This window comes from Nylanderia fulva, unplaced genomic scaffold (assembly GCF_048542155.1).
Source record: "Nylanderia fulva isolate GAGA-0341 unplaced genomic scaffold, ASM4854215v1 Scaffold135, whole genome shotgun sequence".
Taxonomy (NCBI): Eukaryota; Metazoa; Arthropoda; class Insecta; order Hymenoptera; family Formicidae; genus Nylanderia; species Nylanderia fulva.
The window spans coordinates 1-144,179 of NW_028189569.1; the positions used below are offsets into that span (position 1 = coordinate 1).

The following is a 144,179-nucleotide window of genomic DNA, read 5'->3' on the forward strand; positions in this document are numbered from 1 at the left end:
CTTCTGATTTGTTATTTCGTCCCCCTCCAGAATTCTAGCAGTAACATAGCATTAAATTTTTGACACCTCACCTTCGCCTACTCGCTTTGGAATAAAATATTAATATAAATATAATATAAATTAAAGCAAATTTATTGTTTATTTATAAATATATTAAATATATTAAAACAAATTTTAAAATAAATTCTAAAAAAATCTATTGACTACACATTTCATAGAAAAATGCACATGGTCCGCAATTTTTTTAGACGGCCCTGCAAAAAGAGAGACAAACATAGGCCTCAGATGTAGTACTTCTCACTCTAAAGCAGGCGCGCGCTTACCCATCGCGATGCTCAGTCCATTCTATATGTCGATGGGCCGACCTGTCGACCCTTAAGGGTCGGCAGTACACCCAGGCAAACTCCGAATTGATATTGGAGACCTCGTGCGGTGACAACGCGAAACTCCGGTTTCAGTGTTGCCAACGCCGAGAAACCAATTCTCGGGTTTTATGTAGTGGTGTATGTCTGTACACGTACATACACCACTGCATCGCTCACGCGGACGCACGTAAGAGAGACAAGGACCGATAATCACGTGTTCTCCTTGTTCCTCTACCGTGCCGGTATACGCGAGATGCCGCCTAAAAATGCTTTCTGGCCTTCCGTAGCAGAAAGCAGTAACGTAGCAAGACTAATAAGCACCCATTTTTGTAAATTTTATATATGCTTATGCACATATGTGGATATATTATTTATATATAAATATATATATATATAAAATATACTAATTTACTCTCAATTATATATGCTACTGTTATTATTTATCATTAGACAATTATAAAACAGAGGTTAGAGATTTGGTCTGACTACACTGGCCTCAAATTAAAGTTGTATATATATTTATTTTAACGTTTCGACCATACGGGATGTGGTCCTTTTCAAAAATACAGATTGGAATATCAGAGAGTTACAGCATTTTGTCTTTAAAATTTAAGCGCAAATTATGATTTGGAGAGATTTAACTTGTCAAATAATAAAATATAAAATAAATTATAAAACATATACATATATAATTTGTAGTGCTATATATATATATATGTTTTATAATTGTCTAATGATAAATAATAACAGTAGCATAATTGAAAGTAAATTAGTCTACAATGTTAGACACGGGTACTTGTTAGATTTGATAATTTATTGCTTATACTTTTTCGAGAGACAAGAATAAGAGAACGAATATAAATTATTATTAGCTTGTATAGCAATCATAGATTGACGAATATGCGTTGGTTATTCTTGATTTCTTTTCTATTATTGATGTTATTGTATAATTTGCTCCATAAATACTTATAACATAAAAGAACTTATGTCGAGTAATATTGATAATCTCTAAAAACTCACCTTTAAAAAAAGGTAAAAAAAGGCGACCAGTTAAGGGCACGCCATTAACAAAAATTATCCATTGCAAACCCATGTAGAATCCTATCCTATTGCAAACCCATGTAGAATCCTATGAAAAATTAATCATTGCAAACCCATGTAGAATCCTAGGCAAAATTAACCATTGCAAACCCATGTAGAATCGTACCCATTGCAAACCTATGTAGAATCCTATGAAAAATTAACCATTGCAAACTCATGTAGAATCCTATGAAAAATTAACCATTGCAAACCCATGTAGAATTGTATTAAAAATTATCCATTGCAAACTTATGTAGAATCCTACATTGCAAACCCATGTACAATAGAATTGTATGAAAAATTATCGATTATAAACCCATGTACAATCGTAACAAAAGTAATGAAATAAAAAAAAAATTGCGCCAAGTGAAAGTAGAAACTTGTACCAGTGGAAAATTAAAGTTGCAGACATATATAGAGTCGTATAATGAATCAGTAAAAATTTAAATTTGCAAATGTAGAATCGTACCATAAAAAAACTTATCTTTTAAAAAAAAAGATAAACAAGATGCCAAGTCCATGCGCCATGTGAAAAAAAAATAAAAAAATTTTAGTTAAAAAAACTGGGCGCGCTGTTAAGTTTCAAAATTACAATGCACCTTAAAGTAACATTAATTAATTTAAACACAAAACATATTTTAACTGTAATGAGTTTAAAAGTAACAATTTAATTTTAATATTGTTAGAATATTATTTAGCAGCGCTCCCAGTTTTTTTAACTAAAATTTTTTTATTTCTTTTTCACATGGCGCATGAACTTGGCATCTTGTTTATCTTTTTTTTTAAAAGATAAGTTTTTTTATGGTACGATTCTAAAATGATGTGTACAATCATATCCTAGAATCCTGATCATTCCTCCTAAAGCACCCTATTTATATAAATTTACCCATATGTGTGTGTGTGTGTGTGTGTGTGTGTACTAATGTCGAGCATTTTTTATACATTTTCTATTAAATTTAGATAAAAGTTGCAGGATTTCGAAAAAGAAAAAGTTGACACAGACTTTTTCCTAAACGGCGATTTTCAAGGTTATTTAAAGGTCACTTATATTTTCAAAATAGAATTACCTTAATTTTTCTCATATAAATCGATTCCTCGCAATATTTACTATAAAAAGTTGTAAAGGTATAATTTTTACATAATCTTACATAAACTTCGAAATATTACAAATATTTTATTTTATGAAATATTTCAGTTTATGTAAAATTATGTTAACTATCTTTTAAATTATTCACTTTTAGCCATCTTACCCTTACAACCTTTTATAGTGAATATTGCAACAAATTGGTTTATATATATAATATATATATAACATCAGTTATTATTAATTGATGTTTACATTTATTTTTAGACTTACTAGAGCTCAAATGCTCCACATTTTTTGCAAAAACTGTTTATTCTACAGATTTCAAATATGCTTTTAAATGATGATTGAATATTTCCTTTTTTTAATTATTTTTATTATTATTTTTCAATCTCAATCAACTTTTATAACTTTATGCCAGCACGATACAAATACATGTGTCTTTATTTTTTTTATTATTTTCATTATTATTTTTCAATCTCAATCAACTTCTATAACCTTATGCCAGCAGGATACAAATACATGTATGTCTTTATTATTGTATCAACTCTTGTCTTTTCCATGTAACCATGTCTTCATAGTTTGAATTATCCCTTCATCTTCTCAATCTTTCGCAGAGATTTAATTAATTAAATACACTTCACACGAAATAAAGTTTGCTGGAAGATATACAGCAAACGATAACTGTAAAAACATGATTACGTGGAAAGAACAAGAGTTGGTACAGTAAAGGCAAGTAAATAAGTACATGTAATGTATCGTATTGGCATAACGTTATATCCGCGGAGCAGATAATGTGGCTGTAGAGGTAGTCTGCAGTGCAGCTAATGTGGACGTAGATGTTGATTGAGATAATTGTCTAATATAAAATAGAATTTAAAAATTTAGTTTAAAAAGCTGTTGCATATATAAATAAAGTTTATTTTTTCTAAATTTGGAATATGTTTAATTAATTAATTTTTTAAGTCTATGTTTAATAAATTTTTTAAGTCTGTATTCAATAATTTTATTCATTTGATAAATACATGTATGTCTTTATTTTGATATGTTTAATATAATTAGAAATTCATTATTAATTAGATATGTAAACTATAAATTCATATATAATATTTGAAAATATATGTGAATATTTAAATTTTTATCTTCTCCTTCCTCTCCTTCAATCTCTTTAATATCAATAGGTGTATGTGTGTACACGCGCGCACATTTGTACGTATTTATTTAATTATTGGATAGTTGAGAGTACTTAATTGATAAAAAATTATGACAATAATAATCCTTGTTTTTTTTTCTTATTATTTACTCAGATTTTTTTGTCTATCTTATAAGATAAACACTTTAGAGATTGAATATTTCAAGTAAACTAATTGTAAGTAAATTTCACATTAATGCATATAGATGTTTAATCATGAATGTACTAAATAAGTACACAAGACGAACAGTGAGTGAGTGAGTGAGAATGAGAGAGAGTGTGTGTGTGTGCGTGTGTGTGTGAGAAAGAGAGAGAGAGAGAGAGAGTTAGCCAACATAACCCCGCACGCTGCCGATCATGAATGTACTAAATAAGTACACAAGACGAACAGTGAGTGAGTGAGTGAGAATGAGAGAGTGTGTGTGTGTGTGCGTGTGTGTGTGAGAAAGAGAGAGAGAGAGAGAGAGAGAGAGAGAGAGAGAGAGAGAGAGAGAGAGAGAGAGAGAGAGAGAGAGAGAGAGAGAGAGAGTTAGCCAACATAACCCCGCACGCTGCCGATATGGCGGAGCGCCACTATCGCCATCTGTTGTAAAACGTGCAAGATGGACAAAATTACCACTACATGCATCTTGCATGTGTTGTGTACGTGTGATATATGTGTGCGCATGTGTTGTATACGTGTGAATACGTGTAGCACGATACTACTATGTATGCGTGGTCGATGATGATAATGATGATGATAATGATGATAATGATGATAATGATGACGGGGACGTTTCTTAATAGAAATTTTTCATATTTCGACTTTGCATTTATATATCTCTGCTTACAAATCACGTAGAGCAGAAATAAAGACACTTTTATTATATAATTCGAACTCAATCTATCGATTAAGTCTAGTATAAACTCGATTGCTTCAGCCATTATTGAGGATTCGAAATATTATAAAGACTCAAATGTCCGACTCGCGTTAAGATACACGGTGTCTCCGCTACGCCCTTAACTGGTCGCGAGACACTACCGTGTCTCTTGATCAATGCAAAGGATGTTCAGTATGTATCACCCAGTAAATTATTAGAGTTCAAATATATCAATATCAATTTTTTAATAATATATTGGAATACAGAGAAATGATAAAAAAATATATTTCGGCAATAAAAATTTTATAAATATATTGAAAATATTTTTACTACACGCGCGCGTGCGCACACACACACACACACACACCCACATACACACTATATAAATGCAAAATAATACAGAAAATAAATTTTTAATAAAAATCAACATACCAGCTATTTGTGTGTGTATATGTAGCTGCAAGCATGCAACGGATTTATTACTTGATAAATTTATTTACGGATTTATTTTGCATTTATATATATATATATATATATATAAATGCATATATATATATATATATATATATATTTAAAAAAACATTCTTTTTCTCTATTAATCTTAAAAAAATATTTTTTAATATTTTTATATATTAAAATATACTACCTATATATATTATTATATACAAATAATTGTTGATTATTATATTGCATTATTAATTAATTGAAGTTAGAGCAACATGGCAGCAGCGTTTTTTTTACGTGGGGGAAACCTTCAAAAGGCACCCCGGTTTTCTGGGGTAGTGTGAGATTCTTACTCACTAAAACCCCCACTATGCATACGTTACATGCTGCAATATGGCGTTGATTCAATGGTATCCACGCCTCTTTATTGAAAGTGATCCGCCCTTCAGACGTCTCCAAATCTATCTGCAACAAGCAACTCTATAGATAATATCAATATAATTATAGTAAAAGAAATAATTCATTATAAAATCTGAAAGGAAAACAATGTCAATTATATAATATTAAAATATCAATTACTTATAATAACATCATAATTTTTTGCGCTTATTGGAAACACAACAATAGAAGCGCTACAACATATTGTTACATATTCTTATCCCGAAAATCGTTATATATAAATATTTAATACAAAATATTGTAAAAAATATTTAATATAAATATAAAAAATAATATAAATAATAAGAAATGTTAATAAAAGAATAATATATGCAATTTTTTCCAATGCAATCAAACATCTATGAATTATATATTTGATTGTATTATTTTTGAGATCTTTTCTATTTTAAAGTTTTTAATGTAGTACAATTACTTTGGAATAAAGATATATAATAATATGTATACAATGTACAGTAAACAATAGCAAAGCAATGTACATATAAATATACATACATTTAAATATCTAATCTTTTCTATAATTTGAAGTTAATAAAAATTTTAATATATGTAATTGCTATTGTTTCTGAACATATTTAATAAACAACACGAATTAATAATTCGAGTGGATCGCAATTTAAACTAAGTTAAATAAATATCTTTTATTTTATCCATGTTTATTTATTTAATGAATATAAAATATAATAAATATAAATGTGTGTGTGTGTGTGTGTGTATACAAAAATGTTGATTATCTCACATTATGTGTTTCAAATTATTATGATTTATTAAATATTTGTAAATAAATCTATATAAATTTTTAATATAAATAATTAAATATTTATGTACAAATAAAATATTTATAAATATTATTTTATTTGTACATAAATATTTAATTATTTATATAGATTTATTTACAAATATATAAATCATAATAATTTGAAACACATTATGTGAAATAATCTACATTTTTGTAAACACACACACACACCCACACACACATATGTAAAAGAACAAGAATAGCAATAATTCTTGCCTAACATTATCTTTCAATTATCGTTTCGTGTACGCAATATATGTATTTCGCATTATGCATCTGTAACAAATTATATCGAATGATTTATTATTTGCATATTAATTTGCATATTATCTACCCAGACAGCACCAAGTCTAAAATTGACGCATAAGATAGCATTAAGAAATCTTTAAGACAACTATCTTATGATATGATATCAAAAAGACATCTTAAAGATATCTTACGCGCCAATTTTGGACTTGGTGTTGTTTGGGTATATACAATAAATAAAATATGTACACAAATAAAATAATATTTGCATAAATATTATTTTATTTGTACATATTTTATTTACATAGATTATATGCAAATATTGAAATAAATCATTCGATAATTTATTACACATTTATTTATTATATAGATTTATATAGATTATATGCAAATATTTAAATAAATCATTCGATTATTTGTTACAGATGCATAATGTGAAATATATATTGCGTACACGAAACGATAATTGGAAGATAATGTTAGGCAAGAATTATTGCTATTCTTATTGTTCTTTTACATATAATATACATATACAGAGAAACAATGATAATACGAAAACCGGTTCTTGCTGATATCTCCCAATAATCGCATTCGTTCAACGCATTAGTGTTTGTGTCTACATGGATGTTACTACATATGCGATGTAAGAGAGACAAAGACAGAATGATAGTCTCTCCTTGTCAAGCTGTTAGCTGTCAGTATGTTACCACGGAAATTTCCCCTGCTCCTTATGAATCTAGTGAGAATCTTATCGTCCAGATATTTCATAAAATAAGTGACAAAACTTTGGTTTTTTTTTTTTAATATATTCTTGATATAATAAAGTAGTCCGCCAAAGAGTCGGATTTTGCATTTTTGCTCTAAAAAATTTATAATAAATAAAATACGGACTCCTGGCTAACCCAACCTTACCCGTTACTAGCTGCGCATTCCTCCAAGTTATATTATAAATTTTATTTTCATCTTTTTTTCAATAAATAACTCTTTGGCGGACTGCATTTGAGCTTACTGATTAAGAATATCATAAATTTAATAAGATTCATTCAGTAGTTTCGCTAATATCTGGAATATAAGAATCTCTAATTCCCGGCCGGCCGATAGGCGTCTCCACCATGTCGCCTGCCGACCCTTAAGGTGTTTTTTCACGAGCCGCTGAAATCGATTGTTTGAGCGACAAAATGATCACGTAACAACTTTTGTCGCTGAATTAAACAGCGATCATTTTTGTACATGAAAAGGATAGGCAGCGCGACAGAATTGAAAGTTAAGCGTTTAAGTAGTAAATGCTTTGTAGTTGAACTGATTTAAACTACAAAATTGTTGATGCTGGATTACGAGCGACAAATTTGTCGCTTCAATCACTTGTTTTAGCGGCACGTGAAATTGCACCTTTAAACGCTTAACTTTCAATTCTGTCGCGCTGCCTATCCTTTTCATGTACAAAAATGATCGCTGTTTAATTCAGCGACAAAAGTTGTTACGTGATTGTTTTGTCGCCCAAACAATTGGTTTCAGCGGCTCGTGAAAAGACACCTTTAAGCGCAGTTTTCATTGACGTTAGAAACCAGCGTCAAACGGAGATCACGTGACTAAATTTGTCGCTTGTCTAATGGAGGGAGAAGTAGTAGCAAAATATGCGCGTCGTAAAACGCCGATAAAATAGAGAATATAATGGCCTCGTTTATATCAAGCACTTGATACGCGTATCAAATAGTAAATTACTAGTAAATTGGTTCAGTTATTGGCTGACCAGTTCAAATACACTAATTGATACGCGTATCAAGTGTTTGATGTAAACTAGGCCAATGGCTTACAGACAGAAATATCGTGCAAGGATGCTAGAACGTACGAGGCAGGTGAATAATGTTCAAAAATAACAACTCTTCTTCTTCACTGTTGAATTTGCGGCACGCTGAAATAGCTGAAACGGTCTGAACTTTATTCCCCACTATATTTTCTTGACGCCGAATCTGGGGATCGATTGTATATTTTAAAGTATGGTGAAAATGACAAAAGTGAGCTCTTGCTTGATTGGGTAACTTTCATCATAGTAAAAATACGAATTAATTCGCATGAAACTGTTTGGCAAGAAATTCTGTGTCAAATAACGTCAAAATCGTAGTGTTGTTTAATATCCTGTATATCACACATACCTCGAGAAAGTTATGTATGTAAGATGAATTATTTTATTGCTATGATAATATAAAACGACGATAATAATAATAAAAGACAACAAATAAAATATCAAAATATTATAAGAAGGCAATTAAGAGATACTATTTAGATCCGTTTGATACACCAGAGACTACATTTGTCAAACTATACAAGTATAAATAAATTTTTATTATAAATTTCATTTGCAGTATATGTTAAATTATAATTTGCATATATATATATATATATATATATACACATTGAATATTTATCTATATTTTAAATTATAATCTCTTTACTTGTTATGATATAATTTCATATATCTTTAATGTAATTTTTATATATTTCATATTTTATTTTTTTTTTTTTGCATTTTTCGCTTATTTTTATTATTATATTTTATCCGCCCCCGACCAAAATCCGAATGTTTATTCATAAAATTTAATATAATTTCTTTTTGTTTCTCTGTAACATTCATGCTTATTCACACCGTTCAAACTGCAGAGGTTATAAAGATAATATTACTGAAACATATATGCATGCATATACGCTTTACGGAATGTTCACTATGGTTTGTGCTCCCGTGAATCTAGGGATATCGTATTTTCACCTTGCTCATAGCCAATCGCGTGTATTTCTTTACGTGAAATGAATGTGCGAAAAGTGAGAAAAATCGACACAAGTAGACAATCGATCCCCTGGAGAAAGTCTAGTGATTTTAATTTGACGCTGATTTCTAGCGTCCATGAAATTGCACCTTTATTATAGGTCTCTACCGAGAACCTTGCTTCTATACTCGTCTATATTCTTTGCTTTAGCGTTGGTAAAATTCTGAAATTGTCATCGAGTGAGGTTTCTAGTTCTAGTTCGATATATTAGTTCGAAGTTCGAAGTTTTCTCGCAGAGGTTAATAAACAAATAAAGAAATATTCTTGTTGATCGTTAAATAATTTTCTAAAGATTTATAATTGTAAATTGATCGTAAAGAGTTTATTGCAAACGAAAGGACACAATAATAATTACATTGATAAAACCTACACATATGTCGTGAAGAAATATTAAAGGTAAATATATATATTTAGTTTAATTCTTTGATTCTTAAATTTTAATGATAATATAATTAATTATAATTTTATTCGATGATATGTACGTATGTTATATGTTGCAGGAATAAAATAAAAGGAAAAAATATTAATTGAATGAAAATAAAATGGACAACATAGAAGAAAATATTTCTGAAGCAAGCACGGTCGCCAATCCTTTTGTATTTTCCAAACCGAGTAATATATTTCATCCCTCAAGAGTCATTAATTTTGGCATGGAATCGGATCACGTTTTCGACATTCATTCCAATAAGAAGGATGTATTTACTTTTGCTGCACCTACGATACTATCCCAATATGATAAAAGTATGAGTCTGCAAACCAGTAAATCTAACAGATATAAGCCGAGAATTTCTAGAAACACATATGGACCTGCACTTAATGTGTTTGCCAATGCTCTTAAAGATACAGGTGCGTTTGAGCAGCTGAAGAAGAATTCCAGGTCGCAGATTACTAAAATCAACATAGACAACTCGATAACATGTTCTGATGTTCCTCAATCTCTGCTAACTAAAACAACAGCAAAGGAATATTTCATAAAATATGGGAGTATCGTGAAAATAACAATTCGTCCGAGAAAACGCATGATCATAGTAGTTTACACGTCAAAAATAGAGGCGAATGCCGCGTATTACGGAAGCAGCGACTACATGGGCGAAAAATTTCACGTGGAATGGACGAAATTGGAATCACCAGCGAAAGTGCCGACTAAAAAGAAAATCATGCATAAGAATTTAGTGACGAATCTGCTTAAAGCGGCTGATGATGAAATAAAAAGTGAATTAGAAGCCATGTCGAATTTAGAATATAATTTGCATTCTGACAAAGAAGCCAAAATGTCTGATACAGGTACACTATTTCCATTAAAGATCAGAGCACCGGTAGGGAAAACTGTGTTGCCTTATGAGAAAATGGCAAGTAAATTTGAGAAAACGTCTACAAAGATGGAAAAAGTCGACACCGAGAGTCAGATCATCAAACCTATGCCTAATACCTCTATGGAGGAGTTGCAAAGTATAATACGTCAAGTCGCTCTCACGAGCGAGGACAAATACAAGATCTTGGAAGCCAGAGACCGCATTATGAGAACGAAACGAGTCAAGCCAGCCTCACTTGCGTCAGCTAAGATAACCAGCGGCATCTGTCCGGACATGTGCCCAGAAAAGGAGCGTCTTATGCGCGAGTCGCAGAGGCAAATCGCGCCATACGAGCAGCTAGAAGGTAACGAATACAAAATAAATCACGCGACTGCCGTAAAACAGTATTCTAGATCCTCCGCGGACCAGGAGGAGCCGATGCCCCATGAATTGAGGCCGGTGAGGTCGTTGAAAATGACCATGAGCTACCTGCTGCACGAGATAATGGATCTCTGCGAGCAAGAGGACACGAATCTGGCAGAGTGGTATCACTTTCTCTGGGACAGGACGAGGGGGATCAGAAAGGATATCACTCAGCAGGAGCTATGCTGCGCGGAAAGCGTGGAATTGATAGAGCAGTGCGCCAGATTTCACATAGTATGTTCGGAGAGACTCTGCGCAGAGGACGCGTCTGTGTTCGATAAGAAAATCAATTCGGAGAATCTAACGAAATGTCTGCAGACCTTGAAATACATGTATCAAGACTTAAGATTGAAGGGCATCATCTGCGAGAATGAGTCAGAATTTAGAGCGTATATTGTTTTGCTAAATCTGAACAACGGCAATTTTCTGTACGACCTGCAACAGTTGCCAAAATCGGTGCAGAATTCGCCAAGAATTCAATTCGCCATCAAAACCTACTTCGCGCTGGACTCGAATAATTATTACAAATTCTTTCAACTTGTGCGAGAGACGACTTATCTGAACGCTTGTATCCTGTTAAGATACTTCAATCAAGTTAGACTGAAAGCCCTCTCGATAATGGTGAAGGCGTATTGCAGAAGCACTTTGACAGCCTTTCCGTTGTACGAATTAATGGATATCCTTGGCTTTGAGAACGAGAACGAGGCTAAATATTTCTGCGAACAAGTAGGACTAAACTTATCCAACGATGAATTGTATGTTCTCTTAAATCGCCGGAACTTTAGCATGCCCGCAACAAGTATACAACAGAGTAGAGCCTACCATCTGATAGAATCCAAGAGAATATTTTTGAACTTCACTATTGGACAGTGCATCGCTGGGGAAAAAATGCCAGAGAAGACTTACAAAAATCACAAACCACATGACAGCTTCGACACACATGGTTATTTGTTGCCTGAATCCATTAATATTGTAGATCAAAATACCGATGTTCTTTCTACGAAGCATCTGGACGAATTCGGAGTGGAGAAGAAGATGAAGAAGGCGCCATCGATCCGGGACAGAAACCAGAAAGCTGTAAAGGATATTCGTTCTACACAAATTAAAAAACAGTCCGCTAATACAAACAATACAACGTCAAATGTACCTAGACTTATATCAGTTTCTGAACCGATCCCGCCGAATGTCTTCCAATTTTCAAATACATCCATCGGGCTTAAACCAAAAATACCAAGTATATTCGAATGCAAGCCTCAACTTTCCACAGCAGACAAAATAGCTTCCAATAAGCAACCTGAAAATAAGAATGCAATGACTGGTGAAGACAGTAAGACTGAAGTTTTTGGCAGCAATAATATTTTCAGTAATAACGCGTTTACATACAATCCCATCACATTTTCTAAGCAGGAAACATTACGTAACGTAGAGACTTCTGCTGTAGCTACAAATCGGAATGTCTTCTCGGAAACAAGACCGGAGAATATATTTAAAAATATGGCGCCTTCCACTACGGTTTTCGCCAGCAGTTACCTTTCCACCCCGTTTTCCGCACAGCATTCGGTAAATATAAACGATGGAAACGAAATAATGAAGAATCCAATTTCTCCTAAGAAGGAACAGGTCCGAGAAGAAGAAATAATCATACAAAAGAAATTAGAGGCCGAGAAAGCGAAGCTGGAGCACGCGAGGAAGATGCAATGGATCGAGGAGCAGTCCAAGGAGATTTACAACAGCCTGTACGAGGAAACCGCGTATGAGTTTTGCTCTATCATCGCAAAAGAGGATGTCCAGGAGATAAAAATGTACGAAATATTGAGCGAAAAAATTCTGTCCGACATGACCGACGAAGTTCTCCGCGAGATATGCAGCGCAGAATTAATTGCGGAAATTGATCGGCAGCGGAAGTTAGAAGCTGTGGCGTCAAGAATAAAAAATCGAGTGGTGATTAAATGCCTTGATGCTTGGAAGCTGTACGTGTCGAGGAAGAGACGACAGAGGGAGGCGCTAGAAGATACGCCGGTTTGGTTGCAGAGACATACCGTGAAAGAGAACGCAAGGATGTTGTATTCCAAGGAGCAGGAGGTGGCGATACGAAACATGCGGGAGAAGAAACGTCGATTGAAGGATTTGAAGGGTAGGGAGACCCTCGCACCTGTCGAAGTTATTGCGTACGTTGGTATTAAGGAGAATCTGCGACTGCTAGACATCAATCTCTTGGCTGATCTGTTCTGGAAATTGGTGATTTCCTGGCCGGATTTGGCCAACAGAACGATCCTGTGGCATTATAAGAAAGTGATGAACGAGTATCTGTACTCTGAGGACTTTACGATGGATCCTATTCTGAAAACTTATCGATCGAATCCCTACGAAACTCTACACGTTTGCATAAGGCACCACGAGGGTTTTATCAGCGAGGATAATTTAGTCGGGGCAGACGCGCTTTTGTTTATTGCTGATGCTACGGAAGACTATAAGTTTGTCGCCAAACGTTTAACGAAGATTGTATTGTCGAGGGATAAACTGATGCCTATGCCACTCGCCTGTATAATTTTGGGTCGTGGGAATTTGAGACTTCAGAATGAGAATATTGTTTCGGTTTTGGAGTCCTTCTTGGAATCTGGTTACATATTGGAATATACGATTATGTACAAGGAAGATCTTTCTGCAAAAGTTATTTTAAATTTGATACAGAGTGCAGTTTTATGGTTGACAATGAACAAATCACCGTCAATTCCACTGGAAATGGATTATTTGTGGAATGTATACAACATTTGTTTGTCAGAAGAACTGTGGCTAAGGTAATATCCTCCTTTACAATTCTTTTATTATACAGAGTATTTTATAGAAAATTGCTGAAACTAATGAGCTGTCATTTTTTTAATGCATGCAATTATTGAGAAAACAAAAATTGTGTTGAAAAGAGGAAAGTCTACAGTTTTTAATGGATATAAATAAAATGTTTATATACTAGTTTACTTTATTGATAAAAAGTAATGAAGAAAGTGCTAATAATCACATATGTAAGCTAATGATAAATATTTTCGAAGTGCACACCATTTGAATTTGTACAAAATTCTGTTTTTTTACGAAAACTCGTAAAAACTTTTTCTAATATGTCATTTTTAATGTTATTGACGATCCTTTCAATAGCTGCTATTAAATCTGGCGCTATTGAAAATATTTATCATTAGCTTATGTGATTATTAGCATTTTTTCATTGCTTTTTATCAATAAAATAAACTGGTATACAAACATTTTTATTTATATCCATTAAAAATTGCAGACTTTCCTCTTTCCAATATAATTTTTGTTTTCTCAATAACTGCATGCATTAAAAATGACAGCTGATTAGTTTCAGCAATTTTCTATAGGAGAGACATCCCGTATTTCAATATTGTATTATACAGGATATCCTCTATATAATATTTTAATTAATATAGTTGAGTATTTAATTGAGGCTTGGTATTAGTCGCATTTATGTTAGATTGTGACGTCAGAAGCGAGAAAATACATGCTGAAAATTTGTGTGTATCATTTTTAGATAAAAAGATATTTTGATGAAACGCTACTTTATTTTAGTACACTTTTAAAATATTCCAAAAACTATTTTTCCCTTGATAGTCAACCAATAACCGTAAAATTGTGACATTACACTGATTTTACAGCAGTTGATTGATTATAAAGTTTTCGGAATATTTTAAAAGTGTGCTAAAGTTGAAGTTGTCTTTCATCAAAATATATTTTTATCTAAAAGTAGCATGTAAATATTTTCAACGTGTATTTTTTACTTCTATTTTTAGCTTCTAGCGTCACAATTTAAAATGGTTACGGTAACCAAGGAGCCTTAATTCAAATCTTAATGCAAAAATAATTTAATTAATATAAGTAAATATTAATTAATTGTTACTTTAATTAATACAATCGAATATTTAATTTAGTAATTTAAATAAGTTGGATATTTGATTAATATTATTAATTAATATATATGGTCGAATATTGCTGAAACTATGGCTGTAACGAAAAAAATTTTTTAAATTAATCTTTAAATAACTTTGAAAAATAACGAAATATTAATACTTAATAAGGCCAATAAAGAGCAAAATTATTATGGCTATTAGTCTGTAACTCGTTATTAAAAAAACTGCAGTTTTTATCTAATATCCATAATAGCACTAATATCCATCATAATTTTGCTCTTTATTAGCTTTATTAAGTATTAATATTTCGTTACTATATAAAAAAAGTGATAATTTAATTTATTTAATTAATTTGAAAATTAAATTAAAATTTTTAGTTAATATTAAAAATAATTGATGTTTTTCTTCGTCAAACCTCTGAAATATTTTGTCATTACAGTCACAGTTTGAGCAATATTTGATTATATTAAAATTAACTAATTATTATTTTATTATTATTATTATCATTATTATTTACAGGATATTGGGTGATGCTATGTTCAATAAAAAATTGTCAAATGCATTACAAAATCCTAATTTTGTAATTGATTTACACAATGAAGCCGTAAATCATTTGATAGACATTATTTTAGATCCAGAATCTATGCTGTATACAAATTTCGCACCCGAATTTAAAAGATTCCTTAAAAATACCAGTACAATGCCACGCAGTTATGAGCATTTCGACGAATCGTGGAAACAAGATGAATACAGAGCAAACATGGAGACTATAATGAATAGTTTTGTGCTACCATCATGGAAGTGAGTGTAATCTAGTGTTAGAATAATTAATATTTCCAAACACACACACACACACATACTAAAAATCATTGATATTTTTAATATTTTAACATTTTATATAATTATTTAATATTTTAATTTTTAATTATTTAATTATTTAATATTTTAATATTTAATATTTTCTTTTTTTTTATTTCAGCGCACCATGGCCAATAACAGATATACAAGACTTACGACGATATACCATAAAGTATTGCAAAGAAGTACTGCCTGATACAAATTGTAACATTGTATTTTGCGATATATTAAGTGATTTATATCTCACTTCTGGAAGTTTGCAATTATCCAATTTTGTACACATACTATTGCATGTGATTAAAGAGAAAATACATCTTCTGGACAAGAATCAAATAATCGTCTATAACAGAAATCATATCAAACATTTTCGCACATTACCATGGTGGTTTAAATCTAATGTACTGACGAAATTTCTGTCGCGCGAATCAAACTTTGATAATCATCACATGTTAAATGAACCAGAAAAGAAGAGAAAGAGACTCGACGATTCGGCAAACGACCTGTATGATAGTGTACTAGATGAGAAATTTGGACCATTAGCAGAATTTTGTGAAAATACTAAAGCTCGAGTCATAGAGGTACACTCTGTGTCTAAAAAGATAGAAAACCAGTTGCAAATGCAACAATTGGAGAATACATTATTGGAGGAGAAACTGAAGAATGCCTTGTTTGAAGAAGAGAACTTAGTATAGAGGAACATGTGATTTTTTTTCAACTGTCTGATATATAATCGTATTTTGGTTTTATAAGTTTTATATGCACACATGATATGTTACGATTACCCGTAATATTATTTTCTAATTAAACACATTCTAATATATGTATATCTAAAACATGTGTAAAATATGTAAATAAAAATGCCATGAAAAATATTGAGCTATAATTTTATTTAAAAATATTAAATTATATATTAGACGAATAAAAATGTAAATGTAAATTATAAATATTGTATATTTAGTAATTTATTTTTCATAATATATTCCATACAATATATAATTCATAGAATTATAAAATGCAGAAACATTCGTAATTAAACATCGCTTTTTTATATAATTTGAATAGTATTGTCATTTGATATTGTACATCTCGCAGATTCTCGTAGAGAAAACAGCAAAAAGAATTCTTCATAAAAAATATTTTGATTGAAAATTAGGAACAGCATAAAATTAAAGACTTGTTTTATTAATCTAAGCCTTATAAATTTGCTCTCCCTTTTCCTATATCTTTCTTTGGTTTATATTATATAGATATTTCTGATATGACAATTTTATTGCATAATGTGCGATAAAAAACCCAGATAGCCACAGTAATTATTATGACATCATTTTGATGGCAAATGATGCATTTTGACATCAAAATGATGTCATAATTACTGTGGCCATCTGGGTAATAAATTGTTGAAATATGTGACCGCAAAGAGAGACTTTGATATAAGATATTATTTTATATGATAATAAAATTGTATATTTTTTAATAAATTGAGATCAAATAATTTGATAATACAAAGTTTAATAATGTTAAATATATATATATATATTTAACATATACACATATACACAATAGAAAAATTTAGAAAATCAGGAAACTTATAAAATTAATAAGTTTTCTATGTTTTTTATATAAAAAAATTCTAAAATTATACAATTTTCTTATAGAAAGTAAAAATATGTTATATAATATATATATATATATATATATATATATATTATATAACATATTTTTACTTTCTATAAGAAAATTGTATAATTTTAGAATTTTTTTATATAAAAAACATAGAAAACTTATTAATTTTATAAGTTTCCTGATTTTCTAAATTTTTCTATTTATACATTTACATAATGATTTAAATTTTTTATAAATTAATTAAATTGAGATAAATCCAGGTAAAAGTAAACTAAAAAGCTTCTGTTTGGTTTCCTATAGTTTTAATCTATTCGTAATTAGAAAAAGGGGATGAGAAAAAATAAAAAAAAAGAGGAAGTGGAGAGAAGGAAGAAAAACTATCTTTAGTTAGGAAATAAATAATAAAACCCTGTACAAATCTCTTACAGCGATCGAACAAAAATATAAAATTAAAATTATTCCATGTCTAATGCTTCATTATCGAGATATATACGTATCTGAATTAAAATAGAATAAAAAGTTTATAATTTTTATTTAATAAAAAATAAATTAAATTGTACATATAACATGTCATGAAAATGTAATATACTATGTCAATACAAAACATATGTATATATTGTCAAACAACTATATATGATATTGTGATATTTGTATCACTATTAAGTTTACACACACACTCATACACAAGATGTCTCAAAATCATCACATATATGTTCTTTAAAATTGATTTTTTTATTAAATAAAAATCGATTTTTTTCTTAACAAAAATGTCGACTAATTATCGAATAATTATCGAGTTATAGATGACTGAAAAAAAAGATTTTTTGTGGAAAATAAAAAAAATATCAAATTGTTCACAATGAAAATTTACTTAAATAAAAAATGGTAATAATTCAATCGACCAACTCTGGCAAATAAGTAATTTTATTGAATATTCACAACGTTTCGGCCATGGGTTTCGGCCCTTATCAAGTGTTATAATATAATATTAACAATTATTAGAAAAATAAAAATAATAAAATATATAGAAACTTTCACACGTTAATACGCAAACATACCTATGTTCTTAAAACAAAGTAGATCACAACTTTTTAAAAAACAAAAATTTGATCTTGGAATTCTCTGGATTTCGTTTTCATACTATCATGTTATTATATCATATCATATTCTAAGATCGAATTTTTGTTTTTTAAAAAAGTTGTGATCTACTTTGTTTTAAGAACATAGGTATGTTTACGTATTAACGTGTGAAAGTTTCTATATATTTTATTATTATTATTTTTATTTTTCTAATAATTGTTAATATTATATTATAGCACTTGATAAGAGCCGAAACTTACGGCCGAAACGTTGTGAATATTCAATAAAATTACTTATTTGCTAAAGTTGGTCGATTGAATTATTACCATTTTTTAATTATTATCTGGTGACTTTATAGTTTTATATCGTTTACTTCAATAAAATTTTAGTTAGAGAGACGTTAAAAAATTAAAAAACGCATCAAATGACTCATTGATATTTTCATTAAGTATAAATTGACAAATTAGTAAAAAAAGCCGTAAAAAATATTTCAAGTATTCTTGCATACATATATATGTATATATATTTATATATACATATATATTGACGTGTTGTATTTTTGCGTGCGGGCATATGTATTATATATGTATATGTGTGTGTACACACATAGACTGATTTAGGAAGAAAAATCTTCCTACAGCACGTAATATTGCTAAAATATTACATAATTTCAATATTGCGCCATATTATAAATATTGCAACCATATTGTATAAATATTATTTTTATCAGTTTAATTTTTAAAATAAAAAATAAGAAATATTCAGCAATATTTTATAAATATTATAATTCATATTGCAGAAATATATCGGTATCATTGCAGAAATATATCGGTATCATTGCAGAAATATTGCACAATATAGTATATTATTGCAAGCTTTCAGGAATATTCCATTCAATATTCCAATCTTGCAAAACAATATTCTCGCAATATTCCATATTAATATATCGTGCTGTAGGGCTCACTATTTTGATAAGTGATAATATCAATTATTGTGAGAACAAAAGTTCATGTGTGAACATGTGTCTGATTTTCTAAATAGTTTATAAGATATAATTATTTGAATATAATATATATATACAATTTTATCTTCTTCTATGTACTTGTATACACAAACAATTAATTGAACCAAATATAGCAAATAAACAATTATTTAAGACAGTAACTCTTATAAATGTTTGAAGGATTAATAAATTGTCACAAATTTTTAAACATGCTGAATACACATAAATGTAATTCTTTCCAATTGCTAGTCAATAAATAAGAAAATTAAATAATCGATCAAACTAGCAAAAATCAATTTTATTAATCTTCACGACGTTTCGACCATGTAATTGTGGTCTTTATCAAGTGAACAATAAATCAAATCATAACAGAAGTTCACAAGTTGACAATAACTTGTTATTGTTATTGTCAACTTGTGAACTTCTGTTATGATTTGATTTATTGTTCACTTGATAAAGACCACAATTACATGATCGAAACGTCATGAAGATTAATAAAATTGATTTTTGCTAGTTTGGTCGATAATTTAAAGTTCCTATGCTGAATACAAATATGATATTAAGAATATAATACATGTTCATGTAAACTTTTTTCTCATAATGTGTGTGTCTGATACTATCATCTTCTAAAATATTGATATTTCCTTCTGTGTGTGAATTGTCATGTATATGTATGTATGTATATGTATAGTTTATATATGTAAGTTATAACATAAATAATATGCAAACACATTTAAAGTTTTAACAAAATATGTATATATACTCTCTTGACACACGTATATGTAACAAAATACACAAAATTTGCGTATTTATTGAATTTAAACGAAATTTATACTCAAATTTATTTTAAGAAATTTAAATTTTGGGAGATTATTTTTATAAAAAGTTGACTTGTGTAGATATCTAAATGTTTAAAAAATAAAAAAAAAACATAAACGAGTAATATTCCTCCATTATTAAAGCCCTGACATTTGCGAATTTTGTTTATCATATCACAAAAGCTCATATAACAATATAATATACTATAAAATAATATTAAAAGATGTCACAGAGATCTAATTTTGTGACAAACGCATGTACATATTCAAAATTCTATAAATTGATTTGTACTTGAGGTAAACATAAATATTTAATTAATTTATTTAATCCTTTTTTCTTGTGTTAATTATAATTTGAAATAATTGCATAATTTGCAAAAATTCAGATAAATTTTGTGATAAAATTATAAAATTTAATAGCTGTTGATGAGGCGTTTCACCTAAAAATAAGCTGCTTGGATTTTTTAAAATAATCATAAAAACGTGTTAATGTACATATTGTATGAAGTTGAAGCTTAAAAAAATAAGTATTATATGCCTTTCATCTAAGATATTGAAATATAGGTTTTCTTTCTTTGACATTTGTAGCTAAAATTACAAAATATACCAAATTTTTATACACATTTCTTTAGGATTTTTCCTGTACTTTTGGATGAAAGTTAATTTTAGTAAAAAAAAAATTAAGTATGAAAAACAGTTTTTTAGTTTTAATTGAATAAACGACAAATTATATCCACTTTAAAAAATTTTTTAAATTCTCAAAAATACTTCAATATATGTGGAATGATACCACAAAGGAAATAAAATGGGAATTTCAGTCAAATTTTAACTAAAAACTCAATGATATCAAATTTTTAATTAATCAAACTATTTAATACTACATAAATAATATTACATAAATAGTTATAAAACAAAAAATAATTTTGAAGTTTTTCTAAATATTTTTATATTATTTGAACTCATTTATTTTTCTTTTTCGAAAATAATCTTGTTTCTTGTCAAAACTAAATTCTTTTAAAATGAATTCCTCGTAAGGCTTGGATGTAAAGCATATAATACTTATTTTTTAAGTTTTTTTTTAAATCTGATATAATATATGCACTATAACACATTTTCATGATTATTTTAAAAAACCCAAACGTTTTTAGCTCGACCCTTTTTACATGGAATGCCCCATGTACTTCGTCAAAAAAAAATGATAACAGTAAAAAAGTAGAAAAAAATTATACAAACTTTAAATGCTTATAACTAATACGGTTAATAATTATATATATTATCGGTCAGAAAAGAAAATAAAGCTCAAAGTCTGTTTTTAAGAAAATTTCGATGTTAATTATTTCGATATCATAATTAGTTTCTATTATTATAAGCATTTAAAGTTTTACAATTCTTTTCCATTTCTTTCTACTGATACTGTATCGTTTTTTTTTAATGAGCTTATATTAATCAATTCTAATTTTACATCCAATAACATCAATCCTGGACGACTTTTGCGAATAAAGGAAATATAATTAAACAGATAAGTATAAATTAGTATGCATATAAGATGGTCGTATAGGTTTTAATCAACAAGAGAAAAAATAAATAAAATTGTAAATTTCGTCAAGAGAAGTATTAAATAAATTAAATAGAAAAAAATAACACACCCAGGATTAATGTCTAAACTTTATAAATATATTTATTATGGATAAGGAAGTGAGCTCACAAGCAGGCAACCGATAACATACAAAATACCTAAAAACATATTTAATCTGGCTGTTCGTTTAGGCACATTTTGAATTTTATGTGGATTTCGGAATTCCTTTTCTATCTTAAAGGCGGTCGGCAGAGTGATAACCGGCAGTAAAAACCATACTGAATATCTTAATGCCAATACTATAAGAATTATATATGGTGTAAACAGTAGAAACGCATATAAAACGTGGGACGCGGTGTGGCCTATCAAAATCGCTAGTGTCACAATCCCCGCCTTTCTGTCGCTGTCCATATCCCTCGTGTTGTTGCTGTGTAAAATAGCTTCGGTGTTCAACGCGAGCGGAATAGCATAATAAATCGTCCCTAGTTCAACGTGACCGGTCTGCGCCATGAACGCAAATAGAACCGAGATTGGACCGAATATAACTAAAATAAGTACATCGCCCAGAGCGATGTATTTCAATCCTATGCCTCCTGTGTAGAGAAAGGAGGAGGACAAGCCTCCGAAGTACACAAGTGCCAGATGTTCCATCTTCGCGGGGGAGACTAACGTCAATAGGACAAATCCCATGCAACCGGTTGTATATAAAAAAACTCCCAACGAGACCACCTCGTCCTTGGATAATAGATGATCCACCAGTATTCTGTCATCGCTTTTTCGGCTGTCGACACCCTTCACATAGTCGAAATAGGTGTTCACTACGTTACCAGCACCGTGTACACAAAGTACAATGAGTACGATAAGGATCAGTGTTATCCAACTGAAACTTGCTAGACCTGTAAGTCGATACGCAAGTGCAGATCCAAGAAGCGTTGGCATTAGGGATGCACTGAGTGACCATGGTCGAACTGCCAGAAAATAGGAGGACAACTTCATAAGTGGATTCAAAGCTGACGATGTTGGGTGATGCACATTATTCGCCATAGAGCTATTCTCGATTTGCTTAGTTGGGCTCCAAATGCCATTGGACATCATGTTTTGTGTATAATACTAGAAGTAATATATATTATTTTGTATTATTATTATCATTAATATTATTTGATATACAGGATGTTTCCAAGTTAAATAGCCAATTAAAATACGAATTTAGGACCTCAAAATAAACAAATATTTTATCTAGAAGTTTGCTCGCAAATCCTGTATATCATTAATATGTCTTTAATAAATTGACTCAAAATTGTACATATTTTATATTAAAATTAAAAACAATTATCGATTGATAAATTGTTTAATACACATTATATTTAACAAAATCTCTCTCTCTCTCTCTCTCTCTATATATATATATATATATATATATAGGGTCATCGAAAAGTATCGGACCCCCTAATATCTTCAGTTAGAATGCATTTTGGAGAAAATGTCCAATAGCAAAGTTGTATGGTTTCAAACGGAGTAAGATGATGACCTTGACTTTGACCTTGACCATGTCCTTCAAGATCATTTCACGATCAACCTAATTTTTGTAAATGGAACCCTCTACATTTTATTGCATATTCTTATAGCTTATCTCGAGAGCTCTCCAAAATACTATAATAAAACATTTTTTATTAAGTACTTTTTGAATTATACAGGTTAACCTTGTTAACTTCAAACCTGTATAATTCAAAAAGTACTTAATAAAAAATGTTTTATTATAGTGTTTTGGAAAGCTCTCGAGATAAGCTATAAGAATATGCAATAAAACATAGGAGGCAAAATGCATTCTAACTAAAGATATTAGGGGGGGTCCAATACTTTTCAATGACCCTGTGTGTGTGTGTGTGTGTGTGTGTATATATATAGAAAATATAAATATATATAGAAACAGATAATTCGCGGACCACCTTTCGTGGGCAGGTAAAGCACGTTAAACTGAATAGAAAAATCTTATACCATTTTAAATTCAATAATTATTGAGTTATTAATTAAAATATCTAAGCGAATGAACGGATGGAAAGCGATAGACCGGACTCGATGGGGGCATGCCGGATGGCTTATTTGTTACATGTCACTGAGTATCAAACGTATCATTTTACTTTTCGGCGCCGCTACATTGCTCGCCGTTTGCTGTATGACGTCGCCTCTCGATCAGTAAGCGGCTTTCCACCCGCTTATTCACTTAGATATTTTAATAAATAACTCAATAATTATTGCGAATATCGCACAAAATAATACAGGACTTTTCTATTCAGTTTAACATGCTCTATCTACCCATGAAAGGTGGGTCACGAAATATCGGACATTCTGTATATATATATATATATATATATATATATATATATATATATATATATATGTATTATACTTAACGGCATCCTAATATAATATTTATATATGCAAGTACGTTTCCACGTGATTTTCACATAATCGCATAATAAAATATTACAAAAAAAGATGGAAAATAATATGGAAATGTAATAACAAGATACATATTAAAATGACTATAAAATGACAAATAAATATTAATTTTCCGATAGAAGAGGTATAAAGTTAACTATCGAACGTTTTTTACGATACGCGATGCAACTCACCTGAGAATTTTTTACAAATAGACAAAGATGAAGATAGGTTAAGACGCTTTCTGAGGCAACTAAAATGTTTTACTTCTCGATGTTGGTTCATCGTAGAAATCATTTGTGGTTCGAGGAACACGTCAGCGTCTGTTTAATCGGCATCATGAAGAAAAATACGAATGACGGTACGAATTATTCTTTTTCTTCAATTTCTCCGATGAATGTTTGTCTCTGTTGGACACCTCAGGTCTGTTCGGTGTTAAGCTGGTGTTAAGTTTGTGTTCTGGTCACAGACTTCTATATAACACTAGACTGCTAACATACAAAATGACTTGAAAAAGTAATGCAAGTGGTGAGAATGACATCCATACCAAAGAATATAGATAAGTATAGAGGCACAGTTCTCCCCCGCGGGTCGCACGAGCAGCTCCGTGACCTTGATCCCCCGATTTTGACTTTTTGAATTTATTTTCATTTTAATCGTTTGTAAGTCATTTGTAAGTGTTAAGCGGTGTTGTTAAGCGGGGTCTACAATGGCAACAGGAGTACAGAGTACAAGAGTAAGCAGTAAGCAGTACGAAATGGGATTCGTTCATTTCGTTGGGAGTAACGGAATGAACCAATCCCATTTCGTACTGCTTACTGCTTATTCTTGTACTCTGGAAGTCAATTGTGTAATTTTTTCTTAAAGTGAAAACGTGAAAAGTGAAAAATTTTCGCCAATCACGCATTGATTTTAAAAGAAAATCGATGTGTGATTGGAAAAAGTTTTTCACTTTTCACATTTTTACTTTAGAAAAAGTTACACAATCGACGCCCTCTGTACTCCTGGGGGTCGATTGTGTAACTTTTTCTAAAGTGAAAACGTGAAAAGTGAAAAATTTCCACCAATCACGCATTGATTTTAAAATAAAATCGATGTGTGATTGGAAGAAATTTTTCACTTTTCACATTTTTACTTTAGAAAAAATTACACAATCGACCTCCTGCTGCTATTGTAGACTCTGCTTTTGGGAAACACGTCTGTAATAGTTTTAACGTTTGGGAAATAATTATTTCACTTGAAAATGAAGTTTAAAGTACGCTTAGTGGACATTGATTGGACAAATTTTATTTATATTTTTTATTATTTATTTTTATTTTTTATTTTTTATTACTGCTATTGCTTGGGAATTATTTGGGCAAATTTAGAAATATGTTTGCATAATTTAGAAACTCATAGTTTATTTATAGTTAGAGAAAATTAATTGAAAGCGAATAGTTAGCAAACATAACTTAAAAAAATTTTTTTTTTTTACTTTATTATATAAATTGATATGAAATTATTTGGGAAATGCGCATATATTATATTTGCTCTCAATTAATTTTTTCTAATTATAAATAAACTATGAGTTTCTAAATTATGCAAACGTATTCCTAAATTTGCCCAAATAATTCCCAAACGATAGCAATAAAAAAAATTAAAAATAAAAATAAATAATAAAAAATATAAAATTTGTCCAATCGATGTCCACTAAGCGTACTTTAAACTTGATTTCCAAGTGAAATAATTATTTCCTAAACGTAAAACTATTACAGACGTGTTTCCCAAATAATTTTACGTTAATTAAAAAAAAAATGTTTTTTCGAATTATTGTCTGCTAACTATATGCTCAATCTATTTTAATTAATAATAAATAAACTATTATTTCCAGATGAAAATTACGAATTCATAATTCACGGCTCTCCGCGAGAGATCTTCATCGTGTGTATCCCCAGCGAGAAATGATGGTCAAAACGATATCGTTTCGTCATCGAATCGATATCAAATTGTTCAATATGATGTCGAATTGACATCGATTCTCGCTGGGTCCTACCGACTCTTAAGAAATTGATCTATCACAGTTGATTATTCCTCTCATTCCTGACTGTGATTGGTGAATTTCTTAAAGCTTACTACACCTGTTGTAGATCCGGCCTACAGGTGCAATTTCATGGTGCGAAGAAAAGCTAGCGTTTTATCCCCTCTCCTCAATTTGTGTAAAAATAGCTGTTTTCAGCGAAGGCAAAGACATATCTTGCTCTCGGCAGGCTCGGCTATAGCTCTCGTGCTTGCTTTGCTTTGCTCAAGTGTTAGCAGAATAAGAAGAAGATTTACGTTTTTATAACAAGTTAATATAACAAACTTTCAAGAAAAAGTGGCAAAAAAGTGTATAATTTGTAAAGAAGAAGCAAGCATAGAGATGAGCAGAGAGAAAAAAGGGGACGTGTGCCATGCGCATGCGCGATTAGACAAAGACAGCAAGGGCCCATACGCAGCGTTCTTTTTCTATTCCTCTATCGCATTCACTTACGGGCAAGCCTTAGAACATATATATCTGAAAGGAGAATTGCTATTGTTCTCCATGGTAAAAATCTGTGTCCAAGTTGGGTGCGAGAGAGAAAGATAGCTTTTAACCTATGCTCGCAATGCGCAAACGTAGATGACGTCACGGTGACGTCACGCTCACCGCGCCGTTTGAAACTGGAAATGTAATTGGTGCTTTCGCTAATTCGCGTTTGCGTATTGCGAACGGAGGTAACAATCTACCCTTCTCTTTCCTTAAAAACGTGGTTCTCTCTCGCACCCAACTTATATATATAATATATATATAAGTGTATATATATATATATATATATATATATATATACAGATATGAAAGAACTTACGAGTAACGTATGATGGCTCAATGCAAGAATATTTAATCACGTAAAAAACTTGAGTTCAAATATATCAATATCAATTTTTTTATAATATATTAGAATATAGAAAATCATAGAAATATATTTTTTAAATAGGCGATAAACTTAAAAATTTGATATTGAAAATATTTTAATCATTTTACAACTACACACACTATAAATATATAAATGCAAAATACTTCCGTAAATAAATTTCAATAAATCAATAGCACACATGCACACAGCTGGTATGTAGATTTTTATTAAATTTATTTTCTGAATTATTTTACACTTATATATATGTAGTAAAAATATTTTCAATATATTAAAAAATTTTTAAATCGCCGAAATATATTTTATCATTTTTCTATATTCCAATATATATATATATATATATATTGTATTATAAAAAAATTGATATTGATATATTTGAACTCTAATTTACTGGATGATATACTGAACATCCTTGCATTGATTATATATTACTCAACGGTACGTTCTTTCACGTTATAAGTTATTGGAGCAAATTATACAATAGCATCAATAATCAAAAAGAAATCAAGAATAATCAACATATCCCTTATATAATATATATATATATATATATATATATATATATATATATACGCACATATGTGCATAAGGATATATAAAATTTATAAAAAGTAGGTACTTATTAGCCTTGCTACGCTACTGCCTTCTGCTACGGAAGGCCAGAAAGCATTTTCAGGCGGCATCTCGCGTATACCGGCACGGTAGAGGAACAAGGAGAACACGTGATTATCGGTCCTTGTCTCTCTACGGTGCGTCCGCGTGAGCAATGCAATGGTGTATGTACGTGTACAGACATGCACCACTACCACAGTATAAGAAAGACTACATAAAACCCGAGAATTGGTTTCTCGGCGTTGGCAACACTGAAATCGGAGTTTCGCGTTGTCACCGCGCGAGGTCTCCAACATCAATTCGGAGTTTGGCCGACCGACCTGTCGACCCTTAAGGGTCGACAGGCGACATGGTGGAGACGCCTATCGGCCGGCCGGGAATTACGGATTCGTTCATCCCATATATTAGCCAAAATACTTAAGGGTCGGCAGGCGATATGGTGGAGACGCCTATCGGCCGGCCGGGAATTACGGATTCTTATTTTCCAGATATTAGCGAAAATATTGAATAAATCTTATTAAATTTAGGATATTCTTAATCAGTAAGCTCATTTGTAGTCCTCTAAAGAGCTATTTTATGAAAAAAAGATAAAAATAAAAATTTTTAATAAACTTGGGGGAATGCACAGCTAGGAACGGGTAAGGTTGGGTTAGCCGCGAGTCCGTATTTTATTTATTATAAATTTTTAAGAGCGAAAATGTAAAATCCGGCCTTTTAGAGGACTGCTTTATTATATAAAGAATATATTAAAAAAAAATTCACGAAGTTATGTCACTTATTTTATGAAATATCTGGACGATAAGATTCTCACTAGATTCATAAGGAGCAGGGGAAATTTCTGTGGTAACATGCTGACTGCTTGACAAGGAGAGAGCATCATTCCATCTTTGTCTCTCTTACATCGCATATGTAGTAGCGTCCATGTAGGTACAAACACTAATACGTGAGCACACGGATGCAAATATTGAGAGATAATGTCAGCAAAAAGGCTATCATATTATTTTTATTTTTTTGTATATGTATGCATATGTAAATAAAGAACAAAAATAAAAACTATTTTAAGATGACATTTTATAATTAATTTTCTATATGTATTTGCATTTTATTAATATATATTACATTTTTGATATGTTTTTAATTTATAATTTATATAAACATAAGTATGAAATAAAAATTGAAATAGTTCTGAAAATAAGTATATTAATGATAAAATTATTCAAAACAATAAAAAAATTAAATTTAATATTTTTTAGTGTTTGTACCTACATGGACGCTACTACATATGCGATGTAAGAGAGACAAAGATGGAATGATGCTCTCTCCTTGTCAAGCAGTATTAAAAGCCATATTAAAAGCTCTAGCTTCATTCAATTAATAATCCAATATAATAATCAACAATTATTTTTATATAATATATAGTATTTTTAAATATTTTTAAATATTTAAAAATATTTTTTTTAAGATTAATTGAGGAAAAGAATATTTTAAATATAAAAAAATATTTTAAATATTCTTTTTCAATTAATTTTTAAAACAAATTTTTAAAAACATTTTTATATATTCAAATACTTATTATATTATATAAAAATTATTGTGAATTATACTCATTGGAGTAATAATTATTGATTGAAGCTTGTTATGGCACAAACTGAACATCTTGTACATTGTCTGTATAATATTTTACTTATTTATAAAATGTTTTTTATAAATAAATGAAATATTATATATATATAATATATAAGATTATAATATATAAGATTATTGATGTTACATTGTATAACTCTCATTTCTTTCTCTCTGCTACATAAGTACTTATGACGTGAAAGAACTTACGAGTAACGTATGATGGCTCAATGCAAGAATATTTAATTACGTAAAAAACTTGAGTTCAAATATATCAATATCAATTTTTTTATAATATATTGGAATATAGAAAATCATAGAAATATATTTTTTATATAGGCGATAAACTTAAAAATTTGATATTGAAATTTAAATATTTTAATCATTTTACAACTACACATACTATAAATATATAAATGCAAAATAATTCCGTAAATAAATTTCAAGTAATAAATCAATTGCACACATGCACACAGCTGGTATGTAGATTTTTATTAAATTTATTTTTTGAATTATTTTACACTTATATATAATGTATGTAGTAAAAATATTTTCAATATATTAAAAAATTTTTAAATCGCCGAAATATATTTTTTTATCATTTTTCTATATTCTAATATATATATATATATATATATATATTATAAAAAANTTGATATTGATATATTTGAACTCTAATTTATATACTGGATGATATACTGAACATCCTTGCATTGATTATACATTACTCAACGTTCTTTCACGTTATAAGTATTTGGAGCAAATTATACAATAGCATCAATAATCAAAAAGAAATCAAGAATATAATTAACATATCCCTTATATAATATATATATATATATATGTTATATATATACGTTATGCACATATGTGCATAACCATATATACAATTTCCAAAAAGTGGGCGCTTATTAGCCTTGTTACGCTACTACCTTCTGCTACGGAAGGCCAGAAAGCATTTTCAGGCGGCATCTCGCGTATACCGGCATGGTAGAGGAACAAGGAGAACACGTGATTATCGGTCCTTGTCTCTCTACGGTGCGTCCGCGTGAGCAATGCAATGGTGTATGTACGTGTACAGACATGCACCACTACATAAAACCCGAGAATTGGTTTCTCGGCGTTGGCAACACTGAAATCGGAGTTTCGCGTTGTCACCGCGCGAGGTCTCCAACATCAATTCGGAGTTTGGCCGACCGACCTGTCGACCCTTAATCAGTAAGCTCAAATGCAGTCCGCCAAAGAGTTATTTATTGAAAAAAAGATGAAAATAAAATTTATAATATAACTTGGAGGAATGCGCAGCTAGTAACGGGTAAGGTTGGGTTAGCCAGGAGTCCGTATTTTATTTATTATAAATTTTTCAGAGCAAAAATGCAAAATCCGACTCTTTGGCGGATTACTTTATTATATCAAGAATATATTAAAAAAAAAAAAACCAAAGTTATGTCACTTATTTTATGAAATATCTGGACGATAAGATTCTCACTAGATTCATAAGGAGCAGGGGAAATTTCCGTGGTAACATACTGACAGCTAACAGCTTGACAAAGAGAGACTATCATTCTGTCCTTGTCTCTCTTACATCGCATATGTAGTAACATCCATGTAGACACAAACACTAATGCGTTGAACGAATTTTTGCATCTTTAGATCAAGATATCTAAAAAACGTGACGTGATACGCAATTTTTGCGGCCGAATTTGTAATCGGCATGAAAAAAATCTACAAAAATACGCTTTGGAAATCTTCGAACCTGAAAAAAGTCATTTTTTGTCGACCAGTGTTATTGATTAAAGCATAGCACAAACTGAACATTTTATATTGTATACATTGTCTGCATAATATTTTACTTATTTATAAAATATATAATATATAAGTTTATATATATGCACACACATAGATATGACAATATAGCGTTATCGTGATTTTTTTCGATTATTGAAGTTATATTGTATAATCTCTCTCTTATCTCTTTCTCTCTGCTACATAAACACTATTATAACGTAAAAGAACTTACGAGTAACGTATGATGGCTCAATGCAATAATATTCAATCACGTAAAAAACTTGAGTTCAAATATATCAATATCAATTTTTTTACAATATATTAGAATATAGAAAAATTATAGAAATATAAGGCGATAAACTTGAAAATTTTTAAATATTGAAAATATTTTAATCATTTTTACAATTACATACACTATATATATATATATATATATATATATATATATATATCCTAAAAAAATCATAAAAATGAAAAGGTCAGGCCATGTTCAAAAGAAGGCACTCAAAAATTTAAACGATCTAATAATAAATTATCACGAAAAGTAACTGATATGTTATTCAAGATGCCAGTTCAAAGTGAACATACGTAAAGTGTATATTATCTAAATTTAGTAATAATATATTACCACGAAAAATAACTGTGATATTTTATTCAAGGTGCAAGTTCACATTAAACATACATACATATAAGTAAAACTGATTACAATTTGATTCTAGAAAATAAGTGCGATATGTTATTCTTAGTGCACAAAATATAATAGTCGTTTATAGAGATTTGATTTGAAATTCATACTAGCCCGTACAATGAAAAATAATTGCTCGTAATTCCAGAGTACCAATTTGTTAATTACTCAGAAAAATAACATGGCGGCCTGTCTCAAAAAACTTTCGATGGGTAGAATAAATAATTGAAATAAGAGTTGTGAAAATTGTATAAATTAAAAACCTCCAATCTTTCTTTAGTAAAATTTCGAATTTTCGTATCAACTTCCGATTTGTGTTATACCGTATTTTCAGGGAGTAAGTTATTGATCAGAAAACTTTGCCTTGTTGCTCGAAACGGGTGTATATTAAGTAAAATTTATAAATGTACAGTTCTCAGGTCAAGTACAATAAAGCTATACGCTTAAAAAGTTTACTGATTATTTGTCGTAATATACAATAAAAAATTACATATTAATTAAGTGAATAATATCGAAAATTATAAGTCAAATGAAACCTTGCTATTTAAAACCTATTCTTCATGATCGCAAGACACTATTTTCTATTTAAAAGATTTTCTTCAGAAACACAGAAGAAAAAGGTATTTGTATATAGTTTTGTATATTCACTTCGTTGTGTGTAGAGCTTTTAAAAATACGTTGAATCCTTATTCTAATCTAATCTTCTAATGTAATACTTTTCGTACTTCAAATGTTGTAGTAATTATTCTGTAAGAGCTTCGACATTATTTCTAAATGGACATCGAGAAACATCATAGTTTTTTGAGAGCAGGCCGCTATGTTATTTTTCTGAGTAATTAACAAATTGGTACTCTGGAATTACGAGCAATTATTTTTCATTGTACGGGCTAGTATGAATTTCAAATCAAATCTCTATAAACGACTATTATATTTTGTGCACTAAGAATAACATATCGCACTTATTTTCTAGAATCAAATTGTAATCAGTTTTACTTATATGTATGTATGTTCAATGTGAACTTGCACCTTGAATAAAATATCACAGTTATTTTTCATGGTAATATATTATTACTAAATTTAGATAATATACACTTTACGTATGTTCACTTTGAACTGGCACCTTGAATAACATATCAGTTACTTTTCGTGATAATTTATTATTAGATCGTTTAAATTTTTGAGTGCCTTCTTTTGAACATGGCCTGACCTTTTCATTTTTATGATTTTTTTAGGATATCACTTACTTTTTAAAGTACAGATATATAGAGCAGCTTTCTATAATAGTAATTCATGTATAAATTAATAGTAATTCAAGTATCACAAATATATGTATTTTCGATTCTTATCACATAACTTTGTATAAGTAACAATTTATGCAATACAGTTCAAAATAATTGAAATATATGGTATATATATGTACATATATAAAATATATAATTATATTATAGTATACATATATATTTTATTTAATCATATATGTAAATGTTTGTATAATTGTAATAACTTTTAACGATACATTGCACATTTATTTCAATTGCAACAGAATGAATTTATATTCTTGTATGAATATTGAAAATAAAGAATAGACCCCTCCATCGCCCATTCTCGTGAGAACGCAACCATATATTTTTCTTCGTCTCTCCGATTTTAACACGACATACATATTTCTGTCTGATAATTTTTTTCTTGATGATACTTTTTGAAATGTCATGAAGCCTAGGTCAAATTAGAAACTTATTGCACTCGTTTTAATGCAGCGCTTACAGCAGCTTTTATAAAGCGCCAGAGCAGCCGATATTTTATTTTGGCGCTTACGGCAACTTTTATACAGCGCTAGAACAGTTGATGTTTTAATGTAGCGTTTACGGCAGCCTTTATACAGCGCCATTATTTAATCTGTTCTAAGAACAATATGTATGCCCCTTGTGCTCCTTTGGGCCATTTTTTCTTGAACACTTCCATATCATTAGAGTAATACCATTCCGATTTTGTGTCAGCTCTCAACATACACGTGTAGTGACCACGATTCATTTCTTCACCTTCGTGAAATATTAGCTTGTACTTTTTTTTATTAATCGTGATATTACTCGTCGGCACGGCGGTAATCCGATTGTTGATAATCTTTTTAGAAGCATCGTTTACAAAAGTATATAAATTGAGCTGTATTACTACGACGGATAAAGTTGATTCGATTACGGTTTTCTTTTTCAACACGGTGCCCTTACATTCGTTACAATTGCCGTTTATCGTTTCCCATTTAGAAAATTCTACATTAATCAAACTTTGTAGAGTGACACCTTTTTTCCTTTTAATGTCGAATGTATAGGTAATATTAACAAACTACTGCTTTCCAGCTTAGTTACATTGTAATTACATTTGACATTCGAGCAACATGTTACGTGCTTTAATTCGAGTTTTAATACATCATTGATGTCGGAATACGTCGACATTAGAGCCGTAAAAAATTCCGAAACATCTTGTTGTGTTCGTTCTTCGAAGCGTTTTCCGACAGATCTTCTAACCGCTTGAATGTTGCAATATTTACGTTCACCATACGCGCAGATAGCATCAATCAATGCATTCGATGCTTTATTTTTCAGTATTTGTTGCCTAATACGTACGCAATGAAACGCACATTGTAATATTACATTAGCGTAACACAAAACAGCATCGTTATTGCAAAGGCCATATATTTTCCACGTAACTATACTTTCTGGTTCCTCACAATCATAATTCTGCATATCATCAATGATATTAGGGATATCCCATCGACGATCGTACATTTTCACAACCTTTTTCTCGGACGGATTGATTTGTGGCAGTTCAGATTTGAATATAGATCTCAGTCGATTATATTCTACAATGGCTCTCGAGTTTGCTTTAACTCTGATGCTGGATTGAAATTTATCAAATGTAGGCCTTCCAATTTACTTACTCGTGACAAATCTACATAGGCTTGACCATCACTGAATACAGTCGTTCCTAAATCCATCATTGCATTGTTACATGTAATTCCTTCGATTATAAATAATTCGACATTCTTTAATTTGTCTCTCAAAGTTTTCAAGACCATGTCTGACAATTGCGTATATTTTGGTGTAGATTCATGACTAACCGGTAGTTGAAACATTCTATGGATTGTTATGCCATCGATATTGAATGCTGCGATACCCGTAGGAGCAGATATGGCAGTCGTTTTTTCCAAATTTATTCTGATCCAATGTTTAATCGTTTCAATTAGAAAACTTTTCCCTGTACCACCCTCGCCACTTACGTACAGTCGCAGAATCTGATTCTTATCTTGTAAAACTTGGCATACTCCATCAAAGACTCTTTTCTGGTCTTTGTTCAATTGCGACATCATTTGCGATAAATCAATCGGGTCGTCAATCTTACCAAAATCTTCCAGATCTTTCATCGCGTCGTCAGCTTCTATCGGATTACAATCCAGTTCATCGTCATCGGATTTGTCTCTGTCTGCTGTTTTCAGATCATTTTCGCGCTTCTCGATTAATTCAGCAACGTTCTCAAAAGCTTTCTGTATTTCTTCGAGCCTTTCGTGATATTTCATTGCCTTTGTTAAAACAGACTCTGAATTCTTAAAGGCATCCGTGTAAGTCTCAAATGTACCTTTGAGTTCACTCAAATCTCTCCATGGTTTGAACAGAAGAAGCAGCGAGTAATAGTATTTTTCGGGCTCAGTTTTTATATTAAATCGATAATGGTTAATTAAATAACCCTTTTTTCGTTTTTTTTTTAAATAAACCCGATGCCAGTTTGTAACACTTGACTTCGTCATTATTTGACATCTGTTTCGTAATTTCCCAGAATCTGGCAAAATCGTACAAATTCAATGATTCTAATTCCTGAGGTCTATTTGGATAGTAATCATCGATGAGTGACGAACAGTAAATATTCGTAGAATTTTCATCCAGAGCTTAAATTTCATTAAATGTTTTAACTTTTCTATTTCTCACCTCATTAACATCGATCCATTTGACCATGGTATCATTATCCGTACCGTACAAGGGATTCCCTAATAGTGTATCCGCAGCTTCTAAAGCACCGCATTTTCTGTTATTTAATGAACGCATTGCAAAATTCCACAGTTTCGATGCCAAGGACTTATTCGAATCTATCACTTCAAAGTCTGTATTGCATTTTTCTGACTTTGTCGTGTATTTTGTTAAATATGAGTTTAAAAACTCTGATTTTTCTCTAATAAATTGTATGTCCATATTTCCTTCCCAGGCTAATTTGATAGACGGATTATAATCATTTATAAACCTTTCCGACTCCTTGCGAGGAAGATCGTACAATCTGCTCTTACTGCGTAAATTTTTTCTACCGACTATCGAAGTGATAACGTCTCTTAAAACGAAATTCTCAGTAACTGGCCGAGGAAAATCGAACCGACACTTTCTGTATATATTAGTTTCCGTTTTTTTTGTACGCATGCAATACGAGTTATGTTTATGATTCTGATCACTTATTACCGTATCGTACAACGTTGGCGAAACATTTTCATCTGGAATTTCACACGTTACGTATTTTTGAATAAACGTAGCAACTTCTTCATCCGGCGATTTTCCTAATACTGGAGCATCTTTTATCCAAATCATACAATGCATGTGCTGGATACTTCTACGTTGATATTCCAGTCGCCAGAAGTAATGAATAACCTTTCCTATTGGATTATCGGACGAACAAATAAAATCAATCATGGCTTTGAGTTTTATGCACATGAATCTAGAAGTACTTACAGGATCGTATGCGATTAGTTCGCTGATGCCTAACTTCTCTTTATCGGGATTCATATCTCGTAAATATTCACCCAAATCGGACCATTTCCATTCACTAGGACTCAAAGTCAAAAACCACGTCGCTGGACCGTAATGCAAAGTCATGCATTTTACATTATTGGACGGTTGTCGCCAAAATTGATCCGTATTTCTCAATTTTGCGAAAATACTCATTAAATTCGATTCTAATTGGTAACCTTTCAATTCGTTCAAGTATCTATCAGCAGTGTATCTCTCTCGTGGGTTAGTAACCATCATCGTATAATAGATACCACTTTTCAACTGTCGGTAGTTAGCATCATTGAGAAGGAAGAACAGATACTGCAGATTCAACCTGAATCTACTATGTTTCGACATCAATCGTGTTCTAATAAATAAATATTCCGGCAATGCAAAGTTTCTATCTTATTGTTGTCCATTGACACCATCAGGATATAAATCAGGGAAACACATGACATCCAGATATTTATAACGATTATCCATTGGAAAATCTTCAATTTTCACCATTTGATAAAGCTTCAATGCAGATTCGTTATCGATTCTTTTCGCGTGTATTGGGTATATTGTATACTGATCGTTAATATCCGAATGTTCAGTGATTTGTGTGAGAAAAGCCGTACGTTTTAAAACGGTTTGATCATTATTATTTTTGTTTTGCTGTACATTGTACAAATTCAATGCTGGTAATTCCTCAACCACCTCATTTATTTCGTCATTGTCGTTTTCCTCATCGACAATCCTATATTCTGTTTCCTGCAACTTATCCTTTAATAGATCATCAGATGACGCTGGAAGACGAATTTTTGAGTAATGAGGATTATTTTCTTTCAACCATTGTAAAGCCTTATACATTTTATTAATATCTACCAAATTTTCCCAAACCACTTTAGATTTCTTGGGTATACCTCGAACGAGAATGTGCAACTCGTGATTCAAATTTATAGGATCTTCCGGAGAACATACCTTATCCAATGTTTCTTGTAAAGGCAGAGGCAAATGAAATGTTCTACCTTTTCCTAAACAGAGTTCGATTATATAAGTTTTTTTATTTAAAATGTGCTATATTTAAATCATTTAATTATTTTTTTCGTTCAAGTACAATTAACAGCAAAAACTGCATATACGTAGGTATGTATTTGACTCTACTGCCATTACTTGAAACAAATACATTATTCGATATTAACAAATTGGAACTCTGGAATTACGAGTAATTATTTTTCATTGTACAGACTAGGTTTAAATTTTTGAGGACCTTCTTTTGAACATGGCTTGACCTTTTCATTTTTATGATTTTTTGGAGATAGAGTGAGAGAGGACGAATGAGGGTAAGAGAAGACGAGATAGGCGAAAGAGGGTGAAAGAGAACGAAAGAGGGTGAGAAAGGACGTACGAGGGTGAAAGAGGTGAGAGAGGGTGAGAGAGGACGAAAGAGGGTGAAAGAGGACGAAAGAGGTCGAAAGAGGATGAGAGAGAACGAAAGAGGGTGAAAGAGGACGAAAGAGGGTGAGAGAGGACGAAAGAGTGTGAAAGATGTCGAAAGAGGATGAGAGAGGGCGAAAGAGGGTGAGAAAGAATGAAAGAGGGTGAGAGAGGACGAAAGAGAGTGAAAAAGGACGAAAGAGGGTGAAAGAGGACGAAAGAGGGTGAGAGGGAATGAAAGAGGGTGAAAGAAGACGAAACAGGGTGAGAGAGAATGAAAGAGGGTGAGGAGAGGACGAAAGAGGGTGAGAGAGAATGAAAGAGGGTGAGGAGAGGACGAAAGAGGGTGAGAGGGAATGAAAGAGGGTGAAAGAGGACGAAAGAGGGTGAAAGAGGGTGAGAGAGGACGAAAGAGGGTGAGGTAGGACGAAAGAGGGTGAAAGAGGACGAAAGAGGGTGAAAGAGGACGAAAGGGGGTGAGAGGGAATGAAAGAGGGTGAAAGAGGGTGAGAGAGAATGAAAGAGAGTGAAAGAGGACGAAAGAGGGTGAGAGAGGGCGAAAGAGGGTGAAAGAGGGTGAGAGAGGACGAAAGAGGGTGAAAGGGGCGAAAGAGGGGTGGGAGTGGGGGTGGGAGTGGGGTTGGGGTGGGGGTAGGGGTGGGGTGGGGGCGGGATGTGGGAGGGAAAGGGGTGGGTGGAAGTTGAGGGAGGTGTGAGTGAAAGGTGAGAAGAGATTTATACGCGGACAGAGAAGAAGAAGAAGAAGAAGAAGAAGAAGAAGAAGAAGAAGAAGAAGAAGAAGAAGACGACGTTTCTTAATTTTTCATGAAAAACGTCACTTTTTGACCGCTTGTATCTCCGGAACGGCTTGACCGATTTTATTTTTTCTTGGCTCAAATTACTCGTGGCGATGCCGCCTTTCAGGTTATGTTACGTGCAATTCAAAATTTTTTATATTTTAGTAGTTCTACACCCCCAAAAAATGGACTTTGATGGTGCAGGATAAGGAGACTTGTAGTGTCTTTTAAGGTCTTTTAGGGTTTGAACATGGCCGGAGACACTACCGCGTCTTCTGATATATATATATATATATATAAATGCAAAATAAATCCGTAAATAAATTTATCAAGTAATAAATCCGTTGCATGCTTGCAGCTACATATGCACACACAAATAGCTGGTATGTTGATTTTTATTAAAAATTTATTTTCTGTATTATTTTGCATTTATATAGTGTGTATGTGGGTGTGTGTGTGTGTGTGTGTGCGCGCACGCGCGCGTGTAGTAAAAATATTTTCAATATATTTATAAAATTTTTATTGCCGAAATATATTTTTTTATCATTTCTCTGTATTCCAATATATTATTAAAAAATTGATATTGATATATTTGAACTCTAATAATTTACTGGGTGATACATACTGAACATCCTTTGCATTGATCAATATTACTCGACATAAGTTCTTTTATGTTATAAGTATTTATGGAGCAAATTATACAATAATATCAATAATAGAAAAGAAATCAAGAATAACCAACGCATATTCGTCAATCTATGATTGCTATACAAGCTAATAATAATTTATATTCGTTCTCTTATTCTTGTCTCTCGAAAAGTATAAGCAATAAATTATCAAATCTAACAAGTACCCGTGTCTAACATTGTAGACTAATTTACTTTCAATTATGCTACTGTTATTATTTATCATTAGACAATTATAAAACATATATATATAGCACTACAAATTATATATGTATATGTTTTATAATTTATTTTATATTTTATTATTTGACAAGTTAAATCTCTCCGAATCATAATTTGCGCTTACATCTTAAAGACGAAATGCTGTAACTCTCTGATATTCCAATCTGTATTTTTGAAAAGGACCACATCCCGTATGGTCGAAACGTTAAAATAAATATATATACAACTTTAATTTGAGGCCAGTGTAGTCAGACCAAATCTATAACCTCTGTTTTATAATTGTCTAATGATAAATAATAACAGTAGCATATATAATTGAGAGTAAATTAGTATATTTTATATATATATATATTTATATATAAATAATATATCCACATATGTGCATAAGCATATATAAAATTTACAAAAATGGGTGCTTATTAGTCTTGCTACGTTACTGCTTTCTGCTACGGAAGGCCAGAAAGCATTTTTAGGCGGCATCTCGCGTATACCGGCACGGTAGAGGAACAAGGAGAACACGTGATTATCGGTCCTTGTCTCTCTTACGTGCGTCCGCGTGAGCGATGCAGTGGTGTATGTACGTGTACAGACATACACCACCACATAAAACCCGAAAATTGGTTTCTCGGCGTTGGCAACACTGAAATTGGAGTTTCGCGTTGTCACCGCGCGAGGTCTCCAATATCAATTCGGAGTCTGGCCGGACGACCTGTCGACCCTTAAATAATTATTCAGAAAGATTTGTAGCGCACAAAAATACGGTTTCGAAAAAATGACGGGATGTTACAGCTTATGCGCTTATGCAAGAGTGTGTGCTCCCCGCTTTAATAGCAGCTATTGAAAGGATCGTCAATAAAAATGACATGTTAGAAAAAGTTTTTACGAATTTTCGTAAAAGAACAGAATTTTGTACAAATTCAGATGGTGTGCACTTCGAAAATATTTATCATTAGCTTATATATGTGATTTTTAGCACTTTTTTCATTACTTTTTTTCAATAAAATAGACTGGTACAAACATTTTATTTATATCCATTAAAAACTGTTTTCCTTTTTTCAACACAATTTTTGTTTTCTCAATAACTGCATGTATTACAAAATGACAACTGAATAGTTTCAGTAGTTTCCTATGGGACACCCTGTGTGATGTTAATTCGATTTATGTATCATAGTAATAGTATTAACATTTTATTAAAAAAATGGAGAAGTTATGTACTTTGAAAAGGATGGTTGATATATCTGAACCAATATTGGCAGAAGATAGTACATTTTCCACGTTAGCATTATCATTAAGTGCAGTATTAGAACAATTGGATGAAAATGCTATACACCACGATTATCTTGTTACCCTACTGTTTGTTCTATTAGCAGAATCTGGATTTTCTATATCATCCATTTCTAATACTTTAAAGCGGTAATTTATATTATATGTATAAATGTGTTTTCTCAATATCTCTTAAATAATTTTATTAATATGTGTGTTGTTTGTAGAGAGCAAAATACAAGATTGGTTCGTATACCTACTGATTGGAAATTGCCAGAAACAGACACATACGAAGCACATTTCATATTGTATAATATAGAGAATATTAAATCAAAGTTTATCGCAATACCTTATGGTGATAAATTGATACTTAATATATTCCCATGTATAAAAGAGAAAAAAACTTATAGCATGACTGTGCAGACGTTAAAATATGTAAATCCCTATTCAAATAATTTATTATTGCGATATAGGAATCTTAAGGAAATATCACATAGGTATGTAAAGAATAATATTTCATCAATTTGCTATTTTATTTATTTATTCATGTAAAAAATATATAACATTTTGCAAAATTTGTCAGGTTTAAAAACAAACTGACTATACCCTTGCGGACAGATATATTGTCAGCTTCAGGTTTAACAAGTCCTAGTTTTCAAGGTTTGCCAACGGAGCTACGATTCAAAATCGCAGATATGCTGCATCCACTGGATATACAAAATCTGGGATTATGTTCTAAAGAATTTTATGCATTATATGTAGCTTTTACTTATTGGCATAAATCATAGAAACCATGTATATTTTTGTATAAAACTTCTCTTATGAAAAAAATCATTTTTCTTTAATTTTTTATTAGAAATACATATTTTTACATTTTGCTACTTACAGTTATCGACAAATTGTCAAATTTTGTTTCTTTTGGATCTTTAACTAAAAAAAAATAGGATTTTTTGAGATGCATTTTAGTATATATATAAAAATATATAAAAATTGTGAAATGTCATGATTTTTGCAAATGTGAAACTTTTATCTTTTCATATTTATTCATATTACATGTAAAAAAAAAACATTACTTATTATAATAATTTTCATATAATTATATGTATAATTAACAATTTTAGGTAAATATATATTTTTTAATTATTTTATTTTTTTATTTTTAAATAAGTGTAGTATATATTTTTTAAATAATAATATAGTAATTATTTATGGACATTCATCAGTGACAAAAGACATATTGTAAAAGGGAGAGTATTGATTAATATTTGTTTATCGATTTTTTATAATTTTAAAATATTTATATAATTGCTTTATGCAGAATGAATGGTGTTCAAATATATTTCAAATTATACATTAATTTATAATATATTAATCTATAAATTTTTAAAGAAAAGAATCTTATAATTGATTTGTTGTTTCTGATATTATAATTCAATATATAAAGAATAAAAAGAGAAAAGTCAATACTAGATTATATCAATGACTTATTATATATATATATATATATATATATATATATATATATATATATATATATATATATATATATAAACTAACAAATTGTTTCCAATTATTAAAATAATTTTATAATTTATAGAAAATTTTATAGAAAATATGAGATAAGATGAAAATATATTCACAATATTATAAGTATGCATCTATTTTTCAATACTTTTAATAATGGACAATAATTTTACAGAAAATTACTTATATTTTCACAAAATTCTTATTTTTACAATTATTTTTATCACTTATAAAAATGTAAATAGAGAAAAATAATAATACTTTTATTATCAATTAGTATTATGCACATGTGTTTTTGTATATTTATAAACTTTAATATATGTTCTTTTAATATATTACTTTTAATATACACACATATACATATAACTGTGCATCTGTGTATATATATATATATATATATATATATATATATATATATATATATATATATATATAAATTTTAGATACAAAAAATAACTTAAATATTGGAAGTACATACTTAAATTGTCTAACTAAATATCGAAATATTTATCACATTTTATTTTGCAGTATCTTTCTTACTTTTATCTTTACCATACATAGCATCCAAAAATAAACCTGAGAATACTATGAATGTACTCAACCATTGTCTAGGCAAAAGATTATTGCCAAAGATTAATATAGAGCCTAAAACGGTAAAAAATTTCCTAGTAGTGGTTATAATGGAACATGGCAACGGACCAAATTCGGCTACCGTTAGAAATATGAAATATTGTCCAAATGCACCAGCTATGGAAAACGTTATTAGATGCCATATAGTAGAAGGATATCGTTGTAGAAAGTGAATAAATTCAAAGAGCTCTCCAGAGATAACAATCACCATACCACTAAAAATAACAGACCAGAGATTCATGTTGAGCATCATATGACCCGATTTTGACTTATGTTCCGCTCTCATTCGTTCTTGCACCGCACTTGTTAATCCATCCATTGTCAGTGATAGCAGTAACAATAATTCCCCTACTGACAAATATGATTCCGACTGCTTCTTAGAGGTATTACCATCTTTGTACATAAATAATGCAACTCCAATGACGATTAAGAAGATGAATATGTACTTCCTAACTGGATATATCTGCAAAAAAAAAATACAAATATTTAAAGATAACAGAAAAAAATCTTATATACATATCAAAGAATCCTGTAATACAGGATGGTCCATATAAAGTATTTACAAATCAATAAAAATATTTGTCAAATCAAAAAATGGTTCATGAGAATATCATATATTTGAGGGACCTTTCTAACTACATAAATAAATATAGTCCTCTCTGCATCACCTAAAACGAAAGAAGACTAAAATGAAAAATACTTGAAGCTAATGTAATCTTAGAAATATTATTTAGAATTAGATAAAATTGTGTAGGAAGAATAAGCATTTAGATGAGAATGATCAACAGTTAACATTTAATTTAAAATAAAAAAAATGAAACCTTCTATTTATGGTTTTATCATTAGTTTGCACTATACTTTAAAATTTTATAATTTTTGGTAGAAGCGTTTTTCAAACAAATGTTCCAGATATAATTTACTTGTTCTCTTTCTTATACAAATATGTAACATTTTATAGATGGCTTTATTTGAAATTATGAAGTTACCTCTTGAAGATGAGGATGACTTTATAATTACAAAGTTAGAAAAATCTCTTAAATGTGTGAAATTTCCTCACAAACTTGATGTACCAATCACTTTACAGGGTATCCTGTGACTCTAGGTTGAAAATTGGTGTAAATATTTAAAAAAGGAATCAAAAGACATTAAATTAAATTTATTTATAAATACTGGGTGTTCCGCAACATAGTGTCCATATTAAAACTGTATTCTTGGTGTCATTCTAAGTCAAAAAGTTTTAATACACATATGCTCTAAATTCGATTGTTTTAAAAGTATAGCGAAAAATGTAAAAATAATTATTTACATACTTATTAACTTATAATTTTTAATTATTTACTTATTTTTTTATTATTATTTATTTCTATACTTTGATAAAGCAAGCAATTGTTTTTTGCAATGCCAGTCACAAAAGTTCGATTTTCGATTGCTGTTTAGCGTGCGGAAAGTGGCTTATTTCTCAACGATTTAATGTATGACTTTAGGGCATATGTGTATTAGGATTTTTTGACTTAGAATGACACCAAAAATACACAGTTTCAGTATGGACATCACATTGTGGTATACCTTGAATATTACAAATTCTATTCAAAATCATCTGCAGATGCAGTCTTACTTTGTGTAAATGATTTAATAGCTGCTCTATCATGTCAGAAGAATTTCTTATTTTCACATCTATTATTCTATTCATAAGTTCATCCCTTTTATCTACAATTCTATTTATAAGTTCATCCTTGTTTGTTGCAAGATTGTTCTGTTTAAACTATTGACTGTCAGAAAAAACATATAAACAATACCTGACTGACAGAAAATATTTTTCAAATATTCACATCAATAGTTGTAGTTCTGTTAAAGAAAGCATTTTTGCACACATGTTTATTAAACAATTTCAATTCCAAATGACTTTAATAGTATACCCTTAATATATAGTTGTTAGGAAGCATTTTCGCACATGTTTATTAAACAATTTTAATGCCAAATGACTTCAATAGTACACCCTTAATGTATAAGACCTCGAGTCATGGAATACCTTGTACATAAGATTTTTATCGTATATACGGACTTTTTTCCCTAATAATACGCCAAGTATCATCACGGGTATGGGCTTGCCGGCCTTGCCGATGACCTGTGTCGGATAGCTGACAAATTGCAGTGCCATATTACTGCACACCATGGCGAGTAGATATGTCAAAGCTGACACCGCGTAATACAGAGTCGACGTGGTGTCTTCGCCCTGTTTCATCACCGTGTGCAAAATGGTCTTGGCGAATGTGTAGTTCACCAGGCATTGGACGAAGACCAGTGCGAACATGTACGTAAATTTCTCCCGGTTCTCTCTGTCACCGTATTGTCCACGTGTGATTTTTTCTTGTAACATTCCGAAATAGAAATAACACACAAATATACCGCTCGCGTATATTAATAACTTAGAATGTTTGTTAGCGATGATCATTTTTTTTTCACGAACGTAGCGTCATGTAATTAGAATGTGAGTAATTGGGATCGTTTTTGATCAACGCGTTATCGTTGACCTTTTTGTTTCGAACGGAGCGAGCATGTGATGTAAATTGTACGTGGCGGGCAATGATAGGTAGGTAGGTTAGTTAGGATGTGCTTAAGGTCGCTTTTTCAGGCGATATCACAAATCACAAGGTCTGTTTTCATCGGGGTCTACAATGGCAGCAGGGTACCTATTAAGGTGGCTTTTCATATGCAGCATGTTGCAGCAGCAAATCAGTCACGTGATCACAATTTATTAGAGCATATTTCTTTATTCTCTTATTATTTCAAGGTTAAAATTACGATTTTTGCTTTTCGATTCTCATAATAATCTATTTTATTCTTAAAATCCATTATTCAACTAATATAATAATAATAATTAGAATCAACTAGTTGTATGTTCTTCTGCTTTGCTGCCTTTGCTGTTCGTTCAATTGAACTTTACCAATAACAATAAACTGCTGTGGCAGCATACTGCACATGAAATGGTATATTTTCACGGATGCTAGAAACCAGCGTCAAATTAAACTCACTAAACTTTCTCTAGATTCGGCGTCAAGAAAATATAGTGGGGAATAAAGTTCAGACCGTTTCAGCTTTTTCAGTGTGCCGCGAAATCAACAGTAATTGTAATTAACAATAAACAAAGAAGAAGAAAGAGCTGTTCTTTTTAAATATTATTCACCTGCCTCGCACGTTCTGTCATCCATGCACCATATTTCTGCCTGTAAAGCGGGGAGCACACACTCTTGCATAAGCGCATAAACATATGCATAAGAAATTTGATTGGTTGAATTTCTTATGCATACGTTTATAGACCAATCAAGATTCTCATGTTTACGCTTATGCGCCTATGCAAAAGTGTGTGCTCCCCGCTTAAGCTATTATATTCTCAATTTTATTGGCGGTTCACGACGCGCATATTTTGTCACTACTTCTCCCTCTATTAGACAAGCGACAAATTTAGTCGCGTGAGTATCGATTTCATTTTAAAATCAATGCGTGATTAGCGAGAATTTTTCACTTTTCACATTTTCACTTTAAAAAAAGTTACAGAATCGATACCGTGATCTCCGTTTGACGATGGTTTCTAGCGTCAATGAGTATGTTTATACGGCACTCTTAATCGGGTTTAATAACATCCATAGTTGTAAAACTGACCAATTACAGCCATTCTCCTGAAGAATGGAACGGCTGTGATTGGCCAGTCTTACAACTACGGATGTTATTAAACTCGATTAAGGGTGCCGTGTAATTGGGGTTATTGATTAATAGACAGATAGATTAATAATAGCCAAAGGCCTGTTTAAAGAGGAGACCGTCAATTCTGTGCGATTGTGCCCCTTACCGACACACTTTGGGTGCTTTTCAGCAAGCAACACAGGCGACACAAAGTCACACTGTATGCGACACAAGTGCTTTTCTACTATTACACAATATAACACAATCTTACTCAGCTTTTTAGTTAAGTCGCTTTGTGCTCAATTGTGTTACACTAGTGGTACACAGTGTCTATCTGTGTCTTTCTTGCTGAAAAGCACCCTTTGCCTCTGTCCAGGCTAATAAAATCTTTTAATTTTACCAAAAGACTTTGCCCCTGGTGCAAGTTCAGGCTAAAAACCTTTGATTTTACACGTATAATTGAGCTATTCAGACACTTACTTAATTTCACCTTTAAAGCGCCGTAATTAGACCCAGACGCATATAGAAACAATAATTTAAGAATATTTAGGTTGCTTTTCAGCAAAGAAGACACAGATAGACACTGTGTAACACTAGTGTAACACAATTGAGCACAAAGCGATTTAACTAAAGAGTAAGGTTGTGTTATATTGTGTAATAGTAAAAAAGCACTTGTGTCGCACACAGTGTGACTTTGTGTCGCCTGTGTTGCTTGCTAAAAAGCACCCTTAGTCAGCTCTTGAGAAGAGTATTGTTTCGTAATGTCTGAATAGTTCAGTTGAAAGAGCAGTCGCCCGGCAAGCGAAATAAGGTCTCGGGTTCGATTTTCGATTCAGCCAACTTTTGGACCAATATTTTTCTCGCCTATTTCTTTACAGGGAGGTTAAAAGAGGAACAAGGGGAATTTTGAGATCTTAACTACAAGATATATACGAATTCCTAAGTTTCTTAATTTTCGCACTAACATCGCGTTTGGCTCTATTGGCCTATATATATATATATATATATATATTCAACTGAACTATTCAGACATTACGAAACAATACTCTTCTCAAGAGCTGACTAAGGGTGCTTTTTAGCAAGCAACACAGGCGACACAAAATCACACTGTGTGCGACACAAGTGCTTTTTTACTATTATATATATATATATATATATATATATATATATTTAGGATGGTATATATATATATATATATATATATATACCATCTTAAATATATATACCATCTTAAATATATATATGTATATATATATATAATGTATTACTTTCGAGAGCGGACTAAATATTTTTAATATTAATTACTATATAAATATTTATCTTTATATACCATAAATATTACATGAAATATTTAATCTATAATGTTTTAATAATAATATGTTAAAGAAAGATTTTTATAAAAAATTTTTTAAATATTTATATAATATTTAAAAGAAATATATATTTATAAATATTTATGAATTTTTATTATAAATATTGTGTGCTGTCTGAGTTTGCACATCTTTTCTTGATTATTTAAAAAATTAGACATGATGGAGTAAAACGAGTTATGGATTTAGATTCAAAGACTCAAAATCCGTAAAAAATACCTACTCTGGTTTCAGTAACAAAACAAAAATTTTATTTTATGGTTCTGTGTAATTTATTATATTTGATAGTAATAAAAATTTCATAAAACTGGCGCGAACTGAGGAAAAATGGCGGGCCAATCAGAGGTTGCTGTCTTATGTCCAGAGAGTCTCTACTTCGCAGCAGCGTGCATTGTGCATCGCATGATCAGCAAAAGCACGCAACGAAACGAATCTGTTAAAGAAACCAAATCAGTACGAAAACACATCGTGTGCTGTGTACTTTGTATTGCTTAACCTGGTGCCAATTGCCAATCCAATTACCGAAGTAGCATTAAATCAAACGTAGTTGCGAACATGTCATAAATTTCGTTTGGTTTAATTTTATCGAATTAGTTCAAACATAAGGAAATATCGTGTAAAAATCGGCGCGTATATGTGTATGAAACGTTGGAGAGGAAAGTGATTTCTACTCAATATTCTCGCCATAATTGTCAAAACACACAGGAAAGATGGCGGAGCAGAGTGACAGGAGTCAATTACCGCCCGGTTGGGAATGCAGATACGATATTCGCAGTGGTCGTCCGTACGTATATATATTGTATATAGCATGGAATGTCATTTTTTGTTAATAAAAAAAAAAAAATTTGTATAAAATTTCTAAAATCAAAACTTTGTATCGATACGTATAACCTGACATGATAACCCTGTATTCTGTGTTTTCTAATGCAAAATACATACATACAGAGATTTCATAATCTTTTATACACATTTTTGTTTACATTTTCTAAAATTATTTAATTGAATGAAAATGGAGATAATTGTTTTAGCATATTTATTGATTCGAAAATTAATTAAATATATTTAAAAGTAGGTAATGTTCTGTCTTTATTAATATGTTAAGAGTTCAAGGAGATTTTGCTTTGATGAGTGCACTACTAATCTAAAAATAATTATCGAAAATCGATTTTGCATGGTATTTCTTAATGTAAAAGAAATAATTAAATATAGAAATATAGTTTTGATGAATTTGTATTTTTCTAGATATTTTATAAACCATTTTAATCGTACTACAACATGGGAAGATCCAAGAGTGAGATACTGGCAGTATTCTCAATATATACAATCTCAGAACTCGATGGCTTTGAGTTCAGCTACTACTACTACTACTTCTCAAGATATTCCTATGCAGGTCAGTTAACAATACAGTTGAGAATTCATGTGTTACTTGTAAGGCTGTTATTATTATTACTGTTGTTTTTTTTATAAATGTATTATACATTTTATCTGTAATAAAAAAATTTTATATTTTTTTAATAACAGTATATAAATTATTTTTTTAAGTTATTTTAAGTTCATCTATTTAAGTTTATTTATTTAAGTACTTTTATCTATACTTTATATTTCAAATATATTTATTTGGCATGGTTTCTATGAAAAAAAGAAACATCAGTAGAGAATATTGAAATTAGCCCTACTGAAACCTGCTATTGATATACTGAATTATGATGTCAAAAACAAGAAATTATTTGAATTTTATTCTAGCAAATAGTTTTATTGAATGCAACAATCATGTTCCATAATATGGAAAATTTAAAAAATTATTAAAATTAGGAAAATTAGAAAGAAATCTCTAATCCGTGACTTAATAAATCTTGATCTCAGTCATAAGCTTTATTTACAGTAAAATAAAAGTGAGAATTAAGCTTAACATGTGAATAAAAATATGTACAGAGTGTCCAGCAACTTGCAAATATAAATTGAATATTATATTCCTTAGCTTAAATGGAGAGACAGAAATTTTAATATAAAAATATCTAAATATCTAAAATTCGAGAAAATATGACATAACATTTGACAAACTGTCAAACCAATGACAAAACTGTCACAATGATTAATTTTTCTCATTTAATAGTCATTATAGTTTAAATATCAAATGAAAATTTAAATTTATATATAAATAAATAGATTTTATACTAATAAAGATTTAATAAAACATTATATTTATAAGAACATAACATTTGTTAGGTTATAAATTATTAATAATATATTCTATCTTATAAAAAAATGTTGCTTTTTAATAAGAAATTTGATTAATCAAATATAGATTTCCTGTTGATTAATTAATTGAGACAAATATGATTAGTAATATCATAATCAAAAATGTCAGTAATAGCTATGTATTCTAGTAATGCTATTAAATTAAATTTAGCTTATTAATTTAATTAATGAAAATTATTAATTTAGTTTAAAATTATGAAAGCATGACGAATTTATACATATTTTTAATCAAATTTATTTAAAAAATGATTACATAACAAATGTTCAAAATGATCATTTGTCTATGTACAAAACTAAATAAAATTTATTTAAAGTGTAAAAATCTTTTATGTGTAATTACAACCAGTAGAAAATAATTTCAACTTAATTATTTAATTGATAACTTAATTTTTAGATTTAGTTAATTTTAAACTTAGTTAACTTAATAATTTTGAATTATTTAAACAAATTTTAAATTAAAAAAAACAACATAAGTGAGAATAAAAAATAGCAAATATTGATATTTTTTAATCGAATATTACTAATCATATTTTTCTGAATTGGTTTATCAGTAGAAAATATACATTTGATAAAATTTTATTACATATTAAAAAATGATTTACACGAAAGGGTATCAGCAAGAATATATAATCTATAAATGAACAAATTTTGTATTTTTACCAATATATTTGTAATTATATATTTCTTATTAATATAAAATTTATTTTGTGCAATTGGCGCGCGAAAAGTCGCCCTTTCCGCACATGATGGGATTTTAGAAAGGGCTTCCTTTCCATGCACCGGTCACACAAAATATTGTAGCCAACATGTGTGGGTCATAAATCGGCCCTGCACTTGTTAGCTAATATACTATTATTTACATATTGATTTTAAAGTGATTATTTGATACATAATATAGTATAACAATTTTATTATAGTGAAAAATTAATTACAGTCTTAGGTTTGATCACGTTTAATTCTGCAATACTATTACTCATATAGGATTTTATTTTTAATATCTGCATACACACATACAATGTATTAATTAATCATGTTTAAGTGTAATTTGGAAGTAGAATTATCTCAATATTAAGTAGAAAAATCACAGTACAATATTGCCTTTACACAGTGTACTTATATATTTCATATTATATTGATATCTTGTTTCTTATGTGCTTAAAACGTAATGAAATCTTATGTATGCACATTGCTAGGTTTCAAAAGAAAATGCGTCATCTGATAGTATACGAAATTCATATCTAGAAAAATAATTTGTTTATATCATTTTTTATATAAAAAAATTGTGTATATATAAAAGGAAAATAATAAATAATAATGATGATACAATAATTTTATAATATATATAAATATAATTATAAATAATGATAATATATTGTATAATTTTATGATATATATACAATTATAAAAGGCATTATATGATATAGTTATATACATATATATTAATTTTATATACAATATATGTATAAATACAAATACTATGTATAATGAAAATCTGTATGTGTGTAATATATTAAAAATGATAAAATATTTCAGTATTTATTGATTTGCAGAAAGAGTATATGCTTTGTAATGCTACATAGGCATTAATATTTTTTAGTTATAAAATTTAGCATAGCTATGTAAATGTATTTTTATATATTTATAGGTTACTGCATTTTATAAGTTTATTATACTTAAGGTTTAAGTGGTTAAATTAGTCCGATTTTTTTTTAATTTTACATCGTTACAAGATTTTAGAAAATAAATTTTTGTATAAAAATAATAAACTTATATATTCTTTAATATTATAAAATAAAATTGTTAGTTAAGTCTATTAAATCAAATTTTTGTATTTGAATTTGTTTTTCTGTTGTTACTATTATTTTATAGAAACTTTTTATAGACAGAGATGAATAAAGTAATAAATAATCCATTTTGAAAAAATTCTAACTTCATAATGAATCTTGTAGCCTTTGTTTTTAACGTTTGGACACTTTTGCACATGTTCTATTGTTTTTTTATTGGTTCTATTGGCCTAATTGACCAAAAATGGTCTAATCTAGCCGGTCATTAATTGCTTGAAATAAATTCTTTTAATCGATTAATTTTCATATACTTTTCTTCTTAAAATCAGTGCTTGAGGATTTGTTATATAGTAAAAAATATGCTTCAAACAAAAGATACTCGCAGAAACATGTTTAAAATATATTTTTTATTCACGGGCTATGTTGGAATTTTTCAACGCGCATGTGTGAAATCTTAAATACATATATGTACATAAAGAACGCTTTTTTTAATTTGATTGATTGGGTTAAATCCGTATCAGGTAACGTATTGAAGATTGAGATTGAAGATCGAAGATTGCAATTTGACCAATCAAAACAAAGACATTTTAGTCCTTTTTGTTTTGGTTAATTAAATTCCAATCTTTAATCCTCAATTTTCAATGTCTGATATGGGGTTTAGTATATTCTCTTTAGACGGTCATAAAATTAATTTAAAGTGTGTTTAATTGTAAGAGTACTCCTTACAGACTTGTAGATTAAATTTTCAATTTGTAGATTTGAATTTAGTATACAGGGTAGGGCAAGAGTTCCGAAATGGCAAAATATTTCAGAAAATATTTATTTATTATAATAAAAAAATGTTTCAAATAAAAAGAGTAGGACTTAAATAAACTATTTGATGATATTATTTGTTTGATCTTGAAAAGCCCGGTCAAGGTCAACATGAAAGTTTTAAATGGAACTTCCTATTTTTTATTAAATATTCTTATAGTCGATGTCGAGACCTTTCTAAAACATTATAAAACTAAAACATAATAAAATATTGTTTCATAAGGTACTTTTCGAGTTATAAGACTTGAAAGTTATAGTACTGCCGACATTAGCGCTACCCAATTTTCACTTAATTTATTTTTTGATCTTAATTTAAGATCGGTCTATAAATTCTGGCCCTACTGTGTCTTCACGTGCACTCCAATTGTAACTAAAAGTTGAAATCATTTCGACATCAAGTTAAATGCAATAAACCACCAGAATAGACCAGAATAGATCCGTCATTAACAATGAGTGACGACAGATTGACGCAAACAACTTTAACACGCTGTCAGTGATTAAAAAAAAAAAATTATTTCCCTTGTTCTGAAAAATACAAATTTAGTTATAAATTGTGTAACTGATTGTGAGTAAAAAAATTGTAGGATAATTTAGAAAATAGCGTTTTGCAGGTAAAATTTTATATAGAATAAATACTTACCATAGTTTATATCATCTAATAATGCTCGATTAGTTGGCCTTTTTATATACTAAATTTTGTTTTAAAATGTTATAGTTTATAAAACTTGAGCAGAATTTTTTGAGAAAAAATTTTTTATCAAGATTCAGAGTGTCAAAAATATGTAATTTAAAGGAACAACGTATCCTTTTTTAAAACAGAAAGATAAAAAATTGTAAAAACTACCGCGATTTCACGTTAAAGTGAAAACTTTAAACTTCAAAATGCGTTTTTAATTTTTAATTTACGATGATTTTTCGCCGAGTTTCAGAGATTTGAAGATATAAATTTTAGGCTAAGAAAAATATTCCTTATTTTTTTAAGTAGTGTATATCACGTATACAGGATTTAAAAGTCTAATGGTTATCTCGTAAACAATACATTTTAGAAAAGAATATTTCAGACAAAAGTTATTAGTTTAAATAGGCGTATTCAACACAGTATAATTTGGCGTTGCCAAGATCAGGGAAGTTATTTTGAATTTTTTAAATGAAATTATCATATTTTTTTATATGAATCGACTTCTCGTTATATTTTGTATAAAAAGTTATAAGAGTATGATAGTTAAAAAGTGAATAGTTTACAAAATATTTTATACTTTAATTTGATATAATCTTACATAAATTACCCAGCAAACACAAATGTTACAGTAACATAACAAATGTAAATGTTACATTGTAACATAACTATTACAGCTATGTTATGTTACTGTAACATTTCTGTTTGCTGGGTATGAAATATTTCGTAAAATATTTAATTTCTGATGATTTTATCTCAATACTTTTATACAATACAAAATAATGAGAGAAATAGATGTAAGGATAACAGAGTTGTTTTTAAGAAAAAAATGTATAGCTGCTAGCTTGATATATAGCAAATTCTATACTTTTTCTTAAGAACAATTATATTTTTTTTTACACCAATCGATTTCTCTCATTATTTTACAAACATAGAAGTAGATTTAGATCCAATTAACCGATCCAATTAACTAATCCAAAATAACAGGATATTTTACATTTAATATTAATATTTTATATTTAGAATATAGAGATATTTCATAGTTTATATAAAATTGTGTCAAATTTAGATATAAAATATCTTGCAAAACCGATCGAAATAACTAAATCATTTATCTCTTTTTATATTATTTTTGTATAATTTTGTATAATTTTTAATTTTAAATGACTCTTTACAAGAAACAATTTTTGATATACAGAATATCGAATGAGATTCATTGGACTTCCTATATCTATTAACGATTTAATGCTATTTCTGGCTCGTTTGCGCTATACATATATTTGTACGCATTATCTACTATTCTGTCTTCGTTCTACTAAGTAGATGGTCTTTTCTGCTATCGATGATTCGTCGTTTTTTCTTTTTTCTTTTGCTCGATCACATGGCTCTTGCCTCTCCACTGACTTCTCTTTTTGGACACGAGAGACTGAGTCTTTCTTGCCCACATTTGAAACAAGTGATTTTTCTTTGTCTTTTCTTGAAAGAATTCTCTTGTCTGTCTAAATCAGATATAAGTAAAGAACAAGTAAAAAGGTTCTAAATGTTAATTATATTTAGAATATTCACAGAATGGTTTACAAAAATGTGGTTACAATAAGTAAAATTGATGGCAAGTAAGTAAAAATGAGATACGTTGTGCCAACTTAAAAAGCTATTAGTATATAAAAATAACCAGACAACAAAACAGGAACCACTACAATACCTATAGCGCACAATTCAAAGAACAGACTAGCTACAGTAAATCTGCCATTTACTCCCAATAAATTCTTTTGTCTTGTTAATTTACAATGAAAACAAGCTTTGTTTATCCATCGCATAACTGCTGCTTCTTTATTTATTTCTTAACTTTAGACTCTGAAACGTGTGCTGTTTCCGTTTTTTTACATTTCACCGTGTCTTCTGTGATTTTCCTCACGTGTTTTAGGAATGATCCATACTTTGCACAATTTTTTGCAGTACGGGATGCTTTACTCCATCCGCCAATAACTCTATTTTCTCCTCAGAAAGCACAAGTGACTGCATTAACTCCTATTTTTCTTCCGCGTAATCAATAAACCTTTTATTGTAAGATTTCTACGTTTTCTGACTCACTCTCGCTAGTTGTGTACGTTTCTTTCATCTCGAAATTTAAGTTTTATGCGAAACTTCTCTTAGGTTGTTACTTCCTTTAGTGTCTGTCTGTTGTATCAGTCCAATGCTCTAGTTATTAATCGATTCACCGCGTCTCATTTCAATAATGAAATTTATCATTTTAGTGTTAGCAGCGGTGAATCGATTCGCGCCACGCTCGTGATTTTTTCCAAACATTTAATGACTTTCTCTTCTTCTTTACTAGAAAAAATAGGTATTAACTTACAAAAAAAATTGGTACCAATTTTAATTACTCTCTCTCTAGCGTTATTATCCGTATTTATATTTCATCTTTGATCTATAATACGGTTCTTCAATTGTTTGAGTGGATAAAGGGACTTTGCCTGTGATAGAAACCTGAGTGCAAGATTGTACTCGTATAGTAAACAAAAGAAGTGTAAATCCAATATTACTACACATCAGAGATGGTCATTAATTAATTACTTTTTAAATTAATTATAGCATTTAATTACAAACAGATGTAATCAAATGTAATTAAAATATTTTTAATTGACGATTAATTTTAGAAAGATTAATTAGAGATCGTTACAATGACGATTGATATAAGCTAGATTAATCGAAGATCGCTTAATTAACAATTAATATGATCGAAGTCAATTGAAGATTATTTAATTGACAATTGATATAAACGAAATTAATCGGAGAGCGATCGATTAAACGATTAATACAAGCTAATTTAATTAAAAGTTTTTCAATTAAACGATTAATGAGTTAATTTTAATTAGAAGTACTTTAATGGACGATTGAAAAAAACAGATTCAATTGAAGACAATTCAATTGACAATTGATTTGAGCAGAAACAATTAAAAAATATATAATTGACGATTAAATATAGCAAATTTAATGCGAATCTCTTCCATTAATAATTGACTTAAGAAAATCGATATAATTTCTCTATTTCCATTAATTAACAATGTGTAACAATTAATAAAATTTTAATTTTAATCGAAGATGTTTGATTGATGATATTAATATAACTGGATTTAAATAATATATATCTTTTCCTTGGTTCTAGCAAAGTTATTGTACGTAATAGTTACAATATAAATAATAAATAATTTACGTTTTTTAAACCATATTTTTATTCAGAACATTTTTAATTCATTATACATTTATTATTTTAGAACAAATGGAAAAAAATTCGAGAAATATGCAATATATATTAACATTAAATATAATTAAATTTTATAACAATTTTATAACTTATTTTATAACAATGGATTATCTGGTATTTTTTTTCTGCTGTTTTGTTAATATCTTTTGAGACGACAGCACAGGCTTCATTTCTCTTTTACTGTCACGCTTTCTTTGCACATAAGCTCGATTTCTAATGATATTCGATATTCTGTCATTATAAGATAATTGTCGTTATGTTAGGTCAGTTTTGATTTAGTTTCTATCATATTGTGTCAATACGCAATATTCAAATTCTATTATTTTTATATTAAGAATTTTCTTTAATTTTCGCAACATTTTATGACATATAAGGCAAGAATTGTTTGTTTTTTTGCTGAATTCTATTAAGAATAACTGAACCGGCATATACTCAATTGCTGCTGGAGTTCTTTCAATATCACATGTATATGTACATACGATATACAGGGTGTATCAGAAAAATGGATACCTCGGATTAATTTAAAGGGATGTTTTAGAAAAAAATGTTTCAAAAGTTGTATGACTTTAAGGGCGACATAAGATGGCAAAGATTTGACCTTGGATAGTCGTTTGAAGGTCATATGAAGATCAGCTGCAATTTCGTAAATGGAACCTACTATTTTTTATTGCATATTCTTTTAACTTTCCAAAACATTATAATAAAGTATTTTTCTTTTAAATACTTTTTGAGTTATAAAATTTGAAGTTAATAATTTGACATAAAATATATACGTAAAATATCGTGTAAAATATTTAGTTTTCGGTAATCTTACCTTAATACTTTTATCCAATTATGAGATCAATTATTTATTGTAAAAAAAACAGATAATTGTTTTTAAAAAAGTATGCAATTTGCAACATACTGCGTAATTTTTTTTAAAAGTAATTATGTGTTTTCTTTACACCGTTTAATTGATCTCATTATTCCATGCATAAAAGTATTAAGATAACATTACTGAAAATTAAATATTTTATGTTAAAAAAATTGATAATTTTAAGCTTTATAACTCAAAAAGTACTTAAAGAGAAAAATATTTTATTATAGTGTTTTGGAAAGCTCTCGAAATAAGCTATAAGAATATGCAATAAAAAATAATTCTATTTAATAAATTAAAGGTGATCTTCACGTGACTTTCAAACGACTCTTTAAGATCAAATCTTTGTCACTATCTCATGTCTCCCTTGAAGTCATACAACTTTTGTTGAAATATTTTTTCTGAAACGCCATGTTTTTGATATATTTATGTATATTTTTTAAAATAGGATACCCTATAAAGCAAAGTCAGTACACACATTTTGTTACTTAATGTTATAATTAATATAAAATATAAAATATTAAATAATAATAAGAATATTAGTCGGCTTTTTTAATATAAAATACGATATACACCTTTTTCTTTTCGGCCACAGACGCTTTCGGCTAAACGCGATGTTATTGCGAAAATTAAGTAAGAAAATTAAGGAATCTGAGAATTTGTGTCCTGTGGTTGGGATCTCAAGAATTCTCCTTGTTCCTCTTTTAACTTCCCCCGTAAAGAAATAGGCGAGAAAAATGTTGGTCCGAAAGTTGACTAAATCGGGAATTGAATCCGAGACCTTCCTCTTGCCAGGCGAATGCTCTTCCAACTTGGCTCTGTGGCCGAGAAGAAGGAGGTGTATATCGTGTTTTATAAAATATTAAATTCAATAGGTAAATAAAATAGATTTTATAAAAATAAACTAATAGACTAAATAGACTAATAAAATAGAAATCGATGACATAATAAAAATATATGTATAAAAATGAGAAAATAAAAAGCATTATAATAAATCTTATGATAATTTGCAAGAAAGAAATTCATATTGCTCGTTTTTGACATCATCAACTCAATATGACCATAGTGAGGAAATCGAGGAGGAAATGGAACTTTTATAAGAACCTTATTTAATATTTATAAAATTTTACGATTTATTTTTTATTACTATTGCAACAAGTATGTATTGTAGATGTATTTTAAAAATTATATATATATATATATATATATTTTTTTTTTTTAAGTATTAAACATTTTGAAAACATTTGAATACCTTTATGATTTACTATATATGTGTAGTCTTTTGCAATTTCTTTATTAAAATTAATGTTTTTATTTATATAAACAAAAGAAATACAACAATTATATATATATATATATATATATATATATATATATAAATTCTTCTAATGAAAAATATCATTTGTATACATAAAAACCGAAACAGATATTTATTTTTTGTTAATTAAAAATATATTAAATATTACATATTATATATATATACATATATTATATATAGGAGTTTTTGAGATATAAATATTTTGATACGTAAATATCTCGAAAACGACGCATTTTTGAAGAGTAAAGTTTGAAACAAAAGTTGTTTGATTTTGAGAGGCAAACATAACAGCATTATTTGTTTCTAATTCGGTGATGTTTTCAAGGTTATTTCAAGGTCAACTTAATTTTTAAAACTAGAACTATCATAATTTTTTACGAGTATATAAAAATAATTGATTATTTACAATATTTGACATAAAAAATTGTAAAGATAAAAAAATAAGTGAATGAAATAGTTTATCATACAAATTTATTGAAATTTCGATCTAACTGGCCAGTACAATTTATTAAAAACACTACGTTTCGACCCTTAGGTACGGGTCCTTTTCAAGTGTAATTTTTAAGATGTTGATTCGACAGCAGTAAAATTACTGAAATAGTTTATGAGATATTTTGTATTTTAATGTGACATAATTTTTCATAAAGTATAAAAAAACTTATAAAATATTCATTTTTGATGATTTTACCTCAATACTTTTATGCACAAAATAATGAGAAGAATCAATTGGTATAAAGAAAATATAACATAGTTGTTTTTAAGAAAAAATGTGTAGCTGTTAGTTGCAAATTACATGTTACATTATTGCACACTGCATATATTATTTTGCACATAAAAGTTAGTGAGATGATCGAAAAATGAATGTTTTACGAGATATTTTATATTTTATGTAAAATCGTCACATTAAAATACAAAACATTTCATAAACTATTTACTTTTTGATTTTTTTACTCTTACAACTTTTTATGCCAAAAAATCGATTATTTTTATATACAAAAATTATAATGGTTCTATTTAACCCTTTAATTCAAATCTTAACTATTAATCTCCGTAATGCAAGCAATTCAAATTAAATAAAAATAAAAATAAAAATATAAAACCAGCCAACTAACCGGAGACAAAACACAGGATATTGTATATAATCATATTAAAATTCATTCAAAACATACCAGTAAACGTTTCAATTTCACTGGGTCTTCTTCAATACGTATGAACTCAATAAAAAGACTCTTAAAATCCTCGTACGATACAATAAAATTCATTAAAAACTGTGTCATCAATTTTTCCTATTCAAAATTAAAAAATAAAACTAAAAATACACATGATAACGCCATAAAACACAGTACAAGCGCTAGATTTTATGAAAATTATATTCATCGTTTACAAGCGAGAATTTTTTGTCGTCACGTTATTGTATATTATTCTCTTCTTTTCTTTCTTGAAGTTACAGTCATTCGTGCAGTCAACTCCAGAATCACGATTTTCTTAATCAGCGTCGTTCGTGCCATTATCGATGAAATCCGAGATCTTTGTCAAAATCTATAGCGAGTATGTTGTAGAGAAGATCTCGGGTTTCATCGATAATGGCACGAACTGATTAAGAAAATCATGATTCTGGAGTTGACTGCACGAATGACTGTAACTTGTAAAGAACGAAAAGAAGGGAATAATCAAGAGATACGGTAGTGTCTCGCGACAAGTCACAAAATCATAGCGAGATACTTCTGTGTATCTTTACGCGAGTCGGACTTTTGACAGTATCTTATATTATCAGATCTCATAGAAGGATTGAACTGATCGTATTCAGATAGACTTAATCGATAGCTTGGGTTTAAATTGTATCAGAAAACTGTCTTTACTTTTGCTCTACGTATTATATATACAGAGATATTACGATGTAAAGTTTGACTTTATAATAAAATTGAAAATTTTGGTTATCGTCGTCGACCTTCTCAATGCGCATGTGTGCGAAAATGTACTGTTCAAGCAGTCAACGCTAGATTGTATTAATGTCGCTCCATGATCCATGATGTTAGGTTGTGTGTCAGGAGGTTTGATGACATGTAACATGTATGTAGGTTATATTATTTCCTACAATGTCATGTTACACTATCATGAGTATATGACGTCATTAATTTTGACGTTATTTCCTGTTGCGATTACTGCAACCGGCGAGGTAAAGCACTCGCAGTAATCAAGATGGCTACCTCCATGTGTACGGTGGAACTAACTTTTAAATTCCATATCTGAATATAATGATACAATATTTTTAACGTAATTTTTACATTTTATTCTAGGTATTTTAATTTGTCGTCTCATTTCATTTATTAATTCCATTTCCAAATCGCTTTCACTTGATGACTCACTCGAATCATATATATTCTCGATTAAATTATATGTAATTAATGCAATAATGGTATTATCCATTTCACCAATTTTTCACTCGATGATTATTAGCGAAAAAGGTTAGTTAAAAGTCTGCTGAAAGCGTACTGTAGTGCGTTCCGTTTTACTATTTTGCAGTAGCTTCAAAGTGCACAAAATTAAAAAGGAACGCTGTCAACAGTACACTTGCATGACGTCATAGTGCCAGTACTTGCAGTGCATAACGTAACGCACCCTAAGTACATATTAGTTGTAATGAAACGACCAAGAGAAAATATAAATTTGGCTGATAAATTCAGAAATGAATACTTTTATAGAGGGAGGGGTGAGTGAGGGAGGGAGAAAGAGAGAGAGAAAGAGGTCTAATGTGTATATTATTGATTTATACTAATGTGTATATTGATATATAATTACATTTATTATAATATAATTTCTTTTATAATATAATTACTTATTTATTATAATATAATTACATTTATTTATATAGCTGCTATATAACATGTGTACTAACGTAAATGTGACATATTAAATACATATTAGTTGTAATTTCCCACTCGTAAAAATAATATTTTGTAATATAACATATGTTACATTGTAGTTATATTATAATAATTATATTCCAGATAACACAATAATAACTTATCCAAAGATTATTTTCAATATTCTACAATATTTATCGATGACTTACAGTGATAACTGGGATGTAATAACAATACAACTACAATGTAACATATGTTATAATACAAAAGTTACATGTATAAGTGAGAAATTACAATTAATGTGTACTTTACATGTAACATTCGTGTTAATTATATTAATAAATATATACATTCAAAAACAATTTCAATTTTTTAAATATTTATTTTCGTATTTGGTTTAATAAAAACAATTCACAAAATAAATAGTAAAAATTATCGATATGCACATTAGACCCCCCCCCCTCTCTCCCTCTCCCTCTCTCTTTCCCTCTCCCCCTTCCCCTTTTCCTCTCTCCCTCCCTCCCCCCAACTTCTCTCTAAATCTCTCTCTCTCTCCACCTTCTCTCTCCCTTTCTCTCCCCCCTCTATCCCTCACCCCCCTCTCTTTCTCTCCCTTTCCTTTCCCCCTAAAAATATATATCTTATTTGATATTATTGTCAACCATATAATCACTAGTTACATTTGGTCTTTAGAAATATTTTAACCAAAAAAAATAGAAAAATTTTTGTTAAAAAAACTTGGCGCTGCTTTAATATGCAAATATTTTCTAAGTTAATTATTGAATATTTTAAGATACATTACAATAAATTTATTATTTGTTACATTAAGATAATTATAGTATTATAAATTAATTATTTCTTATTTTAAGATTTACAGATACATTACAGTAATTTAAAAAAAAAATTTAGCAGCGCCAAGTTTTTTTAACAAAAATTTTTCTATTTTTTTTGGTTAAAATATTTCTAAAGACCAAATGTAACGAGTGATTATATGGTTGACAATAATATCAAATGAGATATATATTTTCTATCATACTCTTTAATCCAAATAAGATATTATTGTCAATCATAAATCGTTCGTCACATTTGATCTTTTTATATAATTTGCTGCGTTACAATATATGAGTCATATGTTTAATTAATTGTTGTTTGTAAAATATTTCTATGAAAAAAATTATTTAATAAAATAATCATAATAAAAGATTTTATAGTATAAAAGTTTTTATTTGTCGCAATTTTTGATCATTTTTTTTTTTTTTAGAAATATTTAATCATTTTGTACAATAAAAATATATTGTATAAAATTAAAATAACATTATTTTTTAGAGCAGTTTTTTTATAGTAATTTAAAAACACTGTTTTTTTGTATAACACTTTTTTACATGAGCACGTAAACTTATCGCCTTTTTTTACCTTTTTTTAAAAAAGGTAAGTTTTTTTATGGATATACGATAACGCGACGACAAAAAATTCTCGCTTGTAAACGATAAATATGATTTTCATAAAATCTAACGCTTGTACTGCGTTTTATGGCGTTATCATTTGTATTTTTAGTTTTATTTTTTAATTTTGAATAGGAGAAATTAATGTGACACAGTTTTTAGTAAATTTTATTGTATCGTACGAGGATTTTACGAGTACTTTTTATTGAGTTCATATGTATTGAAGAAGACTCAGTGAGGTTGAAACGTTTACTGGTATGTTTTGAATAAATTTTAATGTGATTATGTACAATATCCTGTGTTTTGTCTCCGGTTAGTTGACCTGGTTTATATTTATTTTATTTTTATTCAATTTGAATTGTTAACTCTTTAAGTCTGAGACTCAGATTTCGGATTTAGAAATGCTGCTGCTATATTGGATTTCTGGCGATTTCGAACGACACAGAATGGAATCTTTTAATATTTACAACTTATTTGGGATTGATTAATTGAACGGGCGCGATAAAAAATTTAAATTATAGATTGATGCGTTTTAAGAATAATAAAAATAATAAAGTGAACGTGTTAAATGGCACGTCAAGCACTAAAGGGTTAAAAAAATAAAGTTGACCTTGTAAAATAATCTTGAAAACGAAAATTAAATCAGAAATAAATAATAATGTCAAGTTTATCCGCTACAATAAACATTTTTTTTCAAACTTTTCTTGAAAAATGGGTTATATTGAAGATATTTAGGTGTCTCAATTTAAAAAATTCACCGTGTATATGTGTGTGTATACGGGGTGAATTTCATAACATAACGGTCCGCATGATTTTTTACACTTCGACAGTTTAAAAAAAATATATACAGAGAAAAATAATATGTTACGCAAGCTACCACATATACCACATAATATACCACATAAAATTTTTTTTATAAAATTATCAATATTATCTTAAATTTTTTAAATGGAAATACTAAATTTTTGTATAGAAGTCGATTCCTGACAAATTTGCATAAAAAGTTATGAGGATAAGATGGTCAAAAAGTAAATAATTTACGAGATATCTTATACTCTAATTTCAGATAATGTTATTTAAACTATAAAATATCTCGTAAAATAATCATTTTCTCATAATTTTATTTCAATATTTTTATGCACAAAATAATAAGGAATCGATTGGTATAAAGAAACACATAGTTGTTTTTAAGAAAGCAGCTGGTTTTTATTCAGCTGTTAGCTGCAAATTATAAATTTTTTCTTACAAACAACTTGTTACAAACGACTGTTTTCTTTACACCAATCGTTTTCTTTCATTATGTTTTGTGCGCAGAAGTATTAAGATAAGATGGAAAATGTATTTTACGAGACATTTCATAATTTATGTAATATTATATCAAATTAAACTAAAATATCTTATAAACTATTCATTTTTTGACTATCTTACTCTCATAATTTTTTATGTAGAATATTGAGGAATCGATTTCTGTATAAAAAAATATAGTGATTCTAAAAATTTAATTTAAAAAAATTGAAAGTGTGTTTCGGATTTGATAGGGGAATTAAGAAACTGTGAACGAGAGAAGAAAGTAAACTAAATTTAAGAATAACAGAGTTTAATAAGAAAACAAGAAATAAATATATACAGGGTGTCCGGTAATTGTTGCCTCAACCATCGTGTGCAGGTAAAGTGAGTTAAACCGAATAGGAAAGTCCTCTACCGTTTTGCAATTTTCGCAATAATTATTGAGTTATTAAATAAAAAAGATCGGCCAATCCACGCGAATAGAAGCGCGCGACGAGAAGAGACGTCCTACTGTAACACGATACACGGCGCGCCGCAAAGCGGAAGGAGGATCGAACGATGACTGTCTACGAATCGTGTTCGAAAAATCTTCGTGTATCGTGTTACAGTAGAACGTCTTTTCTCGTCGCGCGCTTCTATTTGCGTGGATTGGCCGATCTTTCTTATTTAATAATTTAATAATTAGTAAGTAAATCGCAAAACGGTAGAGGACTTTTCTATTCAGTTTAACTTACTTTACCTGCACACGACGATTGAGACGACAATTACCGGACACCCTGTATATAGATAGGTTAAAAAAAAAAGGTAATAAAATGCAGAATAATATTGAAAATAATAAGCGTAGAATATCACTGAACATAATATGCGGAGGTTAGCTAATTTTTAAACTCTACAGTAGAAAAGAAAAGAAATCGTTAAATATAATTAATTAAATAAATAGACTCCGCAACATTTAGAATAAATAAAGACGTAAGGAAAATCATGTAATACAGTCTCGGTCCAGTGATTAAACAAATAGACTCAGTAGAACGCTCAATAACTAGAATGAATAAAGAGACTCAAATAATAAAATCACTGTCAAATTTTGGACAAATAAGATATAAATATCATGAGACGATACGCAATAATAACTGAAAGAAGTGGAAAACATAAAGAAATAAGATTATTAGTAACTATAAGATTGTGAGTAGTTAACTGCGAGATTAAAATAAAAGGTTCATGACTAATTTAGTAACAAAGAAAACGTATTTGAATATCTTTATAAACATAGTTAGGCTTATTAAAAGAAATCAACATTAAAACTTGATTATTAAAAAGCAATTCATATGAGTAAAATATAAGAATGAGAACTTGTCGAAGCCAATCAGTGTTTAAGAGAACTTGACAAAATCAAGCTTTATAAGAACCTGATCGTAGCAGGCCTGGGTAGATAAACAGTTCATAGATTCTGTCGAGAACTTGGAATTCACCAAGCCAATATTATATTTTCAGATGTTATTTTAGTTAAGTAAAGATATATTACCTGGACAGAATCGTTTGTGAGATAATTACCGATTCACTTTCTTATGCCATTATTTTTCATTCCACTGCCTTCTGCAGTTATGTGATAAGTTCCATAAAGAGAATGGTATGCTCACCGCCACTGTGTTCGATCGAAGAATCGAGAACGTTTCTGAGAACGATCGAAATCGCCTCGTGTTTGTAATATGGCTGAGTTCGTCAATTCACCCAATTATAGAAGTAATCAATTAACGAACTTGAATAGATTTCAGTCTTTGTTCAACACAACTTTTGGGTGAAAGGTAGACTCTCAATATAATTCCTGACCTCAAGCCAATACGATTAAGACTCAGAAAACACATCCGTTGTCAACGAAGAAAAGAATAACAATGGCCGAATCAAAAAGGAAGAAACGAGGAGGAGGCCAGCGCTGCTAGCGTTCTTGTTGGGAAACAACGGCCTCTCGTAGCGCCTCCAGCGGCGTGCTACGTATCCTTTACTGAGCCGATAAGACGCGCGAATACAAACGCCAAAGAGTCTCTTCAACAAAGTGACATTGATATTTTCATGAAAAAGAAATTTGTAAATTAATATTTGTATTGCGCGTTATACTATACAAACCTAACATGAAATAACTAGTCTGTAGTTAGAGGATTTTTAATTTTTTTCTTTATGTACCTGTGTAAAATATACAGGGTATTTCTAAAACTACGTCAGATTTTAAAGATGTATTCTAAGAATCAAAATAAGATGAGAAGATTCTATAAACATGGGTTAAAAAATGCTCGAGTTAGACTCACAAAGTTGGGGAAAAAATGTATTGCAATTTTCGGAAACTTTCATAGATTATTGAAAAAATTTTTTCTCGAACTGCGAAAAAATCTCCTATAGCTACAATACATTTTTTGATTTTTTTACCTAACTTTAAGGGCTGATTTTTCTAACTTCTCGGTAAGTTTTACCTGACAGGTAGCATATTTTCATCTCTTTTCAGATAAGTTCTAATAAAGAAATAAAGATATGCTACTTGTCGGGTAAAACTTACCAAGAGTTGGAACAACCGGCCCTAAAAGGGCTATAACTCGGAGGAAAAGCATTTTTTGGACCCATATTTATAGGAATTTTTTTTCTTATTTTAACTTCTAAAATACACCCTTAAAATCTCTTACAAATTTTAGATACTTTGTATATATATTTAAGAAAAATACACGCTTATTATATTCTAGAACTTATCATTATTTCACAAAACTTATCAGATAACTTGTGTAAAATAGATTAATTTTAACTTTATAAACTTTTTTTTTAAACTGTCAGAAGTGTCTTAAAAGTCGTACGGATCGTTATGCTGAACATCCTGTGTATTCATATACAGTTCTACACACGCACATGATGTTTCATTTTAAGTGATACAGTCGATTATTTTAAAAATAAAACATTTTTGAGAAAAATGTTCCACATAAAAGTTGTAGGGTTTCGAAAAAGATAATATTGTAATTTATTATTAGAATTGTCTCTGGGTGATGTTTTTCAAAATTATTTAGAAGTCAACACAATTTTATTAAATAGAATCGTTTTTTTTTTTTTTTTTTTTAACATAAATTGATTTCTTGTAGTATTTGGTGCAAAAATTATAAGACTAGGATGATCGAAAAGTGAATAGTTTATAAGATATTTTTATAATTTAGTTTGACATAATCTTACATGAACTATGGAATATCTTGTAAAATGTAAAATATTTATTTTTCGGCAATCTTACCTCAATACTTTTATGTACAAAATAATGAGAAAAATTAATTGGTGCAAAGAAAACAGTTGTTTTTTTTAAATATGTAATTGTAAATTATATATTCTTGAAAATGTTACATGTTTTTGAAAATAAATGAAATAAAATGTGTTTTCTTTAAACTTGGTTTCTAAATGACTTTGAAAAACATTACTCAGAGGCAAATCTAGGTCAACGATATTATGCCCTCTTCGAAACTCTACGACTTTTATATGGTAAATTTTTCCCAAAAATGTTTTATTTTTCCACTGTAACACTTAAAATAAAAGATATACTGGATAACTGAAAAAACATATATGGAGCACACCATAAAATTCTCTGGCCAATTTGCAGACAATTTTTCTTCTTTATCAGTGAAAATATTGAGGCACCAATAATTTTTAAGTTATAAATGTGATTGTAATATGATTGAAAAAGATTTTATTTAAGCCTTAGTTACAAAACACATGCAAAAAATGATAATCTTCCTTATTTTGGCTGAGAAAAAATTATTTCCAAATTAGCAGAAGAATCTAATGAAATGTTTTATATACGTTTTTTTCAATTATACACTGTATACATATAATTATAATTACATATATTGATTGTCTACAAAATACAATATTGTATATAAAATACATATTAATTATGAGAAAGTAAGCAATTTGATCCTTTAAAATTTGATTTGGACAATATATAAGAATAAAATAAAATATACTTGTTTATAAATATATTAAAGGTATAATACAGGCAAAAAAGTTTTTACTGTGTTGCATATATTTTAAAGTTTTTGATTTTGAAAATTTTGTTAAAATTATTGAAAATATATGTTTATTATTATGTGTGTCGTTATTATTTTGATAATTATATTATCAAATTTCGATGAAAAGTATTATTATTCACATTAAAATAAATGTTTTTTTTTTAAATAATGATCATTCAAATAATGTTTTAAAAACTAAATCTAATCAATTGACATAAAATATTAATTTTTATATTGTTGCTTATTAATAATTATTTAAAGAAAATATATATAAAATACATGTTTATTATTATGTGTGTCGTTATTATTTTGATAATTATATTATCAAATTTCGATGAAAAGTATTATTATTCACATTAAAATAAATGTTTTTTTTTAAATAATGATCATTCAAATAATGTTTTAAAAACTAAATCTAATCAATTGACATAAAATATTAATTTTTATATTGTTGCTTATTAACAATTATTTAAAGAAAAAATATATAAAATACAATCCAGTGTTTAATAATAGATACAATCAAATTAAGTGATAAGACTTTTGAAATATATTTTATTATTTTATTACATACATTGTGAAAATATTAATTATATGAAATCGAAATATGAAACGATAAATAACAATATACAGTGTACATATAAACAGACTACGCGAAAAGTCCCAGAACCATTTAACATTTCGGAAAAGAAGCATTTTACACACACAAAAAAAAAAACGTTTTAAACAAAAATTATATATAGTATGTAAAAGATCTCATTTAGCGATTTGAATGGTTTACCCTTAAATGACTATAAAGATCATATCAAGGTCATCTTGAATTTTTGAAATGGAACTACTATATTCTAATACTTATTTTCCGATCTTATCTCTACTTTTATGCACAAAATCATGGTATAAGGAAAACAAACAGTTAATTTTAGAAAAAATATTTAATTTACAAGTAATAGCTATGTATATATTTTCATGAAATCAATTATGTGTTTTTTACGCTAATTGATTCTCCTCATTTGTATTTTGTACATAAAAATATTCAGGTAAGATCATAGGAAAATTAATATTTTACGAGATATTTCATCAATCTCAAATAAAAGTATAAAATATCTCGTAAGTTATTCACTTTTTGATTGTTCTACATTTATAACTTTTTATGCAGAATATTGTGAAAATTCGATTTATATAAAAAATATGATGATTCCATTTACAAAATTCAAGATGACCTTGATATCACCTTGATAATGCCATCGAATCGTAAGATCAAATTGGTCAAACTGCTAAATAGGTTTTTTTTACAATATTTTTGTTTAAAATATTTTTATAAAATGTTTTTTTTCGAAATATTAGATTTATTGTTAGTTCTGGGAGAATTCTTTTTCGCATACTCTGTATATAAATATATATCAGAAAGAAATATTTTTATCGGCTCTCAATATTAAGAATATAAATATGTTTTTTTTTAAATCGGCCAACAGAGCCAAAGCACGAAAAATTAATTATTCGGATCTGTATCTCTTGGTTTGAGGTCACTAAGTTCCATATATAAATTAATCTCGAAACTTACATATGGAGAAATAGGCGCGAAAAATATAGGTCCGAAATGTCGCTGAAGCGGGAATCGAACCCGCGTCTTTCACTTTCCGGGCGACTGCTCTTACCAATTTAAAAAAAAACATATTTATATTCTTAATATTGAGAGCCGATAAAAATATTTCTTTCTGATTTTATTCATGCCTTGGTCTAATCACGGCGTTATTTACTAACATCTACTAAAAGGCAAATGAAAAATGTAGGATCGAAAGGGTCTGAATAGCTTTTGTTAGTTGGTAAGAGCAGTCGCCCGGAAAGTGAAAGACGCGGGTTCGATTCCCGCTTCAGCGACTTTTCGGACCTATATTTTTCGCGCCTATTTCTCCATATGTAAGTTTCGAGATTAATTTATATATGGAACTTAGTGATCTCAAACCAAGAGATACAGTTCCGAATAATTAATTTTTCGTGCTTTGGCTTTGTTGGCCGATTTAAAAAAAACATCATATTTATATTATAAATATATATATTTATATAGGGTGTCTTGTGACTCGAGATCCATATATTAAGAGCCTTAATGTCATGGGACACTATATATTTATATTATATTTATATACAATGTATTCCGCAAAGACTACAACGCTTAAGAGTAAAAAATCTTGAGATTATTTTAAGAAAAAAATCTTAATAACAAAATATTTAGGCTACAATAGTTTTTGAATCAGAAGCATTTAGAATTAGCAAGTGAGCTAGTTAAAAGTTTCTATGTCGTCTCTCAATTTTTATTGTACACATATTTATAAAATATAAAATTTAGATTAATGAACCATTTGTGTTTTATTTCTCATTATTTTATTATTTCATTCACTATTGTGTTTTATTAAACATTTTTTCATACTTTTGATGTAAACGCAGTTGAATTAAACATTTGGAGTGCATTACTTTTGGTCTGCGTATCAAAAGATATATGGTATAAATTAGACCATAAACAGAGTATTTATGTGAATAGTAAAAACAAACTCAAGAATTTACCCTTAAGTATTGTTACGATCTTTACGTAACATTCTCCATATACAGGGTGTAATTAAACAAAGGTATACGAAACTCACTATCTGGTGCAGGATGATAAACTAAATCGAAAAGTCCTGAGCCATTTTTAAATCTGAACTTTATTTTTGACACTATAAATTGTTAAAGTTTGCCAATTAGCGCGTGGCTACAACGGAAAACAGCGTAGGCGTTGCTTTAGTAGACCTTAATACGTCTACTAAGGCGGCGCCTACGCTGTTTTCAATTGTAGCCACGCCCTAATTGGCAAACTTTAACAATTTATAGCGTGAAAAATAAAGGTTAGATTAAAAAATGGCTCAGGACTTTTCGATTTAGTTTGTCGTTCTGCACCAGATGGTGTGCTTCGTATACCTTTGTTTAGTTACACCCTGTATAAAATTATAACATTATTGTAGAAAAATACTTTTTAATGTGAAACATTATATTCTCGATATCCATGCAATTGTTTTCTCTTTTATATGTAAAACAAATATCTCCTATCTTGCATTAAAATTACATATCATATTGTATCATACTTTGAATGTATGTATTCTTGTAATGCACATGCTGCATTTGGATAACGCACACAATATACCACAAATAAATAGATTGGAGGAAGCGGAAGTGGTGGGCACTTAAGTTATGTAGGTGGTCATAGAGCTCCACAAATTTATCCGACACCGTCCCCTTATCATAATCCACAACTAGCATTTTTACCTCCCAGCGCACAGGTAAGTAGATATTTATATTGGAGCAACCTATCACTCTCTCATGAATCATACTTATATGCGTTTATCAGTGAATTAGTGATCACAATTTGTAACATTTCTCCTTAAATTATTTTGTGCAGTTAAAATCGTGTGTATGTGTAGGAGCTGAAAACACCACTATCGCTGAAATCTACCAGTGCAGTGACAACTCGATTTGGCGATTTAACTTTAGAATCTCCGACTCCAGTAAGAAATACAGAGACAAGTTTTACTCAAAACTCCGATTCTGAATCACAAGTGGCAAAAATCAACGCTGTATTTCCGACAGTTTCCGATACGCATATTCGTCTTTTACTGAAAAAGTAAGTTTCTCATACAAATTACTTGTTAACAAAATTTTCCGTTCGAAGTTTAATACTTTACATTTGTTACATTTTCATATGTTTGTAATTTGTAATAAACATTAATATCAATACTAGTGTGTGAATATGGAGAAACATGAAATTTATCAATACTAGTATTAACATTAAAACTACCATGTACACGAAATTGTTGTAAATATTTCAAGTACATTGGTTCAGTTTAGTCCAAGTCTTCAGCTATTTCCCTTAATTAGCACTATAAACAGACTTAGTGCTAAGTCGATAGCCAATGTCTTTCAGATACCATAACAGAGCAGCTTTGGTCATGAGTGCCCTTCAAGTGGAAAAGAATCCTCTTTGCGCCCCGGGACCGTGTACACCTGTAGGAGTGCATTCAAATTATACAATCCCGAGATGGCGTCTACCAGCTCATACTATACATGCAGCACTAACATTGAGTCCGCCTCGCGGAGTTCGGCCAGCCCCTAACTCCCCAAAAATGAAACTTAGGTTTAATCTATATATTCATAGTTTCAGTTTCTCACCACCCAGTCTGGATGCTAGATGTTGATATCGTATTTTGTGATAATTTGAAAGAAATTTCAGACAAAAACGTTTTTTTTTGCATTGTTATATTATTGTCTGTTTACATTATGTGTGTATATATATATATATATATATATATATATACACATACATATATATATTCATATATATGTATATATTCATATATATGTATATATACTATATTATTATTAGTATTACATAGCGATAGCATGTATAAAATCATAGATTTCCTTGAATTATTTTTAGGCATTAATTAAAATTCAAAAATTTATAGTAGATTAGCCGATTTAAAACATTTTTTATGTCATGCACGATAGCAAATGTTAATACTAAGTAATAGTTTAATAGAATAAAAAATCCCGTTTCAATTTTTTATTATTACCTTATTGTTTTCAAGAAAAAAATGTAAAAGATTATTTTATCAATCATATAATTTTGGATAACTATTATTCTGATTTTGTTATTATGATTTGTAGTTGATTTCTGGATTATATTACGCAGTATACAGATGTTAGATGAAATTTCTGTTGTTTAAAATGTTGGTTAGTTTGTGTTTTATATTATTTTACATTTTTGTTTGTTGTTTAAATTGAAGCTTACATTATTTAAAATTTTTTTAAATTATTGTTTTGTGTTGTATTGTTATAGACGAGTAAGATTTCTTACAAAAAGAATAAAAAGAGTTGTTGCATGCATCTTTTTAATGTATTATTATATTATATCATTTATAATGAAGTAGAATTATAACGCATAATGCGTTTACATGTGAACACACACACACACACAATGTCTTATTTTAAATCATTTTTATGTATTTACTGAGAGAACGTGCATTGACTCGGACGAAAACTCATCCGTTTCGAGTTTTGAGCAGGTCTACGCCCATGGTCTCCCCCTGCAAGAAAAAGTTTGCAACTGCATGTTGCAAAGTACATACTTTTTTAAAAAACAATTATCTGTTTTATAAATTATAAATTATCTGTTTTCTTTATACCAATTGATTGGTCTCATTATTCCGTGCATAAAAGTACTAATTATAAGATACGAAAATCGAACTGAGTATTTTATAAGATATTTTACATTTTGTATCCAAAAATTGTAAACTTCAAGACTTAACTCAAGAAGTACTTAAGAAAAATATTATTTTATTATATTTTGAAAAGTTCTCGAGGTACAAGAAGGTGCATTGAAAAATAGGGGTTTCTATTTAAGAAACTGAAAATGACCTGTACGTGATTTTTAAACAAGTATAAGGTCAAATCAATGATATTATCTTATGTTCTCCTCGAAGTTATAAAATTTTTGTATAAAACGTTTTCTTCGTATCTTCCATATTTTCCGAATTTTCAAATATTTGCCTGAACAAATTAAAATAAAACAGCCTGTATACTTTATTATAATGTTTTTAAAAGCTTTTGAGTTACAAGAATATAAAATAAAAAGTGAGGGATTTCCATTAAAAAATTTCAAGGTGATCTTCACGTGACCTTGACGACGTTGTTCAAGGTTATACTGACATTATTATATAATGCATTACTTGAAGTCTTGCAACTTTTGTTTAAAATATTTTTTCTATCTTGCATATTTTCTGAATTATTCAGGAGTCTCCATATTTTTTCAACACCCTGTATATAAAAAAACGGTAAATCTTTGGAAAACTCACCTATATGAAATAATGGATAAGATACCCAATTCCTATGTATTTTTGCTTCCTGAATACGAATATAAAAACTTAAATGGCGCTTGAAACAAAAAAAAACAAAAAATAAGTTGCAAATCTATGTGAAACTTCACTTTTTTTATTCGCGAGTCCGACCGCTATTTTTAAGATTCATATTCATGTTCAAAGGATAAAAATACATAGAAATTAGGTATTCTTACTCATTATTTCACATAAGTAGGTTTTTTGAAGATTAATCAAAAGAATTATCAAAAAACTAATACTTCACGAAATATTTTATCATTTATTTTGTCATAATATAAAACCTTTTTTATATTCATGAAATGATGTAAAATCTGTTATCAGCGCATAAAGTCTGATGACGTAGTCAATATTAGGCCTCATTGTGAAAAATTTAGCGATTGCTTCTTCCTTTATTCTCTAGAATACGCTTACAAGACGTCCTCCTCGAAATCCTACAACTTTTGTATGAAACATTTTTTGATGGAAGCTTTGGTTTATGAAAAATAGTAATACATTATTTAAAATAAGACGCCTATTTTAAATTTATGTATACTAGATAACACAAGCGCGCGTTTTGCGCGCGCCAAAGGAACTTTACTCCGTAAGTGTAGATAATTTTAATTCGCCAAATTATTAACATAATTCTAATTCCCGAATTTCTACTATACATATACATAATTTTAATTGGCTGAATTTCTATTACGAACCTAATTTTAATTTAATTTTAATTTTAATTTTAACCAAATTTTTATTATGCACATCATTTTAGTTTTTTATTTTTTATTATGTACATAATTTTAATTCTTGAATTTCTATTATGCACATAATTTTAATTCGCCGTATTTCTATTATGTAAATAATTGAAATTGTACCTAATAGAAATTCAGCCATTAAAATTATGTACATAATAAAAATTCAGCGAATTAAAATTATAAACATAATAGAAATTCAAGAATACAAAAAATTATGTACATAATAGAAATTCGACAAATTAAAATTGTAAACATAATAGAATTTCAAGAATAAAAATTATGTACTTAATGCAAATTCGTCGAATTCTTATTTTGTACACATAAATATTCTTTATTTTTATTATGTATATAATTTTAATTATCTGAATTTCTATTATGTAAATAATTTTAATTCGTTAAATTTCTATTATGTTCATAATTTTAATTAACTGAATTTTTATTATGTACATAATTTTAATTTGTCGAATTTCTATTTTCCTGTCTAACTAAGAAACTGTAGTCAAAACCACTCAATCACAAAATTAATAAACAATTATCACATTTTAATAATTATTTACACCAAATCATTTAATATACATAACTATCACTACAATAACCCGTCGATATATACAATTGTCAAAATATGAATTTATCGAATTTCCATTATGTACATAATAGAAATTTGGAATTTAATGTTATGTACATAATAGTAATTCGATGAATTAAAATCATATACATGGTAGAAATTCAATGATTTAAAATTATGTATACGATAAAAATTCGGTGAATTAAAATTATGTATATAATGGAAATTCGCTTACTTACATTCTGTTCTGCTGTCCTCTTGGCAATAGCATTAGGTTGAATGACAGCAAATATACGAATACGCACACGCGAATGTAGAACGAAAAATAATTAATATATCTTATTAATATATTTATATAAAATTTTGACAACTATCAAACTATTAACCCTCGCGGTGACAGCCGCTCAATGTTACAAATATAAACGCACAACGCAAATCGAGACAGCCAATCAGCATCGCGGAAAAGAGGGTTCAAAACATCGATTAAAAACGAAATTCACTTAGGTAACACGCTTTTTTTTATAAAGGACTAGCACGCAGCGCGCGTTAACGCGCGCGCTTTCCTCGATAATCTATTCATATAAAAGTATTTATGTTGATATCATAGAATTTACAAAAATTCAAACAATTATAGACTTTTGTCAAGATATTCAAAATTTTATAAAAAATAGACCTTTTCATCGATTATCGCCAAATTTAAAACCAATCTTATAATAATAGTCTATTTATATAAAAAAATGTATTCCAATATATTAAAATTTATGGAAGTCAGAGTAACAACAAACATTTTTTGAAAAATTAAAATTGCGTTAAAATTTAAAACAAAAACGCGCGCTACGTGCGCGCCATTGCTCAGATTTATATTAATTTTTAATACTGTAGAACTTGCCAAAAATACATTTTTTCTAATATTAGTATTACTTTTTCTGATATTAATTTTATTTTTCATAACATTTGTTTTGTTTTTTCCTAAGATTAGTATTATTTTTCCTAATATTAGTATTTATATTTAATATTAATTAATTAAAAAAAAAGAGAAGTCACTGCAGTAATTCTCTGGGAATAGGTAATTTAATTTTCATTATCATTTCAATTTTTTAAAATTATTATTTTAATTTTAATTATCGCTTTAAATGAATAAAACTAATTAAAAAAATGAAAAAACGGGTTTTAAAATATGGTTATACGTTTATTAAATAGTCCTCAGATTGATAATATAAAATATTTAAATATGTTGTGTCAAAAACTAACATAATGATTCATATACTGACAATGAGTTCTATAATTTGAAAAAATTAATCATCGCTTTATATGACTAAAATTAATTTAAAAAAATGAAAGAGCGGGCTTCAAAATATGGGAATACGTCCTCGAAATTGTCCTCACTTTGATAATAAAAAATTTTGAGAAATGACGTATCAATATACCTAACATATTCATTCGTACACATTGAATCATAAAAGTTGGAAGAGATTCATTATCGCTTTAAATGACTGAAACTAATTAATAAATTAAAGAGGGCCTCAAAATATGGATACATTTTTTAAATAGGCCTCAGTTCGATAATAAAAAATATTAAAATATGACGTGTCAATACCCAACATAATGATTTTTAAAAGGTCCTAATATTTAGAAAAATTAATTATCGCTTTAAATGACTGAAACTAATTAAAAGATGAAAGATCAGATTTCAAAATATGGGAATACGTCCTTGAAATGATCGTCAGATTGATAATAATATATATAGAAATATGACGTGTCAATATCTAACATATTGATTCGTACATTGAGTCCTAAAATTTGGAAAAAATTAATTATAGATTTAAATGACTGAAACTAATTAAAAAGGGAAAGATTGGGTTTTAAAATATTGGAATACTTCATCGAAGTGATCCTCAGATTGATAAAAAAAATATTGAAGTATGACGTGTTAATACCTAACAGAATGATTCGTACATTGTATCCTAAAATTTTATAATTTAATCATCCCTTTCAATGACTAAAACTTATAAAAAAATGAAAGGACTGGCTTCAAAATATGGGAATCCTTTAAATAGTACTCAGTTGAATAATAAACAATATTAAAATATGACATGTCAATACCGAACATATAATGATTCGTACATTGGGTCCTAAAATTTTGAAAAATTAATTATCGTCTTTAATGACCGAAACTAATTAAAAAATGAAAACACTGGCTTCAAAATATGGGAATACGTCGTGTAAATTGTTCTCAGTTTGATAATAAAAAATACTGCAAAATAAAATGTCAATACCTAACATAATGATACGTACATTGAATCCTAAAATTAAATATCGCTTGAAATGACTGAAATAAATTAAAAAATAAAAGAGAGCTTCAAAATATGGGAATACGTCCTTAAAATGGTCCTTTGATTGATAAAAAAAATATTAAAATATAATGTGTACAATACCTAACATGATGATTCGTACATTGTGTCCTAAAATTTGGAAAAACTAATTATCACATTAAATGACTGAAATTAAAAAATGAAAGCGCGGGCTTCAAAATATGAGAATATGTTTTTGAAATGGTCCTCAGTTTGATAATAAAATATATCGCAAAATAACGTGTTACTATTTAACATAATGATTCGTACATTATGGGTCCTAAAATTTGGAAAAATTACAGCTATTATATAAAGCTTCACCTTCCTTTCTCATTTCCTCTTTCTTAATCTCCTTTTTTTTCCAATTCTTTGATGTCTATAAATTGTAGGTTTTTTCTCTTTCTCTTCTCTCTCTGTCTCTTTTTCTCTATTTTTCTCTGTTAATATTATATATATTATATATTATTGAATATTATATATGTGCATTTTATATATATCATATTTTATGCGTATATTATTGCGTATATTATATATATATATATATATATATATATATATATATATATATATATATATATATTACCTTTCATTTCCTTAACATTTGTCCTATTCATTAACCCCATTCACGATGTGTCACAAGATGTCATCGAATTGTCACCGAAATTTCAGCAATTACGTTCACACCTCTCTCTAACGAAATCATCGACCGCCAATCATATACGCGGAAAAGAGGCAACAATAAAAGCGATACACGCTCACTTCTCAGGTCTACATGATTTTTTTCATTAGGGATATGAAGATCGTTCACACATAAAGTTCATACTTTTGTTTAAAAAAAAAAGAATAAAGTTGTTAAAATTATGCATATTTATTAGCCCTTTTCTATAGATAAATTCTGCAGAGTTACATATTTTTTCAGCGATGCAAGTTTTCGGATTTGTAATAATTGTAAAAATCAACATTAAAAAACGTAACACATAAATAAAAAAAATTTTTTTTAACATAAAATCGGTAGGTCTCTACTTTATTTCTACATGTACTTTGATCGTGGAAAAGCATTTATTATTCTACTCGACCAATAAGAAAAAAGCGTGCACAAAAATGGTTGTTTTGTCGGTGAAATAGGATGGCTTAGGATCCCCTTAATTAATGACCGTGCACTCTTGAAGCATTTAATGACGTTAAATATTGTATGTGTGTTCTTCGTATTGTGCAATTGATATAATATTGATTGCATTTAATTAATACTAATAAATCAACAAAAAATAAAAAATTACTAATCAATAAATAATGAATAAATTAAATAAAAAGCGTGAAACATTCATTCTTAAAATGCATATTTTGACGAAATTCGATACGATAATTTATCGCTGAGATTTATGTTAATATATTATATCAATAATAATTTTAATAATATTTAATAAAAAATTAATAATAATAATTATTATTAACATCAATGACTTAGAAATTATATTTTATTCGTTACATTTTTATTTATTTATAGCATATTTAGTAAATTGCAAATCAATATTGTATATTATTATAGATACATTATCATGATAATGTTGAAATATAACGAAGAAAATATGCATACAATATTTTATTTAGCATTAACGAACAAAATGCGTGACTATTAAGCCTACATAGATAGGTATAATCTAAACAAAACTTGTGATTGATCAGCGTTAAACTTTTGTACTTGAAAAAACTGTCGAAGTAAACATTCTTTTATTAAATTACAAAAAGAGGGCTAAGAGCCGTAGCAAAAAAGTCGTGCTATAAAAATAATTGACTATGTCAAGTGAAATAAAACGTTTCGGTTTATTTTAAACCATCTTCAGTTATAAATTAGAGTTACAAATCATAATTATTTAAATATTGAGTCGCAGTGATATAACATATACAAAACGCACGCACTGTACGATAAGTATTACATTGGAATTGGTCAAGATATTTAGTCTTAGGATCAATAAAACTGTAATACAAAATAATAATTACTTGTAAACGATTCTAGCTGATATTATATGAAGATGACTTTTTTTCAACAATTATTATCATATTAAAACAAGGAAAGTCTATACTTGATTACATTAAGCCTACATTATACAGTGTTATAAAATTAAAAAATTAAAAATATAAATGAAAACCGGTATTATAAAATTAAATTAATACTGATTGAAAAACGGTGTTATAAATTAAAACACATATTAAAAAATTGGCAAATAATAATTATATACTCACAGATATAGCTCATAACGAATACGCACATTGACAGATGCATGAGAGATATATATACCACCCGGTAGAGACCGGAAGAGAGCGTGTTATTATTATCAGAGACACACTGAGAAATGTTAGGACGTCAAACTTTTAGATAAAAGAGGGCCTAGAAAGAATATATAAGTAGGGGAGGAGTGGGGGAACTGAGACAGATTAGTGGGAAGGGAGCAATCCATTCCATTAGATGAGTTTATCAACGGTGTCAGCTTTGTTTTAGATTCTGCATATCTCAAATTCAATAATCACATATACAAACAGATTTTTTGTATGCCGATGGGTTCTCCACTTTCGCCTATTATCACTGATATAGTATTACAGAATATTGAAGAGAAGGCTATTAAGGCATTGTCCATTCAGTTACCCATATATTTTAGATATGTAGATGACATTATTTTGGTTCCTCCGCAAAATTATTTTGATCACATAAAAGATACATTTAACTCGTTTCATAATAGACTACAGTTTACGATAGAGATTGGTGGTGACCACATTAGTTTTTTGGATACCGCCATTTCGGTCAACAGTTTATTGGTTTTTGACTGGTTTTATAAGCCCTCGTTTTTTGGGAGGTGCCTTAATTTCCACTCTCACCACCCCATTTCTCATAAACGAGGTTTGATTTTTGGCCTAATAGATAGAATTCTTAGAATTTCAAACCATACTTCCGCGAGAAAAATTTGGTTTTGATTATTAATCTCCTTCTTGAAAATGGTTATCCGCTACCTTTCATTTTTGCTATAATTAACAACAAGATAAAGAAATTAAGTCATAAATCTAATAATACTGACAGTTGCATTAACAAAAAAAATAATAACTCTTTTACAGTACCCTATGTCAAAAATATATCAGAGAAGTTCTGTAGACTTACTAAAAAATTTAATTTTAATATTTCTTACTCTTGTTTTAACTCTTTGAATAAATTTATCAAATCAGGTAAAGACAAACTAAATAACTCGTCTCGTAATAATGTAATATATAAGATAAAGTGTTCGGATTACGAAGCGTCTTACGTAGGACAGACAAAAAGAAGACCGATAACCAGAATCAAAGAGCATCGTTCTGATATTAACAAGATTTCATCCCCTTCCGTCATTTCCACCCATAAAATAGAATACAATCATGATTTCGACTGGAACAATGTGGAAATATTGGATGAGGAACCAAAACTTCGAAAAAGAATCATATCTGAAATGGTACATATTAAAAGACAATCTAGGGATTTGAATAAACAAAGTGACACTGACAATGAGTCGCTATCTGAAGATTATTTGCCAATCCTGAACACGCTCTCTTCCCACTAACCTGTCTCAGTCTCCCTCCCCCCCTACTTATATATTCTTTTTAGGCCCTCTTTTATCTAAAAGTTTGACGTCCTAACATTTCTCAGTGTGTCTCTGATAATAATAACACGCTCTCTTCCGGTCTCTACCGGGTGGTATATATATCTCTCATGCATCTGTCAATGTGCGTATTCGTTATGAGCTATATCTGTGAGTATATAATTATTACTTGCCAATTTTTTAACATGTGTTTTAATTTATAACACCGTTTTTCAATCAGTATTAATTTAATTTTATAATACCGGTTTTCATTTATATTTTTAATTTTTAAATTTTATAACACTGTATAATGTAGGCTTAATGTAATCAAGTATAGACTTTCCTTGTTTTAATATGATAATAATTGTTGAAAAAAGTCATATCTTCATATAATATCAGCTAGAATCGTTTACAAGTAATTATTATTTTGTATTACAGTTTTATTGATCCTAAGACTAAATATCTTGGCCAATTCCAATGTGATACTTATCGTACAGTGCATGCGTTTTGTATATGTTATATCACTGCAACTCAATATTTAAATGATTATGATTTGTAACTCTAATTTATAACTGAAGATGGTTTAAAATAAACCGAAACGTTTTATTTCACTTGACATAGTCAATTATTTTTATAGCACGACTTTCTTGCTATGGCTCTTTGCTCTCTTTTTGTAATTTGATTTTATCGAATAGAGCCTTTATTTTATATTCTTTTATTATTTAATTTTTTTAACTATATTTTAATTAATTTTTTAAACTTTGAGATATTTATTTTAAATAAGTTTATAAAATATTTCAAAGTTAAAAAAAATTAATTAAAATATTATAACAAAAAAGAAAAATTAATTAATAAAAGGATGTTTATTTCAAGCAACAGAAAAAACTTATTTATTTTAAAATAAGATAAAATTTTAAGCATGATAGTATATGCATGTGCATTGTGCTCTAAAAAGTTTAAATTAAAATGAATGTTTAGAATAGTTTATCATTTGTTAAGATAGATAGAAAATTTTTAATTACATATTTATTTTTAGATATCAGTCACACACATCTCTCAAGTAAAGTTAATTATTAATTTTTTGTGTGTGTATGTGTGTGTATATATTATTACTTTACTAATCTGTGATCACATTTAATCAACAAATCACATTTCAATAAGATTATATTAGATCATTTTGCTTTAATATGATGAGTAATTTGCATATTACATTATAAAAAATATATTAAATACATAATATAGAATGCATCATGTTTGTATATTATGTACACGTAGTTGTGTATATATATATATATATATATATATATATATATATATAACAATTATATTAAACATTTATATGTTTGAAATATGTGTACAGGTATCTGAAAAGTATATTTCCAAATGTGGACGAAACAATATTATTGGATATATTAGAACAAAGTGATAACAATGTGCAGAAGGCATCTGATAAACTAATCGATTTAGGATATGAAAAACGGAATCCTATTTTTCCTCCCAAGGTTGTTCCAAAAAAGAAAGAAGAAGAAGAGGTAATGAGTTTTATATCATACATGTATATGACATATGTTATTTTTCTGATAAAGAATAAAAGCGAATATTTTAATCAAGATCGGCTATATTAGATTGTGACGTCAGAGCAAAACAGCAAGTTGAAAATTCTTAGATGTCATTTTTAAATGAGAAGATATTTCGATGAAACACTATTTATTTTAGATGTTTTTAGCACATTTTTAAAATACCTCGAAAATAATTCTTTTGCCTTTAAGGTTTTGTTAATCGATATATTTACAAAAAGAAACTTGTTTTTTTAGACAAACAATGAGCCAACTGTTCCTACACCTCCTCCACGCATGAAAAGTGCGGAAGAAAAGAATATATGTATGTATTTTACATTTATTTTGCTTCCTTATAGAGGAAACTTATTGGTTGTCATGAAAAAATTTTTTCCAGATTTCTATGCCAATGTGTTCAAAATGTTCCAAAACGTCGAAAAATCACATTAAAAAAATGTTTGTATGTATGTGTGTATGTGCCCACCAATTTTTTTTAAATTTCAATATCTCAAAAAATATTTTACTTATAACGCTCCAATTTGATATACAAGTAAAGCAATACAACGCTGTTATTTTTATAAAAATTCGTAGTGTTTTAATGCAATTTAAATTTTTCAAAAAATGTTTGTGGTTGCTCTAACTTCCGTAAATTTTAAGATATCGGACTGAATTTTTTTATATAAATAGACTATTGTTAAAGAATGGTTGGTATTGAATTTGAGGAGAATCGGTGAAAGGGTTTATTTTTTTTTAATTTTTAATTTTTTGAAAATTATGGTTGCATTAACTTCCGTAAATTTTAAGAAATTATCATAAATTTTTTATGATTAATAGATTATTATTAAAGGATGTTTGGTATTGAGTCTGAAGATGATTGTTAAAAGGATTTATTTTTTATGAAATTTTGAATTTTTAAGAAATATGCATTTTTTAAATTTCGGAAATTTTGAGATGTCGAGCTTAATTTTTTTATATATAGTAGACTTATTAAAGGATGGTTTATTATAGTAGACTATTATGAAAGGATGGTTGGTATTGAGTTTGGCGATAATTGGTTATTTTATAAAATTTTTATGAAAATTTTTTTTAGAAATATTCTTTTAACTACCGTGAATTATGAGATATATACAGGGTGTAACTAAACGAACGTATACGGAGCACACCATCAGGACAACAAACTAAATCGAAAAGTCCTGAGCCATTTTTTAATCTGAGTTTCATTTTTGACGCTATAAATTGTTAAAGTTTGCCAAATAGCACGTAGCTATATACTGAAAACAGCATAGGCGCCGCCTTAGTAGGCGTACTAGTTTCTTGTCCTGCACCTAATGGTGTGCTTTGTATTCGTTCGTTTAATTACACTTTGTATACAGGGTGTCCGGTAATAGTCACAACTGTCGTGTGCAGGTAAAGCACGTTAAACTGAATAGAAAAGTCTTATACCATTTTGCTAAATTCACAATAATTTATCTGAGCGAATGAGTGGGTAGAAAGTGGTAGGCCAACTCAATAATTATTGCGAATTTAGCAAAATTGTATAAGACTTTTCTATTCAATTTAACATGCTCTACCTGTTCACGACGGTTGACGTGACTATTACCGGATAGACTGTATATATATGTACGTATACATATATATATATATATATATATATATATATATATATACACATACCCTGTATATATATATATATATGTATACATACACACGCACACACACAAATCAAGGATAAACATAAATAAATATTTAAATCAAATTAAATAAGATGTTAAAAATGGCCACCTTCAGCACGAATGCAGGCTCTTATTCTTTTATCAAAGGAATTCCGAACTTTTTCAAAAACATTTGGATCTTTCCTTATTTTTTTTGAATTCATGAATTATTCTTTGTTTAAAGTTAGCAATATTATTGGGAAAATTATTTAATTTGATTCAAAATTGAAAAAAATTAAAAAATAAAATTTAAAAGATTAAATAAAAGTGGCTATAACTCGGAAACGACTTATTTCCGAATCTATGTTTATATAATTTTTTTCTTCTTTTTGGGTCCCGAAACACCTCCCGAAGTATTACGGGCGATTTTCTGGACACCTTGTATATTCATACAGAGCAACGTGATGTCCACAGTGAAACTTTGTATTTTTGGGATCATTGTAAGTCAAAAAGTCTTAATACACATATGCCTTAAAGTCGATTGTTTTAAAGTTATAACAAAAGATGAAATTGCATATAATAAGATAAGTATTATTTATTGAAATAATTTTATTTATTGAACGATAATATATTATGTAATAATTAACTACTTTATAAACTGTGCAATAATGTAAATCATAAATAATATGTTTTTCTCGCACTTGTGCTGTAAAGGCATACATTGAATCGTTAAAAAATAAGCCACCTTTCGCACGTTAAATAACAATCGAAATTCGAACTTTCGTGACTGGCATTACAAAATAGTTTATTAGCTAACAAGTGCGGGGGATCGGAAATCGGTCGAGAGTGTGGAAGTTTGGCGCGAAGCCGAGTGTGACAATCCGCACGATCGGCCGATTTATGACCCGCACATGTTGGCTACGATATTTTGTGTGACCGGCGCGCGAAAAGTCGCCCTTTACACACTTGATGGGATTTTAGAAAGGGCTCCCTTTTTACGCACCGGTCACACAAAATATCGTAGCCAACATGTGCGGGTCATAAATCGGCCGATCGTGCGGATTGTCACATTCGGCTTCGCCTCGTGCGCCAAACTTTCACACTCTCGGTCGATTTACGATCCCCCACACTTGTTAGCTAATATACTATTATAATTTACATTACCGCACAGTTTATAAAGTAGTTAATTATTATATAATTATTATATAATATTATTGTTCAATAAATAAAATTATTATCTTCAATAAATAATACTAATTTTTTTATATGCAATTTTGTCTTTTTGGTATAACTTGTCCACTTTAGGACATATATGTATTAAGGCTTTTTGACTTACAATGATCCCAAGAATACAAAGTTTCACTGTAGACAACCTGTATGTATATATATATATATATATTAGACTAATTATATTTTTATATTAATAGAGTATCGTTGCATTAATGATGTTTGGTATTTAATTTGACGAGGATTAATAAAAAGGACTTTTTTATTAAATTTTTAATTTCAAAAAATATACATGCTTAAACATTCGTAAATTTTGAAATATCGAATTTGTATAAAATTATTATTAAAAAATAAAATTGAATTTGTGGAGAATTTGTAAAATGGTTTATTTTTAAACAATTTAGAATTTATTTTATATGTAAATTTTTAATTTGGAACATTCTGAATAAAATAACATTAAAGAATGATTTATTTTGAATTGAAGAATGTGAATTTCTTTTAATTGTAAATTTTCGAATTTTGAAATATTATGAACATATTAGCATAGAAATCTTAAAAAAAAATTTTAACGAAAAAAATTGTGCAAATTGGAAAAATTTGTACTTGCTTCCTCACCATTTCATTTCGCTTATTAAGATGGTTTTTTAATTATAGCTTCCTCTATGAGAAAGCCATAATTAAAAAACCATCTTAAGGGGATCCCTCAGCAAATGACGAACACCGACAGAATAGCAGCACATATATCGAAAACATATGCATGTATACATAACGCACGCATACGTACGTATGAATCGTCTTTCTAATTACAAATTTTTATTAAACGTCTAATCTAAGTTTAGAGAATAACAGTGCTTTCTCTCGTGTCCTCTAATCCCAGGGAATGTGCATTTTTATTCGTACAAAGTGCATATGTTTTATATAAAGCACATATTATGATGAGGTTGACAGTTTGTCTGCACGAACTGTCAACCTGAAATGGTGAAAAAGCAAGTGCAAATTTCCAATTTTTATAATTTTTTCTATTTATTAATAAATATATGTTATATGAAAAAATTATAGTGAAGAAGCGTTTGACGGAAAAATATAAAATGGTACCAGATCGAGTAGTAATGCTTGCCATGGATAGTGTAGATTATGATGAAGAAAGAGCAATACATATATTAGATATAGTAGTAGCAGAGGAAGCTACTCGTCCGCTATGTACTTCTAGTAGTCAAAGGTAATATTTTATTTTTCAACAAAATAAATAAAAGCTTGGTACTTATTTCTGGTTTTTTTTATTTTGATTATATGAAATATTGCAGCAGTAAAAGTACCGAACGAAAAGATAGTCCGCCAGTGACGGAAGCTATAAAATTCAGTGTTTCTCCAATTAAAAAAATAAACAAGGATGCGGAGACTAAAAAGTCGAAACGGTCGAAAAATAAGACAGAGATACCGAAGTAAGAGACAATTGTTTAATTATTTTTTTCAAATATTATTTTATAAAAGAGATCACATTTTCTTATTGATTAATTCTATTTAGTTTGGTAGTTTTATTCTTACATATATGGACTTTTGTAACTGGTGATGCAATTGAAAAGAATAGTGAGATTTTATGTAAAAAAATAAATTGAAAATATAGAATACTATTTTTTCATGCAGAATCAATTTCTTTTTAGTTATACTACTAGTTATTCAATATTTTATATAATATATAGTGTAGAAAATTATATAATATTTATTAATAATGTTTTTTATTTATCATTATAGAGTTTCACGTGGAACTAGTACTACAGAGGACAAAGAATATAAATCCCCATATCTAATAAAACCAGTCGGATCAAACTCGGATTTAATAAAAGGAGCAAATAATGATTTATTGTTGTAGGTTGAAAATATTATAAGATATAATCCAGATAGCAAAACATATCATTTTGACGTTTATAATGTTTGCTACTTGGGAATATAATTATACTTACATTGTGTAATAGTTTAATAATTATTAAAAAAAAAATTTTAGGCCAGATTATGCGCCATGGTCGGGGCCAGATGCAAGTTTGCTGTGCAAACAACCATTTTCAAGGTCACTTGCGATAGGGCGTGATGCAGGTTTACTTTCTACAAATAATTGCCTCGCTAAAGGTCCGCAGTCCGAATTACGAAAAGGACCAATAAGGGGATTAGCTCAAGGTTCCATCTATTCCCAAAGGAATGTAACCAATACAGAAAGTCGTGGTAAATGAAACATGTGCAATTGTTTTTTTCTTTCTAATATTTTTACATCTATTAAATAATTACATATTAGATTTTACTTTAGTGGCAATTGTATAATTGTATCGTTTTTTGGAGTATCGTTGTGTGTTTGTGTGTGTGTATGTATGTGTGTGTGTGTGTATGTGTGTACACACATATAATTTTTTTTATTGTTTTGCATTATCGAGACATTATAATCTATTAATTTTTCTGCTATTGCTTTAGAACTTAGAATTCTTAATTTAACCATTAGAGAATTGCGCAAATTTTTTTTTATAAACACAACACATTTTGTTCTAAAAAAACAATATGTTTAATATATAAAAAAATTATCATAAAATATAATAGTTTCAGGATATTTTATGTCTCATGATGCTATACGAAATAGAATCTTTTTTGTCGAATTGTGTATATTAGTATATGTTTAGGATAATTAATTATGCAAATTTAAGATCAAAATTAGCAAATTTAAAATAATGAATCCTTTATGATCATGGTGACCATCCCAAGTAAATAATTTTTGCAATTTACAGTAGAGTCTCGTTAATTTTGACCTTAGGGCAAGGGAAATTTTTGGAAAAGAAACATTAAAAAATATTTCTTTACTTTAAGATCAAGTTTTTCAATTGTGGAGAGATACTAAAATTAATGGGACCAAATTTGAGGAGATTCTGCTGTATATCTGCATCAAACTTGTTTATAAATTTTCAAGTATCTATAGATTTTTACTGATTTTATAAATAATAGGTAAAAATTACAAATTTAAAATAGTATATTCAATATGGCGGATTAAAATATTTTAGATCTGCGATTTTTAAATTTGTAATTTTAATCTACAATGTATAAACCGCGACTTAAAAAAAAAAAAACAACTTATAAGTACCAAGTTTAGCGAAGATTATTGTGTATTATGCAACGGGAAAAGGGGAGGGGAAAAGGAAAGAAAATATATTTAATAATGTTTAATTTCACTCTTATTCGCGCGGCGCAGTGATATTTATAGAACTCGCAGGATTAGAAGCTCAACAATTCTGGCTATTCCTATTTTTTTTTATTAAAGAAAATTTATATTTTTTTAAATTTATGTTTTCTTTCTCTTTTTACGTATTTTTCATATTACGTCATAATTGTTCGATCTATATATCCTTTTTACATGTCTATGATATATATATATATATATATATATATATATATATATATATATATACAGAAATTAATGACCGTCGATATTGGATCCGCTATTTTAAATCTTGTAATTTTAAACTTATAGATATGTAAACTCTTATAAATATGTATTAATCCACAATCTTAAAAATTGTATAGGTGTTGAATTGTGCATGAATTAAAAGAACATTTTCTTTTTACAATCAAAGATATTACAATGTCTTTGTGACCTTTTACAAATTAATAAAGATTTGTTTCATTGATTATTTTTATATACATATATTGTATATACAATATACAGAGTGTCCGGTAACTAACGGACCAACGATTACAAATGGATGCTTTGGTCAATTTGGGAACGATTTTTCCTCAGCGAAAATGTCGAAAAAGGTCATTATTTTTTACAACTTTCCAATATTTATCATTATGTATTTTTATAACTAAGCCTCAAATTAAAATTTTATCATAGTAAACTCTACCTGAAATTAACTGAAGAATGTAATTATGTTTAGACTTTTAACTCGAAAACGTTCAGTTTTCAAAAAACCTATTTTTTTCAATCGCTTATAACTCGAAAATTATTGACTTCTCAACATTTTTGCTAAGGAAAAATCGTCTTCAAATTGGCCAGAGAATCCGCCCTTAATCATTGGTCCGTTAGTTACCGGACACCCTGTATATACAGGATGTTTAGCATAACGGCCCGCACGAATTTTGAGACACTTCCCGACAGTTTAGAAAAAAATTTTTTAGAATGAAAATTTATCTGTTTTATGCAAGCTACTACATGCAATAAAAAAATTTTGAAAAAAAGTTTTGTTTTCATAACAAAATCAAGGTCACCTTGAATTTTTCAAATGGAACACCCTGCTTTTTATTATTTATTCTTGTAGCTTACCTCGAGAGGTTCCCAAAATACTAAAATAAAGTATTTCTTTCTTAAGTACTTTTCGAGTTATGAGACTTAAAATAAATCCCCAATTTTATATAAACTATAAAATATCTTGTAATGTTTATGTTTACGATGCGAATTCCAAACAACTTTCAATGTTTATGTTAACAATCTAAATACTTTACAATCTAAATCTTGTAAGTACTGCTATTTAAGATACATATATCTTGAACATTTGCTTTTATATAAAATTGGAGATTTATTTTAAGTCTGGGGGTTTTAAGGTAAGGTTATTAAAAAATGAATATTTTACGAGATATTTTATATCCGGGAAAAAAGTCCATATATAATCATATATGTATAAATATATATGACTATATATATAAATACACTGGTCAAAAAAATTATCGCAACATGCAGTTAATATCAAAATTTCATAAATTCAAATAAGCGTATCTCCGCGAAATTATCATATTTGAAATTTTTTTTTTGTTTTAAAGGGTGAAGTCTCTACTTTAAGAAACTTTCGTTCGATTTTGATTTCATCCTCTCCCCTCCTTTCTCCATTCCTTTAAAAAGTAAAGTGTTTTTTTTTCAAAAAATTGCAAAATTTGACGAACCTTACGGGATGAAATAAATTTTTTTCGCAAATCTTATCCAAATTTTCGTAAAATATGGACTTTTTCTACAAATTAAAAAAAAAGTAAAGTTCGTATGATTTTTTTGACAGAGTTACAGTATATCAAAGTTATCTATGCATTTTTGTGCAATTATTACCAGTATTAGCGATACCCAACGCGCACCAACGATAATTGCGCGACAAATTGCTAATAAAGATCTCCCTGACAGAATCAGTGATCAAACAATTAGAAGACGTTTACGTGAACGTGGTTTAAGATTGCAAGTTCGACATTTTCCTCTTTTAATGTATGAAAAAAATGTATGATCCATACATATATTTACATATAATTTTATATAATTGAATATAACATATTATATTTATAATCAAATATATTTGTATATAATTATATACATAGTTATAATCATATATGATGTTATATATTGTCATATTATATATAACCGTGTATGAGATTATATACCCAGATAGCCACAGTAATTATTATGACATCATTTTGATGTCATAATAATTACTGTGGCTATCTGGGTATATTTACATATAATTTTATACAATTATATATATTTATACAGAGTTGCGACCGTTACTCTATAAAAGTAATGCGTTACCGTTACCATTATTTTTTGTAAAAAGTAACGCGTTACCATTACTCGTTACTGATTTTAAAAAGTAACGCGTTATCGTTACCATTACTCAAAAAGTAACGATTCGTTACTTTTTCGTTACATTTTGGGTTTTTGTAATGCTAGAGCCTATTATTATTAAAATGTATAATTATATATAGAAAGCGTTTTTTAATATAAAATATTTATTTGCATTTATTGCATGTTATCTTTATTATTTATTATATTAATTTAATGTTAACTCAGAGAGAACTAGAAAGTAATGATAAAAGTAACGGCTACTTTGTTAGCGTTACTGTAAAAATGTAACGACGTTATCGTTACCGTTACAGATAGAAAAAAGTAACGATCGTTACCGAAAAAAAGTAACGGTAACGGTAACGACGTTATAAGTAACGCGTTATTTCTCAACTCTGTTTATATATAAATTATATATATTTATATATATTTATATATAAATTATATATATTTATATACATTTATATATAATTATACATGGACTTTTTTCCCGGATAGTTTATATAAAATTGGGGATTTATTTTAAGTCTCATAATTCGGAAAGTACTTAAGAAAGAAATACTTTATTCTAGTATTTTGAGAAGCTCTCGAAGTAAGCTACAAGAATAAATAATAAAAAGCAGGGTGTTCCATTTAAAAAATTCAAGGTGATCTTGATTTTGTTATGAAAACAACACTTTTTTCAACATTTTTTTATTGCATGTGACAGCTTGCATGGAACAGATAAATTTTCATTCTAAAAAAATTTTTTTCTAAATTGTCGGGAAGTGTCTCAAAAATTGTGCGAACCCTTACACTGAACATCCTGTATATATATACGGGGTGTCTCGCAACGTGATGTCCACAGTAAAATTTTGTATTCTTGGGATCATTCTAACAATAAGTCAAAAAATCTTAATACACATATGCCCTAAAGTCGATTGTTTTAAAGTGTTTTAGAACAAAAAAGACGAAATTGCATATAATAAGATAAGTATTATTTATTGAAATAATTTTATTTATTGAACGATAATATTATATAATAATTAACTACTTTATAAACTGTGCAATAATGTAAATCATAAAGGTGTTTTTCTCGCACTTATGCGGTAAGGCATACATTGAACCGTTGAGAAATAAGCCACCATCCGCACGCTAAACAGCAATCGAAATTCGAACTTTCGTGACTGGCATTACAAAAAATAATTACATGCGTTGTCAGTGTAAAAAAATAAATAATAAATAAATGTGTAAATAATAATTAAAAATTAATTTTTAATTATTATTTACAAAACTTGATATGTGTATTAAGACTTTTTGACTTAGAATGATCCCAAAAATACAAAGTTTCACTGTGGACATCACGTTGCGGGACACCCTGTACACATGTATGTATGTAAATTATTAATGCAATTATTATTAATTAAATTTTAAAAAAATAATGAAGTAAATTTATTTATAAATTAAATAAAAAATAAATAAATAAATTTGTTTATAATTCTTTTGAAATTTATAATTCAGAACTTATTGCAATTGTTTGTTTCTAAAACGTCATAAAAGAGAATTTTTTGATATTAATTATATTATGCGGACGCATAAACGGTGATGTATTATATCAATTTGTCAAAATGATTTATCTCATATTGAAAGTAAACAATTCATATGTAAAAAATACAGTCATCTTATAGTTAGTAAGTTTAATATCATATGAATGTGTATATGGCACGAAATTTGAAGAAATGTGGCAATTTATACCTCAATAATAAAATTTTTTTATATATAATCTCTTAGTATCCATATTGTCAGTTAAAAATGAGAACTTTGCAAGTAATGGCATGTAAGGTTTTGATTCTTTGTGTGTAAATATAACGTGCATCTCTATAGACGTTAATTATTAACACATATATTACATTATTACTAACGTATGTGTATATGTTTGTGTTGTGTACGCGTGTAGTGTATGTGTACATTTTTTATATTAATTTATATAAAAATAATCTATAATAACGTTTACTGTATTCCATTTCTACATCGCTAATTGTTATGTAATTTCAAAAAAATGTTAAAAGATTAAAAAATATTTCTTTTATTTCAATGTTTTTCTTTTATTTATCTCTTTAGTTTATTAATGTAACAATTTAAATATTTTAATATCTGATTCCTAAAATAGATTATTATTAGCATTGTTTATTATAATAATAATAGTTTATAAACATACAATGAACAAGAAAAACGGTTTATTCATTTCAATTTTTTGTTCACATAATAAGATATAAGATTAGATTTCTTCTTGATTACGTCTGCATTTCAGCCCAAAGAATAATTAGATACATGTTTATATTGTTTTTATATTTTAAATGCTGTTTCTATTAGTACATACAGAATATTCTAAAATTCGCAAATAAAAATATAAAAAATTCCTTGAAAAATGAAATAATAAATATTTGCGATCTTTCATTCTAATAGTTTTTAAGACATAAGGGTGAATATATAACTGATCAATTATATGAGTTAGCTTTAAAGACAATTATTTGAAAATTATTCATGTAACGGAATTAGTGATTGTACTGAAAACTTTATTGACAAAAGATATATGTATATACATATTTTCCATACGCAATGACCGTAAATTGATAGTTAATAAATAAATTAATAAAGAAGCATAATAGATACAATAATATTTTTTTAAGTCATCAAAAGTATATTGTTAATATTGTAAATTACAAAGAAATATTTCCATTATAATCTAAACTAATATACCAATAATAGTATTACTAGAATATTAATAAGATTTGATTAGTTAATAATCGTGCATACAAGAGATAGTTTCATTAATAACTGTTCTAAGATTCTCTAATTTATACATTTTTAATTTTTTATAATTCGGTCAAAAAATTTGTTAATGATTAAATTTATTGAATTCAAATCAATATAAGTAAAGATAAGATTAACTTGAATACTGATATTGATGCCTAAACAAATTTGGTATTATAAAATAAAATTTTTGAAACTATTTTACTATTTATTTTGGCCACTATCAATTATGTGTATTTAAATGTATATGCATATATATATATATATATATATATATATATATACAATAATCTGTTAATAAAAGAAATAATCTGTTAATGTTATCTATATTTATCAATTTGTAAAAGTTATCACTAATGAATTTTAAAATTAATTGTAGATGATAATAATCATAATAAATTCTAAAGATTTTATTCTTTGAATAGAAAAATTATTTATATGTACTATTTATTAGCTTGTAGTAGCTTTATTTTATTAGTAGCCATATATAACATTCTTTAATTGAATTAATTTTGTATGCTTTTTTTTGCTTCCACCTTCTAATTTTTTTTCATGAAATACAAAAAAAACTTCAGATTGAAATTTGAAAATTGCAAAAAGTGTACACACAACGCAATTAAATTTTTGGAAACATTCAAAGTACAATGTATATAAACAATCTACGTTTTGTCGTTTATAAAATTACCCTTAATTAATATTAAAATTTTTTGCTCGTATTATAAATCTTAATAATTATAATAACTAAATATGTAACAACTTTAAATGTTTCCTTATATTATAAATTAAATTTATTATGATTTAAGTTGAGCATTTAGTTAACGCAGTTATTATCTTTAGACTTGGTTTAGAGTTGAATTTCGAACAACTTATTCAAAACAATAATAATTTATTGAAGGTGTTTCTTGTTAAAAAGTGTAAAAAAGAAAAAGAATATGCATATGCTTGCATACCTTATTATAAAAGAATAGGTAGCAAGCGTACGTCATTTTGACGTTGAATGACATCATTAGATGTCAAAATGACGTTAATTTGCTACTTGGGTTTGTAGTCCAATCTTTTAACTTGCGAAACATCTTTTATGACCACTCCTCGAGCTTTGTATCGTTCGACATTTTTATTTGAGTCCTTTTTCCTTTTGAAGATCCATTTGCATCTCAAGGGTTTTTTACCTGGTAGATCAACGAGTTCCTTCAAGTTTTATTTTCAAGAAGAACGTTAAATTTATGTTTCATTATTTGTTGCCATGAATTGTATGCTTCACTTTCAAGCGCTTCTTGAAGTGTTGTACAATCACAGTTGAACCGATGGCCATCGTCTTATACGAGGGTGGTCCGATAAGTACTTAGCCTCACCGCCCGATGGTGCCAGTATTGCAAGAGAGATTTACTATTGTGTAATACATTCTCGTAGACGGCTACTGTCAAAATTTCAGCCAAATCGGACTCGTAGTTTTGTTTTGACCGCGTGTGGAAGCGGGCGTGTCCGCGGATTTTAGAAAAATGAAAAAAGAGCAATATCGGTCAGTGATTCGATTCTTATTTTTGGAAGGGAAATCGCGCAGCGAAATCAAAGAGCGCTTGGATGCTGTGTACGGTGACTCTTCTCCTTCGATGGCGACCGTCAAAAATTGGTTTAACGAGTTTCAACGTGGTCGCACGTCGGTTTTTGATGAGCCACGCTCAGGTGCCCCGAAAATGGCCACGGAGGATAACGTGACAAAAATCCACGATCTCATATTGGCAGACCGCCGATTGAAGGTGCGCGAGATAGCTGAAACAGTAGGCATCTCAAAAGACCGCGTGGGTCATATCCTGCATGAAATTTTGGGCATGAGAAAGCTGTCGGCGCGATGGGTGCCGCGTTTGCTCACTCCGGACAACAAGCGCAACCGTGAGACCACTTCAGAGCAGTATTTGACGCTGTTTAAGCGCAATCCGAAGGAGTTTCTGCGTCGTTTCGTGACCGTCGACGAAACATGGATCCACTGGTACACACCAGAGACCAAGGAACAGTCGAAACAGTGGACTTCACCCGGCAAACGTGCTCCGAAGAAGGCGAAGACTGTCCTATCGGCCGGAAAGATGATGGCCACCGTTTTCTGGGATTCACAAGGTGTGATCTACATCGACTACCTGGAGAAGGGCAAAACGGTCACAGAGCTTTACTATGCCGAATTATTGGGCCGATTCGACGCCGAATTGCAGAAAAAACGGCCCCATTTGACGAAGAAAAAAATGCTCTTCCACCATGACAACGCACCGGCTCACATCTCCACCGTCGTCACGGCCAAATTGGTCGAATTGCACTACGAACTGCTGCCCCATCCACTGTATTCTCCAGATTTGGCTCTGTGCGACTTTTTTTGTTTCCAAACTTGAAAAAGTCACTCGCCGGGCAGAAATTTGAGTCGAATGAGGAGGTCATCGCCGCCACGGAGGCCTACTTTGCAGACCTCGAGAAAACGTATTTTTCAGATGGGTTAAAGAAGTTGGAGCATCGCTGGGTCAAGTGTATCGAGCTAAAAGGAGACTATGTTGAGAAATAAATCGCCACTTTTCCAAAATTTTCGTTTTTCTTTTGTAGGCTAAGTACTTATCGGACCGCCCTCGTATGTTACATAGTCCTTAAATTCTCTTGGAGCAGGATTTTTATTAGGTTTTCTTAATGTGGTCTCTTTAGATTTAGTTGCTCGTTCTTGTTCTTCAGTTGAAGAAGTTTCGTCACTGCTTGGTAGGGGTTCTTTCTCTTCGTTATCAGTATCCCAGAAATTTAGTAAATCCGAACTATTATCGTTTAGTTCTGTTAATTTATTTGAATCGCGATTAAGGGTCTCTTCACATAATATTATATCTTTAGTCGCTGTTTGTTTTGAACTAACTCCTTCCTTCTGTTGGACGGTTTCGATGAAAACGACGTTTCAGCTTTAATTATCTTTTGGGATTGTGATATACAGCTTTGGCCAAAAGTATTAGGTCCCCTATAATAATTCTGTTATTTTATAATGTTTTCATGTAAAAAAGAAATGAAATCATAGAATTTATAAAGGCAAGTGTTTATTATTGTATTTTCAATATTAGTGGTTTCTCCTTTTGCTTTAATTACAGCAATTTGTTGGGCATAATGGCTACTATAATGGACAACATTGTTTTAGTGCTACATTTTTCATTCTTTCTTTAAAATTTTTTCCTAAAAATGCGCATTAATATATTTGCGACAATAACATCTAATAGCAGACTAGCCCTATCACTCCAAATATGTGAATATATAACAATTAAAGTAAATTAGTTGTTTTTTAACCCATTAACTGAGATATCTATTGTTAAAAATACTCCCATACAGCACCGAAAGATTGTAGAAACATTGCATAGACCTTACATTGAAACATTGCAATATTGCATATTGGTTACGAAATATTGTTGCAAGGTTGCTGCAATGACTATATATAGATGGCCGCTTTTTGTAATATTGCAATGAAACATTACAGTAACATTGTAATGTAATTTTTATAATAATGAATAGTAAAAAGTTGCAGATTTAATAATTTACTTCATAAAATTAAAAATTTTGTTTTTAACATAAGTTTATAAAGTATACAATGAACAGATTTTCATTCATTTAAATTCATCGAATATTTATCTGTCTGATTTCTGAGGAATCAGTTCAGTATGTATTTTAATATCTGAATTCCTGTGTTGTGATCAAGTCCAAAAAATTAAACTGATGTAAAGATGTAGGCACTTTATTTAGTCTTAGAGCTAGTTAATTTCATCAACTTTTATGTAATTCTAACTAAAATTTAACCTCTAGAAGACGGGCGTATTTTTTCGTAAACTTTTGTAATTTGAAGTAAGAATTTTTATATCTTCATTATAGTGTTGTACTATGAAAAATTCAGCGACTCTTATAGAGTCAATATATTGGCTTCCCGTACGATACTATAACAATAAAAATAGAAAAATTTCACAGGATTTATAAAATTATAATTATCAAAGAGTTCATCTTTTATTTTAGTTTTGAATGAGAAAAATGGCCATTTAAAAAAAATTACGTTATGAAAATGGGGCATTATTTATGAAGTGATCCACCCAAATTTTCAAAGTTTTCCAATCACACTGAAATTTGCAGAAAGTGTAGTCAAAAGTAAAATTATTCCTCAAGTTCTTTGGCCCACACCATACAGGCTCTGTGTTAACAGGGACTTGAATTTTTATCATTTTGGTCGTTGCGTCCAACTTCAAACGTTGATAAATTTCAGAAGACTACTCCGATTTTAAAAAATAAGGTGTGATTTCGAAAGGTCTTTTACGTACTTTAATCTTGTAAAATTAGTTTTTTCTTTCAATAACAATTTATATAAGATTTTCAAAAAACAAAGTAAAAATCAATTTTTTCTCAAATTTAGACATCTTCGATTTTCTTCCAAAAAATCTAAAAAAAAATAGAAATCTTTTCCTTTAAAACGCTTCCAAGGCCAAGATGGGCAGGCTTTTAATTTTCAAGATATAGTCCATTTTAGAACCAAGCGTCTCACCCATGATGCAGTTCGAACGCTGTTACAAATACAGAAAGATATCTGGCTAGTTCTACTGCTTGTGGCCAAGCATGGTGACTTCTCATATATTATATATATATGTATCTCATATGTATACATATATAAACATGCATCATGGGTGACACGCTTGGTTCTAAAATGGACTATATCTTGAAAACTAAAAGCCTGCCCATCTTGGCCTTGGAAGCGTTTTAAAGGAAAAAATTTCTATTTTTTTAAAGATTTTTTTGAAGAAAATCGAAGATGTCTAAATTTGAGAAAAAATTGATTTTTACTTTGTTTTTTGAAAATCTTATATAAATTGTTATTGAAAGAAAAAACTAATTTTACAAGATTAAAGTACATAAAAAGACCTTTCGAAATCACATCTTATTTTTTAAAATTGGAGTAGTCTTCTGAAATTTATCAACATTTGAAGTTGGAAGCAACGGCCAAAATGATAAAAATTTAAGTCCCTGTTAACACAGAGCCTGTATGGTGTAGGTCAAACAACTTAAGGAATAATTTTACTTTTGATAGGACTACACTTTCTGCAAATTACAGCGTGACTGGAAAACTTTGAAAATTTGGGTAAATCACTTCATAAATATATTTCGAGAATTTCATAGAGTTAAAATAATAACCAATACATAAAAAGGAATTTTTTTATCTGTAATACATATATTTTTTTTAAGTTGACCAATAATATTACAGAATTACACAAATTAATGCAGTTGAAAAACGAAATATGATAGATATTTGTTTTAATAAAATTTTTTTCACTAAAATATATATGAGTATATCATCAACTGATGTAATATGTAAAAACTTAAATTTTTAAATAAAATTTGAGTTTGAATTACTAAAAAGACCCTTATATAAAATATTTAAAGTGAAAATAGCTCAAAGCCAAAATATTGGCTTTCCGTCCTCTAAAGTACGGAATAGATAAGACGATCGCTCTCCGCAAAGCGGTAGATAAAGAAACTAACAATTATTAAATAATATTTTTTAAACTTTTTGGAATGTTGTTGCAACATTCTCATGAAATATTATATTTGCATGTTTCTGTAATGTCTCTACAATGTTACATTAAAACCTGCAAGATTGTAACATTGTTGCAATGTAAATGCAATGATCTGTGCAATGATGTGGGCTCTTTAAAGTTAGAAGATGATATGTGTACACATATGCACAAAAATTTTAGACAATCTATTTTCTTTTATTAAGTTTCCAAATTGATACCTGAACTGAACATTCACTTATATTCCGTTCATTCAATTCCAAGTTTGTGCTAGTCTTATTTAGTATATACAAACTGCCAATAAAAAGAATAACCAAAAAGAATAATAACGAAAAAGAATAACATCTAAAAAGAATAATCATTCAGTCGATAGAACAGACAGTCTGGCATCATCTTAATATCGCCTACTTCCTGTACAGGAAAACTTATGTCATTCGCGACAATTATGTGTGACAAATGAGCCTTATGAATTTGCGTGAGATACTCTTGGTTGTCTGTCTGTTGATGTGGGCGGATGCCCCGGAATCAATGAACTAGTTATCTTTTCTCATAGTGCCAAGAACGCTTTGATGTTACGATGCTTATTCGACTTTGAATCGTTGGTTTCACTACTTTTTTTCTTATAGCCCCGCTCTCCTCGTTTTTCTTGTTCTCTTTTGGAATTGTGAAGAGAAATGACCGATTTTACGTGTAGCATCTCGATTTCTTTTTTAATTATTTGAATTGCCGATTCTGCAATAATTTAGTTCTAATAGAATCCCCCGTAATGAGCGTACCTGAATTTTATAGCTTTATCATGGGTTTGTAGCTCTCTGGAAGATCCGCTAGTAACAATAATGTATTAATCCATTCGTCTTTCACTTCCAGTTCAACACTGTTTAATTGATGTGCAATCGTGATTATTTGCGTTACGTTTTCTTCTATAGAATGACGCACTTATCCAGTTATGTCGTGACTAATTTATGAAATAGACCATCTCGTTAATTCACTGTTTTCACAGAAAAAACTTTTCCGAGAGCATTCCATACTTTAAATGTTGTCATTCCTTGAATGTGGACTAAATTTACGGGATCTACGCCTAATACTATTGTGGCCATTTTTGATCATTTTTTGACATTTTTGGCCATTTTTTGGTCATTTTTTTGTTTTTGGCTTTAGTTTTTGTTTTTGAATACAAGAATCTTTTCACATTATTTTTGTTCTTGTTATGGTGTTTCTGGGCCCATAACTTGAAAATGATTCTTGTTAAAAATGAGCACAGATAAAAGTAAAATGTATCCTTTATTCATAAATAACGCGGACAATGACAAAAGAAGGATATGTGCCACTGGAAAGAAGAGAACGGAAATAAAAAATAACATAGATAGATGCGTCCGCTATTAATTATTGATTGATAATAAGCCAAATATATGGCGCGAGAAATTGAGATCATAAACTCTAACATTTATAATTAATAAAAATTAATAAATTTTATAATAAAATTATAAAAATGGGGGGGGGAGGCGGGAGGGGAGAGAGAGAGAGAGAGAGAGAGAGAGAGAGAGAGAGAGAGAGAGAGAGAAGTAAAGTTGAATTTATCGGTCTAATTAAACAAAGTGAATTAATAAAAGAATGGCTTAAATAATTTAAAAACAGTTATAATGAAACTATCGTTCGTTTACGATTATATTTATAACTAGTAAAATCTTATTTGGATTTCATAATATTGATGTTATTATACTAGAATATGGATTATAATATGTGAATATTTCTTCTATAATTTATATATTAGCAATACGGTTTCGAAAACTTACAAATCTATTTTCGTTATTATTATGCTTATCTGTTGAAATCATTCTTAGCAAACTGTGCCCAATACACTAATAAATAGGCAACAAATTTAATCAGACATTTGCGGCAAATTACTAAAAATTAGCAATTATGTGCGTACATTGACTTGTAATCTGTCGACAGTTTGCTGATTGAAATCTGACAGAAAATTAGTTGCAGAAGCCGAAAAGGATCTGTTAATACGACTTCATGTTTGATTAGTGACAGTAATATCGAGCAGAATTTTAGTGGTGTAGTTTGTTATTAGATTAACAACAATAAGCTTTGTAACTCTTATTGTTAGTCATCTAAATGGAATAAAAAAACATAGATGCTAATTAACAGTATTTAGAAAGTTTTTAATATTGACTTTGTAACACTTGTTTCCCAGAAAAGATAATAAACGCGCAGATCTTGTTCAAATTTTGACGCCATATTGATTGCTTTTAGAAAATCTTACTCGATTTTTCTGCTGATCTGATATCAAGTTGTGTCAACAAGTTCTGATTTCATTTCTTTCTTCTAACATTCTGCTAACATTATATTTGATATAACAGATTTTGTATGCAATCTTTATTCTTTGTAGCAGACTTTGTAAAATCTATTTTCGATAGACTTGATGATTATGGGTGCTTTCCAGCAACGACAGCGTATTATTTTATTTTCTTTTAATACCTGTAACCAACAAAGAGAATGATACTATGTGTCGCTCTGTGTCGTTGCTGGAAAGCATCACACACACATACATACACACATATAATCGCGCGCTTGTGTGTTAATATACATTGCAGGTTATAAGTCATAAGTTTGAGACACTATTGAAAATAATAGATTGGAATCTATACCGTATGTACAAAATAAGAGATTATCATATACATATTCCTATTTTGTTGTTAATAGGATATTTTTTAATTTTCACATATTTTGGATGCTTTCCAACTACGACACAAGTTGTACAATCATATATATGTGTGTAACTAAAATGCTGGTGTGTTTGATACGTTATCGTTCATTTGTCACTCCTTGAATACCAACATTTTTGCATTTGATGTCATTTTTTTCCTACTGAATAGTGTTTGAAACTTATTTAGAAATATTAATTAACTTCGATAAACTTTAAAAGAATTTTTGTATATTTCAAAATATTTAAAACTTTGAGAACGTTATGTGTAAAGCGACTGCACTCTGACGGTGAAGTAAAAAAGCTATGTAATGTTCCAGCTACAAGTTGATACTGTGTAATACTGCGTCATACAGCATATATTACTGTGTTCCGTTGCTAGGAAGCATTCTTTATAACATTAAAGAATTATCTTGATTTTTTGCTTCGATATAAAAAAATGCGCTATTTTGTGATATGAAGACATAAAGCATATGTGCAAAAATACTATTTTATTATCATCATTATTACTACCATTATGTCACTACCCGTACTACACTATTAAGCGGAGAGCACACACTTTTGTATAAGCGCGTAAGCATATGCATAAGAAATTCGATTGATTGAATTTCTTATGCATACGTTTATAGACTAATCAAGATTCTTATGCTTATACGCTTATGCGTCTATGTAAAAGTGTGTGCTCCCCGCTTTACTGTTATTTTTATTCCATATACACAAAATGAATTCTGCATATGTTAATTTTGAGTTGTCGAAAAGTATCTCAAAAAGTATGCTTTGTATCAAACCATTTTTCAAATAAAAATTAAAAGCTTTTAAATAGAAAATAACACCCCTTATAGAAATTGATTACTAGTAACGCCAATTTATCACTTATTTCGAGTATTTAATCACTTATTTCGAGTGCTTAAATTACTGTATATCAGTATTTTAAATACTCGAAATAAGTAATTATTAAGACGTTACTAGTGATAAATTTCTACAAGGGACTCTGATGTTTGTTTTAAAACTTGGTTATTTTAAATTTATTTTGGCTTCACATTATCAAATTTTTAAATATTAAAATACCTCCTCGTATTTTTATTCTTGTAGCCGTAAAATATATATTCAATATTTTTAATTCCAAATATTTTCTAAATATTTTTTGTCAAGGTCAAATTTGTGTATTATATAATATTAACATATCATCGGCAGAAGTTTTTGCAAATTAGTTTTACTGGACAGAAATAAAAGAATATTATTTAGAATATGTTTTTTTTTTGACATATATATTTTGATTTTATAAATATTCGTAATAATAAAAAATAAGAATTTTTATATAAAAATTTCAATCTTAATACAATTTTGATGCCTCAGTTTCAGGTTAAACAAACATTACTGTGCTCATCTTGTCTTTTATATTTATCATTTTTTTTAATTCTTATATATTTTTCATCAATCTTTGCGCAGTGGCGATATCATAATTAATAAGGTTCTATCGAGGTGCGATTATTATTGTTATATTTTTTAAATTAAAAGATTTGTAAAAATGCCTCTTAAAAAATTTTTTTAGTAAATCTGCTACTCGGTGAATCACTTATAGATTTTTCATTCGACTTTAAATTTTCACTTAATACACTTTTTTGTGGAAATATAGATTTATCATTATACGAAATTTCATTAAAAATTATATTTAAAAAATTATATTATATTGATTGCACATCGCGAACACCAATTATTATATTTATTGTTACTTTATTTTCTAACATTTATGTTATAACATTCCAAATATTATGAATGTTCGAAACAATAGTATTATTATTTTTTATAATATTGTTATATTTTAGTATTTTTTTTTTATTTTATTGGAATTAATTTTTTTGTTTACCGCACTTTGGATATAAAACAAGATATGCCGTATTATTAGTGTTTCTGGTGAGCTATTAGAAAATATCATCATTTGTCCGAAAAACTATAAAAATTAGTGTACTCTAGTTTTTAATATTTTTATTTGTGTATTAAATAGTTTATTATTAATTATTATTAAACCATTATAGAAATAGTTAATACAGAATTTTCCTATTTGGTTAGGATTAGCCTTAATTTAGAAGTGCTCGTAATTATTTTATTGAGTGTATTAAAAAATTTCTATCTACCTTCTTTTTCATTTTAGTTCGATAATTAAATGTTTTTATTCAATTTCTTGTTTGATTATGTTTCCATTTTGTTTTGGTTTAATCAAAGCTTAATATAAATAAGTTAGTAACATTACATTTTTTAAAAGTGGCATAGAGATACAGCTTTACTAGTACAAATTAATACAAAATGAATACTAAATATTTCAATTTTAATTCTGCTGATTTAGTCTTGCCAACTTCAAAGTTTTGTAAGAAAAATAGGAAACAACGCCGAAAAGGACAAGACGTCCTATCACGCGTACACAACGTGTCTCACCCTAAGGAGAAGGGAAGGGGAACAAAGATTAAGCATGGGCGAGCATGAAATTCGGCAGTTGCCGATAGCGAGCGATATTGAGCGATTATCGAGTATTAATGTATTATCAGAGCGATCGAGACTTAGAATTATATCAGAACTCAGAATTGTTCACGCTGATACGGCAAGGCATATATATACACGCGTCGCGGATAAACTGTGATTTATATCTAATAATTTACACATTATATAATAAACCTATTATTATTGCATGATTAATCGAACATTGGAACAATCTTGTTTTCACCTTTCCACCGTCTTCCACGTTGCGCCTCTGGGCATCACATCCAGACAAATATAATAAAAATATCTTACAGTTTGATGTTTGAATAGACTTGGTTGATTGAATATCTCACTTTATGAATCTGTGAATGTGTAATGTGTGGGATTCATGTTAAATAAACAATTCAAAGACTTATATTAAACAAGTTCAAGAGCAAAGGAATTAGATTTTCGTTATTAAGACGAGAAAAAAATTAATTTGTAGGCGTGCGATTATTTTCAAGAGTATGTATCACGCCATCATATTATTGTCGCCTTGTCGTCTCGTCCTCGTGTTCGATTATTTATTTATATTTATGTTACTGTGTGCGAATAATAAGAGATTTGATCCGTGTAGAAAATAACAGATGCGACCGTTCGAAAACAAACCAGAGCACGGGTTAGTTGTCGCTTAGCGATTGGCTCAAGTATGATAGGAAGGGATTATTAGGGAAAATTAGGAGCGATATAAGTATCAGCGATTTTTGGTAGACACTCTCTCTTTTTGGACACACTCTCTTTTGACGCACTTTTACGCTTCATCACGGACTCTCAGACACTCTCTTACGATCAGACAGAGGACCGCCGAGGTCGGAGCGACGGGGAAGAGATAAGGGAACATTTCGTATTTGGACGACAAGAGGCACCTTGATTTCGCAATAAACATTATACTTTAATAATAATTCCTTATTTGATCCGGATTCTTTCCTGACTCACATTTATCCGGTCTCCTCCTATATATATATCTATTGAAAACACAATCGTTCACCGTCTACAAATTGTTCACACATATGCATGCACGCATCCACAGTTGTCAAGGAATGCATGTCTGTGAGTTTACATTATGTACAACAGTAGAGGCAGCACTTCAACTCCTGCATACTTTTTAAAATAAGAATAAAAAAAAATTTATATATTCAGTTAGCAAAATGCTGTCAACCAGGGTTGTCACAGATCTAGAAAACCGGGAAAACCGGAAAAAGTTATGGAATTTTAAATTAGTCAGGGAAAACCTGGAAAAATCAGGGAAATATGTAAATAAACCTGGAATTTTAAATTTTGCTCACTATTTCCCATAAATGCTCAATATTATTGCATTTTATATACTAGTCCATGCATTAGTTATTATTTTTAAAATATATATTAAAAATGTTCCTTTTTTGAAACTTAATGTAGAAATTAGATATATTTACCAATGTTAAGTTTATTTCAATTTTAATATTTTTAGAGGTTTATAAAAACTTTAATTTTATTTTTTTAGTGTAAATTAAATATTAAAATATATCTTTTATTAAATGTTTTTATTCAATTAACTTTTCTCTTATTCCTTATTTTCTTCTGCATTTTTTTCTGTTAGTTTAAATTCATGTTTACGTTATATTATTAAACTTCCAAGTTTGTGTTTTGTATTGTTTCTCATAATATAAGCTATTCTTCCCTAATTCCTACTTGTAAATTTAAGGTTACACATATTGTGGTCATGAGAAATTTCCGCATTGTCGTCTGGAAAACATGGAAAAGTCAGGGAATTTCAAAATTCATTTTTTGTGGTAACCCTGGTCAACAATATGTCGGTAAATTCATGGTTTTGCAATAGATTTTTAGAAGATATGTTGAGTGTTCGTTAAACTGCCGATATAACAAATACTAACAAAAATTGAATTAGCTGATTAATCGATCAGCTAATTAAACTAATATACTTGTCTCATTAACTGTGCTTTTCAACTGCACTTTTAGATGATTTACCCCTGATAGAAACTGAAATATGAGATAGATACATCTGTTGTTTATCGTATAATCGATAGAAAACTTGTACTTCTTCTTTTGTTATATCTCTATTATTATCATGGTCGTATATGTAGACCTTGCAACTCCGGCGTTTCTTGCATCTTTAATAATTTTCACGACGGACATATATAAGTTTTTCTTCAGATATAGTAGGAAGAAAGAATTTCTGATCGATTAGTAACATTATAAATTTATGTCTTCAACAGCTTTTTTCCATCCTTGAAACCTTGTGCCACCTGAAAACTTGGGCTGACGACAAAGCAGCTTCCTTCCTCATACGCTGTTTTTAGTATCTTTTTTTGAAGCTGTTTTTCCAAATTTCGCGCAAAATTTAATTGCTAATACTATTGTACGAATTGTTCAAAAAGCTCAAGCTCAATTGAGAAGAGTTCGATATACCTTAGGGGGTTTGAGATCCTGCCTCAACTTTTTATTTATGATACAATCATCTTTACTCATAAATTTCAACCCGATACAGCTTTTGCATTTCTTCAGTTTCGGAACAAGGTTTTACATGCATGCACGCATTTATTATCCTAACTTAATCTAACTATCTCTTAACTCTCTCTCTCTCTCTCTCTCTCTCTCTCTCTCTTTCTTTCTCTACTTAATTTAAACTAAAAACTACTTTATTATGTATACAATTATTATTATTATGTATACAAATATGATTGATTCCCAACAAATATCAATCATTCTGGGCCAAGTCGTTGTCGATCACGCGATGCTTCCTTCTTACTCATAATTTCTTTGATGAACAAAGTTACTGTGTTCCACTCTTTTTTTTTTAATCAATAGAGTATCCATACTATCCTCCGTAAGAACATGCATCCGTGGTCTTCACGAGTTTCGCACGTGGGACTTTTTACCGGGACATTTATTCATAAAAGTATGTCCCGGGCTCCTGGTATAGTCTATTTCAGCTCCACAATGAGCACATTCAGGCACTTCCAACTTCCTTATTTTATATAAATACGCGCAGAAATTCCCATGTTCCATAGTAGGTGATTCGATATGTTACATTCAAAGATTCCGATTAATTACGATCATACCATTCACTCCACACGCGGAGAACAAGAGCAACGACTTTTGCCTTGGAGGGAACCTACACGCAAGTCTGTATCTACTAATTTAATTTTCCAATCTTGAAGAAGCTGTTTAGCACTTTCCATTCTAAGTATCTCACGATGACGACTATGACGTATTATTCCACTCATTCTGATAGTAATCATCTGCTGATAAACGCGTGTATGAGATTTAGCCATAAGTTCTACCGAGGGGACTCGCATTAGAATTCTAACAGCTAACACTGGAAACTGTCTGATATAAGTAATTAAGTTTTAATGAATAATTTTTTCCGCCCTCAATTTCTTGTGATCATCATAATTAATCATAACTAATCATAATTTGTATTAAAAAATCAAATTTTCCTTTTAGTATAAGTGAACTTCTACCGATAACTGGAACCGTGATCAATATCAACATGGTTAATAAAAACGGTCAATCGAGACTGTGGTCAATATTAACGTGGTTAATCGAGACCGTGGTCAATATTAACGTGATCAATCGGGTATCACTCTTTAAAAACCGACTGTGGAATGTAACCTCAAAGACAACTCGTCTTCCATCACTTCGTTCGTAGGACATACTTCTATTAGACAAATAAGAACGCATCATTGCAGACAAATATTCCGGACATTAAATTTTTATTAAGGCCTCGTGTATGGTACTCTACGCAAAGGAATTAAATGTATCTATGTGTTAATCTCTATGCTAATAGCAATACAGACACTTCCCTGACTTGTAAATTCATCGGCAATCTTCCAACCTTCAAGGTTGAGTTCCAAAACCATAAGGTCTTCGCAGATGAATTTCTATGCTTCTCGAGGGGTTTAAAGCTTGAAGTGTGAAGCCTGAGGGGTGAAGAGGGAATCTGTGGCAGCCATCTTTGTTACATAAATATATATTGACTCTTCTAATTTCACGGAACGCGACGTTATTTTAACATTTTTTTGTGACAACGCATCTAAAATAGTTTAGTGTATGAATCGGTGTAATTATAGTTTATTGTGTTGTTGCGCAATGTGCCTTGTTATTACGCAAAGACGTGAAAAATAACGTGAAAATAACTATGAACCGTGACGTTAGCTTTTATCAGCTGCCATCTTGGCTGTTGAATCCGTGGAATTAGTCTGCATTCCCTTCAGCTTCAACTTCCCTGGCAAAGGCTTCGTCCAGATACTTCTTACGTCCATGGTTGCTATGGAAATGTACAGCCCACAATTTTAATTCCTTCTATTAGTCACATTTTTTACAGCTAGGTTATTGCCCAAACAACATCACGTCTAAAAACGGGACATAAGACGTCTTAAAGATATCTTATTGAAGTCTTAAAGACATATTTTAATATGATGTCTAAAATACATCTTAATGACTCCTTTAAGACGTCTTATGTCCCGATTTTAGACGTTTTGTTGTCTGGGTGGGGTATGCCATATCAATAGTTATATATAGAGATCAGTGATGTGCTGTACAGCAAGCTATGCTCGATTTGCTACATCTTTTTGACATTATGTCTGCTATCTATGAAAGCAAATTATAATTGATTTCTGTGTTGCATTTTTGCTTTCAATGTGATAGACTGCTTAATATTTATTATCTGTTGTTAAAACATAATAATGATTGTTATAAACAATACTCTATTTTTGTTGAATTTTCACATGTACATATATCGGCAAACTATCAGAAATTTAGCTTAATGAACATATTGAAATCTATTGCAAAGTCATGATCAAATTTACATATTGTAAACATTTTATTTTCTAAATATGTCGTGTTTTTACTTATCATTTTTTCTCATATACATATAATACATACATACTTATATACATACATACGTACATACATAATTTAAAATTGAACTTGTCAAGAATTATGTAAGGTGTTGCTTCAGTTTATTGATTATAAACTTATATTTAAATAAAATAAATTAGAAATTTATTTCAATTATATAACATACATATAATAATAAAGTTATACTACATACATATATTTAACAGAAATATGAAGTCTTGTAGTCTCTCTCTTTCTCTCTCTTTCTCTCTCTCTCTCTCATCTCACACACGCGCACGTGCACACATACATATACATTTCCATATCTATTATAGCAGAAGTAATAGCGCGTGATTCGGGGCTTTAAATACAATAAAAAACTCGTCCCCCACTTTTACTCCCAAATCGTAAAATTCAGAGCTGTAATTAATTGTTTTATTCACACTTCATGTTATTCACGAGCATCTAACACATGGGTTTTGCGTAATATTTTTTAAATTGCACTATTAATACGAGATTTTATTATACTATATACTGTAGCCAGCAAACACCAAGTAACAATTATATTACTATTAGTTATAATTTCCCATTCAACAATGTAAATGCAATATAACATACGTATTATATATTGCATTTACATTAATATAATTGCTATTTAATGTTTGCCGGGTATATTATACGTCCAACTTTTTTTTTATAAATAGTATAAATAGTATAAGTATTTTATTGGTATAAATTGTATACCGTGCAATATTTAAAATTATGCATTTATTCGCAAAAATGCACCATTAAAGTTTAGCATAATTTTTAACATTTTTAAATCTTGTATAAGTCAGTAAAAAATTAACATATTGAGATGAATCAAAGTTTAAATAAAAGCTTGTACATTTCTCTTAATAACTCAAAAGATAAAAATTGTGTTATATAAATATATAGTATGCTGTATTAGAATTATTTGTTTAAACTTTGCATTTGTCTAAACAAATGTTTATCGGCAACTTTTTTATTCGTTTATCAGCAAGAAGTTTCAAGATTTAAAGTTTATACTGTAATTGCTTTTTTCAAAAGTTTTTCACGATAATTTGTTTCTGAATTACAAATTTTACAAGAGATCCATTTTGATACATTCTCTTTAAGCAGTATAACTTTATCAAAAAAGTCGTAAATATTTAATTAAAATATGGATTTATTAAAAGAAATAAAAACTTAAAAATTCATACATTTTTGTATCTAGGAGCTGATTTCTCTGAGCTATGCAAAAATTTAGAAAAATATATTTTTTCCCTATTTCTTAACATATATCTTGCCCGTTCACCATTTTATAAAACATTTTTTGTAATTTAATTTTGGTCTTTTGGGTTATTAAAAGAGAAATTCAGCTTTAATTTAAGTTTTGATTCATTTAAATATAATAATTTTTATCATATTTATTTTGAGTAATCGTATTTCAAAGATGTCCAAAAATGGCGGAGGGGGGGGGGGGAGGGTTAGCCTACAAATCAATTGCCAACAGCATCACTTGCCAACATCCCATTTGCCTACATCTTGTTTAAGGGTCGACAGGCGACATGGTGGAGACGCCTATCGGCCGGCCGGGAATTACGGATTCGTTTATCCCATATATTAGTCAAAATACTTAATGAATCTTATTAAATTTACGATATTCTTAATCAGTAGGATTGTCCGCAGGGAGACAAAGATCGATTTTTTGGAAAAAAGATGAATATAAAATTCATAATATAACTTGGGGAGATGCGCAGCTAGCAGCGGGTAAGGTTGGGTGTCACGAGATCGTATTTAATTTATTATAAATTTTTAAGAGCAATAATGCAAAATTCGACTCTTTGTCTCCCTGCTTTATTATATAAAGAATATATTAAAAAATATTTCACGAAACTACGTAACTTCTTTTTATGTAATATCTGGGATGAACAAATCTCACCAGATCTATACTCATGGGGACATTTTCGTGGTAACATACTGACAGCTTGACAAGGAGAGAGTATCATTCTATCTTTGTCTCTCTTGCATTTGATATGTGTAAAATCAGTATAAATACAAAAACCAATATATTACGCACACGAATGAGAAATATTTTACATCTGCTCATTATATAAGAAAATATAAAAGTAATGCAAATTAAATTTCACATTTATTTATAATAGTATTGTGAGGTAGTAACACATATGGAAATCTTGTAAGATAAATGCTGTACATCGATTAGCGTAATATTATGATTACAAGTCGCAATAAATGATTTTGCTAATATATTATTTTGAATAAAAATTTTATAAAAACAAATAAAAATAAAATAAATAAATTTTATTCATTCTTTGTTTTTTTCTATTATTTTTTCTATTATTTGAATAAATTTTTATATTTTTTAAATTTTTATTCAAAATAATATATTAGCAAAATCATTTATTGACTTGTAATTATATTGTATTATGCTAATCGATGTACAGCATTTATCTTATATGATTTTCATGTATTAATTACATCATAATACTATTATAAATTAATCTAAAATTTAATTTCCATTACTTTTATATTTTTATATTATATGATGAGCAAATGTAAAATATTTCTTATCCGTGTGCGTAATATATATTAAAATATAATTCCAATGTTATTTATAAGATCTCATGTCGCAATTGCGATGCGACATATGTTGGCCAAACCAAAAGACAACTTAAAACGAGAGTTAAAGAACATGTAAATAATATAAAGTTAGATTCGTCAAGACACTCGGTCATCTCGGAACATATTCTTAATTACCAACACTCATTTAATTGGGAAGACATAAAAATTTTAGATTCCGAATCTAATTTTCAGAAGAGAAATGTTTCTGAAATGATTCATATAAAGGAACAAAAAAACGGTCTAAACTTAAAAAAAGATACCGATATGCTTGACGAGTCATATTTTGACATTCTAGAAGAATTGTCGTATAAATAAATAATAATAATAATAGGAGTTACGGTTTGAATTCGACATATCATATTGTGACACTGTATAATGAACACATTGACTTGACGGAATCTTGACTACTTATCAATTTAAGTAAGCACTTTTAATCATAATCAAGATCTTTCATATAAAAAATAACTAATTAATATAAATTAATATACCAAAAAAATAAAAATATACTTAGACAAACACGGTGAAATACACTACAATGATGAACCTATTCGGAAATATGCTTGATGATGGGGACTAACTTTTTGATGCTGGATAACATCTAATTGTTTCAATTCTCATATTAAGCAGTTCTGATGATATTCTCAACTAATAATGTGCAAAAGGATTGATGACGTGGAATGGACTGTCAACTTTATCTAATAACAACAGTGAGCTCGTTTGCATGTTTTTTGACATATTCAAAAGTTACCATCTTAATTAAAAAATGGTTAGCCGATTAAAAACAATATCTAATTTTAATAAATGATACAAGCGTCACCCAATATAAATTTAATGACTCATCAAACCAAAGGTTCATTACAAAATAGACTCTAATGCGTAATAATTCTTAATTTTATTTTTTATATATTTACTGAAGAAGGCTGAGGTAACAGCCGAAACGTTTATTTTTTATTAATATCATTGTATATACTAACAAATAAAGTAATTATATGTTGACATTACATCTCTAACTAATTTAATATGCTCGTTATGGTTGGCCCTGTCTTTCTAATCTTATTTTTATAATATTACACGAGCCTTGTCTTTAAATATCTAATTTTAATCTTTATTAAAATTAAAATATAATTATTATATAAATAATTAAATAAAAATATATATAAAACATAATTTATTATATTCATAAAAAGATTTATGTAATAAATTTTCTGTATAATATTTCACTTATTTATAAAATGTATTTTATAAATAAATGAAAAAATAAATGAATTAGATAAATATGATAAATTAGTGAATGAGGTAGGAATAAATGTCATATTTATTCTTTAGTCAATATATAAATTAAATGTTTATTAAATTTAATATTAATTTAAATTATATATTGATTAAAAAATAAATGAATTAGATAAATATGATAAATTAGTGAATAAGGTAGAGAACTAATTTTTTTTTCTATAAATTAATTATAAAATTTGAATATAAATAAATTTTTATAAAAAAGTATTTAAAAATTTAAATAATTGTTAATGATTTATTAATATTTAAAATAATTATTTTAATAAAAATTATAATAGATAATTTTATTTATATTATTAATAAATTTAGGTGCCAGCAATTGCGGTTAAACTGATGATAAGAATAAATAATTTTAATAATTTAAAGAATATGAAAAGGAGATTTAAAATATTTTTTTAAAATTTTATTTATAGTAAAATGTAATAATTTTAGTTAATAAAAAAAATTTATTTTTGAAAATTTATTTTTAATTAAGTTTAAAAAGAAATTAGGATTAGATATCTTATTATTTAAATAAAAATAAAATTAATTAAATATTAAATGTAAAGCATTAAAAATAAATAATTTGGCGGTAATTTATATTATATTAGAGGAACTTGTTGATTAATTTGATAATCCACAAATGGATTAACTTAATATAAATATTTTATATATTGTTGTTGAATATTAAATTAAGAGATTTTAATTATACATTTATATTATAAATTAAATTCAAATCAAAATGTAGAATTATTAAGATTTAGATGAGTTATATTGAAAAATATTTTTTTTTGTAAATAGTATTTAAATTTATTATTTAAAAAGGATTTAAATGTAAATTTATGAAAATTTATAAGTTGGATTATATTTAAATTATGTACAAATAGCTCGTCATTCTTATTAATTATAATTTGTAAGAAAAGTCGTAACAAAGTAAATATATTGGAAAATGTATTTAAAATAAAAAAAAATTTTAGTTTATTTAAAAATATTTTATTTATATTGAAGAGATTAATGATTTAATATGATTTATTAAAATTTAAACAAAAATTAAATTTAAATATTTATGAAAAATTTAATATGATTTGTGTGTGTGATTTAAATAAAATTATAATAAAAAATTAAATAGAGTTAGTTTTTGAATTGTTGAAGTATTAAATAAAAAATTATATATATATATATATATATATATACATATATATATATATAAATTATAGATATAAGTAATGTAAATGAAAATTTAAAATAAATTAATTAATTAAATAAAAGTAAATTTTATTAATTGTACCTTTTGTATCAGGAATTATTAAATTTTGTTGTTTATTGAATAATTTAAACTTCTCGGAATAAAATGAGTTAAATGAAATATTAAAGTTAATGTATAAAAATTATTTTAATTATTAATTTGGAAAAGATATTTTAATCTACTTTTATGATATCTAGTTTTTTTATATAAATTTAATTTGTATATAAATCATTTAAAATTAATTAAATTAATAATAAAATTTAATTAGTAAATTTATGTAAAAAATTTATGGGATTAACTATAAATTATAATAAAAATATTTTATGAATATAAATGGTTTAAATAGAAAAATATTTTTTATTTAAAAAATTTTTTATAAAAATTTAATAATTTATTATGGAATGGATTATTCAAATTTAAATATAATAATAATTTGAAAATTTGATTTAATTAAATAAAAAAATATTTTAAATAAATTAAGTATTTTAATAAATAATGATAGTATAAGTATATTTATATTAATTATATAGAAATTTTTAAATTTAAAATATATATGTATATATAATTAAAGAATTAGGCAAATTTATTTTATTAAATTAAAATTTTAATTCACTTGTTTAACAAAAACATGGTTTTTTGATAATAATTTAAAATTATTTCTGCTCAGTGATTTTTAAATAGCCGCAGTATATTGACTGTGCAAAGGTAGCATAATCAATTGTTTTTTAAATAAAAACTGGAATGAAGGAATTGATGAAATTAAAGCTGTTTCAATTTGTATTTTTAATGGTTTTTCATAGTGTTCATCATGAAAATAATCGCCAATTTTTACTATAATATTCGTAATCAGCGCAACAAAATACGTAAGAATACTGAGTTTCAAAAAAATCGGGGATGAGACTTTTCGGAACTTTATCGGAGTCTTCCGTCTCTTATTTTGTTATTTATGCGCAATAGAGCTTGTAGACAATTGATCTGTAGGCAATAACTTTTGTATTACACCGGGTATCAAGCCTTGTTCTGTGGCGCTCGGATGTATATACAGGGTGTCCCATAATTCGCGAACCACCGCGAATGGGCAGATAGAGCGTGTTAAACTGAATAGAAAAGTCCTGTATCATTTTGCGATATTCGCAATAATTATTGAGATATTTATTAAAATATCTAAACGAATAAGCAGGTAGAAAGCATTATTTGATCGAAAGGTGGCGTCATGCAGCGAGCGGCGATTAATGTAGTGGCGCCGAAAAGTAAGATGATACTTTTGATACTAAGCGGTACATGCACACCGAGTCCGGCCTACCGCTTTCTACCCGCTCATTCGTTTAGATATTTTAGTTAATAACTCAATAATTATTGCGAATATCGCAAAATGATACAGGACTTTTCTATTCAGTTTAACACGCTCTATCTGCCCATTCGCGGTGGTTTGCGAATAATGGGACACCCTGTATATATATATGTATATATTAGCGGGAAGGAGATTACTGCTCAGGCGTCTTGGATGCAGGTAAGTACATAATATTTGTTTGAAAATTACTGCTGAGGCGTCTCGAATCGGTAAGTATGTGGTAAGTATATTTTCTGTATCTTTTTAAATATATAAGAATACTTTATTACTTTTTGGCCACAGACAGTTATCACAGTATCAAAGGTAGACAAAAGAGACTAACTTCGGTGAGAAAGGACTTAGATTACTTAATATCTAGGTAGGAATCATTTTTGACTAGTGCGCATGTGCGCGATATAAAGTTACTAGAGAGGTGCCATATTACTCCCTCCTTAGCAACTTTGCTTAAGTTGCGAAGGTGACCTTTTTGGCTGGAGAATAGGTTTTCATAGGTTGCTGTGCTGTGGCGGGTATGTCCTCGGTGCATGTAGCGTATCTCGAGAGTATTATCTCTTGGTAGGCCGGCTTCAGTCTTTCCGTGGAAATGGTTACCTCCTCTCCTTTGATTTTGAGCTTAAAAACTCGATCGGATATCCTTTCAATGATCTCGTACGGGCCTTCATAGGGGCAGTCGAGAGGCTTTTTGACGGCGTCCACTCGAACGAATACATGGGAACAGCTGAAGAGGTTTTTCTAACTGAATACCCTGGGCCTGATGTGGTGAGTTGGCGGTGTTGGCCGTATTTTACGCATAAATTTGCGTAAATTTTCGATGAATATCTGAGGGTCTTCTGGTGGGTCTTCGTCTATGAAGAATTCTCCGGGTAGACGGATTGAAGTTCCATAAATCAATTCCGCTGCACTGGTCTTCAAGTCCTCTTTGACGCTGGCTCGTAGTCCCAACAGGACCGTAGGGAGGATGTCTACCCACTCAGTGGATGCATGGCAGCGAATGGCGGATTTAAGAGAGCGGAAACCGTTCTACCAACCCATTGGAGGACGGATGGTAGGCTGTAGTCCTAGTCCTGTGTGCGCCTATGAGCTGAATGAGGGCCTAAAACAATCTAGATTCAAACTGAGAACCGCGGTCCGTGGTTACGGTTGCTGGAACGCCGAAACGTGAAATCTACGTTGCGTGGAATGCATCCACGATTGTATCTGCGTTGATGTCCTTGATCGGGATGGCCTCCGACCATCTAGTAAATCTATCTATTGCAGTTAGGCAGTACTAGTACTCGCGGGACGGCGGCAGAGGACCGACGATGTCGAGATGAACCTGGTGGAATCTGCTATCCGGGACTCGAATATGTTCTGGCAGGTTTTTGTGATGTCTCTGGATCTTTGCACGTTGGCATGCTAAACAGGTCTTGACCCACTCTGCGGCGTTCTTATTTAGACCCGGCCAGACAAATCGGCGTGCGATTAAATCTCGGGTAGCTCGGACTTTTGGATGCGATAGGCGGTGCACCGTGTCGAATATTCTGCGGCGTAGGATGCGAGGTATGTATAGGCAAATCTCTTTGGTGGAAACGTCACAGAATATTGTATGTTCTGAGTCGTCGAGGCGTAATTTACGAAGCTGCAAATTCATTGTTGATAATTTTACTAGTTCTTGCAGCTCTTCATCCTTTAGTTGCTCAAGTGCGATGTCCTCGGTGGAGATAATTGTAGGCATGTGTATCTCTTGGAATCGAGATAGTGCGTCTGCGACTGTGTTTTGCGTTCCAGGAAGGTGAACCAGGTGAGTAGTGAATTGTGAGATATAATCCGGTTGGCGCAGCGGTCTAGGAGATGTTCGGTCTGACTTCTGGTCGAAGGCATATATTAATGGCTTGTGGTTCGTTGCTACCGTACATTTACGACCTTCCACGAAATGCCGGAAATATTTTACGGCTTTATAGACCGCTAGAAGCTCACGGTCGTAGGTGCTATACTTTCTTTGTGTTTCGGTTAGTTTTTGTGAGAAAAAACTTAAGGGTACGTACACGTTCCCTTGGAGTTGTTGTAGTGCGGCACCGATGGCTGTATCTGAGGCGTCTGTTTGCAACACCAGAGGTGCTCTTTCTTTTGGGTGTGCCAGGAGAGTGGCTTCTTCTAGTTGTCTTTTGCATTGTTCGAATGCTTCCCGCGTCTCCGGTGTCCAGACTATTGTTCGGTTGTCTCGCTTGATTGCTCCGGTTGTGAGTTTGTGTAGGGGTGCTTGAATTAATGTTGCTCCTTTAAGTAGGCGTCGGTAAAAGTTGAAGAACTTAAGGAATCTGCGTAGTTCCTTGACGGTATTCGGTATGGGATAGTCCCTAATTGCAACTATGCGCTCTTGGAGAGGGGCGATACCATCCTGACTAATGGTATATCCCAGATAACGGACCTTCTCGGCTCCGAAGGTACACTTTTCCACATTGATGGATAGGCCGTGTTGTTGTAGCCGTGACAGGATTTCACGCACGTGTGTTGCGTGTTGCTCTGGTGTTATAGATGCGATCAAAATGTCGTCAATGTAGCAGAACGCATATTCCACCCCTCGGAGGACCGTATCCATCAGGCGCTGAAACGTCTGCGCAGCGTTGCAGAGACCAAAGGTCATCTTGTTAAACTGGAACAAACCGAAAGGAGTGATTACGGCGGTCTTGGGTCTGTCTTCTGGAGCCACTGAAATTTGGTGGAATGCTTTGTTGAGGTCAAGCGTAGTAAAGATCCATGTAAACGGTGCATAAAATCATGTAAATGAGGGACGGGATATCTGTCAGGTATCGTGACTTTGTTTAATCGACGATAATCGTCACATAGTCTCCATGTTCCATTGGATTTCTTCACCATATGCAGCGGAGAGGCCCATGGGCTAGAGGATGGCTCGCAAATACCCTGCTGGATGAGGTTTTGGAATTCGATTCGGGCTGCTTTATAACGGGTTGGTGAAAGACGCCTAGCTCGCTCTGCTACAGGGTGTCCATTGGTGATTATATAATGTTGCACGCCGTGTGTGGGTTCCTGGCTTTTGATTGGGCGTGTTACTTCGTCGCATTCCAGTAGAATTTTTCTGTAACAGTTATCGTAGCTGATTTTTGTTAAACTTGGAGTGTTGCATGTTGTGATTGCATCTAGCACGTGCAATTTTGTTTCTATATCGATTAGTCGACGGTTGTAAAGATCGACAAGCAGTTTAAAATGTTTTATAAAGTTGGCACCCAATATCGGTTGTTGAACGTCAGCTACAATGAATCGCCAAACAAAATCTCTGCGTAGTGCAAGGTTGAGTTTCATTTTGAGTTCTCCGTAAGTAGGGATGATAGAGCCGTTGGCTGCGTAATTTGTGAACCTAGCACGGGTAGGTTGTTTCCCTTTCATGCGTTTTGGAAGAACTGAAACGTCTGCACTGGTGTTTACCAGGAAATTCATTCTTGAGTATTGATCCATAACTGTGAGGCAATTTGACGTCTCATTGATCTCCGTAGTCGTCCCTATGTACGGATATTTTATTAGTTTTCCTGTGGCTTAGCTCCTTGAGTCCACGTACAAGGGTTCTGGCACTTTCTTGCGCTGGCACCAAATCTATTATGATAGTAACATAACTCAGGCTTATTTGAATGCGTAGGTGCAGGTGTCAATGCTCTAGGTTGGTTTCCTCTTCCTCTGCTACGGGAGCGACGGAATTGTTTGTTGCGATCTAGTTGTTTCTGTATTTTTGAGACCTGTAATGTGAGTGCGTTAAGAGACTCTTCTAATGTAGACTGCATACCTGAGGTAGCCTGTGTGTTTGAACTCTTTGCAGGCACGATTTGACAGATAACTAAAGTTTACATGTAACAATTAAGCACACTCGACGAACGGTGGAAAAAAAATTCAACGAGCACGTACGGAAATCTTGCGCTTGATCGGACTTGCTGCGCGCGTACGCGACGGAAATCTTGGGCAGAACTATGCGGTAGTTCCGAACGCGACGGAAATCTTCTCGCGACAATGTTAACGAAAGATCGCAGCGATCAAGAGCCGAACGCGGATGCGCGATGCACCGTTCGCGAGATCGAGGTCTTGGAGAGTCTCCGTAACGCTGTAATGTCGGAGCACGTGGTGACACGTGCGGTAGTAACGGCAGCCGAAATGTGCGTGTAGTTTACAAAAATGAACGAAACTGACTGAAATTATCGCGGGCACGATATTATACAAATCTTGTCGATGACCGGCGGAAAGGAATCACTTTCGTAGCTCGACGGATTATTTTAACAACGCGTACTACGAGTTTTCGATAACTAGATGACGTGTTAATACACCAAAAGCCGGAACAAGAAAAACGGAAGAAGAAGAAGGATATTAGCGACTCAGATAGGCAGAAACGGGGGTCCGCGACAGATCCTAATCGATACACCGCGCACTCGAGTTGACAAAAAAGGACCGCGAATGCGAATTACACTGATGCGTGACAAGGATCGGCTACGCGTGATGCCTCGTTCGCGAGAAAATTTGTGATTCGCGAACTCGACGATTGACGCGTCTCAATATGTCCGATCGCGCGACATTCAACGTTTCGCGGAGACTCTCAAGCATATTAAACGGTTCCGGAACATCTTGTAATAGTGTCTTCATTTGCCGCTATGCGACGCAAGATGCGCTGTTTATCTCGTTATTAAATTTAGTTAAGAGAATTATAAAGCGCATGCGAAAAGCGGCTATTACAGTTAAATATGTTATAATTATTTTGATTAGTTTAACTTTTCTGATATGATCCCAACACAAAGAATTTAGATATTGAATTGATTTAAGAAATCAGACAGATAAATATTTGAATAAATAAAAATCGAAAATAATAAATATTCTGCAATATTTTATGAATAGTATAAAAATGAATTAATTTTGCATTTCTTTATTATTGTTCATAAATTTCTTCTTTACGAATTTTATATGTCATTTTCAGCAATATACATGTTTAGGTAATCTATAAACATCCGATGAATGTACACAATGTCCGACATGGACATCCGTTGTACGTACATAGGATGTACTTGTGCTTATTGGGGTGTTTTGGACGTATATATTTTAATGTCCTCTCGATATCTTACAAAAATTTTGAACTATCGTAAGGACTTTTTTAAGACGTCTGGAAGATTGTCCCATTGTAGTAAAAAAAGTGGACATTTACGGTTCTATATGGGCATTCCATGAGACGATCCTATTACGATCTCCGAATAATTTGGATAATTAAATAATGTTTGAAACAGGTCCAATTTTAGTCCGTTTGGTACATAAAATAGACATTTTTTGATTGTCCAAAACAGTAACACTGGACATATTTAAAATGTTTCAAAAATGTCTGAGGCTGTAATCTGGATGTTTTAAATACGTACGAAACGTTCAATATGTATATATTTAATACGTTTTTAAAACGTTATTGTGCTGTCTGGGAAGCACACTATCAGGTGCGAACTAAATCGAAAAATCCTGTCATTTTTAAATCTGAGCTTTATTTTTGACGATATAAATTGTTAAAATTTGCCAATTAGCGCGTGGCAGCGTAGGCGCCGCTTTAGTAGGCCTTAGTACCGCCTACTAAGGCGACGCACTGTAGGGCAAATCTATTAAAAATTGGATAATGGAAGAAAAAATAAAAATGCACAAATTCGATTTTTTATGAATTTTTCCTTTAATATACATTTTGAACTATGAATAAATATGTTTATGATAAATTTATTCTGCGTTTCTTTTTCAAAATAATTCGATAAATTTTTATATTTTTTTAAACGTTGGAATTGCAGAATTCAATAAACTATTTTTCAAACGTTGTATCCAGCAAGCTGGAAATAAAAATTAAATAGTTTATTAAAACTTGTTTATTTATGTTCAAAAAAACAAGTTTATCTTAATTTTATATTATTTGAAAACCATTTTATGTTAATAAATATATGACATATTTGCTTAACCACAAAATTTTTACTTAAATATTCAAAGAAGGAAAAAACTTAAAGTATAGAATAGAATAAAATATTATAAATTTTTTATTATTTGACAGGGCAAAGTATCTAGTTTTATGTCATGTCTAGTTAAGAACCCCCTTCGTTCCCCTTTTATGAAAAAGTTAGTAAATATGCAGTCGAATATCCTTTATGTAGCTATTATGTTCAACAACATTTTAACATACCAACATTTCAATGACAAATAATAATGTATTTTAAATTTCAATTGCAATTTTTGAAAATTGTTACAAAATGACAATGTATAATGTGTCATTAATACATCAGTTTGATTAGTATAATAATATATTATAAATATGTAATAGTATATATATATGAAAATTATTTGCCTGATAAATGTCTATATTAATAAAAAATGTTTTTTTTGTTACTTGCCTTTTTTAAACTTAATCATCAAGATCATCATCACTAAAATATAATAAATGTTTCGCATCTTCCGTTAATTCTCTCTTCTTATGTTCTATTAATTTTCTTGAATTAGATATTATTGGATCTGAAGCAATCAACAAATTATTGAAAATGTCTTCATTATTTTGTTCCCGCGACATTTTTCTTGAATAATTCTCTCTGTATTTTCTAAAATATTTGTGATTTGCTTCTTGAGCATCTTCTGATAATTATCCTATTGGTACAATAGCATTTTTTATAATCTCGCTTCCATGAATTAATAACTTGTGTACTGATACTGGCATATAATACCATGGATATAAAGATACGTATATTTCCGCAGTTTTAAAAGCGTAGGATTCGAATTTTGAGTTAATTCTTTTACCGCTAGCAGTTGCTTGCAACAAGACTCCAAATCGAGTTATCAAATTTTCATCTAAACCTGTGATAGTAGCTAGCCTAAGATAGTAGCCTGTGATAATAGCTGATAACTTTGGATTGGCAAAAAATTTTCTAGCAGTGTTACCATCATTTGATGTACCCTTTCCTTGTTTCACAACATCTATTAGAAGACCTAATCTTATTCTAAAAGCAGTTTGTATCTTGCTCTTTCTTTGCTCGACTTCTCGTTTGTTACTCTCGCTTCTCACTGCCCAAGTTTTGATATTGATTCTGTATGAAATATGTAATAAGCATTCAAAACAGCGAATCCAGCAATGTAATGAAGAAAGTCCGAACGAAAAATATTCATCTTTTACAATTTTCGTTTTCATTAAATTCAGATTATTCATTTCTTTTGGAGAAGTTTCACAAAGATAACATTTCATTGATGATTGCATATTTGTCATTATGTTACAAATCTTGTTGTCGACCATAGTAAATAAAAGCGTATGTTTCATTGAAATTTCTTCGGAGACAGATGGAATCAAAGAGGATATTTCTTCCTGGATTCTATCAACGATAGCTTTTACTTCAGTTTTTTCTTCCTTTATGAATTTAAATTCGATTGGTCTACAGAAACGAGTTGAGGAAGGAAAATTATTCTGCCATAATACTTTGTTGGTGTCATTAGAATAAATTTTTATAGGCACAAAACTGCATATAAAGACGCTAGAATCATTGTGCAAAGAATTATCAAAATTTAATTTATAACATGATTGACTGGAAGCATCCCCATTTGGATATCATTGTTAAAGGACCCCGCACATTTCTTATGGAAATTGGCTTTTAGTCGAATTGCTTGAAATTGAAATATGTTGTAGTTCTGAGGTCCCTGATGAAAAGTCTCCATAGGCACAACCGAATCCTATGGCTAGTTTCAGAGATGTGGGCGGTCAAAGTATCCTCCGCCGTGCACTACATACGCGTCATTGTCGATTCTTTAGGGCTTTATTTCTATTATATATGAGTTAAATAGTTACAATAACAATAATTGTAATAAATATTATAATTATAATAAATATAATTATAATTATAATAAATATAATTATAATTATAATTAAATTATAACTATAATTAAAGGACATCGTACGTTTCTTATAGAAAAATTGTGTATGTATGCGCGTGCGCGTGCGCATGCGTGCGTGTGTACATTTGAATGCAGAGTATATTACTGTTTAAGTGTGTGCGTGTAAGAATATTTTCCATAAAATAATTAAATGATATTATCTTGCACTTTATCATACTTTACCCAAGATTTGCGTTATCCAGGATCAACGACGTGGACGTTTTGGGTATGTGATCCCTTTGGGGTGGCTTGAGAGGGAATAACTATGACTTGGAGGAAGTGTAAGAGAGTGCATACTTATTATATTACTTGAAATAGCCTACAAACGTACGCATTTTATATGTTTTACATTTATCTTATTTAATTACAAAGTGGTGGATTAAGCAGGTTCTAGCTCGTAAACTGCCCATTTTTAGAAGTTGCACCCATAAGAACATTTATTCAGGATACTATCACCTATAACATATTTCAATTTCAAGCAACTGAGCAACATTTCGACTGAGAGCCAATTTTTCCATAAGAAACGTACGATGTCCTTTAATTATAGTTATAATTTTAATTATAATTATAATTATATTTATTATAATTATTATAATATTTATTACAATTATTGTTATTGTAACTATTTAACTCATATATAATAGAAATAAAGCCCTAAAGAATTGACAATGACGCGTATGTAGTGCACGGCGGAGGATACTTTGACCGCCCACATCTCTGAAACTAGCCATAGGATTCGGTTCTGCCTATGGAGACTTTTCATCAGGGAACTCAGAACTACAACATATTTCAATTTCAAGCAATTCGACTAAAAGCCAATTTCCATAAGAAATGTGCGGGGTCCTTTGTAGATATCCTCGAATCCAAACGTAGCAGTTTGATGAATCTAAATGTAGTGTGATCCAACAGACTTTGTAGAGAAATTTTAACACCTAATTTAAAAATTTCTATTGTTTCTTGCTTTGAAAAACAATCTTTTTTTGTAAATTTAACGTATAAGACGGGCAACAAGAGCCAAATCGCGGATGACAATGCGTTATCCTAACGAAACTAAATAATTTTCCGTTAGAATTAAATACCGGTGCACAAGGCACCAAATTTTACTTGGACACGGCCAAGATTTTAAATATGAAATAATCTCATATTTGAGATTTAATTTCTATACCCCCTTTAACCCCCCTACGGAAAATAAATAAATGAATGCAAGAGAAAAATATAGATCCGAAAATCGCTGAATCGGGAATCGAACCTGAGACCTTTCGCTTGCCGGGCGACTGCTCTTCCAGCTGAGCTATTCAGATCCTTTCGATTCTATACTTTTCTCTGTTATATATATTAATGTTGGTAAACAAACGTTGGTAAACAATCTTTTTTTGATAACTGAATTTGATAATAACTAGGCAGTGCTTTAAATTTAAATTTTGTAATGTCACGAATAATATTGTATTGGTAACGTGTTAATTTTGCTGAAACAAAAACAGTTAATGCAGTGTCTCTATTAATCTGATCTGTTTTACTTTTGATTTCTTCACAAAATTGTCTAATTTTTTTTACATGTTTAGGATGTTTCTGAATAAAATCATATATATATAGTGCGTCATCAGATTTCAATTTCTTCTTAACGACAAAGTCGATTATTTGCGGATTATTCCGTATTTCCTCGGTTTTTTTCCTTTTATATCGTTCAGAGAAATCATCAAAATTTTTTGATTGATTAGGAAAAACACGTGAAGAAGTAAGTATTAAATTCATTATTTTATTTAGAAAAGAAAATTCACAATCTAACCAATTTTTATTCACTTTAATGAATTTATTATAATCGTATCGGCTAGATAACCATCTTGACTTTAAAGTTTTGGTAAAATTCAAAATTTTTTGTTTTAATACTTCAGATGTGTATTTGGGCAGTTGAAAAGTAAAAGATGATATTATGTAACTTGGTAAAGCCTCGAAATCTGACATATTTAAATCGTTTTCACGCAAACAATTAAAAAGATTACCATCAATTCGCCTGTTTAGTTGTTAGAATTTATGATTTTATAATTAAATTTTGTGTGTATTTCTTTAATTTAATTTAACAATGTATTTTTCAGTTTACTTGAAAAGGATCACAAGCAGTAATCGAAACGTTGTAATTTTTTTTGCACGTAATAAAATAAACCAGTTTTGGTCAATAAATTAACTGTTTATATTTAATTAAAAAGATCTCGATTTGTTCGAAAATTTTCCATTTTGCATTTCCCACGTTTTCTCTCAAAAGGCGCAAACATTGTAATGTAAGAAAAATTTTAAACTTTATACATTTGTAAATTTTAATTATTTAATTTACTTTGTTTTCTGACTTATTTGTTTTTTACTTATTTTCCTTTTAACCCTCAAAGTGCATACGTTTTTTTGGTACCGCATCGTAATCCTGAACACGTGGGTAACTAGAGTCAGACTTAATTTTTCTATTCTAAAATTACTTAAAAAATTCTAAAAAAATTTACACATCTTCTTTTAAGTTTAAACTAAAAATTTATGTAGTAGAGTTAAAGAAAAAATGTTTAAATACTATATTTTTGTTATTTGTTAGATCAAGATTTGGAAACAGATGTTTTATATATATATATATACAGGGTGTCCGGTAATGGTCGCCTCAACCGTCGTGTGCAGGTAGAGTAAGTTAAACCGAATAGGAAAGTCCTCTACCGTTTTGCGATTTTCGCAATAATTATTGTGTTATTAAATAAAAAAGATCGGCCAATCTAAGCGCGCGACGAGATGAGACGGCCCCCTGTCACACGATACACGACGATGAACTTTTTAAGTTTGTCCTTTCAGTTATAACTTTCTTTTGATTCAAACTTTTTTATATAAGTTTTCAACCTCGAGATTTTATTAATATTTTTGTAAAACAATGGATTAAAAATGACCTGGACATGAAAGACCTACGTGTGCACTTACAAGTAATCCTACCCAAGTGTTACTCCGATTTTTTTCAAATTTGGTACAAATGTAGTACTATCAAAAATATTTGACCCGTATTTTTTTATTTGTGTCTATATGCAGTTTTACGAGTAGTTCGTAGACCTTTAAATTCGAAAAATATTGAATTTTCTATCTTTATCTTTTTATTTCTTTCTCTATCCTTATAGGTATAACAAAAATAATGTAACATGTAGAAGCTTTTTGGATTAAAAATTATGAATGTAAAGTAAATTTTGTAAAATTATGTTTACATAACAAAATATTGAAAAAAATTTTATCTATGTACATTTTTTGAAAAATAAAAAATGTAAGATTTAAAATAGTTAAAGGAAAAAAATAAGAATAAAAAAGATATAAAAGAATTCTTTCTTTAAAAACTTACAAAAAAATATAAATACAAAACAAAAAAATATAGCAACAAAATAGAAAAAACAATGTAGAATAGAGAATTGAAAATGTTTCTGTTGCTCATTACATATATTATTGACACACACACACACTATATACATTTTACTTTAATATTATTATATAACATACTAATTATCTATATATAACATATTATATAATATATATTTTTTTTTTAATTTTATTAAATATATTTTTTTGTTTTGTATTTATTTTTTTTTTGTAAGTTTTTAAAGAAAGAATTCTTTTATATCTTTTTTATTCTTTTTTTTTTCCTTTAACTATTTTAAATCTTACATTTTTTATTTTTCAAAAAATGTACATAGATAAAAATATGTACATATTTTGAGGAATAAAAAATTTAAGATTTAAAATAGTTAAAAAAAAAAAAGAATAAAAAAGATATAAAAGAATTCTTTCTTTAAAAACTTACAAAAAAAATATAAATATAAAACAAAAAAATATATTTAATAAAATTAAAAAAAAAATAATATATAATATGTTATTATATAGATAATTAGTATGTTATATAATAATATTAAAGAAAAATGTATATATATATATATATATATATAGTGTGTGTATGTGTGTGTGTGTGAGCGTGTGCGTGCGTGCGTGTATGTGTGCGTGTGCGTGTGTGTGCGTGTGTGTGTGTTGTTTATACACGTCGGCGAATAAGCGTTATTTAGAGTATACATATATAAGCAGAGAAAGGTATAGAATCGAAGAGTCTGAATAGCTCAGTTGGAAGAGCAGTCGTCCGGCAAGCGAAAGGTCTCGGGTTCGATTCCCGATTCAGCGACCTTTAGATCTATATTTTTCTCTCACATTTAATTATTTATTTCTGTAAGGGGGTTAGGGGGTTTTTAAAATTAAATTTCAAGTATGAGATTATTTCAAATTTTAAGTCTTGGTAGTACACCGAGAATAATACGTGCCTTGTGCACGGTTTATTTCCAACAAAAACTTAGTTTCGTTGGAAATGTACGCAGCAACGTATGACTCTTTACGCCTTTCTTACGATTTAGATTTATATTTATTATATTACAGAGCCGTAATTTAATCTTAGTTATAAAAATTGAAGTACGAGAAAAACAAGTGTACATAAAAATAATCAATGCATACTTGTTTTAAAGAAAAAAATGCACATTCAATCATCTAATACATCTGCATGTATGCCTCCTGATCAAAGAATTTTGAATATTTATCCGAGCAATATAAAAGAAAAAACTGAGGAAGTACAGACTAATCTACAAATAATCGATTTTATTTTTCGGAAGAAATTGGAATCTGATGACGCACTATATATATATATATATGTGTGTGTGTGTGTGTGTGTGTGTGTGCGTGCGTGTGTGCGTGCGTGCGTGCGTGCGTGTGTGTGTGTGTGTGTGTATAATTTTATTCAGAGACATCCCAAACATGTTAAACAAATTAGACTTTCACAATTCTGTGAATAAATCGAAAGTAAAAAACAAATATGTCATGTTTATATATTGATATAAAATAGTTTCATATTATATAAAATCAATATTAATGCTTTTTGAAACGTAAATAAACAAACAATAAGATATTAAATTTTTATTTACAGTTTTGTAGGATGCAGAATTTGGAAAATAATCAATGCTGCAATTCAAACGTTTAAGAAAATGTCTGCATTTATTCAATTATGTTAAGAAAAGAAAACAAAAAATTGATTATAAATATATTTATTGATAATTCGGAATATATATTAAAGGAAAAATTTGTAAAAATTTGAATTTACACAGCCTTATTTTGTTTTTTCTTCAAATCCGGTTTTTAGTAGATTAACCCCACTGTGCACGCCTACGCTGCCGCGCACTAATTGGCAAACTTTAACAATTTATAGTGTTAAAAATAAAGGTCAAATTAAAAAATGGCTCAGGACTTTTTGATTTAGTTCGTTGTTCTACACCTGATAATGTACTTTGTATACTTTTGTGTAGTTACATCTTGTATACACAAAAACTTAAGCGAAAACCAATAAATGTATTTAAGAAAAAATGAAGTCTAAGCATCTGATATTAAATGTATTTAATGAAAAACGAGCTATTAAGAACCAGATGCAGTTAATAAAACATAGAATCTTGTTGTTTAAGGGCTATTAAACAATAGGAATTCTGAGTATACAGAACAAAATAAGTAAGTTTATTTTATGCAGGTACAATACAGAAACTCGTTATATATGAACAATTGAGCGCGCGTGTCTAATTTCGTATTCTCTTTCCCCTTTTAGGGTCTACCAATTAGTGATGCGAATCCCAGAAAAAAGAAAAATAACTAGACAGTTATACTAGGCGTAAAACTTCGAAATCTAAGTTGCAAAAACATATTTATTACAACAAATCTTTTTCTTCTAATAGAAATATATTGATTAGTTCTATAAATATATGTACGGTTCCTGAATTGGACCGCATTGCATCATTAGCAAGTGAATCACAAGTAAAAGAGTATATACAGGGTATCCCAAATTGTTGACACTAATCAGCCGTCATTCTTTAATGCATGCAGTTATTAAGAAAACAAAAATTGTGTCGAAAAGAGAAAAGTCTACAGTTTTTAATGGATATAAATACAGGAACTTCTGCAATCATGGGAGATTTTTGTTTATCTAACATAAACAGAGCTAAAACTACATTGGAATTTATAAAATAACATGAAGAACAATATTGTGATAATATTAGATTTTTTACATTCAATCGCATCTGCCATTAATAAGACGTTGATACACTAATGAGTTCCCCACTTTCTCTTATCATCATTGACACAGGGATTTCAGAACCTGCAGATAATCAAAACTCTTGTCATTAATCTTCCATTCTACTGTCAATGCATAATTTTCACTTTTTTATCAGTGTATAGGCATTCAGATAATAATGACGGTTTTTATACAGGGTGTCACTTAATCGGCGCTCAATATTTATATAGCGATATTCCTCATGGAAAACTGAGTCGAAAAGTCCTGTACCATTTTTTTCTGTAAGGCATAATAAAGTAGTAATTACTCAGTAACGTTAATACGTTTTTTAATACGTTACTGAATAATTATTATACTACTTTATTAATAATTTACTTTTTATATTATAATAATTGATAATAAATATATATATATATATATATATATATATATTAGCTAACAAGTGCAGGAAATCGTAACTCGGCTTCGCCTTGTGCGCCGAACTTCCGCACTCTCGGCCGATTTACGATCCGCACATGTTGGTCACGATATTTTGTGTGACCGGTGCGTGGAAAGGGAGCCCTTTCTAAAATCTCATTATGTGCGGAAATGGCGACTTTCCGCGCACCTATTGCACAAATATATATACATATATATATATATGGTATATGACCAGTGTTTCGAAAACATTCTGATCTCAACTAGAAAAATGTGATAAACAATAATAATTTCCATTATAAAAATTTTTGGTGACATTCCTGTGACTTTCGAATGACCGTGGATACAAAATCTGGTACAACGATCTTATTTCCTTCTCCGAACCATACAACTTTGAATTAAGTATTGAAATAAATGGAGAAAGACACGTGGAATTGAAAAACGTTTGAGACAAAAGTTGTATGGTTCGGAGGAGGAAATAAGATCGTTATATCAGATTTTGTATCCACGGTCATTCGAAGGTCACAGAAATGTCACCAAGAATTTTTATAATGGAAATTATTATTGTTTATCACATTTTTCTAGTTGAGATCAGAATGTTTTCGAAACACTGGTCATCAACCTTGCTAAGTTGAAAATATCTCAAGATATGACACTTCGAAATAATGCTCACGAATTGTCCCCTTTTCCACATGCTTGTTTGTTTTTTTCAATAACCATATATATATATAATATATATATATATATATATATTAAAATTATAATGAAAATATTGTTTAAAAGAAATATAATAATACTGCAGAGTATATTATGTGCTCTCGTCACTCTCGCTTTTATCTCCCTCCCTCTCTCTATCTCTTTCTCTCCCCTTTTCCACATGTTTGTTTGTTTTTTCAATAACCATATATATATATATATATATATATATATATATTGTAACCGTTGATTTTATATGAGTCCGTCGGACCGATAATGATCCGAGAAATAGGGCCGATGTAAGTGGCCGACGGCACACCTTCAGCGCGGAAAGCGGGAAACTCGCGTAGACACAAAAAATATGTTTAATTGGGCGCCGGGCGCGAGATTCGCGCCACTCTGAAAATTTACAAATCGACAGATGACCTTTATAATCAGTAAATCATCCCGAAAATTTCCGCGACGGCGATAATCGACTCGCTCAGATTGTCAGGGGGTAGAGGGGGGAGTTCGGACTGGAGAGAGAACGGAATTCGAGAGAGGCTATTTGAAATCGCTCAAATGTAACAAGCATTAAATATATTTGAACAATGATGAACGAAGATAGACAGAAAAATAATTGTATAAAAGCTTGAGTAAAATGTTAGGTCAAGAAAGGAAAATCAATATTCTTTCGATATACTACGGAGTGAACTCCGTTTCAGTGACGCCGAAATACAAATAAGCGAGGCCGTAATTTGATTCGAACAATATAATGCAGCGTATTTACGGCCGAGATGCGGCGCGTTGTTATTGTTCCGCGCCTTTGAGACGACCCGACGCGGTGATATCGGGCGACACGCGGGACCCGGAAGTAAATTCGCACGCCTACGTGTCGAACAATTATTAACGCACGAGACTTAATAAGATCCGTGCGACGTAATTAATTCTGAGGGTTGTAGGCAATACAAAATTTCCGTAAACTGTAGTAGGTCCCGCGCGACTTCCTTTGAGATCGATCATGCCGGTCGTCCCTCGCACTATATTACAAAGAATCAGAAGACTGCGCGGATAATGATATGCGCGAGAAAGAATACGCTATTTCTGATGCGTGACTCTAGACAATTTTCTATTCTCAGATATAGAAACTCTAACAGACGAGACGACACAATAATCACAAAACGATACTTTTGTTCTACATTAATGTAACGAAATCGCGGTGACTGTCGGCGTATCCGCGGGAGAGAGAGCCTCTCTTAATATACGCGCGGGAGAGAGCACGCGGTCGGCCGGGCGCCGGGATAAATTCCACGCGGAATGAAACTCTAAATTAAACCTCTCGAAATATCGTGAAATGACACCGGTGAATCTAATAACCGGCCGCGGCCGTGACACGCTCCTCTCCCGAATACGGTACTCACAAAAAGAATTTAGCGGCTTTACAAGAGTATAGGGCCGTTCGTCTCACCGGTATCAATGGGTCCTTCGATGCTTCGGCATCCACACGCAGGAACCTCTGCTCTCGACAACGCTCCGCCAGACAGTGACGAGCAAGAGGCCTGCCGGGATCACGCCGATAATGAATTGGGCATTTTCCACCCGTGGCGCTCCTTATCCTGGCAGGGCCGCCGGGTGCCCCGCGGGGCCCTGCGAATTTGCTTGATGAAAATTTCTCTCGCCGTTCCTCTGTGCTTCCGCTTCGGGTTCCGTTATTCCCTTTTTTTATTTTCGTCGGGGAGACTCCTGTGAGCGCGCCTCTGTGCGGTTCCTCCAAAAATCCGCCAGATCGATTGTTTGATCGATGGTGAACTTTCGTACATCCGAATAGGCTGAGGCTCGAGGCAGTGTGTCTCCCGTGCCTCTAGTTTCCGGGGCTCTCTCGCCTCTCGCGAGAGAGTGGCCATCCCCGTCTCTGGCCGGAATCTCTGCGAAAGAAGGAACATTTTACGGCGGTATCCAGGTTCTTAACGGGAGGAGCAATCCAGAAAATCTATGTGAGAATAATATTTACCGGGCGTGATCCGGACTTGGTGGCCTCTGCTTGGTCCTAAATTGTCCTCTTCGTCCTCTCCGCCCTCTCACTCTTTCTCTCTTTCTGTTTCTCCGGTTGAGACACGTACCCTATGCAAAATTGCTCGCCGAAAACGCAAAAATTGCTTAAACAAAAATTATAAATAAAGTAATTCGCGAAACGGATGCGCGGAGCGCATCCTCCGATGCGGTAGAAAACGCAAAAATGATTTTTCGGGTGTCTCTCTCTCAAAGGTTGGCGAGAGAGCAAAGGTTCCCGAATTTCCCGTCTTCCCGGCCGGGCCTTCGGCTCTTGTGACGGACAGTAAAAAAATGTCACGTCACAATATATATATATATATATATACAGGGTAGGCCGTTTTAATCTTCGGGCTAAACTTTCTCAAAATCCAAAAGTTTAAGACAAAAATGTTTCAGATAAAAGTTGTATGGTTTCAAGGGGGACATGAGATGGTGTCATTGATTTGACCTTGAATAGCCATTTGAAGGTTACGTGAAGGTCAACTTCAATTTCTTAAATGGAACACTATATTTTTTCTTGCATACTTTTGTAGCTGACTTCAAAATCTTTCCAAAACATTTTAATCAAATGTTTTTTCATGAAGTACTTTTCGAGTTATAAAGCTTTAAACCAGTATTTTGAAATACGATATCTTGTATGTTGTAATGTTATGTGGTCAAGTTGACTCTTAGGGATCATTCCGAAATCAAATCAACTTTTCACCCAAATCTTTGTGGTTATGCATGTTATGCATAAAAAAATTCGAATCATCCTACTTTTACGCTGAGCGGAAGGTCTCGGGTTCGATTCCCGATTCAGCCGACTTTCGGATCAATATTTTTCTCGTCTATTTCTTTACAGGGGATGTTAAGAGAAGGAACAAGGGGAATTTCTAAGATCCCAACCATAGGATTCAAATTCCTTAGTTTCCAAATTTTCTTTCTTTCTTAATTGTTGCAATAACATCGCGTTTGGCTCTATTGGTCGAGAGGAATGAAGTGTAGATTGTGGTTTAAATAATAAATAAAGTTTCAAAAAATAATTTCTATATGACAATTTATATATATATTTTAATATTAATAAGTTTCTTAATTAATATAAAAAAAATGTACTTTTTTTACTATAACTATAAGTCATATTTAGAATAAAAATTTTTAATAAAATTTGAAGGAAAATATATAGTATTAAACTATATTTTTATGAAGTAGATATATAAAAAAATTCCGTTGGATATTTATTAAGATATATTTAGGAATATATTTTATAAGCTTGCAATATAAAAAAAAGCGAAAATGGAGATATAATTAAAATGGTATCTGTGAGAAGCAACAAAATTTCCATAGGTTGATGTGCACTAATTATAACTAAAAAATAAGGGTTTCTAGTAAATTATAATATGAATATTGTGTGTGTGTGTATGTGTGTGTGTGTGTATGTGTATGTGTACGTATATATGCTGTAAAAAAGTAAAATTACTACTGTATAAAATTGTAAGGTAAAATTATTTTCATAGTTCAACGCAAAAGTAATCCAATCTTCATCGATACTTAAAAATAAAAAGATTAATAATAGATAGGCTGTGGATGAAATATTAGAGCTATTTTTATATTATAGCTTTGACTAAATAAATCACAAGAAACAAAGTAATATATTTGGCTATATTTTAAGGATTGCTATTAATATAAATTATAAAATACTAACATATACAAGTCTTTTGTGCACATGTCTTTTGACAATATTTTAGTCATTTTGATTATTGTAAAAGTACCCTTTTGAAATATATTATATATAATTATTATTTCATAAAAAAATTATTTAATAAAATTAAATTTGTGCATTTTAAATATATTTTATTCCAAAAAAAGAATAATAATAATTAAATTTTTATAATATATTTTAAGAGGTATCTTAATTCATAATTCAGTTTATGAGAATTTCAATTCATACATATTACTATGCTGTTTTCTAAGTCGGACAATAGAGCCAAAGAAACGAAAAATTAATTACTCGGAACTGTATCTCAATTTGAGATCCCAAAGTTCCATATATACCATAAATTAATCTCGAAACTTACATATGGAGAAATAGGCGCGAAAAATATTCCCGCTTCAGCGACTTTTCGGACCTATATTTGATGTGTGATATGATTGATGTGTGATGTGATATGTGAAATAAATGTTAAAAACTTAATTTCTACTATGTAAATTTTCTTTATCGGACGTAATATGTATGAACTCAGAAATAAATATTTTTATCGGCTCTCAATATAAAGAATATAAATATGCTGTTTTCTAAGTCGGACAATAGAGCCAAAGAAACGAAAAATTAATTACTCGGAATTGTATCTCAATTTGAGATCCCAAAGTTCCATATATAAATTAATCTCGAAACTTACATATGGAGAAATAGGCGCGAAAAATATTCCCGCTTCAGCGACTTTTCGGACCTATATTTTTCGCGCCTATTTCTCCATATGTAAGTTTCGAGATTAATTTATATATGGAACTTTGGGATCTCAAATTGAGATACAATTCCGAGTAATTAATTTTTCGTTTCTTTGGCTCTATTGTCCGACTTAGAAAACAGCATATTTATATTCTTTATATTGAGAGCCGATAAAAATATTTATTTCTGAGTTCATACATATTACGTCCGATAAAGAAAATTTACATAGTAGAAATTAAGTTTTTAACATTTATTTCACATACATACGTAAATATGTAAATAATAAATTAAATAAAAAAATATTTTGTGCTAGTTTCTATACATTTTAATTAATCTCAAGAGTATATGTTTTTCTATTATTATAATTATTATAATTATATTACATTCTTTGCATATAAACATATTAATATGTCTATTTAATTATTAAAATTTAAACCATCAATTTTAAGATAATTATATATTATACATATGTGTATAAATATGTTTATCAATATGTATTTTTCATTACTAATATTATTAATCTAATATCCAATATGTATGACATATTTTATTCTATTTATCCTTTAATATATTTCACTGTAATACTATTAGAATTGCATCTGCTATGCTTTATAACAATGCTTTATAACAGAAAACTACTGTACCACAATGTTACGTTCCTAGAAGTTTACTCTGTCCTTGAAATTTATCACTAGTGAGTTAGTGATTAATTATTTATATTGAGTAATAAATAAATTGCATTATATTAGTAATTTAAATATTCAAAATAAATAATTAATCACTTCTCACTAGTAATAAAATAAGTTATAATAAAGTAGAAAATATTCGAGCAAATTATACCTCTAATTGTAAGTAATAATATAAAATTGATATAAATAAAAATTATGTTATATGTTGTATCATAAATAATGTAAGTTTTATCTTATTGTCTCTAGACATATATGTGCAATAAAATATCTGTAATCATATTATACAGTCGATAATATAATTTAAATTTCAAATAATATGTTTTTTGCATGTCCGCGTGCAATTGATTTTTTCCTTCTAATATTGTAAAATGTAGCTACAAATTTATTTCTATTTGCCCTTTGACAAAAATTTAGGAAAATTATATAGTGTGTTCAATGTTAATTTTATTTTTTTCTAACAATATACGTCGAAAATTATAGTCTTATAATATTTATATGACAAAAATACAAATTACAAAAAATTGAATGTTGATCAATTACGGCAATGTAAAAAACTTTCGCATTTTATCTTTAGATTGGAATAATTAGTTTCTTCAATACTATCTTTTATACATATCTAAAATGTGTGCGTAAAGCGTGGCGGGGCGATATTTCAAATAAAAATAATTTATTTATTACACGGACATAAGCAAAATTATTTCTACAACTGTAATTTCGAAATGTATTGGGATTTTTAATTTTGATTTTACTAGATATATGTCAAAATCATATATTATAATTGTCAATAATTTGTTTTTAATTTGAATAGAAACATCATTCTGTCATTAACCTATCGTTTAAATAATTTGCAAATATTTAACCGAGGGTGACGATAGTATTGTAAGAGATATTTTAGCCTTATGACTTTTTAACAATAAGAATTAATTAATAATAAAAATTTAGAGCAATCGCCCGGCAAACGGAAGGTCTCGGGTTCGATTCCCGATTCAGCCGACTTTCGGACCAATATTTTTCTCGCCTATTTCTTTACAGGGGAAGTTACGAGAGGAACAAGGGGAATTTTTGAGATCCCAACCATAGGATTCAAATTCCTTAGTTTCCAAATTTTCTTTCTTATTTGTCGCAATAACATCGCGTGTGGCTCTATTGGCCGAGATGAAGGAGGTGTATTGTGTTAATAAAAATTTATTTGTAATTTTTTTACTGTGAAAACTGAATTGATTGCAACGCAACGACTGAGAAAGCACTCAACAAAGAAATAATAATGCAACTTAAGGGTTGACAGGCGACATGGTGGAGACGCTTATCGGCTGACCGGGAATTACGGATTTGTTTGTCCCAGATATTAGCCAAAATACTTAATGAATCTTATTAAATTTACGATATTCTTAATCAATAGGATTGTCCGCAGGGAGGTAAAGATTGATTTTTTGGAAAAAAGATGAATATAAAATTTATAATATAACTTGGGGAGATGCGCAGCTAGCAGCGGGTAAGGTTGGGTTAGCCACGAGATCGTATTTAATTTAGTATACATTTTTAAAAGCAATAATGCAAAATTCGACTCTTTGCCTCCTTGCTTTATTATATAAAGAATATATTAAAAAATATTTCACGAAGTTACGTAACTTCTTTTTATGTAATATCTGGGATGAACAAATCTCACTAGATCTATATAAAGAGCAAATGGGGAAATTTCCGTGGTAATATACTGACAGCTTCATAAGGAGAGAGTATCATTCTTTGTCTCTCTTGCATCAGAAAATTCGAGTTCAAGTCTATCTGGTATAATAATATAAATGTTTTTTTTCTATCCGGTATAATATTTTTATAATATATATTAGAATATATAAAACTTATTTTAAAAAAATATATTTTTATAAGTAAGTCTTAAAAATTTTTTTATATTGAAAATAATTTTATAACTACACACATTGCAAATGCAAAATAATTTCGTAAATAAATTAATTCGTAATTCCGTAAATAAATAGTATTTTCTATATTTTGAGAATTTTTCAGTTAATTATTTTTACCAAAAAAAATATTTTTAATCATTTTTATATATTTCAATATATTATTAAAAAAGATAAAAAGTGTTGATACCGATAAATTTAAACCCGAGTTTTCACGATGACAGACCTTTGCCATTATGTATACATATATTAGTATATAAATTTACGACATGTTCTACAACAGACTAGAATTAATAGTTGTTCTCTCCTTGTCTCTTTATCGCGCTGACGATATGTAAAGTCGACGAAAAAATACAAAATAAAAAAAGCAATCAATTGCCAATAAGCCTAATAAGCGCCCGTGTCTTACATTCTGTACATTAGTTCACTCTTCGAATTATTATTTTATTATTATTAAGTATCACTGTACAATTTGGAAACATATATGTAATTTTTGATATTATTTACATATATATATACACACATATGTGCATAAGCATATATAAAATTTACAAAAAGTGGGTGCTTATTAGCCTTGCTACATTATTGCCTTCTGCTACGGAAGGCCAGAAAGCATTTTCTGGCCGCATCTCGCGTATACCGGCACGGTAGAGGAACAAGGAGAACACGTGATTATCGATCCTTGGTGCGTCCGCGTGAGCAATGCAATGGTGTATGTACGTGTATACACATGCACCACTACATAAAACCCGAGAATTGGTTTCTCGGCGTTGGCAACACTGAAATCGGAGTTTGGCGTTGTCACCGCGCAAAGTCTTCAACATCAATTCGGAGTCTGGCCGGACGACCTGTCGACCCTTAACAAAAACTAAAAAAAGTCAATTAGGCTTCGAGAATTATTTTTAATTACTTAAAATATTTTTCCAAATGTGTTTAAAAATGTACGAAAGGTCTCTCTCTCCCGCCGATATCCCTACACTACCTTTCCCGCGACCAGCCTACTGTAGGTGGATCCCATCGCCGATCGACCTCGACCGATGTGGGAAACATAAATTTGGTCCTTCGAGCCGGATGACCGATCAGGTGCGAGGAAGTTCAGAGGATCGAATTTACACGTGACGAACTCTCGAGCACTCCTGTTAGTGCCAGAGAGGAGTGCCGGCGAGAAATCGGAGAGGCTGTGTCCGATGTATCGCTCAAGTGCATGAGCTGCGGTTTTTTGCCAACTGTTCCGCTTTCCGCGCTGTTTCGCGCCGAAAATCACGTGTTCGCTCAAGGACGATCACGTGTTCTGTGTCCGCAATCACGCGCTATGTCGCGTTACTCGCGCCAAAAATTACGTGTTCCGTACCTGCAAACCCTTGTGTCGCGCCGCGTGCTACCCGCGCCTACAAGTTCGCGCTCCGCGCCGCGCGCCTCCCGCGTCTAATGGTCCTCTTCGGCACAAGTCAGATGGACGCCGCACTCAGGAGGCACGCTGTCACCAAGAGCTACATCAACCGATTCTAGGAGAATCTCATCAAAATCGGAAAGAACAAGTGCACCACCTCGTAACTCAAAGCTTATCACTCCTCGAAGTTTATCGACAACGCTTCGAGGAAGGGCATTTCCAGTTCATTGGCTCTGAGGATGCGGCGGTTGCTACTTACCTAAAGACTGACACCTACAATGTGACAGAGGATAATTACGTCATCATCAAAGCGCGTATCACATCGCTACTCAAAGACGACACGTCAGCCTCCAGACACGATACGACAGGCGCGGTCGCTGCTGACGCCACATCATCGCTGATTGGCAACATCACCACTCTAACTCCCATACAAAAACTGCAGTACTTAAAAGCCAGCCACCGGCGAAGCCGTTGCGGCGGTCGCAAACGTGGAACTGTTCAACACGGGTTACGAACTCGCATGGTCTGAATTGGAAACGTGATACGATAATAGAAGAGTCTTACTGGCGACGCACATGAGGACGTTTCTGAACAGCCCCACGATAGCAAAGCCGTCCTCCGCAGAGCTAGCGACTCAGCAGCATTGCATTGCAGGCCAGAAGATCGTTCCAGGCCTTGAGGCATCCAGTCGAGCACTGGGATGATTGGTTTGTTCACATCGTGGTGGACAAAATAAACCCCTCCTTGCGAATGCTATGGGAGCCTTTTTTGAAGACAAACACGGATTTTCCGACACTCGCTCACCTGCAGGATTTTGTGCAGATTCATGTTCGAGCGCTGGAGGCGGCCAACGCCAAACCAGTTCTGCAGCCTACAGCCGTGGTTAAGTGCGACAAGAAGCAGAAGGTCAACTCTCTTACGGCCGCCACTACAGACAAGCCCGCTAAACTCTGTGTCTTGTGTCAAGGTGGCCATCTCTTCAGCTATTGTCCGCGCTTCAAGGATCTTATCATCCCACAACATCGAGATCACGTCAAGAAGCACGGTGCTTCAACTGCTTTAAGTTGAAGTACGCTGTCTCAGGCTGTTCGTCGGGCTCGTGCTGCCTCCGCTGCGGCGACAAGCACCATACACGCTGCTACATCTCTCAGACACATATGTCGCTTCCACTGCAGACTCAACGGCCAAGAACTCGAGCATCAGCACAGCTCCCGGCCCGGGGGCGACATCCGGATTCGATGTGTCATCCGGTGTGGCAGCTCTCGCCAGCTGGACGGAAACCCAGGTCTTGCTCTCGATAACGCAGATAACCTGCTTTAATCATAATGGAGACGAGGTCACAATATGGATGCTCTTGGACTCCGGTTCAGAAGCCTTATTCGTCACTGAGCAGATGGCACAGAAACTTTGCCTACCCAGAAGACGCGTACACGTTTCGGTGTCCGGTATTAGAGAGATAAGTTCCGGCGTGGCTACTCATGTGATCGCGCTCACATGCGGACTGACACGGGATCGTAGTGTGCGTTTGCATCTCTTATCAGTGTTGGTGTTTTCAACACTCACATTGTTTTATCCCGCACGACGAATGCGTCAACAGGATTGGTCTCACCTGGCTGATCTAACGCTCGCTGATCCGGAGTACCATCGACCAACGAGGGTAGACGCCATCCTCGGAGCAGACGTATATGGATCTCTCCTGCGAGAAGAGCTTAAAATGATCCCAAGTGGCACGCCCTTTGCTCACGCCACTGCCTTAGGATGGGTTATCATGGGATAGGCATCCACCTCGCCACCGCAGAGTGACAGCTCAGGCGTATTTACGCTCTACGTATTCGCCCCCTGGGACGAGGTAGACAACGCCCTTCAGCGGTTCTGGCAGTTGGAAGAGTTGTCCTCGGAGTCTGTCGCTTCGTCGAAGGACCTACGATGCGAGAGCCAGTTTAAGGATACGCATTTTCGTGACCACCAAGGCAGATACACGGTGCGACTGCCTAAGCGAAAGGATGACGTCATCCGTCTAGGCCACAAACGACGCGAGGCGCTCGCATTACTAATCAGCCTGGAGCGTCGACTCGCGCGCAACCCTGCGTTACATGACCGCTTACGTGAGCTTCATGACCGAGTACAGTCAACTGGGCCATATGTCTATCGTGCCGGCCACGCAAGTTCCTAATGCCGACGCATACTACCTACCGTACCACGCGGTCTTCAAGAATGCATTGGACAAAATACGCGTTGTCTTACGCGTCACATAGCACCTCAACCAGCCACTCGCTCAACGACCTGCTACTTTTCGGACCGAAGCTACAGTCTGAACTCTGGGCGTCCTTGTCACGTTGGCGCCTTTTCAACTACGTCTTTACTACGGACATTGTCAAGATGTTCCGACAGATCATGGTGTATCCAGAGGACACGGACCTGCAGCGCATTCCGTGGCGTCCGGACCTCGCTCAGAAAGTCCGGGACTTTCGGCTGCTGACGGTGGTCTACGCTGAAACTGACCGATGACGAAGGATCCAACTTTAAGGCCTCTTCGTATATCGATGACATCCTGGCAGGCGGCCAAACTCTGGAAAAAGCATTGGATCAAACGGCAGACTCAAGCGATCCTCGCTGCTGGCGGCTTCGAGTTGAGCAAATAGGCAACGAGTGTAAGTTGTGCCCTGCTGGAGAGTCGGTCGACAAGCTGTTCTACGATCAAGATGGAGTTGGCACGCTAGGAGCGCAGTTGGAGGCCTCGAGATGACAGCTTTGCCCTGTGGACTGCAACCTTCATGCCCTTGAACTCTAAAAGAATGGTTCTGTCGGACGTAGCTTGCTTTGACCCGCTCGGGTGGGCTACTCCACTACTCGTCTTCGACAAGATCCTCATTTAGGACCTGTGGATGGTTGGACTCTCCTGGGACGAAGTGCTATCAGACCACTTTCGGACCGCGTGGATAAAATTTGCGGAGGCCTTGCTACAGCTAAATCGGATCCGCATACCACGCTGCGTGAACTTCCCTGAATCAGAGGGCACTGTCAAGCTATACGGCTTCTCGGATGCCGCCAATCACGCCTATGCAGCTGCAGTATACCTCCGATGTGTCGATGCCTCGGGCAATGTGACAGTCCGGCTTATGATCGCCAAGACAAAGATGGCCCCGGTCAAGCAACTCTCGATACCACGACTAGAGCTGTGCGGGTCCGTCCTCCTGGCTCGTCTTCTCCGCAGCACCGCACGAGGCCTGGACCTGACGGACATCCCAGTCTTTGCCTGGACAGACATTACGTGGCGTTGGCATGGATACGATCGCATATGGCGCGCTGGAAGCCATTTATCGCGCATCGAGTGGCTGAAGTGCAGGATTTGGTCCTCCACAACACTGGAGATACGTAGCAACAAAGGACAACCCGGCAGACGCGGCTACGCGAGGTCTCTCCCTTGCCGTCTTAGTTGGTCTCGACATCTGGTGGAGCAGTTCACCCTGGCTCACTAACTTGGAGTACGATGCCTCAGACTCGAGCCGCCCGGCGGCGCTGAGGTTGAGGAACTTTGA

General features: G+C 30.3%; 5 protein-coding genes across 10 annotated transcripts; 3 read left to right on the forward strand and 2 right to left on the reverse strand.

Moving 5' to 3' along the window:
- Positions 1-9,506: 9,506 nt before the first annotated feature.
- Positions 9,507-16,710, forward strand: xmas (RRM_XMAS2 and SAC3_GANP domain-containing protein xmas). The gene is made up of 4 exons (XM_029299074.2): positions 9,507-9,744; positions 9,849-13,861; positions 15,500-15,781; positions 15,960-16,710. The coding sequence occupies exons 2-4, from the start codon at positions 9,891-9,893 to the stop codon at positions 16,528-16,530; spliced, it is 4,824 nt and encodes a 1,607-aa protein (XP_029154907.2). The 5' UTR covers positions 9,507-9,744; positions 9,849-9,890; the 3' UTR covers positions 16,531-16,710.
- A 1,464-nt stretch (positions 16,711-18,174) lies between these two features.
- heix (UbiA prenyltransferase domain-containing heix) lies at positions 18,175-24,954 on the reverse strand. The gene is made up of 2 exons (XM_029299072.2): positions 24,572-24,954; positions 18,175-23,048 (listed from the first exon to the last, which is right to left on the reverse strand). Exon 2 carries the CDS (start codon positions 23,031-23,033, stop codon positions 22,044-22,046), a length of 990 nt encoding a protein of 329 aa, XP_029154905.1. The 5' UTR covers positions 23,034-23,048; positions 24,572-24,954; the 3' UTR covers positions 18,175-22,043.
- A 15,646-nt stretch (positions 24,955-40,600) lies between these two features.
- Positions 40,601-42,071, forward strand: LOC114938092 (uncharacterized). Of its 2 annotated transcripts, XM_085479960.1 has the most exons (4): positions 40,601-40,865; positions 41,055-41,354; positions 41,432-41,701; positions 41,788-42,071. In XM_085479960.1, exons 2-4 carry the CDS (start codon positions 41,140-41,142, stop codon positions 41,990-41,992), a joined length of 690 nt encoding a protein of 229 aa, XP_085336086.1. In that variant the 5' UTR covers positions 40,601-40,865; positions 41,055-41,139; the 3' UTR covers positions 41,993-42,071. The 2 variants fall into 2 exon arrangements, with proteins under 2 accessions (XP_085336086.1, XP_029167679.1); XM_029311846.2 differs by having other exon boundaries at positions 40,601-41,354.
- A 1,161-nt stretch (positions 42,072-43,232) lies between these two features.
- meigo (Solute carrier family 35 member B1 homolog meigo) lies at positions 43,233-45,995 on the reverse strand. Of its 2 annotated transcripts, none has more exons than XM_029311844.2 (2): positions 45,388-45,995; positions 43,233-43,821 (listed from the first exon to the last, which is right to left on the reverse strand). In XM_029311844.2, exons 1-2 carry the CDS (start codon positions 45,808-45,810, stop codon positions 43,246-43,248), a joined length of 999 nt encoding a protein of 332 aa, XP_029167677.1. In that variant the 5' UTR covers positions 45,811-45,995; the 3' UTR covers positions 43,233-43,245. The 2 variants fall into 2 exon arrangements, with proteins under 2 accessions (XP_029167677.1, XP_029167678.1); XM_029311845.2 differs by having other exon boundaries at positions 45,421-45,993.
- A 2,538-nt stretch (positions 45,996-48,533) lies between these two features.
- LOC114938087 (uncharacterized) lies at positions 48,534-89,730 on the forward strand. 4 transcript variants are annotated; one of them, XM_029311837.2, is made up of 11 exons: positions 48,539-49,193; positions 49,652-49,799; positions 72,181-72,303; positions 72,445-72,644; positions 72,945-73,154; positions 83,523-83,694; positions 83,977-84,043; positions 87,657-87,816; positions 87,902-88,039; positions 88,350-88,463; positions 88,600-89,730. In XM_029311837.2, exons 1-11 carry the CDS (start codon positions 49,120-49,122, stop codon positions 88,820-88,822), a joined length of 1,629 nt encoding a protein of 542 aa, XP_029167670.1. In that variant the 5' UTR covers positions 48,539-49,119; the 3' UTR covers positions 88,823-89,730. The 4 variants fall into 4 exon arrangements, with proteins under 4 accessions (XP_029167672.1, XP_029167670.1, XP_029167673.1 ...); XM_029311839.2 differs by lacking the exon at positions 87,902-88,039 and having other exon boundaries at positions 48,534-49,193; XM_029311840.2 differs by lacking the exon at positions 72,945-73,154 and having other exon boundaries at positions 48,542-49,193.
- The last annotated feature ends 54,449 nt before the right edge of the window (positions 89,731-144,179 follow it).

Coding starts and splice junctions, on each gene's coding strand:
- LOC114938087 (XM_029311837.2), top strand. CDS start 49,120: ATGGCGGAGCAGAGTGACAGGAGTCAATTACCGCCCGGTTGGGAATGC. Junction 72,304..72,444: donor TTTTACCTCCCAGCGCACAG/GTAAGTAGATAT, acceptor GTGTATGTGTAG/GAGCTGAAAACACCACTATC. Junction 84,044..87,656: donor TGCGGAAGAAAAGAATATAT/GTATGTATTTTA, acceptor AAAAAATTATAG/TGAAGAAGCGTTTGACGGAA.
- xmas (XM_029299074.2), top strand. CDS start 9,891: ATGGACAACATAGAAGAAAATATTTCTGAAGCAAGCACGGTCGCCAAT. Junction 13,862..15,499: donor TCAGAAGAACTGTGGCTAAG/GTAATATCCTCC, acceptor TATTATTTACAG/GATATTGGGTGATGCTATGT. Junction 15,782..15,959: donor TTTGTGCTACCATCATGGAA/GTGAGTGTAATC, acceptor TTTTTATTTCAG/CGCACCATGGCCAATAACAG.
- heix (XM_029299072.2), bottom strand. CDS start 23,033: ATGATGTCCAATGGCATTTGGAGCCCAACTAAGCAAATCGAGAATAGC.
- meigo (XM_029311844.2), bottom strand. CDS start 45,810: ATGATCATCGCTAACAAACATTCTAAGTTATTAATATACGCGAGCGGT. Junction 43,822..45,387: donor ATAAAAATCTTATGTACAAG/GTATTCCATGAC, acceptor TTTTTTTTGCAG/ATATATCCAGTTAGGAAGTA.
- LOC114938092 (XM_029311846.2), top strand. CDS start 41,140: ATGGAGAAGTTATGTACTTTGAAAAGGATGGTTGATATATCTGAACCA. Junction 41,355..41,431: donor ATTTCTAATACTTTAAAGCG/GTAATTTATATT, acceptor TGTTGTTTGTAG/AGAGCAAAATACAAGATTGG. Junction 41,702..41,787: donor CTTAAGGAAATATCACATAG/GTATGTAAAGAA, acceptor AAAATTTGTCAG/GTTTAAAAACAAACTGACTA.